Here is a 119,823-nt window from a genome sequence, read left to right as displayed (position 1 = left end):
AGAGGTGTGGACTCCAGTGACATGACTTGGACTCGAGTCAGACTCGAGTCACAAATATGATGACTTGCAACTCGACTTTGACTTTAACACCAATGACTCGTGACTTATCTTGGACGTAAGCCTTTTGACTCGACCTGACTTGATACCCTCCCCAAGCCCAAATATGAATAATGATGCTATTAAAAAAGGTGTGCAGCAACTCTTCATTTAACGGATTACAGTTTGAATCAGACAGCAGCCAATCAAATTGTGCCAGTTGAGAAAAAGTTGAGCGTGGCAGTGCAGAGGAACATCGGTGGGTGAATTCAGACGGAGCCCTTGGAAAGATGATACCCAAAATTATTATTTTCAGATATAAAGACTACGCTGTAGTCATCAAAAAATGGATTGTAACTTGCAAAACATGTGGGAAGAAAATTCCAGAAAATCACAGACAGCAACAATTTCCAACTTTGTTCAACATTTGAAGCTGCACAAAGAACAGTAAGTCGTGGCTAATATAGCCGACAGCTATATATAACTCTGCTAGTGTAGCATGTAGGTTAACTTAACATTAAATCAATGAGCCTCCACACAGTCAGTCAGTGCGGGAACATGGTCATTGCACCCAAGATTAAGCTACAACTGGCCAGGCAGTTGGTAGCCTAAATCCTGCCTGATGTTACTGCTGTTCCTAAAACCATTGACATATGTTAGCCTACTGTAACCACACACAGAGAGGGTGTGTGTGTGTGTGTGTCTGTGTGTTTGTGTGCCTGTGTGTTTGCGCCCCACGACTGTTCTTATTACTCCCTTAAGCCTCTTCCTTGCTAATCGGCATCTCCACATCCACCTCCTCTCTCCTAAGGGCCTGTTTAGCCAGCACATCTACTTCCTCATTCCCTTCCACCACCACATGGGCTGGTACCAAATCAAAACCTAGGCCTGCATTTGCACAGTGGTGAAATTCTGTGATGGAATACTGTGAGAATTACCAATAAAAAAAAAACACAATTATTAGTTTGCACAATTCATATTCTCACCAGATTAGGAGTTTTTTTTAATGTCCTATATGTCAGGCAGAGCAAGCTGGATTTCATTTTATATTAAATAAAATGTAAATGTGTATATGTATATGTAGATATAAAAACAATATTTATTCATAACCAAATAATAGGCTGATCATTACATTTCAGAGATCATCACTGAGGAGGTCGCATTCAACATAAAATACCAATAATACATTATTGAAACTGTTAATAGCATTCCCTTTTTTGCCACTCAGAATTAGACTAATTAAGTAGTGGATGTAAATGGTCTACCACATTAAAATAGCAATACAGTTCATGTTTCAAGGGGAAAATACACATTCATATTTTAATGGTATTAGCAATAACAGTAGCATATATATATATATATATATATATAATATATATCATAATTGATCAATTACTGCAATAACTGCTCACCAGGGGCGCAACTTTGGTTTTAGAGGTGGGGGGACATTATATAATGTATATATACACAGTTGAAGTCGGAAGTTTACATACACTTAGTTTGGAGTCATTAAAACTAGTTTTTCAACCACTCCACAAATTTCTTGTTAACAAACTATAGTTTTGGCAGGTCGGTTAGGACATCTCCTTTGTGCATGACACAAGTCATTTTTCCAACAATTGTTTACAGACAGATTATTTCACTTGTAATTCACTGTATCACAATTCCAGTGGGTCAGAAGTTTACATACACTAAGTTGACTGTGCCTTCAAACAGCTTGGAAAATTCCATAAAATGATGTCATGGCTTTAGAAGCTTCTGATAGGCTAATTGACATAATTTGAGTCAATTGGAGGTGTACCTGTGGATGTATTTCAAGGCCTACTTTCAATCTCAGTGCTTGACATCATGGGGAAATCAAAAGAAATCTGCCAAGACATCAGAAAGACAATTGCAGACCTCCACAAGTCTGGTTCATCCTTGGGAGCAATTTCCAAACGGCTGAAGGGACCACGTTCATCTGTACAAACAACAGTACGCGAGTATAAACACCATGGGAGCACGCAGCCGTCATACCGCTCAGGAAGGAGACGCGTTCTGTCTCCTAGAGTTGAACGTGCTTTGGTGCGAAAAGTGCAAATTAATCCCAGAACAACAGCAAAGGACCTTGTGAAGATGCTGGAGGAAACGGGTACAAAAGTATCTATATCCACAGTAAAACGAGTCCTATATCTACATAACCTGAAAGGCAGCTCCGCAAGGAAGAACCCACAGCTCCAAAACCAACATAAAAATGCCAGACTGCGGTTTGCAACTGCACATGGGGACAAAGATTGTACTTTTTGGAGAAATGTCCTCTAGTCTGATGAAACAAAAATAGAACTGTTTGCCCATAATGACCATTATTATGTTTGGAGGAAAAAGGGGGAGGCTTGCAAGCCAAAGAATACCATCCTAACCGTGAAGCACGGGGGTGGCAGCATCATGTTGTGGGTTGTGCTTTGCTGCAGGAGGGACTGGTGCACTTCACAAAATAGATGGCATCATGAGGAGGAAAATTATGTGGATATACTGAAGCAACATCTCAAGACATCAGTCAGGAGGTTAGGACTTGGTCGCAAATGGGTCTTCCAAATGGACAATAACCCCAAGCATACTTCCAAAGTTGTTGCAAAATGGCTTAAGGACAACAAAGTCAAGGTATTAGAGTGGCCATCACAAAGACCTGACCTCAATCCTATAGAAAATTTGTGGGCAGAACTGAAAAAGCGTGTGCGAGCAAGGAGGCCTACAAACCTGACTCAGTTACACCAGCTCTGTCAGGAGGAATGGGCCAAAATTCACCCAACTTATTCTGGGAAACTTGTGGAAGGCTACCAGAAACGTTTGACCCAAGTGAAACAATTTAAAGGCAATGCTACCAAATACTAATTGAGTGTATGTAAACTTCTGACCCACTAGGAATGTGATGAAATAAATAAAAGCTGAAATAAATCATTGTCTCTACTATTATTCTGACATTTCACATTCTTAAAATAAAGTGGTGATCCTAACTGACTTAAGACAGGGAATGTTTACTTGGATTAAATGTCAGGAATTGTGAAAAACTGAGTTTAAATGTATTTGGCTAAGGTGTACGTAAACTTCCGACTTCAACTGTATATATATTTTATTTTTCCTACCCGACTGCTCGGAGGCGTCCGCATGGTCCTAAAGTACACCGTTGCCTTGTTTTGTATCACATTCCAATTATAAAACCCCGTCCCCAGTAAAAGTTGCACCCCTGCTGCTTACACAGACAGATCAGTGAATTATTCTTTGTGAAACACATATGCTAGTTAACCTAGGCCTACTAATCTTCCTATTTTGGTGTTTTCATTATCAATACCGAGGCACACAAAAGCAGAAGTCTTTGTAGCAACAGGAATACATCATAATTGAGATCATAATGTGATGGTACATCCAAGTGTGTGACGTTATATTCTAGTGGGGCGGTTGACCATATTGAGGTTGTTGGCTGCACTCTGAGTACCCTGCAGCACCTTCTCTGAGGAGAGAGCTGTCTGGGGCTGTCCTTTATTGCTCTGCCCTGGATTGACCACACTGTTTGCTCCTTTTGTACTGTAGGCTTTAGGTTTGGGGATCCTGGTTGGGCCTGGGCGTCGGAATGCTTCCAAGGGGATCTGAGAATAGATGGAGAGAAAAAAGGATTCAATATCCTTACGATATATAACTGTAGGTTGTTTATCAAACTGACCACAAGATGGTGCCAAATAATGTTTTTTGGCATACAGTAGCAAATATCTAGCAGTTTTTGACAAAACACATTACAAAATAATTCATTACATGCTTATTAAGACATGTACAGGCTCATGTATGCTGCAGTATAACAAGTAGACTAATAAAACATTACTCTTTATTAAGTAAAGCTTTGACCATTTTTTCAACACAACCGACCGCTGTAAAGAATGGAACTAAAGAAATCCATGATTCCCTTTCTGATACCGTCTTTGGAGTTCATAGAGCTATTCACACACAAGTAATTGTTATGCTCCCAAAGAAGGCTTATAAGAGAGAGTGGGGAGGGAAAATGTTTGGAGACAGGTATTGGATCTTGCACCAACTGCCAAAACAGTCACAGGAAATGACTCCCTTGGGGTTTGCATCACTGCATTGTTTAATGCACAATCAGCTTAAACTGTCATCTAATGCTCCTAGCTCTGTGTCTCAGCTCTGCCAGAAGGTGATGTCACCGTAGGAGCTCTTCATGTTTGTCATCACTCTGCGTTTAGTTTAAACCCCTCTTTGCTCTCTGCTCAGTCTAAACCCCTCTCTGCTCAGTCTAACCCCCCCTCTCTCTTTGCTCAGTTTAAACCCCAGTTATTGCCCAGTTTAAACCCCTCTCTATTTCTGCCCAGTTTAAACTCCTCTCTCTCTCTCTGCTTAGTTAAACCCCTGCTCTCTCTCTCTGCTCAGTTTAAACCTCTCTCTCTCTCTCTCTCTCTCTGCTCAGTTTAAACCTCTCTCTCTCTGCTCAGTTTAAACCCCACTCTCTCTGCTCAGTTTAAGCCATACTCTCTCTTTCTACTCAGTTTAAATCCCTTTCCCCCCCTCTCTCTCTCTCTCTTTCTCTTTCTCTCTGCTCAGTTTAGACCCCCCTCTCTCTCTCTGCTCTGTTTAAATCTCTCTCTCTCTCTCTCTATTCAGTTTAAACCCCACTCTCTCTCTGCTCAGTTTAAACCCAACTCTCTCTCTCTACTCAGTTTAAATCCCTCTCTCCCTCTCTCTCGTTCTCTTTCTCTCTGCTCAGTTTAAACCCCACTCTCTCTACTCAGTTTAAACCCCTCTCTGATCTCTCTCTCTGCTCAGTTTAAACCCCCCTCTCTCTCTGCTCAGTTTAAACCCCTCTCTCTCGCTTTCTCTCTGCTCAGTTAAAAACTCCCCTCTCTCTTTCTCCTCTGGCTTTAATGTAACTGCATGTGAGACTAGAGGGATGATGATGAGGGCGCTTAGAGCAAAGAAAGACAAGAAGGGGAATAGATGATGATTATTTATGTCCCAAATGGCACCCTATTCCTATGGGCCCTGGTCAAAAGTAGTGTGCTATATAGGGAATAGGGTGTCATTGGGGAGGCTGTTCATCATGCACATTAAGGCATTCTCCCAGACCTGTTGCGCAATATAGGTTATTATACTGTAGTTTAAACGTTGCAGCTTATTTCATCACTCTTTCTTTCTCTGAGAGAGAGCTCTTGTGAGACACTCCAGTTTCATGCCGAAAGCTATTGAGTGAATCTACCCAGTCCAAGGAGTGAGTGGTTAAACGCTGTTAAAGACCAACTGTAAGTGAGTGTGCATAAGTGTTTTATGGTTTCGAAAATTTATTCTAAAACGTGCAATGAACCATGTCCTTAAATCCATGCAGGACATCAATTTGAAATGTGTTTTGAAAATGAGGTTAATGGACCAGCAAATCTGTGTGGGTCATTTCAGGGGGCCATGTTGATTTTACACGGAATGACCTTTAATTATAAGCCTCCTCCCTTTGGAGGCATGCAGCAGGAGTACTAGAGTAAGCACTTCCTCTGCCACGGACAGACCAGCCTGCAGTTCAGTAGGCCGGCCTGCGTTCTGCAATACTGGCAAAGATGCACGGTTGTCTCCATGGCAACAAAACACAGGATTTGTTTGGTGCTTGGATTGTGGTGCGAGACACTATTTCACAGCACACTAATGGGCCTCAGGATCCTCTTTCGTTCACAATATGAGGCCTTTGTTTGAAATGGGCCCTGCCCTGTCCGTTTATTTTCCTCTCCTTGTTCATTGGGCCTATTGGTCAAGGTGTTTGGATACAATTGTGATGATGACCGTTATTGTAAACTACACGTGAATCCCATCAACTCCTAAACTAGCCTGGGATTAGCCTATGCAGGGTCGCCAGAAACCGCTTACATCCGGTTTTCAGAGATACAATATTTTCAACCTAACTTCTGTTTCCCCTGAATAACGGATGTGGGAACTCCGCTCAGGCGTCTTTTTACGCCTGCTACATTAGGCTAGCCTGTGATGTACACTGAAGATTAGTCTCGCCTCTGATTGGCTACTTTACTTTCTGTATTGAAAAACAGCACAGTGGATGATGGTGCTGTGTGATTGTATAGCTTACATAGGACCTTAGATTTAGCTGACATGCCAAAGGTCATGCGTCAAGTGAGATATAAAAAAGGAAAGGGTGTGTCGGACTATGAAGCCATCATCCATACTACTTGCACTTTGCTCTCGTTCAATATGGACTGTGATGTTATTTTGACATCAGAACATATGATCTGCCTGGCTCGAACAATGACCTCTAGATGTGAATAAGTACGATCAGATAGATAATGACATGGAGGATATTTAAGGACACAGCTGCTCTGATCCCTTGAATGAATAGCATCTTGTTTAGCCTGCAAATTATTCTTGGGCATTGAGAGATTGGGATCCTGTTTCCAAACGTCAATGCTCCCAGCCTGAATCGATTTAAAGCTTAATATAGACACCTCTTTATAGTGATACTGACTCAGAGGGTATTTGGATTGGGTGAATGCGTGAATAGATCTGACACATTTATGCTTCATTCAGGTGAGCTTTATATTACCAATGTCACTCAGAAGTCTCTTCATGATAAGCCAGTGCTTTGAGTGATGAGTGTGGTTTTTCTTCATTCCTATACCGCAATCTATTTGCGTTGTTGTGTAGGTTGCATGATAATTTGCCATTAAAACACCTGTATGTATTTGCAAAAGAATCATACAACACTATGATGAACGTAAAGAATATTGATTCAAATTGATGCAGAGAGTTGCAGCAAAGAAACATCCACTTGGAGAAGACCCTCAATAGTTAAAGCACCTCTTGTTCGTCCAAGCTGACTTACATGTACTTTCCATGGTATCATTAAAGAGGAACTTCAAATTCACTCATGCTAGTCTTTACTCTTGGTAACTGGGTTTTTGTGTTTGGGATAGAAGGAGAAACTATGACATCACCAGCCTATGAATTTAACTCAGCCAAGAAAACACATGTCAGAATTCCCTGGCCTTTTTTTTCGTTTTCTAATAAATTCTGGATGTTCACACAAGAGTTCTTCTGAGAGTCCTGCTAGTAAAAAACATAAATTAAGTGGCTCTAAAATGTCCTATTCATTGTATGTGTGTGTCTTGATGGTTGAAGGACAATGGACTGCTATCAGAGGTTGTATTGATTGAAGACTATTTCAAATGGTTAAGGTAGCACTTGAGCAGTGAAAATTAGATCACAATGAAAAAATAACATGTAAAAACTAGAAAACATGCATAAATAAAAAACATTTAAATATATATTTTAACCTTGAAATATATTCCTCATTTTCATCATTCAGCATGTAGGGTTTACCACTTTTGAATGAGTAAATGAAATATGCAAGCATGGATGACAAACTAAAACATAACTTTTGCACACTTTAATATTTAGAAAATAAATCAGCTTAAACAAATGCAAGTTGTGTAATATGAAGTTTAAACACAATTGAAACGGTCCATCAGTGAATAGTCTTAGTACATGGTATATTTACCAAATAGCATATACAGTAAAGTTACCCCGGTGTTCAGTAAAAGTTTCTTACTACAAGTGCCTTCAAAGGGTTATTGTTTTGTTTTGTATTTGAATGACAATTCATGCATGCAAACATCTTTCCAAACAGAACCAACCAAACAAACAAACCCCAAACACAAACAGAGAAGTGGTTAGGTCGGCCTCTCTTCATACAGATCAAGTAAAATGGAGGTGGATGGATCAAGATCGGATGACTAGGGACTGAGGAGGTTGGGTTGGGATAGGTGGTGGTAATGGGCGGCGGACAAACTAGGGTTTACTAATGGGGTGAGGTATCTTGGGATGGGGAATCAGTCAGTCATAGGCATTACTTACTGTAATTTGTGAAGGCCTTTTGATTGGGGTGGATGTTGGCTTTATAGTGATGCTACTTGTGATTTTGCTGTTGCCTTTGACAGGGGTACCATTGGATAATACAGGAGATCTCTGCTCCTGCCCAGGTGAGTAGCATGGGCTCACAGGCTGGGGTGTAGTGTTTAAGCTCTGAATGAAGGGGCTCCCTAAGTGAATGTGGATTTTGTTGTCCTCTGTGGTGATGACGTTGGGGCCGGAGCTGTTGGACCTCTGAACCTGCCAGCTGCTCTGCCTCTCTGGTGTCACCCTGAAGACTGCATGACCTCCCATGACCTCTACTGGCTCCGTGGACAGGGACCGGTCAGGAGTGCCTGTTGTGACCGACACAATCTGGATGGGTGACATAGCCCTGTCTGGAGTGACCGACCCAGAGGAGTCTGGGGTCATTGCTCTAGAGTAGGTGGCCATGGTGAAGGGAGATATGGCTCGATCAGGAGTGCAGGGGGAACCATCTGACGAGGGGGACCTTTGACCTTTGTTTCTGGTAGTCGGGGAGATGGATGCGTTCTGAATTATGGTGATTCTTTGTTTGGGTGGACCTCCGCTTGTGGGGATGACTGCAGTGCTGGTGTATGACTGGGTGTTTTCTGCGGTGGGGCTGGTGATTTCTAGCATGGCCATGTTATGCCCGTGGTCTGGGGTTACCTTGATGTGCAGTGGTTGCCCGGGGCTGTGTGTCAGAAACACATCTCCTTGCTGCACGTGATTCCCATTCTGTCTGGGAACCTGCACTTTCCCATTGACTGGGTTGTGGCTTTCTTTGGTTTTGAGAAAGGGGACTCTCCTGATGTTGTTGTTGAGGTTGTTGACATTGTTGAAGAGGGAGGGGTTACATTGGGCGAGGGGCAGCTCATTGTTGTAGTTTGGATCGTGCTCAGAGTCACTCTCTTCGTACAGTTTTCCATTCACCACGGCCCGCTCCAGTGGGGCGATGCTCTTGTAGTTGGGTCGAAGGTGGTCTGCTGGATCTGTCTGTACCTCCTTGGTGCACACCTGTAAGTCTGAGAAACGTCTGCCGTTCATGCCTGGGCGGAGACTTTTGCTGAAGCGACGGTATCGCTCCAGCTCCCGATTGAGGGTTTCCATCTCTCTAGCCAGTTCTTTATTTTTCACCTCTTGCAGAGTCAGTTTTCTTTGCAAGGTGGAGTGGTCGTTTTTCATGCGACAGATGTTTTCCTCTGTGCCCATATATTCATGGATCTTCTCTTTTAGGGCCGCCACCTCTCGGGTCAGATGACTGGACTTGGCCTCTTCCTCTTTCAGGCGCTTGTAGAGGATGTGCTCCTGGTTGGACTCTTGCTTCTCTGCCAGTTGGTACTTTAAGAGCTCGTTCCTGGATATTTCCAACTCCTCCATCAAGGCCTTTGCTCGCTCTTGTTCCCTGGAGTATCTCTTCTCCATTGACTCAAAATCATCCTCAGTCTTCAACAAGTCGTCTTCGACAACCTTCATATCTTTAAGTTTTCGCCTCAGGCGCTCAACTTCCTGTGTAAGGTCTTTGACTTTGTAGTCCTCTTGTTGGGAGTGGTTGGCGATGGGCGCCTTGATGTTTTCCTCTTTGGCTTTGTTCCTCAGGAATTCCCTCTCTGCAGCTTCCAGTGACTGCAACCTCTTCTTCATCATGGTAACTTTGGACTGCAGGTCGTTGCTCTTTTCCTCCTCAGCTTGGAGCTTGGCCTTGAGTTCATCCCTGTCCTTGGTGGCGCCACACATTTTCTCCTCAAGCTCAGCATTCGACCTTAGGGCTTTCTTGCTTTCCTCGATAAGCTTCTCTGTTACTGTTGTGACTTTGTCCTGCTCAGCTTGCAATTTTCCAGTGCTGTTATGGACCTTGTCCTCCATCGCTTTCAGTTTCTCAGCCATGGTCTTCCTTTCATCCACCAGCATGACTGTCAGCGTCTTCAGCTTGGTGAGGTCTTCCTTTAGTGTAAGCTCTGTCTTCTCCAGCTGACCCTCCACGGCCTCCAGTTCTTTGACCCTCGCTTTCAGGATGTCCATCTCTCTGGACAGAACCTTTGACACTGTCCTCTCTTTGTCCAGATTGCACTTTAGCGCGTTGCACTCCTGTTTGCTCTTGCCGAACGCATCCTCTAGTTTCTCCAGCTCCATGATCCTGTGGTTCAGCTTGTCCACATCAGCCTTCAGGCTACGGCTTTGGCTGGCTTCCTTCTCCAGCTTCTTGTTGAGGTCCCTGCACTGGTCCTCCATTCTGACCAGCTCCTCGTCCTTCCCCTCCATCTCCAGAACCCTTTTCCGTAACTCCTCCACCTCATCCATGAGGCTGGAGTTGCCACATTCCCCGCGGCTGATCTTGTCCCTCAGCTCCTGGAGCTCGTCCTCGGCCCTCCGGAGGGTCTTGTTGGTCTCCTCCAGTTCATCCAGCTGCCGGCTGAGTGTGGACAGTTTCTGCTTGAGCTGCCGGTTCTGGGCATCCTCGCTGGTCAGTTTGGCTGTCATGGTCTCCTGTTCCTGGTGAAAGCGACTGGCTTGGTCGCCTAGCTCTGTCTCCAAGCGAAAAACTTTCTCCTCCCCCTCTTGCACCTTTGCATTAGCAGAGCTCAGCTCTTCCTGGGTGTGGGAGGCGCTGGCGGTCAGTTCCTGGACCTTAGCAGTCTGTTGGGTCAATTGCTCTGTGAGGCGCTGCTGCTCGTCCACGACCATCAACGCAAACGACTTCAGCTTGGTCAGCTCCTCCTTTAGGCTGGTGACCTTCTTGTTGTTCTCCTCCTCTTTCCTTTCCTGATAGGCCTTTTCCTGGTCAATGAGCAACTTCAGTCTGAAAGAAAAGCACAAGAAGAAGAGAAAAAAGTTTGAATAAAAAAGAATGTTGAACTTTTCACTGATACACACATTGGACAACTGACACATGGGTGGAGAAGGTGATGGATGACACAGGGAGCAACATAACACAACATCAATAATATAACATAAACAATATACAGTATATCAGCTTGGTAGAAAATTGTCATTCGTTGTTTGCTTGTGAAGTGTCAAATGTGTCTAATTCTTATTCCCAAAGTGCCATCGGGCCTATTATTAGTAGGAATGCAGACACACCATAAACACTCATGGGTGTCACATTTGTCTGACCATACTGAATGGATTTCTGAAGGGGTTTGACATTTTATGTAATGGAAACTTTAACAGTTCATAAATATAACTGTGCTAACTTTCCCAAGTTGGTAGCCTGACATACACTTGCAGTGTGTTCCTTTTAAGGTCCCCCGATAGCAGTTAACTCTCATATGGGTTGGAAACTCTACATGCCGTAGTAAAAGTCCAAAATAGTACTTCTTATAGTCATTCCTATACACATTTACTATCTATATTACCCTTATTAGGATTTACATTACTGATTACTGATGTCCTGTATTGCTTATCTACTGTTACTTGAAAGAAGAAAAATAATAGAGAATGGACTAAATGCAGTGTTTGTACTGTGTGAGGATGTTCCATCCAAATGCACTCTGATCTTTGGCTGTGGTGGCTAGACTTTTCTAGAATGCTGAATGTTTACCCTGACCCCTATCTGACAAGAATACTCCCATCAGTCCCCATCAAACTGTAGACTAAACCCGTATTCAGCCACACTGCTGTTTTTTAAATGTCCCAGTGAATACAGTCCTCTTTCATACCTGTTAGAGGCAGCTACCCTGCTTAAAGAAACAACTAAGCTTACATTGCAGTTATTTTAACGTCTAGAGTGATATTGAGTTCATAGAGTGTACTTGTGAGCATGTGTGTAGGTGTATGCCCAGTGTAAATGTACAGTCTACTGTATATACAGCATATGTAACAGAATCACGGGGGAAGCTGGGGTCACGGTAGCTGGCAGGGCATGCATCGCACTGGGCCAGTGTGCCTCCGCTCCAGGCAGCGTCGGAGGGGATGTTATGACTGCTGAATGTGCAGCTGCCAGCGTGCTAGCACAGATGTCGCATTGGCATGGAACAATCCCCTAATTAAGGGGTTCCTCTACTACCCCCTGCCTCCCTCTCTCTCTGGTTATATATTTAAAGGAATCCCCCCCGCTTCCAGAGGCAATTACAGCCTGGCTGGATAAACAGAGGGCCTCTCTCAGGGATCACTAATTACACCTAGTCTCCTGTAGAGGAACATGATGTCAGCATGATAGCTGGTAGAACTGGGGCTAAGGCAGGTCCATGGTAGGGCTGGGGCTGTCCTATGTCCTATGATGTTAATCCCATGATGTTCCACATGTTCCACTGTGCCAGAGATCTGATGATCAAAGCTGATCAGCTTGAAGTTGATGTACAGTAGGATAGCATCAGATGGGGAGGAGTTTGTAAAGGCCTCTAGTGTCCCACTGAGAAAGTTCACAATGGGAATGTGTGGTACAGTCAGTTCTACAATATCTGAAGACATGTCTTTCTGTCAGAAACGATCATTTTGAAAAATCATCTAAATCATGATATTCTATGAACATTGCTCAGACGTCAGGGCAGAGCAGAGGAGTGGCAGCCATATAAAGGCCTGCAAATGTAGCTAGAATGTAGCTAGAGCTAGACTGCTTTATTTGTATCCTTGTTTACTCTAGCAGTTATCTCTGCTACCCAGTTATGCGCCGTTTTCCCAGTGATGTAATCAAACCAGAATAGAATGTGAGCCGAGGTCCTGGACTTTAGACTCTGCTAGTTAGTACAAGTCATCCTGGTTTCCCCATTTTTAAACACAGAGGGTTACATTGTGAAGATACATTATGGAAACAGAAGATACATTTAGGGAAACTTCCATGTATTATTAATCAGGTGCTTGAGATCAGCCAAGGCATAATAGGCTATATGATGTCTCTGGAGAGGAATTACATGTATTCCCTAGGATCTTAATCACTTGACATGAGAATACTGTGTCCCTCCTAAGGGACAATCATTGGATTCTGTTTCCCATGGACTCAGAATTCTGTTGGACTAGTGGGACTTGACAATCGAATAACACAACTTGGGAGAGCAGACGTTGAACTGCCAGTGAGTCAACTGTGACTATATGGTTGAAAGGGGAATAAGAGGGGCAATTCTCAACGGTTGCCAATGAATGATGTACTAGTTTACCCAGTTCATCCTGATACGGCTTTGTCATCAAACTTGGTTATACAAGATGTGAGCTGCAGAGAACAGCGACTTTGTTTATTAATCATTGAAAAACTACCAAATCCTATTCTAGATTAATTAATTCTATTGCGCGATTAACTTTGGGATTTTACTGGAATGTTGATTACAAGGTACGGTAAAGGCCACACTTGATTGAACAATTTATTTTATCACTGCCAATTTTCCAAATAGAGTCAGTCTGTCTAAAACGGTACATTCCCATAAGGAGTTTCTATGTCATGGAAAATAGAGTGGTGCCTTCTGCATGGTAAGCAGTTAAGAAATGGGTGTGGGTGCAGATGGCTATTAACCCAAAGCCAACCATTCACCTACTGACCTCTTCTGAGCAACATCAGCATGCAGAGGGGAAAACACACACACACAGCCGGCAGCAGGATGTCACCATGCCCACCATTATGGCGAAGGCCACAGAGGGCTTTTCCTCACATTTAAACAAGCAGCTGTGGCAAGCAGAGCTGGAAACTACGGCTCAGACTCTGTAAACAGTGCTGCTGCTGAGATGATACAGGACATGCCAGTATTCTGTGTGTATGTTTTAGAAGTCAACATCCAAGACAATGCCCTTGTTATAGGTCAATTTCTTGCCCTTTCCCTTAAAACACCAGATTTTATTTGACATTTATATTAACAGGGAGTCTCATTGAGACCAAGCTTCGAGGCCTCATTCACACGGGAGCATACACATCATTTACAGAAGACATTATAAAACAATGATCTGTTCATGTTTGATCCTGAACCCTGTTTTTAGTGTAAATAGATAGAAGCAGTCAGTTTGTTAGGAGGATTATTCCTGGAGTGCTTTATGAAAGAGACAGGAAGCTGACCAGCATACGTCCAGCAGAGGGCAATCAGTAAGCAGTATGGGCTCATAAAATGATAGGCAATATTTGTATGCCTTTAGTTGAATGACTGTGCTAATTAAATATTTTATTTTTAATAATTACATTTTAGGGGTTTAGCTGGCTATGCTGTACGTTACACAATCAATAGCTCGTCAAAAAGTATATATTTTTCAGGTTGTTGAATTCATTGTAATATCTGAGTTTTATATTCATTTTTCACAGGAGAGCAGGTTCAAATAACAATTACCATATTTTTTATTTCACCAGGCACATTTCCCCCGGATTCTCACAGACATTAGAATGTCGTGTGAGTGTTGAGTGGCCTGTTCAACTACGCTTAGGAAATGAACCACTGAATTACCCATAGCTTTAACTCACACACTGAATCAGCTTCTATCAATGTTCTCCCTCAATGGTACATTTGAAAATCACAATTAGGGAATAAACATTGTGCACAAATTGTTACAATATTTAGTTACTGTACTCAGCATCCGTTTAATTGTAATCAGTTTCCAAAATATCAGACTGAAATTTGTCAAAATTGTTTCAGCATTTTTTCACGAACTTGTTGAATGAAACCTTTATTTCTAATAGATTGCTTATAATTGTATCCCAAAAGACACAACTTTCCCAGAGTCAGAAATCAATTCTTTACACTAACCCAACTGAATGTCAATATCAAAGCTGTACTTATCCCCATTGCACTCAGTCACAGTGCTCCATAACGAACCAACAGAGCAGCTAAGTTGAGTTAAAGTTGCCTTGCCTCCTACCTGTTCCATAGGTCTGTCCGGTGGCAGCCTCAGTGATTGAAGCTCATTATGTTGCTGTACTCTCTCTGTCTCTCAGCTCTCACACAGCGGTCTGTGATGTGGACATTCCAGCAGGGAGACCAAACAATAAGATATGTCTCACTGCATGCTCCCTGCCTATGGAGCATTACATCATCAACATGCCCTTATATGGAACTTTGTGTTGTACAGCCTCCCTGCCTCTCAAAGGGGTGTGTACTCCAGTGTGTGTGTGTGTGTGTGTGTGTGTGTGTGTGTGTGTGTGTGTGTGTGTACAGCCTCCCTGCATCTCAAAGCGGTGTGTGTGTGTGTGCGTGTGAGAGAGAGAGATTCTTTGCATGTGGGCTTAAGCGTATGTGTGTGTGTGTGTGTGTGTGTGTGTGTGTGTGTGTGTGTGTGTGTGTGTGTGTGTGTTTGTCCACCTAGGTGTGGTGTGGGCCTTAAAACAAGAACAGAGAGGAAAAGTGTTGAGTGACGTCTGTAACGTGTGAAATATCTGCTCTCTCTGGTCTGTCTGTACTCCAGAGGCAGAGGGTGAGGAGAGACAAGCGATTTAGGTTACAACATTTCCTTCTGGCTTTCCTCAGTAAGAGTCATTGATTCAACAGAAGAAAAAAAGACAAAATGAACTTGACCGACAACCGTGTTTAGTAAGGAAATCTGTGTGTGTTTGGAATTTATTCTTGTAATACACTATTAGAGCCGAACCGAATTAGAAACACGCCAAACATTTCCATGCAACACTACACACAATCAACAACACAAACATACAGCAACAGTATAGGACACTACTAATCCATAATGTTGGATTGTCTGTAAGACTGTTATTAGGGACTGCTAATCGAGTGCTGTCTGGACTTTTATTGCCGGGATTTCAACATGACCGTTCATCTAGAAACGACCCTCACATTTACAGTACATCTCACAATTCACATTTACAGCCCTCTGTATTATCACAGACGGCTCATTGCTCAGTCTATTCTACAGTGTGCCTATCTTTCCCTTGATACCAAGACTCCTCTCTCCACTCCACACAAGCAACATGATAGATTCATACTAAATAGCTGGCAGCAAACTACACTCAAACTAAGCTAGTACCCAACTGCATTAAGTTCAGCGGGCCAAAATACTGGATATAGCCTGCTAATAGAGATCATTGAGTAAATTGTCCTCCCGTATCGGTTCAATGTCCCCATTGTCGTCGGACAGAACATCAGCTGTTCGCTGAAACAACGGAGTTCACAGCGTCAGCACGGACGTAACATGACATCAATCATCCTCGTTAGGGGGAATCAAGGAAACACTGGGACATTTCCTGTCCCAAAATCCTCTAAATCAGATGTCACAGCTTCACAATGGGCGCCAAAGCTCGGTTGCCAAGCTGTAGAAAATTAGGAAATACTGCCAAGACAATGTAGAATAGAGATGTCCATGGAAGGCCAGAGAGCAAGGAGCCCAACAACCCCCTCCCTCCTTGTTAGTGGTTTCAAAATGGCAGCAACCACAATGAAACAAATACGTCATTTGACACGGTGCAATCAAGTTTCTTGAGAACATTTTGTGGTGATAACTCAGATTATACAACGGACCGAAGGACCAAATACTGATTACATTTGACTCTGTCATGATTTTTCTAGAATTTTTGGAACAATTTGTTTGTTCCTGACGTAAATACATTCCTTCATTTAGAAAGCCCAATTAGGGTTGGTCTATTTCTGAATCTGTACATTTCCAACACATCCTAGACAGAGTGCTCCCGATCCCAGATGTTCTTCGTTGAACATGAAAGTTGGCAACACAAACAAGTTCTCTATGTGAAGCATCTGCCAAATTATAAATAGTGGAAAAAACGAATCCCTGTTTTATGTAATGTCTTGGTACGTGAGTCTTCCTCTGATACTCCGAAATGGAATGTAGAGTATTATGAATCAGCTTGATTGAGTGAAAATGTGTGGTTTCAGAGAACATTTCCCATGAACACACAATCTTAGAGCTACATGTGTATCCACGGCTCCCAAAGTGTGTTGTGCTGAATAACGCGTATCTCTATGACGTTTCGTATATACATGATTTGTAAAGCATTTATGTAGGCCTTTTAAAGGTCTTACGTCTTTATCAGGCCTTTGTAAGACATGATTGGTTCAAGTGACCTTCTCTTGAGACTTGCCAAGTGAATAAAACCAATGTTTCAAGCCATAAGTTCTATACCATATAGGAAGAACCACCATGACCCACCATTTGGGAATCAAACCGTGTCCCGAGATGACAAATGGACTCTCTCCCTCCTGTGAGTGCTGTAGGAGTATGCAGACTGTTACTGCTGTAGGAGTGTGCAGATTGTTAGTGCTGTGGGAGTATGCAGACTGTTAGTGCTGTGGGAGTAAGCAGACTGTTAGTGCTGTGGGAGTATGCAGACTGTTAGTGCTGTGGGAGTAAGCAGACTGTTAGTGCTGTGGGAGTATGCAGATTGTTAGTGCTGTGGGAGTATGCAGACTGTTACTGCTGTAGGAGTGTGCAGATTATTAGTGCTGTGGGAGTATGCAGCCTGTTAGTGCTGTAGGAGTAAGCAGACTGTTAGTGCTGTGGGAGTATGCAGATTGTTAGTGCTGTGGGAGTATGCAGACTGTTAGTGCTGTGGGAGTAAGCAGACTGTTAGTGCTGTGGGAGTATGCAGATTGTTAGTGCTGTGGGAGTATGCAGATTGTTAGTGCTGTGGGAGTATGCAGACTGTGAGTGCTGTGGGAGTATGCAGACTGTTAGTGCTGTGGGAGTATGCAGACTGTTAGTGCTGTGGGAGTATGCAGACTGTTAGTGCTGTGGGAGTATGCAGACTGTTAGTGCTGTGGGAGTATGCAGACTGTTAGTGCTGTGGGAGTATGCAGCCTGTTAGTGCTGTGGGAGTATGCAGACTGTTAGTGCTGTGGGAGTATGCAGACTGTTAGTGCTGTGAGAGTATGCAGACTGTTACTGCTGTGGGAGTAAGCAGACTGTTAGTGCTGTGGGAGTATGCAGACTGTTAGTGCTGTGGGAGTATGCAGACTGTTAGTGCTGTGAGAGTAAGCAGACTGTTAGTGCTGTGGGAGTAAGCAGACTGTTAGTGCTGTGGGAGTATGCAAACTGTTAGTGCTGTGGGAGTATGCAGACTGTTAGTGCTGTGGGAGTAAGCAGACTGTTAGTGCTGTGGGAGTATGCAAGCTGTTAGTGCTGTGGGAGTATGCAGACTGTTAGTGCTGTGGGAGTATGCAGACTGTTAGTGCTGTGGGAGTATGCAGACTGTTAGTGCTGTGGGAGTATGCAAACTGTTAGTGCTGTGGGAGTATGCAGACTGTTAGTGCTGTGGGAGTATGCAGACTGTTAGTGCTGTGGGAGTGTGCAGACTGAGACACATGTTTACATAATACTCAATCCATGCCTGGGGCCTGAGTACCTGACACATATGACATCACTAGTCCCTTAATCAAATCCATATGGCTACTATGTTCTCTCTCTCTCTCTCTCTCTCTCTCTCTCTCTCTCTCTCTCTCTCTCTCTCTGTCTCTCTGTCTTCTCCGTGTTTGTGTAAAGGCTGAACTGACTATGTAGTAGGCCAGAGTGAGTCTGGGATCCTTTGACCTCATAACACAATAACCTGGCTGTATGTGGAATCTGGCCATCCTGAGGGCTGCTTTAGTTATACTGTCTCAGAAACAAGCTACCTGATAGAAGTGTATCAGTGTTAGATAATATATAGGATTGAGTACCACAGTATGAGTCATAAAAACAGAAATAGTTCCAATCGTTTTTTCACCATTCATTTTTCCATCTGGGATTTTAGAACTACTTCAAATAAGGTCTGTGTTTCATGTAGGCTTACCCTGGCGTGATGTTTTGATAGCCTGGTCTGTGTTTCATGTAGACTTACCCTGGCGTGATGTTTTGATAGCCTGGTCTGTGTTTCATGTAGACTTACCCTGGCGTGACGTTTTGATAGCCTGGTCTGTGTCTCATGTAGACTTACCCTGGCGTGACGTTTTGATAGCCTGGTCTGTGTTTCATGTAGACTTACCCTGGCGTGACGTTTTGATAACCTGGTCTGTGTTTCATGTAGACTTACCCTGGTGTGATGTTTTGATAACCTGGTCTGTGTTTCATGTAGGCTTACCCTGGCGTGACGTTTTGATAACCTGGTCTGTGTTTCATGTAGACTTACCCTGGCGTGATGTTTTGATAACCTGGTCTGTGTTTCATGTAGGCTTACCCTGGCGTGATGTTTTGATAGCCTGGTCTGTGTTTCATGTAGACTTACCCTGGTGTGACGTTTTGATAGCCTGGTCTGTGTCTCATGTAGACTTACCCTGGCGTGACGTTTTGATAACCTGGTCTGTGTTTCATGTAGACTTACCCTGGCGTGATGTTTTGATAGCCTGGTCTGTGTTTCATGTAGACTTACCCTGGCGTGACGTTTTGATAACCTGGTCTGTTTCATGTAGACTTACCCTGGCGTGACGTTTTGATAGCCTGGTCTGTGTTTCATGGAGACTTACCCTGGCGTGTCGTTTTGATAGCCGAGCAAATCTACTTTGGACAAGGTAACTTTGATCAATAATTAGCGTTGTGAATTGTTTTAAGTAAATTGAGGCTAATATATTGATAAAACACCTTGTCTGAGAGAGAATTACATGGCTATCAAAACGTCATGCCAAGGTAAGCCTACACTGAACTCACAATTCATTTACAATTTTTGCCAAATTCACGATGTGAAAAATAAATGGCGGAAAAAACATTGGAAACATTTCTGTGTTTTTATGGCAGACTATACTATACATGGTATACTATATCTATATGAAGGCAGTGGCATAATGGACAAAACAAGTGTGATGTCACCAGGAGAAGAATATAGGTACAGTACCAGTCAAAAGTTTGGACACACCTAATCATTCAAGGTTTTTTCTTTAGGCAAGTCAGTTAAAAAAAAAAAATCTTCTTTTAAAATGAAGAAGACATCAAAACTATGAAATAACACATATGGAATCATGTAGTAACCAAAAAAGTGTTAAACAAATCTAAATATATTTTAGATTCTTCAAAGTAGCCACCCTTTGCCTTGATGACAGCTTTGCACGCTCTTGGCATTCTCTCAACCAGCTTCACCTGAAATGTTTCCCAACAGCCTTGAAGGAGTTCCCACATATACTGAGCCCTTTTTGGCTGCTTTTCCATCACTCTGCGGTCCAACTCATCCCAAACCATCTCAATTGGGTTGAGGTCGGGTGATTGTGAAGACCAGGTCATCTGATGCAGCACTCCATCACTGTCCTTCTTGGTCAAATAACCTTTACACAGCCTGGAGGTGTGTTAGGTCATAGTCCTGTTGAAAAACAAATGATAGTCCCACTAAGTGCAAACCAGATGGGATGGCGTATCGCTGCAGAATGCTGTGGTAGCCACGCTGGTTAAGTGTGCCTTGAATTATAAATAAATCACAGTGTCACCAGAAAAGCACCCGCACACCATCACACCTCTTCCTCCATGCATCACAGTGGGAACCACACATGCGGAGATCATCCGTTCACCTACTCTGCGTCTCAGAAAGACACGGTGGTTGGATCCAAAAATCTCAAATTTGTACTCATCAGACCAAAGGACAGACTTCCACAGGTCTAATGTCCATTGCTCATGTTTCTTGGCCCAGGCAAGTCTCTTCTTCTTATTAGTGTCCTTTAGTAGTGGTTTCCTTGCAGCAATTCGACCATGATGGCCTGATTCACGCAGTCTCCTCTGAACAACTGATGTTGAGATGTGTCTGTTACTTGAACTCGGTAAAGCATTTATTTGGGCTGCAATTTCTGAGGCTGGTAACTCTAATGAACTTATCCTCTGTCTTCCTTTCCTGTGGCGGTCCTCATGAGAGTCAGTTTCATCATAGCGCTTGTCACAAGTTATGTCGTGGTGTTGAAGAGAGGACCAAAATGCTGCAGGGTTGTGGATACTGATTTTCTTTTAATGAGACACACGCAAAGCATCCACAGTGAAAAAACAAAACAATAAATGATACTCACGACAACAACAGTTTTGCAGGCTATACAAAACGCAGTGCAAAAACAACTACCCACAACCCCAAAGAAAAACACACACACCTATATAGGACTCCCAATCAAAGGCAACTCAACACACCTGCCTTCAATTGGGAGTCTAATCACCAACACAAACCCCTTAACATACAAAAAACCTGCCACATCCTGACCCAAAACTGATACCATACCTCCCTCTGCTGGTCAGGACGTGACAGTACCCCCCCCCCCCCCTCAAGGTGCAGACCCCGGAATGCACCTAACAACAGAAAATACAAAAAAAATGTAACCCCAACAAAACCAATAAACAATAACCCCTAAAAAATAAGGGAGGGAAGGGAGGGTGGCTGCCGTCAACGACGGCACTGTGCTACACCCTCCCTCCCCAACCCACCTATCCTGGAGGTGGCTCAGGTGCAGGACGTGGACCTCGCCGATAGCTGCGCCGGGCAGACGGGCCACTCGGGCTGACCCTGGCAGACGGACCACTCGAGGTGGACCGGAGGACAGGCGGGCCACTCGGGCTGGGCCGGAGGACAGGAGGGTCACTCGGGCTGGGCCGGAGGACAGGAGGGCCACTCGGGCTGGGCCGGAGGACAGGCGGCCACTCGGGCTGGGCCGGAGGACAGGCGGGCCACTCGGGCTGGGCCGGAGGACAGGCGGGCCACTCTGGCAGCTCCGGAGGACAGGAGGGCCACTCTGGCAGCTCCGGAGGACAGGAGGGCCACTCTGGCAGCTCCGGGCAGTCGGGCCACTCTGGCGGCTCCGGGCAGTCGGGCCACTCTGGCGGCTCCGGGCATTCGGGCCACTCTGGCGGCTCCGGGCAGTCGGGCCACTCTGGCGGCTCCGGGCAGTCGGGCCACTCTGGTGGCTCCGGGCAGTTGGGCCACTCTGGCGGCTCCTGACTAGCGGGCGGCTCTGGCGGCTCCTGACTAGCAGGCGGCTCTGGCAGTTCCTGACTGGCAGGCGGCTCTGGTGACTCTTGACTGGCGGGCAGCTCTGGTGACTCTTGACTGGCGGGCAGCTCTGGTGACTCTTGACTGGCGGGCAGCTCTGGTGACTCTTGACTGGCGGGCAGCTCTGGCGACTCTTGACTGGCGGGCAGCTCTGGCGACTCCTGACTGGCGGGCAGCTCTGGCAACTCCTGACTGGCGGGCAGCTCTGGCGACTCCTGACTGCAGGCAGCTCTGGCGACTCCTGACTGGCAGGCAGCTCTGGCGACTCCTGACTGGCAGGCAGCTCTGGCGACTCCTGACTGGCAAGGCTGGGCTGACACACTAGACGCCTGATGCGTGGGGCTGGTACCGACGTGCCAGCCTGGAGACACGCACCTCCATGCTAGTGCGGGGAGCTGGCCTGGGGCTCCCTTCTTGCCCTGCAAAACTGCCCTTGTGCCCCCCCCCAAAAAAATTATTGGGGCTGCCTCTCGAGTTTCCTAAACTCTTCCATCGCCCTGGAAACGCTCCTCCTTAACTCTGCCCATGTCCATCCTTCCTCCTCGTTCCTCTGCTGCTTGGTCCTGGTTTGGTGGGTAATTCTGTCACAGCTGTCTTCAGAAAGGGACCAAAATGCAGCAGAGTTAGTGTTCAGCATCATTTAATTCAAAAAAGATCACTGGAACACTACAAAAACAAGAAAATACCGACAGCTAAACAGTACTGACAGCATATCACACTGAACAGAAACAATTACCCACCACCCCAAAGAAAAACACACACTCCTATATAGGACTCCCAATCAAAGGCAACTCAACACACCTGCCTTCAATTGGGAGTCCTGCCTTCAATTGGGAGTCCATTCACACACACACAAAAACCCTGTCACATCCTGACCAAAACTAATCCAATTGCTCCCTCTGCTGGTCAGGATGTGACAGCGCTTGATGGTTTTTACGACTGCACTTGAAGAAACTTTCAAAGTTCTTGAAATTTTCCGGAGTGACTGATCTTCATGTCTTAAAGTTCATGTCTTCTGTATACCACCCCTAACTTGTCACAACACAACTGATTGGCTCAAACTCATTAAGACAGAATACAATTCCACAAATTAACTTTTAACAAGGCACACCTGTTAATTGAAATCCATTCCAGGTGACTACCTCATGAAGCTGGTTGAGAGAATGCCAAGAGTGTGCAAAGCTGTCATCAAGGCAAAGCGAGGCTACTTTGAAGAATCTCAAATATAAAATATATTTTGATTTGTTTAACACTTTTTTGGTTACTACATGATTCCATGTGTGTTATTTCATAGTTTTGATGTCTTCACTATTATTCTACAATGTTGAAAATAGTAAAAATAAAGAAAAACCCTTGAATGATTAGGTGTGTCCAAACTTTTGACTGATACTGTATATATAAAATTGACAATGTAACAGTTGAATTTGAAGAGCGACACCAAACAGGCCATAATTTAGGCCAAAATAAGTGCCATCACCTCATAAAGGACACACTCCTGTTCTAGCCTTTGGTGAGAGGACGGGTGTGTGTGAGTGTGTGTGAGTGTGTGTGTGTGTGCGTGTGAATGCTTGCATTAGTGTGTGTGTGTGTGTGTGTGTGTGTGTGTGTGTGTGTGTGTGTGTGTGTGTGTCGACAGGACTGTGATGTGTGTCTGTTGCCATTTCTGGGTGCAGGCAGCTGATAATAATTACCTCTCAAGTGTTTGGACTGATGCTGCAGCTCTGGAGGAGGATGTTGGAGGAGCTTTGGAGGAAGATGTTTCCAATGGCTGTTTCACAGGAGGCACAGTGGATTTCAAAGCCTGGGTCCTGGGACCATTACAGACATAGGTCCTGAGACCTGGGGCCATTAAAAGGTCCTGGAACAGTTACGGACAGAGGTCCTGGGGCCATTACAGACAGAGGGCCTGGGTTCATTACAGACAGAGGTCCTGGGGCCATTACAGACATACGTCCTAGGTCCATTACAGACAGACGTCATAGGGTCATTACAGACAGACGTCCTAGGGTCATTACAGACAGACGTCCTAGGGCCATTACAGACAGACGTCATAGGGTCATAACAGACAGACGTCCTAGGGTCATTACAGACAGACGTCCTGGGGTCATTACAGACAGACGTCCTAGGGCCATTACAGACAGACGTCCTAGGGCCATTACAGACAGACGTCATAGGGTCATTACAGACAGACGTCCTGGGGTCATTACAGACAGACGTCCTAGGGCCATTACAGACAGACGTCCTAGGGCCATTACAGACAGAGGTCCTAGGGTCATTACGGACAGAGGTCCTGGGGCCATTACAGACAGAGGGCCTGGGGTCATTACAGACAGACGTCCTAGGGCCATTACAGACAGACGTCCTAGGGCCATTACAGACAGACGTCATAGGGTCATTACAGACAGACGTCCTGGGGTCATTACAGACAGACGTCCTGGGGTCATTACAGACAGACGTCCTAGGGCCATTACAGACAGAGGTCCTGGGGCCATTACAGACAGAGGTCCTAGGGCCATTACAGACAGACGTCCTGGGGCCATTACAGACAGAGGTCCTGGGGCCATTACAGACAGACGTCCTGGGGCCATTACAGACAGACGTCCTAGGGCCATTACAGACAGAGGTCCTGGGGCCTGGGGTCATTACAGACAGACGTCCTAGGGCCATTACAGACAGACGTCCTAGGGCCATTACAGACAGAGGTCCTGGGGTCATTACAGACAGACGTCCTAGGGCCATTACAGACAGACGTCCTGGGGCCATTACAGACATACGTCATAGGGCCATTACAGACAGACGTCATAGGGCCATTACAGACAGAGGTCCTAGGGCCATTACGGACAGAGGTCCTGGGGCCTGGGGTCATTACAGACAGACGTCCTAGGGCCATTACAGACATACGTCCTAGGGCCATTACAGACAGAGGTCCTGGGGTCATTACAGACAGACGTCCTAGGGCCATTACAGACAGAGGTCCTGGGGTCATTACAGACAGAGGTCCTGGGGCCATTACAGACAGAGGTCCTAGGGCCATTACAGACAGAGGTCCTAGGGCCATTACAGACAGACGTCATAGGGCCATTACAGACAGACATCATAGGGTCATTACAGACAGACGTCCTCGGGCAATTACAGACAGAGGTCCGGGGGCCATTACAGGCAGAGGTCCTGGGGCCATTACAGACAGAGGTCCTGGGGTCATTACAGACAGAGGTCCTAGGGCCATTACAGACAGAGGTCCTGGGTCCATTACAGACAGAGGTCCTGGGGCCATTACAGACAGAGGTCCTGGGGCCATTACAGACAGAGGTCCTGGGTCCATTACAGACAGAGGTCCTGGGGTCTTACAGACAGACATCATAGGGTCATTACAGACAGACGTCCTAGGGCCATTACAGACAGAGGTCCTGGGGCCACTACAGACAGACGTCCTGGGGTCATTACAGACAGAGGTCCTGGGGTCATTACAGACAGAGGTCCTGGGGTCATTACAGACAGAGGTCCTGGGGCCATTACAGACATACGTCCTGGGGTCATTACAGACAGAGGTCCTGGGGCCACTACAGACATACGTCCTGGTCCTCTTACATACAGATTAGTGAGGAGCTGGCAGGAATAAGCCTTCCCCTGCATCCCAAATGTCACCCTATTCCCTATAAAGCACAGTGCCCTGGTCAAAAGTAGTGCACTATATAAGGAATTCACACTACAGATGGGCAGGTCCCAAGTGTGGTCAGTCGGTTGAAGAGTACTTCAGCCGCTAAGCAGCTATGGCTTCCTATGAGAGTACACTGCAGGAGAAAACACATTACTTAGGCTACATAACATGCTATTTTCCTATAGCTCTGGCTGGCCACAGTCTCTACTCCCTATCTTCAGCCAGTGATTAGTGCAGTGTCTGCTTTGCTTTGGCTTCTTAAACTGTATAGGAAGCATGGGAGAGATAAACAGACATTACTAACAGATCTGGGTCTGCCTGGGCGATCCTTAGATCCAGATCAGCTGTCAGTTGTGTCTAACGAGGGGCGACAGGTAGCCTAGTGGTTAGAGCGTTGGGCCAGTAAGGTTGCTCGATCGAATCCCTGAGCTGACAAGGTAAAAATATTTTGTTCTGCCCCTGAACAAGGCAGTTAACCCCCTGTTCCTAGGCCGTCATTATAAATAAGAATTTCTTGTTAACTGACTTGCCGAGTTAAATAAAGGACAAAAATGTAAATATCTGTTATTAATCCTTGGCCATATCCTCCTGGATTATCAGGAGTCTCAGGTTATCACAGATCTAGGATCAGATTACACAACCCTAAATCCCAACCTTAACAATAAAGAGCATGAAATACAGTTCCTTCAGAAAGTATTCATACCCATTGACTAATTCCACATTTTCTTGTGTTAGTCTGAATTCAAAATGGATAAAAAAATAAATATATATCACCCATCTACACACACCATTGACAAAGTGAAAACAAGTTTTTTGACATTTATGCATATTTAATGAAAATGAAATACAGAAATATCTAATTTACATATAGTGCCAGTCAAAAGTTTGGACACACCTACTCATTCCAGGGTTTTTCTTTATTTTTACTATTTTCTACATTGCAGAATAATAGTGAAGACATCAAAACAATGAAATAACACACATGGAATCATGTAGTAATCAAAACACTGTTAAACAAATGAAAATATATTTTATATTTGAGATTCTTCAAAGTAGCCATGATGACAGATTTGCACACTCTTGGCATTCTCTCAACCAGCTTCATGAGGTAGTCACCTGGAATGCATTTCAATTAACAGGTGTGCCTCGTTAAAAGTTAACTTGTGGAATTTTTTTCAGTCTTAATGCGTTTGAGCCAATCAGTTGTGTTGTGATAAGGTAGGGGTGGCATACAGAAGATAGTCCTATTTGGTAAAATACCAAGTCCATATTATGGTAAGAACAGCTCAAATAAGCAAAGAGAAACGACAGTCCATCATTACTTTAAGACATGAATGTCAGTCAATGCTGAAAATTTCAAGAACTTTGAAAGTTTCTTCCAATGCAGTCGCAACAACTATAAAGCGCTATGATGAAACTGTCTCTCATGACCGCCACAGGAAAGGAAGACCAAGAGTTTCCTCTGCTGCTGAGGATAAGTTCATTTGAGTTACCAGCCACAAAAATTGCAGCCCAAATAAATGCTTCACAGAGTTCCAGTAACAGACATCTCAACATCAACTGTTCAGAGGAGACTGCCTGAATCAGGCCTTCATGGTCGAATTGCTGCAAAGAAACCACTACTAAAGGACACTACTAAGAGGAAGAGACTTGCTTGGGCCAAGAAACACAAGCAATGGACATTAGACCGGTGGAAATCTGTGCTTTGGTCCGATGAGTCCAAATTTTAGATTTTTGATTCCAACTGCCGTGTCTTTGTGAGACGCAGAGTAGGTGAACGGATGATCTCCGCATGTGTGGTTCCCACCATGAAGCATGGAGGAAGAGGTGTGATGGTGTGTGGGTGCTTTGCTGGTGACACTGATTTATTTATAATTCAAGGCACACTTAACCAGCGTGGCTACCACAGCATTCTGCAGCGACTCCAAGACTGTTGGAAAAGCATTCCATGTGAAGCTGGTTGAGAGAATGCCAAGAGTGTGCCAAGCTGTCATCAAGGCAAAGGGTGGAAATATTTTTTTTATTTGTTTAACACTTTTTTGGTTACTACATAATTCCATGTGTTATTTCATAGTTTTTCACTATTATAGTAAAAATGTAGTAAAACATTTTTTTTAAATAAAGAAAAACACTTGAATGAGTAGGCGTATCCAAACTTTTGAATAGTACTGTAAGTACTCAATACATGTTATAATCATCTTTGGCAGCAATTACAGCCGTGAGTCTTTCTCGGTAAGTCTCTAAGAGTTTTGCACACCTGGATTGCACAATATTTGCACATTATAATTTTTTTAATTCTTCAAGCTCTGTCAAGTTGGTTGTTGATCATTTCTAGACAGCCAATTGTAAGTCTTGCCATAGATTTTCAAGTTGATTTAAGTCAAAACTAGGCCACTCAGGAACATTCAATGTCGTCTTAGTAAGCAACTCCAGTGTATATTTGGCCGTTTGTTTTAGGTTATTGTCCTGCTTAAAGGTGAATTTGTCTGTCAGTGTCTGATGGAAAGCAGACTTAACCAGGTTTTCCTCTAGGATTTTGCCTTTGCTTAGCTCTATTCTGTTTATTTTTATCCTAAAAAGATCACCTTAGTCCTTGCCGATGACAAGCATACCCATAACATGATGCAGCCACCACCATGCTTGAAAATATGAAGAGTGGTACTCAGTGATGTTTTGTGCTGGATTTGCCCCAAACATAAGGCTTTGTATTCAGGACATAAAGATAATTTCTTTGCCAAAATGTTTGCAGTTTTACTTTAGTGCCTTGTTGCCTTTTTATTTTGTACAGGTTTCCTTCTTTTCACTCTGTCATTTAGGTTAGTATTGTGGAGTAACTACAATGTTGTTGATTCATCCTCAGTTTTCTCCTATCACAGCCATTAAACTGTAACTGTTTTAAAGTCAACATTGGCCTCATGGTAGAATCCCTGAGAGGTTTCCTACTTCTCTGTGAACTGAGTTAGGAAGGTCACATGTATCTTTGTAGTGACTGAGTGCATTGATACACCATCCAAAGTGTAATTAATAACTTCACCATGCTCAAAGGGATATTCAATGTCTGTTGTTCTTTTTACCCATCTACCAATAGGTGCCTTTATTCACGAGGCATTTGAAAACCTGGTCTTTGTGGTTGAATCTGTGTTTGAAATTCACTGCTTCACTGAGGGACCTTACAGATAATTGTATGTGTGGAGTACAGAGATGAGGTAGTCATTCAAAAATCATGTTAAACACTATTATAGCACACAGGGTGAGTCCATGCAACTTATGTGACTTGTTAAGCCCATTTTTACTCTTGAACTTTTTTAGGCTTGCCATAACAAAGGGGTTGAATACTTATTGACTCAAGACATTTCAGCTTTTGATGTTTAATTAATTTGTTAAAAAAAAAAGTGTATTGTGTGTATGCAAATGACCAAAAAAACTAAATATAATCCATTTTAAATACAGGCTGTAACACAACAAAATGTGGAAAGAGTCAAGTAGTGTGTGTACTTTCCGAAGGCACTGTAGATCTGACTCTGGACCAGCACCTGCTACCATGCACATGGTATAAAGGCTCTGATCATAAACTTATATGTTGTGTATCAACCTGCATTATTTAATAGTAGTCATGTATCACTCCAAGACTTGTATTCCAGTCATCTTTCATACGCTCCGGATGGAAACTTATACATGTCTGATATATGGAGATGACCTGCTCATGAACCTCAATGTCATTCCCTGTCTGTCCTATCCCCATGAACATGAGCCCAGTACTGATATGCTAGGCCTAGCTACTGTAGGTAGAACGATAATTCAGTAAACCTCAAATATGCTGTTGCTAAGCGTTAAATCACTGGTTGCCTTTGTTATTTACGGTTTGGGAAAAGGTGCTAAGGAGGGGAAGCTGCTATTTAACTTGTACAGCCACTCCCTTCCACCCCTACTGCTGTTCTAAGTGTCTAGTGTTCCTTCCAGCAAGGTCCCAGCTTGAAACAATACAGGGCTCGGATTAGTGCAATTAACATACCTGCACTTCAAAGTCGAAAAACACCGGAGCTGCGTTAGATTACAGCTAACATAAGCAACACTTGTTAAACGCAAGCGACCGGGGGCTGCAGCTGTAGCCTGGGACTAAAGTTGTTCTTAATAAAGATATATCCGTCATTTCCCTCTGCATACATCATCTATAAACAGTGTTCAGTGACTGTACAGCGGAAAAGGTTTCCTAATCCATGGTTTCATTATTTTGCAATGGAACGGTGGAAGAATCCACAGGCCATGTCCCCTATTAGGAAATAATGCCCCCCGTGACACAACTTCATCGCGTAGCTATTTCAAAACAACCCTGGACCGTGGGGACACTTTTCTGTCTCTTCTCTGGAAACAATTCTAGAATTAGATTTAAACGTTACTTGTTCTACAGAAGAAGTAACCAGCATTAGAACAAGACTTTTACTTTAACCAGACACCCAAGAGAGAGCCAGGTCTCAAGAAGACGACCCTATATTCTACTGTACATCTGTTATGACCCCGACAAGGTGGGGTCAGATTGTGGGCTGTTCCATGAATAGGCCTCTGATGGCACATTAAGGCACATCAACGACAACCAAGGGATCGCTACTATCACTTCACATGCTTTATTACAGGAGTTGTCCACTCCCTAATCCTACCTAGACCCTGCCTTATCATTCAGCTGGCTAGTCAGGGTTTCCGTTACAGCAAGCCAACCAACTGCTAGCTGGAGCTCTGGGTTGAACCCACTGGCCTAGACAACAGATGAAGATGTGAGTCTGTGTGTTGACCAGGAATGTAAATGATGGTGATTGGGGCTTTAGGCGTGACACTCACTGGAATTTACTTAGCAGAGACTCTAGACGGCAGATGACAGATTTCTTCTGTGGTGTGTGTGTGTGTGTGTATGTGTGTGTTTAGGTTGAGATTGTGGCTCATTGTGTCTGACTGAAAATGACATCATCCCCCGTCCTTGAGCTTCCATAAGGGAGGAGAGGAAGGAGAGATGGGAGGATGGGAGGAGAAGGGATGGGAGATTAGGAGGAATGGGAGGATGGGAGGAGGAGGGCTGTGGTTTGGGATCCTGGTTAGTTGGAGAGAGTTCACTCTATTGTCTAGCTGCTTCCTGGCCAGGCAGCTCAGCTCTCATTGAGTGTCTGAAACACCCCCATCACCACGGCCATTATCTCTCCCTCATTGAATTCATCAAGCTTTCCTCAGCATGAGGCCTGTAGGCCTGATAAACAAGACATGGTGGACGTCACTACTACAGGCCCATGTCAGGGACTAGCTGACACAGACTTAGTGTTGATTTATTAATGAGAGCTTCCCTTGCACTCACAACTCACACGGCCCATGTTGATGCCGTCATCGTCTGGTCCGAGAGTGTTCTCACCTCAGCGACAAGACACAACAGATGGTTTGGATCTGTCTGAGCCCTTGGGGTCTCTACAGTGGGAAATCTTGGAGAGATGAGAGAGAGAATTGTAGAGTGGCCAAACTAGCCTAGCCCAGCCTAGGCCATCTGGCCCCTCCCAAGTGTGAAGGAAGACGTATAGAGGAAGACTTTTAGGTTTGATATAAAGGTCTGCCATTGAGCCTAGAGCAGAGTCACCGTAGTCAAGTTAATGCACGTTGTCTACAAACAGTTATTCCCACAATTTATAATAGGATGTTCAAGTTTGGACACTTCTACGGTGCGGCGGTGCCAAACGGAACCGTGCCAAAACTTTACCTGCAGTCACAGAGCCAAAAAGCTACATCAGATTTGGTCTTTGTTATTTTGGGTAATCATAAAACTGCCAGTAATACCTGGGAGCTTGAAACGTGAGATCATTGTGTTCTTTGTTTAAACAATGAGTGTGCTTTAAAATATGAGGTCATACTATACTTATATTAAATTAGAGATCCAGGCACAGGGTTTTATTCTCAGGTGCTTGCTTGTCCACATCGTTCCTACCTTCTCTCTAGCTACATACTGAACGTTTGTGAGTATTGGCTAAAACCATTCCCTGCTGTCATCCTGAGGATATAGAACAGGGAGGAGCAGGTGGAAGAGGAATAATGTGTAATGTCCTCAATCTAACCCTAAACTTGTAAATCGGATGTTAATGTCTTGGTATGTGTGGTGCTAACTTGTTGCCGTGGTTAAAACTACATCTGGATCCCAAGTTGCAGAAGTACTGTAGTATCTATGGTACATGGTAACAACAAGCGTTACAATAGTATTCTACGTTTCAGTTTACAGGCCTACTTTTTGTGTCGATTGGAACCATTTTCTTATGACTTGAGGGAGGCTGAAATATTGAAAACAAGAAACACAAAAATACAAAAAAGTAACCAAAGACTGTAAACCCTTTGATATAACATCACTTCAACCAGCAGCATCCCTGATAGAGACTTACAGTATCAGAACCTGACTTGTGTTCAGCCTCCTCACTCTGACCTTGATCCTTCCCAGTTCACTCTCTCGCTAAGCCAACTCTATGGCCTCTTCAACTCTCTAGACTCCTTCATGAACTTATTTTGACCCCCCCACTCCAACTCTCAGTTCTCCGTAAGGCACCTCTTTAATTACCAGAGGATTACCTTGGGGTGACCCCCACACATTTATCTCCAGATATTGGCTCCCTTTGCTCTTGCTGCTTGATACAGTCTGACAATATGTTTTTATGTGGAGGAAGAGAAAAGTAAAGTAGGGGGGGGGGTTAATGGTACTGTAGATATCTGATCCTGTTCACTTCCCCCTGGCCTCATGTGCTGTTGCTGTATCCTTTAATGTTACACAAATTGCCCTCTCAGGTTTCTCTAAACATGTGGTAAACTGTACCCCTCCGAAACCCTCATAACATCGAGAGAATAATATGAGATCTGCATCAAACACCAACATTATACGATAATCACACAGTGTGCTGCTTATTCGGTCATGTAGAAAGATAGAATGGCTGAGGGTAGAGCAGGTACTTGATTATTCACTTGAAATGGTTGCTCAAAAGCAGTTGTGCCAAGGACGGATTTGCTAACCACCATTTTGTAATTAGATTATGTTTTTGGGGGGTGATGTTGTTTTTCTATAGTGCTGCAATTGATGGAAGTAGTCTTTCGAGTTGTGTGGCCTTTAAAACTACTATAATTAGCCGCTCCAGCCATTTGGCCTGCTGTATACTTGTTACAATTGACTGAGAACTGGTCAAGTCTCTGGATTCCTGTCGTAAAAAGCCTGGATTTCGTTTTATGTTGAGCCATGGGTATTCACACGATTTGAATTACATTTCTGTAATGTTCTCCAAGAAGCTTGGTGGGATTGTAAAATGTTAAAGTGTCTTAATGCTTTTACACCTTGTCCACGTGGCTTTTGTGAACAACTTACATTAGTCTGGTTGTCTTGTATTGTGTGTCGTTGTGTTGCCTTTTGCCATTTTGAATATAGACGGATTTCACAATCGCCTTCATTCCTATGACCTTTAGAATAAATGGAAACAGACACCTGCATTGGGCCAGGCCAGGAGAAGAGGAAGGAGACATTTCAGACACTACTGGGTTTCTTATTTCCCTGGTTGAAACATCTCATCAAAGCCCCCAAGATGCAGTGGGACAGGGTGGTCCCTGTGACAGCTCTTCATTGTTTCCTGCCAAACACCTAGTCTAGTTTTATGGTTTGGTTTCTATATCATGACTTGACATCCGACCACCTTCAGTCTCGACAAGTTCTCCCAAGGCTTTAGGATATGGCCTTGAATTAATCTCTCCCATTTTAACCACAAACTATTCATCTGTCCCATTTTAACCACAAACTATTCATCTGTCCCATTGTAACCACTAACTATTCATCTGTCCCATTGTAACCACAAACTCAACCCCTTGTCTCAGTTTCAGCCAGTCTATTCTTCTTGGACTTGCTACATTTGAAAGTCGACACTTGTAAATTCCCTGTGTTAGTGAAGGGTGGGTGGGGACATGTTAGATAACAGTTATTAGCAGACTGACCTAGCTTGCCTCTAACAAAGGGCTGCATTCACACAAAACAAGTAAACAAACTTGATGGCAGCCGTGTCGAGTCTGCGTCAGCAGCCGAATTCCCGTCAAGGAAAAGTAAATTGAACCTCCATCCCCATAAATGTTAGTAATGAACAGTTATCACCTCAAAATTAGCAGTTTCCTAACTCTTTGCGCGAGTTACGAGGTCGACTTTAGATTTTACACAAAGTTAATAAAACTGTGTGTACACACAGATGCTGGAAGTGTGTACACCACATTACCTTCCATGTTGATGGGATAGCCCCGTGAATAATAGCAGATAGAAATCCAACTCTGACTCATTGAGGACGTAACACAACATCTCCTTGGAACATTACTCCTAGTATATGGTGAATGCTCACGTTTACATCTGTGGAATAGAAGTATGTCCAATGATCTGAAGTAAAACAAATCAAAGAATATTTTATTTGTCACATGCGCCGAATACAACAGGTGTAGTAGACCTTACCATAAAATGCTTACTTACAAGCCCTTAACCAACAATGCAGTTAAGAAAATAGAGTTAAGAAAATATTTACTAAATAAACTAAAGTAATTTTTTTTCAATAAAAGTAACACAATAACAATAATGATATACAGGGTGTACCGGTACCGAGTCAATGTGCGGGGGTACAGGTTAGTCCAGGTAATTTGTACATGTAGATAGGGGTATGGCTTAGAATTCGTTGGTGTTTGTAACAATACAAAGTTGTATTTTTACATTTTTTGTATTTAACTAGGCAAGTCCGTTAAGAACAAATTCTTATTTACAATGATGGCCTACACCGGCCAAACCCGGACGACGCTAGGCCAATTGTGCGCCGCCCTATCGGACTCCCAATCACGGTCGGTTGTGTTACAGCCTGGAATCGAACCAGGGTGTCTGGAGTGACGCTTCAAGCAGTGCCTTAGACTGCTGCGCCAATCAAAATTAAGCAACACACAGCACTTGACATAAACCATTAGACTTTACATCAGGGGCAAGTCATGTCAGAGAGAAGCCCCTTATCTCTGGTTGTTCTGAGCAATCCAGCCCCCTGGCTTGTACAAAACATGTTCATGTCTCTTTTGGCATGTGCTGTTACTGACTGCTCAATGTCATACGACATGACAGAACACAGAATGACACAAGATTGCAAATATAATTCCTCCGAAAAGATTTGCATGAAATGCCACTGTGATTACGGGCAGATGCCATCAAAACACAAAGAATGTTTGTTTGCCACATCCCAGTTTGAATGAAACATTTTCACAATTCAGCCAGACAGAGAGAGCCGTCCGGCCCGGAGAATGGAGAATGCATTCACCTCGACGAGAGATTAACTCTGGGCTCCTTTTCCCCCATAATTCACTCACTATCTTGACACCATGTTGGCGGGAGAGCGTGAGCAGCTCCAGCACATTGTACAGACAGACACAGCTGCTGCTGCCAGCGTCAGAGACGTCATGCTCAAGTCTACGTCCAAAATGGCACCCTTTTCCCGTTATAGTGCGGTATACCAGGGTCCATAGGGCTCTGATCATAATTAGTGCACTATATAGGGAATGGGGTGCCATTTGGGACGCACACAACCTTCAAGCTGTCAGTCGCTTCCTTCCAGCATGACAATATGAAAAGAACTTCCTTTACCCATATTGTGCCAGCCATAATTTAAGAGGTACTGTGTAGGCTATGCACTCAAACAACTGCTACAGAGAGAGAGAAATCAGATTGCTGGTAAAAGTATCCTCAACATGTAATTCCTGGCACTTTTGCTCCTCTGTTGTAATTGAAGACTCGTCTTTACTCACTCATCAGATTCTACGGAGGCAGAACATGGGGAAGACATTTCAGGCTTACTGGTGTGTTAACTGCTAGATTTCCTTCCCAAAGTTCCATTTACTTTTTGGAATACCTCTGGGGGAGTGGAATGAAACCCTAATAGCTGGACACACTTACGCAAGGGAGGAATCCATTTATACAAGGGACAGTGACACAAACTTGGCAAATCTTAACTGGGCTTAAATTCCCCAAAAGTTGGAGAGTTTTACAGTACATGAAAATGCGGGAGGGAAGGAGTGGGAGGCATAGTTCATTATGAAAAGCACTGATGTGCTTAATCATCCAAAGTAATACACTCTCTCTCTTTCTCTGTCTCACAGGGTGAAAATAGGAGCTGAGAGTAGAGTATGTACTCTGTGTTCTGCCAGGCTAATTAATCACTGCATTCTGTCAGAGATATGTAATCACACGACGCCATACAATGACGGCTACCGGACCTAATTGGCCCACACATTTACAGAGGTAACGGAGAAACGTCTGACAGCTCTGCACACTAAGAAAAGCACTTACATGTCGTAAAACGGGCCTTTAATCATTATGTCCAAGGTTTTAGTTATAGTTCACCTCCTAGAAACATTACTGGTTGAGGTTCAGCTAGGTACTGTACTGTAGTAAAAATATGGCCATCATTATACAGTGGGGGAAAAAAGTATTTGATCCCCTGCTGATTTTGTACGTTTGCCCAATTACAAAGGAATGATCAGTCTATAATTTCAATGGTAGGTTTATTTGAACAGTGAGAGACAGAATAACAACAACAAAAAATCCAGAAAAGCGCATGTCAAAAATGTTATAAAATGATTTGCATTTTAATGACGGAAATAAGTATTTGACACCTCTGCAAAACATGACTTAGTACTTGGTGACAAAACCCTTGTTGGCAATCACAGAGGTCAGATGTTTCTTGTAGTTGGCCACCAGGTTTGCACACATCTCAGGAGGGATTTTGTCCCACTCCTCTTTGCAGATCTTCTCCAAGTCATTAAGGTTTCGAGGCTGACGTTTGGCAACTCGAACCTTCAGCTCCTTCCACAGATTTTCTATGGGATTAAGGTCTGGAGACTGGCTAGGCCACTCCAGGACCTTAATGTGCTTCTTCTTGAGCCACTCCTTTGTTGCCTTGGCCGTGTGTTTTGGGTCATTGTCATGCTGGAATACCCATCCACGACCCATTTTCAATGCCCTGGCTGAGGGAAGGAGGTTCTCACCCAAGATTTGACGGTACATGGCCCTGTCCATCGTCCCTTTGATGCGGTGAAGTTGTCCTGTCCCCAGCAGAAAAACACCCCCAAAGCATAATGTTTCCACCTCCATGTTTGACGGTGGAGATGGTGTTCTTGGGGTCATAGGCAGCATTCCTCCTCCTCCAAACACGGCGAGTTGAGTTGATGTCAAAGAGCTCCATTTTGGTCTCATCTGACCACAACACTTTCACCAGTTCCTCTGAGTCATTCAGATGTTCATTGGCAAACTTCAGATGGGCATGTATATGTATTCTTGAGCAGGGGGACCTTGCGGGCGCTGCAGGATTTCAGTCCTTCACGGCGTAGTGTGTTACCAATTGTTTTCTTGGTGACTATGGTCCCAGCTGCCTTGAGATCATTGACAAGATCCTCCCGTGTAGTTCTGGGCTGATTCCTCACCGTTTTCATGATCATTGCAACTCCACGAGGTGAGATCTTGCATGGAGCCCCAGGCCGAGGGATATTGACAGTTCTTTTGTGTTTCTTCCATTTGCGAATAATCGCACCAAATGTTGTCGCCTTCTCACCAAGCTGCTTGGCGATGGTCTTGTAGCCCAATCCAGCCTTGTGTAGGTCTACAATCTTGTCCCTGACATCCTTGGAGAGCTCTTTGGTCTTGGCCATGGTGGAGAGTTTGGAATCTGATTGATTGATTGCTTCTGTGGACAGGTGTCTTTTTTACAGGTAACAAGCTGCAGTTAGGAGCACTCCCTTTAAGAGTGTGCTCCTAATCTCAGCTCGTTACCTGTATAAAAGACACCTGGGAGCCAGAAATCTTTCTGATTGAGAGGGGGTCAAATACTTATTTCCCTCATTAAAATGCAAATCAATTTATAACATTTCTGACATGCGTTTTTCTGGATATTTTTGTTGCTATTCTGTCTCTCACTGTTCAAATAAACCTACCATTAAAATTATAGATTGATCCTTTCTTTGTCAGTGGGCAAATGTACAAAATCAGCAGGGGATCAAATACTTTTTTCCCCCACTGTATATCTTGTGTATTGAGTACAGTGCAGTAAAAGTGTCCATTAGTTGTGCAGTGGTTTTTAACAGGCTTTCTCATCACAATACTTAACCTGGTGGGATCTGCTTCAGTTCTATTAGAGGCAGACCTTAGTGGAGCACACAGATCAAAGCGTTGGTCTCATCATTGTCACGTCCATGGCTAGACAATCCTCTCACTATCTGGCAGTAGAGGAGGAAGAGAGACTGTTGGCAGACTAGTCTGTCAGGTCACAATCAGGAATCAGCTCACATTTTCCAATCGGTCCAAGGCCACGCCTGTGTGACACAATTACAGTCTATACAGGTGTGGGACCTTAATTTGACCAGTTTCTCACAGCAGGAACGTAATCCTGCAGCAACAGGACATGTGAATAATTATGTGGATTATAATTAAATGGACATTTTTGTAGGGGTTGATGCATTTTTCGTGAGGGAAAATCAAGTCTGAAATTTCAAAGTGGAAATTACAAACTTTAGAATCCTTTTTAAACTTCTCCTGGTTTGGTTTTTAGGTTTGATTTATTCACACCAAAAAAAGAAAGTGAAAGACAAAACAGTAGAGATTAAAAAAAACTGGTAAAAACAGTGTGCAGGTGAGGTATGAAGCCCAAAAGGGCTTATATGAAAACCACACCATAACTATAAGCACAACAAATAAAAGTTTGCAACAGGGTGATCAAATGAACTGTAAAGACAGAAAAGAAGAGAGAGAAGTGGATTTCCCCTTTGGTTCCATACTTCGTTTAGTTTGTAGCTTCAGCCACCTCAAGAGGATACGTTTCTACCTGAATACACACTGTATCATGTGAACTGCCATAAAACATATATACAGGCTTTTCAAGTTCAGACAAGAAAGTATTCAGAGAGGAAGTCATAAAGCAAACCACATTAACTGCAATAATCGTCTAACAAGTCTGGATAGTAGGTATGGTATTTTCGTACGAAAAAAGCAGTTTTCTTGTGAATGAGAGTTTTCAAAGGATGAATCGTAGGACACTGACACAACTCTCACACTTGCAGAAATTCTGAAAGCACGGAGTTATGCTGGCTGAATCGCTTAAGCCAAAATTTCCTCAGTCCGTATTTCCCAGAAGTGGAAGGTCAAAGATGTACTGACACAACCGGAGCCGAATTCCAGCCCGTTTTGTTTGGACAAAGCACACCGAGGGGAGTCTGTGTCATCTGTATGTTTAGAAGGAGTTGGTGAATATGTCATAGCTGTGTGATGATTCTGGACCTCACCACAGTTCCTGTGGTTGGACCTTAGAGCACACTACTACACACATTTCAAACAATGTCTCCCCTTCACACATGGAAAACAAAGTCATTGAGAGTTTGCTTACTGCAAGTGTGTGTGTGTGTCTCTGCTCTTCTCCTTTCCAAGTCCATGACCACTGTTTGCAACTCTTTCCACATCAAAAAGCAGAGACAAACGATCATATACATTTTTTTACATTCCAATTAAAGATGGTTTCATGTTTATTTTATCTGATTCCTTGCTGGGGATAAACATTTTGCTGGCAAGTCGCAACATTCTGTCATGTTTTCTCTATACCTTCAGCCCTACACTGAAATTCCAAACAGGAATGTACAGCCTGCGTAAGTGTAGCAAAGCATTCTGGGAGCCGTGGCAATACAGGTGTGCTATTCCTTAATTAAAGTCATGACCAACTGTTAAGAGTCTTGGTTGGATGCTCTGGAATCTAATTGGTCAGCAACAGATGATTCATCACTCTGCTGCCTCTAGTAGTTAATGAGAGAGTAATAGCATCTAAAAGGGATAGTCAAGATGTGACAGGGGATCCTGCTTGTGCCTGCACCAGTAACAGCTGGATGATAACTTCTTAAAACATAGTTCTAGACATTTGTAGTCGATCCTACCCTGAAGGTGTAGTCATGCTGAGAGAGGTATGCTGTTCCTGCTCATACATTATAATGAGTTAATGGAAGCAGATCAAAATGCCCCAATGTTTTATCTTTGAGAACTGAGAAGGATCTGTGTCCCAAATGGCACCCTATTCTGGGGTCCGGGTCAAAAGTAGTACCCTACATAGGGAACAGGGTGCCATTTGGGACTCAGGGTGATAATAAGCATCACAAGGAATGATGGAATGGCAGTGGAATGTTCCAGATGCACCTGAATGATGTAACCATGACAGGGTCAGTGGACCCTCACACTGAGCCCCTGTGTGTGAGATGAGACTGTAGAGATGTAGAGAGAGAACACCTATCCATCTTACTATGCTGTCAAACCAATGACCAGAGCGCTACTTTTTCAAGAGAAACAGCATTTTTGTCTAAAGGTATAGTCACCCACTAACAAGAAAAGAAAAACGTCCAGATTTGCATATTAACATATTAGTAAACCAAATGAACCTTTCACCTTTCAAACCCAAAAGAGACAGAGTGAGCTGAAGTGCCTCGGTGCTGTACGTTACACACGTGTTGAAGTCATGTTTCAGACAACATCTGCTGATGGTTAGAGTGCTCAGTGCTACTCTGCTCTCACACCCCACTACTGCCACACACAACACACTGTACACTGTAGTGAGGTCCTCAGGCCTGGACATGGCTCGGTAGCCAATTAATCAGAGGGGACTGCTTGACCTCTATCAACCCCCCCCCAAACCCCCTCTTCCCCTTTGCCCCTTAACTCCCAGATTAACATGCTACATGATCTTTCCAGGACCAGGAAGGGTCACCCAACAGTTGGAGGCTCAGTGCCAAAATAAAGAGGGAGAAAGAGACAATGAGAAATGAGAAAGAGTGAGAGAAAGAGAGGAGGAAATGGAGGGAGAGAGGGAGAGAGAGAGAGAAATAGGAGAAATAGAGGAGAGAGAGAGAAGAGAGAAGGGGAGCTTTGGTGTCTCATCTGTTCTTAAATCCCTACACATAGCCCTTGTAGTATGTAATCACACTCGCTGTTTGCCAGCAGGGTCCAGAAAGGAAATGACTACATCCAGCGAAAATGCATCATACAACAATGGATTAACGGGCTTCAAATCAAAAACTGGTGCTGCGCAGTGCTCTTCAAATGGGTGAGCTATGGCCAAGCTTTAGTGCTTAGATCACAGAGGCTATTGTTGCTCTCTTCAGACCAGTGATAATTGGTTTGTCCATCTACATTCTGTGTGTTCTGAGGTTTTGCTGTTTTGTGTTTCTGCCCCCTGTGATTATTTTTGGGAATGGCTGTCTTCAGAACAGAAGCTGCCACATGACGTATCAGGTCCTGAAATGGGACGTCTGCTACAGTTAAAGTATTTATTGAAATTGCTTTGGGGAATTATTTTTGCTGTAGACATCCAAGAGAGTCGAAGAGAATGTGTTTCCATTTTGAGCAAAAAGGTTTATGGTTCAAAGAAGCCTTTTTACCCCCTGGTTCATGTCCATGTTCGGTCCAAATGGTAAACACAAGACAAGACAGCAACACATGTGACAGTCTGTGTATGTGCTGGTGGGCTATTGAATGTCAATACTCAGAGTTACTTTGAGCAAGTGACTCCACTGTTTCTTTGTCCAGGCCCAACTCTATTTAGTTATTTTGTTTGGCTTGAATAAACACTGTTCGTCATACATGCTACTTATTAAGAGCCTAAATGATAGTCTTAATAGAACAGAAACCTTCAGTAATGTTAAGGGTTGCTGACTCTCTAGACATTTGATAGTTTGTAACAGTATAGGATGATATCATAATTACCCAGAATTCAGCCATGTAAAATGAATCAGTCCTTTGAGGATAGTCTAGACCAGGTATTCCCAAACTGGGGTTCCGTGCAATGCCGCCGGGGGTACGCCAAATAAAAATGTGATTCACATTTTTTTTTAAATTATAATTGAAAATTCTTCACATTTTCAAACAGTCCATTTATATTTTCCAACGGGGTTATACATTTGGGTGAGATTTTTCCACTAACGGTCCATATGTAGCCAAACGTAGCTGCTGCTCATTCCGTTTGCTCTAAAATGGTTAAAAAAGTAAGACCCACGTCCATAGAGACATACCAGCTCTACTGGTAGTACTGCTACTACCAGGAGTACTACACCTGCACCTGTCAACGACACAAGTTGTTCTGCTTCCACGAGCACATCCAATGCTAGCATCAGTAATTCTACATTTGTTGTTAGCCCAGCTAGCATGGACACTGACAGTTGTGAATCTGATGCAGCTGAAGAGCTACTGCCCCCTTACCTGGGAAAGCACTGAACAACAGACAGGGACGTTGGACCATCGAAGCGGCGCAAATATGATGAACTACATTGATTTGGATTTCACTTATATTGGCAGTAGTGCCTTTCCTCAGCCACAGTGTGTTATATGTGCAAAAGTACTATCTCACAACTCAATGAAACCTTCACTCTTGCGCCGACATTTAGAAACAAAACATGCCAATTTGAAAAATAAGCAACAGGAGTTTTTTGAGCGAGAATTAAGACGACGTATGAGTAATAAGACATGTATAAAAGCAACAGATACCATTAATAAGAAGGGGTTAGAAGAGTCTTATATGCTAAAAGGCCAAAAAAAACATACAGACAATGACTTCATCAAACAACACTGTTTCACGACGCATCAGTGACATGGCAGGAGATGTTTTGAAACAATTACTGCTTCACATATAAGCCAGTGAATTCTATGTGTTACAGCTGGATGAGTCAACAGACTTGGCGGGCCTGGCACAGCTCTTGGTATATGTCCGTTACGTTTATGGGGGGGTCAATTGAGGAAGACATCCTCTTCTGCAAACCAGGAGAGGATATTTTTAAGGTACTGGACAGCTTTGTGACATCAAATGGACTTTGGTGGTCAAGATGTGTTGGAATCTGTACTGATGGCACAAAAGCCATGACAGGGAGACATAGTGGAGTGGCAACAAACGTGCAAGCAGTTGCAGTTGTGTACACTGCAGCATCCACCAAGAGGCTCTTGCTGCCAAAGGAATGCCTGACAGCTTGAGAGACGTTTTGGACACTGTGAAAATGGTTAACTTTGTTAAAGCAAGGCCCCTGAACTCTTGTGTATTTTCTGGCCTATCTGGGTGACGTTTTTACTTGCCTGAATGATCTGAATCTAGGATTACAGGGACTCTCCGCAACTATATTCAATGTGCGAGACAAAATTGAGACTATGATTAAGAAGTTGGAGCGCTTCTCTGTCTGCATTAACAAGGTCAACACACAGGTCTTTCCATCATTGTATGATTTTTTGTGTGCAACTGAACTGACAATGTCAAATGTGATATAGCGAAGCACCTGAGTGAGTTGGGTGCGCAATTATGCAGGTACTTTCCCGAAACGGATGACACAAACAACTGGATTCATTATCCCTTTCATGCCCTGCCTCCAGTCCACTTACTGATATCTGAACAAGAGAGTCTCATCGAAATTCCACCAAGTGGTTCTGTGAAAACTGAATTTAATCAGAAGCCACTGCCAGATTTCTGGATTGGGCTGCGCTCAGAGTATCCTGCCTTGGCAAATTGTGCTGTTAAAACACTGATGCCCTTTGCGTACCTATGTCAGAGTGGATTCTCGGCCCTCACTAGCATGAAAACTAAATACAGGCACAGACTCTGTGTGGAAGATGATTCCCACGAGCCGGGTTGTGACAACAACTCACAGTCATTCTTATGTTTAATAAATGTATTGTATAGCGTGTGTGTGGCAGGCTTACAATGATGGCAAAAAACAACATTTGAGAGTGTGCTGACCCTGGTGCTAGAGGGGGTACGCAGCTGGAGGTTGAATGTTTAAAGGAGTACGGGACTATAAAAAGTTTGGGAACCACTGGTCTAGACAAACAACCAGGGATTAGATGAGGTAAGACAACACTTCAGAGACACCCACCTTTACTCTACCGTTGTTCCCCAAGCACTTCACGTGTTGCTCTAGTTCTGCTCTAGCCGGTCTCTGAGCGAAGACAGATGACGAAGACAGACGTAGAAGTAAACTTCCAGCTCTACTTTTTTTACAGTTTACGCACTCAAGCCCAAATCTGGATGTCCTCTAGTCTACAAAGCTATGGTCAAACTTTAGCCATTACCATGGCGACCTGATATCTTGTTGAACATGCAGTATGATTAATGCTCTTTTCCTCCTAGACCATTGTGTTCTTTCTCTCCCGTATAAATCTTTCACCTTGTTCTCACAGAGTAATTAACGTGAACCCTGGATGGAGGGATATTTATCATGGCACTTCATCACTTCCTGACACGCTCCTCCGAACCGTGACTGAGCCCAGTCCTGCAGGCCCAGGCCGTGGCCACGGTCCGCCAAGCCAAACACACCGACCGACCCAGAGAGGTTCTGATAATGCGGTCATCATAATTAGGGCACCTCGCTCTGGACCGGGATGATGGCCAAATCTCTCTCTCTCTGAAGTGATTTGGTGGACGTGTGAATGAATCTGGCTGAGGCAGAAGGGGCGGCTAGAGGGAGAGATGGAGGGAGGAGGTCATACTATACCTGTATGGTACAGTCTAGTCCGTTTTACACAGATTTACAATGATAGATGTCTCTACAGGAAGGCATAGCCTCAGTCAGAAGGTGAACTCCCTGTTAGGGCTTGAAAGTTCTCTGTCAGGGTGGATACACTCAAGCCAGATCTCTCTGACTTCACTTCACACTGACTGACATTGCCATATAAAGACATTACTATTGACACAGAGAATCTGCCAGAGTACGTGTTTGCAGAGAGAGAGAGAGAGAGAGAGAGAGAGAGAGAGAGAGAGAGAGAGAGATGTTGCTTATAACAACGGCAAAGGCAGTCTAATTTTGGGCCAAGTCATCGAGTTTGACTTCAACACACCCGATCTGAACACTATGGTTGAGTTTCTAAGTACCGAAATGAGTCTGGGTCATGTTTGAGTTACGACACAATTAATGTCTATAATAGGGGAACTCTGTACTCTGTCAGATGGTCTGTTAATGTGTATAAAGTGTAATGTAGTGTTTGTTTTGGACATCTCCTTGGCATGCCCATTCATTTGCTGTAATATTATACATAGAGTATATTACAGTTCAATTATCACAGAGTTGCAGAAACCTGGATGAAACCTAAACATGTGTAAAACTGGGAACCTTCAAGAAAGTTTTTTCTCTGTATGTAACTACAGTCTGCTATTCATAATGTCGTTCTAAATTCCAGGTAAATACCAGCTAACCTAAAAGAACACGTATTACTCTAATATCTAGCCTACACAAACATCAGTATGAATCTGTCTATAGCAGCTATTCCGAATTGGGTTATTGTGCTTTGGAAGCCAATGAGTAACGTTTCTTCTGGCATTATGCATCACTCTGTCGTCTTACGATAACATGTCTCAACACAACCTGGGTTATAATGCAGCCACGTCATTTATAAGGGGATTACCAATCAAAGGCAACCTGACACTGATGTATTGAATTATTTATCAAGCATTTGATAAATAAAAGTCCCTATTTTCTATGTGAAAACAGCAAATAAAAATCATCCATAAAGGTTTTGGAATGTAAGTGTTCATTTCAAGATCATTCATTCAACACCTTGAGGAGCCTTTCTGAGGGGCGTGCTCAGCTCTTGTGTGTGTGTGTGTGTGTGTGTGTGTGTGTGTGTGTGTGTGTGTGTGTGTGTGTGTGTGTGTGTGTGTGTGTGTGTGTGCGTGTGCATCCGTGTGTGTGTGTGTGTATATGTGCATACATGCGTGTGTGCCTGCCTTTGCGCATGTATGTTAAGTTAAGAAACAGAGCAACAAACAGACCTCTCTCGTTCCTGCTCCAGCAGGTTAGTGAACTCGTCACTCTTCCTCATGAAGTCTCCATGGTTCCTCTTCTCGTCATCCAGCTTGTACAGGGCGCGCTTGTGGGACTGCTCAGTCAGCAGCAGCTGCTCCAGCATGCGACGGTGGGTCTCCCTCTGCTTCTCCACCAGCTTGTCCAGCTAGGAGAGACCAGAGCGTTTACTGACCACTCCAAATACACTTCCTGTGTGAGGTGATATCGGATGTATAAATGTATTTTAAAACGTGATTGTCCAGTCATGAGACAAAAACCCAAAGTTGATCTTTGAACCTACAAAGTAGCTACTTCATATACATTTTAGCAGACTCTTATCCAGAGCAACTTACAGGAGCAATTAGGGTAATGTGTCTTGCTCACGGGCACATCAACAGATTTTTCACCTTGTTGGCTTGGGGATTCGAACCAGTGACCTTTCTGTTACTGGCCCAACGCTCTTAACCGCTAGGCTACCTGCCGCCCATATACTGTAGCTGAAGTCTCAACCCTTCCAAGTCGTCTTATCAGGGTGCTACACTTCACTGACCCCAGACTTTACTGAGCTGCTGTATTGATTGTTGAGACTGTGCTACCTCAGCCATGGGCCTCTCGTAGATGTCTTCCTGGAAGGTCTCAGCCTTGCTCTGGACGGTGTCTCTCTGCAAGGCCTGAAGGACCTTCTGTGGGGTGACGAACCCATACTGGGCCTCCAAGAGGGCCAAGTCAATCTTCTCAGCCTTCAACACCGTGATCACCTCATCTCTGGCCTGTGGTAGGGGGGAGAAGGAGGGAGAGAGAAGAGGAAACAGTTCTATGAGCATGATAGCTAGACTACCCATGGTTTAGTATTACCAAGAAGAAAGACTACCCATGGTTTAGTATTACAAAGAAGCCTGTCCTATAGCTAGACTACCCATGGTTTAGTATGACTGTACCAAGAAGCCTGTCCTATAGCTAGACTACCCATGGTTTAGTATTACCAAGAAGCCTGTCCTATAGCGGGACTCCCATGGTTTAGTATTACCAAGAAGCCTGTCCTATAGCTAGACTACCCATGGTTCAGTATTACCAAGAAGCCTGTCCTATAGCGGGACTCCCATGGTTTAGTATTACCAAGAAGCCTGTCCTATTGCTAGACTACCCATGGTTTACTTTATCAAGAAGCCAAGTGATCTGCCTCTCCTCACCAGATAACCCAGAACCAGCCAAACCCTTGCCCAGTCTCCTAGTCTCTCCTCACCAAACAACCCAGAACCATCCAAACCCTGGCCAGTCCCACAGTCTCTCCTCACCTGCAGTTCTCCTTCTAGCATGGAGAGCAGGAACAGAAGGTCGTCTCGGGAGAGGTCCCTGGCCTTCCCGCCTGCTGCCTTCTCCCTCCGACTGTTACTGCAGGCACTGCCACTCCCACTGCTGCCGCTGCCCTCCTTTTCCTTCCTCTGGACAGTGCCTGTGTTTGTGCCTGTGTCATCGGGGGGCTCCCTGTGCCTGGTCCGTCCTGCACCCCTGCCCTGGGGCTCCTCACGTTCTGTGGCCCGCCGCTGCGATCGTGCCTGGTGCTGAGCCAGCTTGGCGTTTGCTGTGTCCTCTAGGCTGTTGCTACGGGAACGCATGTTTTTTTTTACCTGCAGGGGGAACAGGAAGGAACATAGTGGGAGGAGATTGATAGGTGGGTTGGGGTGGGGTGGGGTTGGGTGTAGCCGTGGGGTAAAGGGTTGGTGGGTTGAAGAGGGTGAGAGCTGTGTGAAGGGAGTGATCTGTTTAATTCAGCCCCGAAGCTCAGTCGTCCAGGCTCTGTATCATTGTATAAGATGGTGGTTTGGTTAAATCACTGACTCATGACAATGATGAAGCCATGAATGGCCCGACAGTCTTAAGCTCCATTCACTGTGTCATTTATCATTTTCTGCGTTATATAGTACCGGGAAAGGTAAACGTACACCTTGATGAAAAAGTGATTGTAAATACAAATCCTGAATAAACATAGGCCAATCTCTGTTCTGTGTGTTTGATCTGAGGATGAAAAGAAAAACGCCTTGAATCATTCATTACATCACCAGTTGTATTAGTGGCCTGGCCTGGCTGACAGTTTATGAGTAAGAGGGATAGCTGTTTGACTGCATATGTACACATGCAAGGCACGGAATGATTCGGGGATGATGTCATCGCCGCAAGCAGCAGTCTGCTTGAACAGATCTAAACTCAGAGATCTGGGCTCCAGGCGAGAGCAGAGAGCAGCCATATCCGTTAGTGAGTGTTTGCTTACACCATCACAATGCACTAGTCCCAGGAGGATAGCGTGTAATTCCGTAAACCTTCATCAGGGTTCTGTTGATGAGTAAACTGTGCCACAGTAGACACTAAAGCAATCAGGCCCTGTTTTGTCCTAATGGATTGCAGCTATTACTCACAGTTAGTCTTGCAACATTTGAGCTGTTCAAACAGACAAAGGGCACAGCTGGGATCCAGGTCGACAAGGAGCTGGTTACGCAACACCTCTAAAGAGTTCAACCCGGGTCACTGTCTTTGGCTGTCCCCATAGGAGAACCCTTTGAAGAACACTTTTTGGTTCCAGGTAGAACCCTTTTGGGTTTCATGAAGAACCATTTCCACAGATAGTTCTACATGGAACCCAAAAGGGTTCTACCTGGAACCAAAAAGGGTTCTCCTATGGGGACAGCCGAAGAACCTAAGTGTGTACTGCCAAAGTGCCAAACCTGACGATTGCAGAGTGCTCAGTGAGTGTATAATAATATCTAACAATCTCTTTGATTGACTGTCCTGAGAGCTCAGATATGCCCCAGTGTTCTCTGCTGTGCTGTGTGTGTTTGTGTGAGACTGAAATAGAGCTGGCTGGAGTGGAGCATCTGGCATGTCTCCATATCAACTCTGGCTGTTGTACGCTCACTTCCCTGACAAAGCTGTGTGTTTTGAGAGTAAACATTGCCGAGGGCCAACGCTACTGGTCAGTGTTGGGTTTGACAGTCACACCGGCTGTCCTGTTCCATGACTGTAATGGTTGAACGTAGGAGTGCTGGGAAACCTATACTGTGAGAGAACTATACTTCTCACTGGGAACATCTAGGGTTCAATCCTAGGCTGGATCACTCCCTTTGGCACATCTATACTGGCTTTGTACACTACTTTCAGAGAAACGTTGGTAACACTTTATTTTTAGAGCCTACTTTCCTTTGGAAGCTCTCACCCATTTCACTCCCTCCAGATCATGTCATAGTCCAACAATAAAGTAAACAAAAACTAACAAGAATGTGCAAAGAGAGACTTTTGCTGGAAAGTACCAGTTATTCAAGCAAGCCAAATGAAAGCAAGGTTTGAGATGATGATGTTTTTGGAATTATCTCTGAACTTCTCAGAAGAGCACAAAACAAAAACACCAGTTATGTAACTGCTGATGTAGTCTATGTATGAACTATGAACATGGTTTTTACTGTTGCTGATGTAGTCTATGTATGAACTATGAACATGGTTTTTAATGTTGATGTGTAGTCTATGTATGAACTATGAACATGGTTTTTACTGTTGATGTGTAGTCTATGTATGAACTATGAACATGGTTTTTAATGTTGCTGATGTAGTCTATGTAAGAACTATGAGCATGGTTTTTAATGTTGCTGTGTACGCTAGGTACGAAACCACAAACATAGTTTGTCGATGAGCACATTCTGTTTTGCTGCCTGTCAGCTTGGCCAAGGTGGGAAGTGGAATCTGCCAGAACACAATTAGTTAGTCACCATATGAGGTAAGAGACCTTGCATGGCCTCTTCTACTGCTAATGATGATGAGGTGCACTACAGTGGCATTATTTTACCAGAACATTCCCTCCTCCATAGTGTTCTGAACAGCAAACAACATCTTCACGTCAAGTATAATCCTGGGGAGAGTTCATAACGATACAATCTGTAACCTGGAAATGACCACTGAACAGATTCCCAATCCCCAGAATGTACCTTTAAAGTCAACTCACCTACAACTTTATAAGGAAGGTGATTGTTATGAAATACTGATACACTACACTAAATCCAAATGGGCAAAACTGGTTGAATCAATGTTGTTTCCATGTCATTTCAAACAAAAATGTCTATGCAATGACGTTGAATCAACGTGGAAAACTGATTGTATTTGCAAAAAGTAATCAACGTCAGGGTATTTCTTTTTTTTTTACCCACCTTTCAACCTAAATCCAATGATATGGTGAAATGTTTTGCTTAATTCACATTAGATGACAACTCAACCCAATGTAAATCAAATCTAGATGTTGAACTGACGTCTGTGGCCAGTGGGAACACTGAAGAAAGCACAATGCCATGACAGTCTTCTCCCCCTCCATGTAGTAAACTGACCAGACTAGTTTGACATTCATACTCTGTGACACTATGAATGAAAGAGTTTGTAACGTGTGTGAATCTGCCCAGAGAGATTACATTTAATCATGATTTGTTTTCCTACTAATCTGGCCAGCTGAACATCACACAGGGGGAGTCCCAAATGGCCCCTTACTAACAACATAGTGCACTACCTTTGACCAGAGGCCAATAGGCCCCGGTCAAAAGTAGTGTAATGCATAGGGAATAGTTTACCATTTGGGAAGCAAACACAGTCATTGTGTCAAACCGGCTCAGGCCCTTTCACATCTCATTGTCTCACTCTTCTACAGGTCCACAATAGGAGCAGGATCACAGCCAAAAGGTGATGTAATGATAAACAGCACTTCATACTGTTTGCAGAGGATTAGCTATTGCTTTTGGCAGAGAGGACATTACCATATGCACGCAACATGGACTCATGCTTGTGCATGTCTAGGCCTATACTTTACTGCATTTTAAGTAATATCAGTACACACACACACATACACACACACACACACACACCTCTCTTTCTCACACACACACACACAAGGTACTAACTAGTACAGGTAGGTACTGTAGATACTACCTCTATAGCCAGTACACAAAGCTTGCCTGAAAGACCTGTAACATATCTGTAACATAACACAGTCATCATTCCTCAACACAAACTTTGTCTAAAATAGAGTAGAAAATCGTTTGACAAGTATCATGACATCCTGATGTGATTATTACCAGAGTAATGACCTAGGAAAGAGTGCTGTGAGTTGGGTGGATGTGAGGGATCTGAGGTTGGGTTTATAAGGCTGCACTGTGCCCTCGGCTTGATGAGGTCACAGACCTGGCAGAACTAGACTCAGCCTTTATCTTACTAAATGGAAACAAAGTTTGTCAAAGGCGCCTGACCTTTACATTGATGCCATGCCTGCCTCTCACTCTCTCTCTCTGACGTGCTTAATCATCCAAAGTAATAGTTGTTTCTCTCTCTCTCTCTCTCTCTCTCTCTCTCTCTCTCTCTCTCTCTCTCTCTCAGGACAGGAGCTGCTGCTTGTAATTGAGACTGTAGTCTGCTCTTACATACAGTTGAAGTCGGAAGTTTACATAAACTTAGGTTGGAGTCTCGTTTTTCAACCACTCCACAAATTTCTTGTGAACAAACTATAGTTTTGGCAAGTTGGTTAGGACAGCTACTTTGTGCATGACACAAGACATTTTTCCAACAATTGTTTACAGACAGATTATTTCACTTATAATTCACTGTATCATAATTCCAGTGGGTCAGAAGTTTACATACACTAAGTTGACTGTGCCTTTAAACAGCTAAGAAAATTCCAGAAAATGATGTCATGGCTTTAGAAGCTTCTGATAGGCTAATTTACATAATTTGAGTCAATTGGAGGTGTACCTGTGGATGTATTTCAAGGCCTACCTTCAAACTCAGTGCCTCTTTGCTTGACATCATGGGAAAATCAAAAGAAATAAGCTAAGACATCAGATTTTTTGTTGTTGTTGACCTCCACAAGTCTGGTTCATCCTTAGGAGCAATTTGCAAACGCTTGAAGGTACCACGTTCATCTGTACAAACAATAGTACGTAAGTATGGGACCACGCAGCTCTCATACCGCTCAGGAAGGAGACAAGTTCTGTCTCCTAGAGATGAACGTGCTTTGGAGCGAAAAGTGCAAATCAATCCCAGAACAACAGCAAAGGACCTTGTGAAGATGCTGGATGAAACAGGCACAAAAGTATCTATATCCACAGTAAAACGAGTCCTATATCCACATAACCTGAAAGGCCGCTCAGCAAGGAAGAAGCCACTGCTCCAAAACCGCCATAAAAAAGCCAGACTATGGTTTGCAACTGCACATGGGGACAAAGATCGTATTTTTTGGAGAAATGTCCTCTGGTCTGATAAAACAAAAATAGAACTGTTTGGCCATAATGACCATTGTTATGTTTGGAGGAAAAAGGGGAGGCTTGCAAGCTGAAGAACACCATCCCAACCGTGAAGCACTGGAGTGGCAGCATCATGTTGTGGGGGTGCTTTGCTGCAGGAGGGACTGGTGCACTTCATAAAATAGATGGCATCATGAGGAGGAAAATTATGTGGATATATTGAAGCAACATCTCAAGACATCAGTCAGGAAGTTAAAGCTTGGTCGCAAATGGGTCTTCCAAATGGACAATGACCCCAAGCATACTTCCAAAGTTGTGGCAAAATGGCTTAAGGACAACAAAGTCAAGGTATTGGAGTGGCCATCACAAAGCCCTGACCTCAATCCTATAGAAAATGTGTGGGTAGAACTGAAAAAGCGTGTGGAAGCAAGGAGGCCTACAAACCTGACTCAGTTACACCGACTCAGTTACACCAGCTCTGTCAGGAGGAATGGGCCAAAATTCACCCAATTTAATGTGGGAAGCTTGTGGAAGGCTATCCAAAACATTTGACCCAAGTGAACCAATTTAAAGGCAATGCTACCAAATACTAATTGAGTGTATGTAAACTTCTGACCCACTGGGAATGTGATGAAAACAATACAATCTGAAATAAATCATTCTTTCTACTATTATTCTGACATTTCACATTCTTAAATTAAAGTGGTGATCATAACTGACTTAAGACAGGGAATTTTTACTAGGATTAAATGTCAGGAATTGTGAAAAACTGAGTTTAAATATATTTGGCTAAGGTGTATATAAACTTCCGACTTCAACTGTACATATCACTTGGTAACGATTAAATCTTGACGATTATACGCGACACACATAGCAGTCCTGGCAGACAAAACCCATCCTCCCATGAAACCTCTCTGCTCTCCAGACCCTGACCGTGGGACCTGTCTCACATGGACCCACACCACCTGAAACACTTGTTTGAGTAACGCAGACTGATATTGTATTTCAAGCCCACTTTTCACATTCCATAGACCGCAATGTATTTACCATTAATTTATTTATTACCAGAAGTCAGTCCATGGTCTTTAAAAGGAGTATTTTCTGTCCCGGTATACAGATAGGGTTATGGTGATGACTTCAATTTACGTGCGTGGGGAGGAGGGTTGGAGGCATGGGGGAATGAAGGAGTGGGGAGGCTGTTAAACAGAGAGGTCAAAAGGTGAGGATGCAGGTGTGCTTTTAACACACTCCTCTTTTTCCCTTGCACACACATACAAACACACACACACATAGTATGCACACACACGTATGCAATTCACATACCCAGGTGCACACACAGACAAATAGACACTTTCCTCTTAGATCAATGAGATTTCCTCTTGATCTGTATTTATCTATTTCATAATAATTATTTGTTTTTTTGGATCAGACATTATGTATTTTATCACAATTTACACAAAACTCTCATTACCGCAACAGTTTTCAAAGTCCAAAACCGATATAAACAAAGGGTTGTTTGATAATAAGAACCTCATCCTGAAGGCATATAAGCGAAAAACATTTCCTGAACTAAGGACTACTCCTCTAGATGATGCATCGTGGGGGAATAAAACTTTATTGAAAAACTGATTGGAGATTTTACAGGAATTTGAAAAAGTGTTACGGTAATGAGACATGTTCACAAAACGCTGTGTTTGTACGTAATAAATATTATAGTTTTATGTACACTTCAGCTAGTATACAGTACCTATATGATTTATGAACAAACTACAGCAACATATTTTATATTTTATTGAAATAAATTACATTGTAGCTATAGGCTAGACTCTAATCCCTCTGTTTAGATATCTGGAGCTATAGGTTACCCTCTAATCCCTCTGTTTAGGTATCCATTGCTATAGGTTACCCTCTAATCCCTCTGTTTAGGTATCCATTGCTATAGGTTACCCTCTAATCCCTCTGTTTAGGTATCCATTGCTATAGGTTACCCTCTAATCCCTCTGTTTAGGTATCCATTGCTATAGGTTACCCTCTAATCCCTCTGTTTAGATATCCATTGCTATAGGTTACCCTCTAATCCCTCTGTTTAGATATCTGGAGCTATAGGTTACCTTCTAATCCCTCTTTTTATATATCTGGAGCTATAGGTTACCCTCTAATCCCTCTGTTTAGATATCTAGCTATAGGCTACCCTCTCATCTCTCTGTTTAGATATATGATGCTATAGGTTACCCTCTAATCCCTCTGTTTAGATATCTGGAGCTATAAACTACCCTCTAATCCCTCTGTTTAGATATCTGGAGCTATAAACTACCCTCTAATCCCTCTGTTTAGATATCTGGAGCTATAGGCTACCCTCTAATCCCTCTGTTTATATATCTGGAGCTATAGGCTACCCTCTAATCCCTCTGTTTAGATATCTAGCTATAGTTTACCCTCTAATCGCTCTGTTTAGATATTTGGAGCTATAGGTTACCCTCTAATCCCTCTGTTTAGATATCTAACTATAGGCTACCCTCTAATCCCTCTGTTTAGATATGCATTGCTATAGGTTACCCTCTAATCCTCCTGTTTAGATATCTGGTCATATAGGCTAGTCTCTAATCCCTCTATTTAGATATGTATTGCTATAGGTTACCCTCAAATTTCCCTGTTTAGATATCTGGTCACATTGGCTAGTCTCTAATCCCTCTGTTTAGATATGTGGTCATATAGGCTAGTCTCTAATCCCTCGGTTTAGATATCTGGTCATATAGGCTAGTCTCTAATCCCTCTGTTTAGATATCTGGTCATATAGGCTAGTCTCTAATCCCTCTGTTTAGATATCTGGTCATATAGGCTAGTCTCTAATCCCTCTGTTTAGATATCTGGTCACATTGGCTAGTCTCTAATCCCTCTGTTTAGATATCTGGTCATATAGGCTAGTCTCTAATCCCTCTGTTTAGATATCTGGTCATATAGGCTAGTCTCTAATCCCTCTGTTTAGATATCTGGTCATATAGGCTAGTCTCTAATCCCTCTGTTTAGATATCTGGTCATATAGGCTAGTCTCTAATCCCTCTGTTTAGATATCTGGTCATATAGGCTAGTCTCTAATCCCTCTGTTTAGATATCTGGTCATATAGGCTAGTCTCTAATCCCTCTGTTTAGATATCTGGTCATATAGGCTAGTCTCTAATCCCTCTGTTTAGATATCTGGTCATATAGGCTAGTCTCTAATCCCTCTGTTTAGATATCTGGTCATATAGGCTAGTCTCTAATCCCTCTGTTTAGATAACACACCACAGTCAACTGATCCTGAAATCTTTAAAACACAGTTGTCTAACTCATTCCACAGAGGACCGGGTGTCTGTGTGTTTTCGTTCCTCCCTTGTACTTGATTGATGAATGAAGGTCACTATTTAGTAAGGAACTCCCCTCACCTGGTTGTCTAGGTCTTAATTGAAAGGGAAAACCAAAAACCTGCAGACACTAGGCCCTCCATGGAATGAGTTTGACACCCCTGATCTAGGGGTGTCAGCTGATGGACACTATGATACATCCAACACACAGAGTTACATCACTTTTATCACGCCATTTCAGCACTTGCATTTGTACGCTTTAATTGCACATTCCAATGTTCCATTTCCATAGTGTAGGCTATAGCATTTCTCTCAGGAGACATGATCAGGAACTAGAGGTAACAGAATACGACAGACAGTATGGTATGCTACAACACAATGTACTCTAAGTCTAGGAAAGAGAGAGCACTAGAAAGTCACTGCGATGTAAAACCAGATCAGATTACTCTTCTCCTCTCCCTTTCTTTCAGACTCAGAGCATTGTGTAAGAAGCATGAATACAGGCAGGGGTGGATAAATGATCATTCACGTCAGTTGTTCAACTATGTAATCGTAGATTACTTTTTGTGCAATGATTTACGAGAGCTATCTCTTATTTGGTACTGGATGTTTCCCTCCAGCCTAAATGCCAGAGGTAACAGATTCCCGTCCTCAGTTTGTAAAGACTGTTAGTATTCTCTGCTTCACATTGTATTGTTGTTTATCACAATGAGACAATGGGAGATTCATCCCTGCCTATCCTCTCTGACTTGACCTATGCACTGACACAGACAAACACAGACACAAACACCGGTGTGTGTATGTTGTGTTCTCGTAGTGTGATACAGTACAGTTAGCAGCCGATGTGTAACGTAGTGATAAAGTAAAGTTAGCAGCCGAGGAGTAACCTAGTGATACAGTACAGTTAGCAGCCGAGGAGTAACCTAGTGATACAGTAAAGTTATCAGCCGAGGAGTAACCTAGTGATACAGTACAGTTAGCAGCCGAGGAGTAACCTAGTGATACAGTACAATTAGCAGCCGAGGAGTAACCTAGTGATACAGTACAGTTAGCAGCCGAGGATTAACCTAGTGATACAGTACAGTTAGCAGCCGAGGAGTAACCTAGTGATACAGTACAGTTAGCAGCCGAGGAGTAACCTAGTGATACAGTACAGTTAGCAGCCGAGGAGTAACCTAGTGATACAGTACAGTTAGCAGCCGACACGTAACCTAGTGATACAGTTAAGTTAGCAGCCGAGGAGTAACCTAGTGATACAGTTAAGTTAGCAGCCGAGGAGTAACCTAGTGATACAGTACAGTTAGCAGCCGACACGTAACCTAGTGATACAGTACAGTTAGCAGCCGAGGAGTAACCTAGTGATACAGTACAGTTAGCAGCCGATGTGTAACGTAGCGATACAGTAAAGTTAGCAGCCAAGGATTAACCTAGTGATAGAGTAAAGTTAGCAGCTGAGGAGTAGCCTAGTGATACAGTACAGTTAGCAGCCGAGGAGTAACCTAGTGATACAGTAAAGTTAGCAGCCGAGGAGTAACCTAGTGATACAGTACAGTTAGCAGCCGACACGTAACCTAGTGATACAGTTAAGTTAGCAGCCGAGGAGTAACCTAGTGATACAGTTAAGTTAGCAGCCGAGGAGTAACCTAGTGATACAGTACAGTTAGCAGCCAACACGTAACCTAGTGATACAGTACAGTTAGCAGCCGAGGAGTAACCTAGTGATACAGTACAGTTAGCAGCCGAGGAGTAACCTAGTGATACAGTTAAGTTAGCAGCCGAGAAGTAACCTAGTGATACAGTTAAGTTAGCAGCCGAGGAGTAACCTAGTTATACAGTACAGTTAGCAGCCGAGGAGTAACCTAGTGATACAGTACAGTTAGCAGCCGACACGTAACCTAGTGATACAGTACAGTTAGCAGCCGACACGTAACCTAGTGATACAGTTAAGTTAGCAGCCGAGGAGTAACCTAGTGATACAGTACAGTTAGCAGCCGATGTGTAACGTAGCGATACAGTAAAGTTAGCAGCCGATGTGTAGCCTAGTGATACAGTAAAGTTAGCAGCCGTGGAGTAACCTAGTGATACAGTACAGTTAGCAGCCGATGTGTAACGTAGCGATACAGTAAAGTTAGCAGCCGAGGATTAACCTAGTGATACAGTAAAGTTAGCAGCTGAGGAGTAACCTACTGATACAGTACAGTTAGCAGCCGAGGAGTAACCTAGTGATACAGTACAGTTAGCAGCCGAGGAGTAACCTAGTGATACAGTACAGTTAGCAGCCGAGGAGTAACCTAGTGATACAGTACAGTTAGCAGCCGAGGAGTAACCTAGTGATACAGTACAGTTAGCAGCCGAGGAGTAACCTAGTGATACAGTACAGTTAGCAGCCGAGGAGTAACCTAGTGATACAGTACAGTTAGCAGCCGAGGACTAACCTAGTGATACAGTACAGTTAGCAGCCAACACGTAACCTAGTGATACAGTACAGTTAGCAGCCGAGGAGTAACCTAGTGATACAGTTAAGTTAGCAGCCGAGGAGTAACCTAGTGATACAGTACAGTTAGCAGCCGATGTGTAACGTAGCGATACAGTAAAGTTAGCAGCCGATGTGTAGCCTAGTGATACAGTAAAGTTAGCAGCCGTGGAGTAACCTAGTGATACAGTACAGTTAGCAGCCGATGTGTAACGTAGCGATACAGTAAAGTTAGCAGCCGAGGATTAACCTAGTGATACAGTAAAGTTAGCAGCTGAGGAGTAACCTAGTGATACAGTACAGTTAGCAGCCGAGGAGTAACCTAGTGATACAGTACAGTTAGCAGCCGAGGAGTAACCTAGTGATACAGTACAGTTAGCAGCAGAGGAGTAACCTAGTGATACAGTACAGTTAGCAGCCGACACGTAACCTAGTGATACAGTTAAGTTAGCAGCCGAGGAGTAACCTAGTGATACAGTACAGTTAGCAGCCAAGGATTAACTAGTGATACAGTAAAGTTAGCAGCTGAGGAGTAACCTAGTGATACAGTACAGTTAGCAGCCGAGGAGTAACCTAGTGAAACAGTACAGTTAGCAGCCGAGGAGTAACCTAGTGATACAGTACAGTTAGCAGCCGAGGAGTAACCTAGTGATACAGTACAGTTAGCAGCCGAGGAGTAACCTAGTGATACAGTACAGTTAGCAGCCGAGGAGTAACCTAGTGATACAGTACAGTTAGCAGCCGACACGTAACCTAGTGATACAGTACAGTTAGCAGCTGACACGTAACCTCGTGATACAGTACAGTTAGCAGCCGACAGGTAACCTAGTGATACAGTTAAGTTAGCAGCCGAGGAGTAACCTAGTGATACAGTAAAGTTAGCAGCCGAGGAGTAACCTAGTGATACAGTACAGTTAGCAGCTGACACGTAACCTAGTGATACAGTTAAGATAGCAGCCGAGGAGTAACCTTGTGATACATTTAAGTTAGCAGCCGACACGTAACCTAGTGATACAGTACAGTTAGCAGCCAAGGAGTAAGCTAGTGATACTGTACAGTTAGCAGCCGAGGAGTAACCTAGTGATACAGTACAGTTAGCAGCTGACACGTAACCTAGTGATACAGTACAGTTAGCAGCCAACACGTAACCTAGTGATACAGTACAGTTAGCAGCCGAGGAGTAACCTAGTGATACAGTACAGTTAGCAGCCGACACGTAACCTAGTAATACAGTACAGTTAGCAGCCGAGGCGTAGCCTAGTGATACAGTACAGTTAGCAGCTGAGGAGTAGCCTAGTGATACAGTACAGTTAGCAGCCGAGGAGTAGCCTAGTGATACAGTACAGTTAGCAGCCGAGGAGTAACCTAGTGATACAGTACAGTTAGCAGCCGAGGAGTAACCTAGTGATACAGTACAGTTAGCAGCCGACACGTAACCTAGTGATACAGTTAAGTTAGCAGCCGAGGAGTAACCTAGTGATACAGTACAGTTAGCAGCCGATGTGTAACGTAGCGATACAGTAAAGTTAGCAGCCGATGTGTAGCCTAGTGATACAGTAAAGTTAGCAGCCGTAGAGTAACCTAGTGATACAGTACAGTTAGCAGCCGATGTGTAGCCTAGTGATACAGTAAAGTTAGCAGCCGTAGAGTAACCTAGTGATACAGTACAGTTAGCAGCCGATGTGTAACGTAGCGATACAGTAAAGTTAGCAGCCGAGGATTAACCTAGTGATACAGTAAAGTTAGCAGCTGAGGAGTAACCTAGTGATACAGTACAGTTAGCAGCCGAGGAGTAACCTAGTGATACAGTACAGTTAGCAGCCAAGGATTAACTAGTGATACAGTAAAGTTAGCAGCTGAGGAGTAACCTAGTGATACAGTACAGTTAGCAGCCGAGGAGTAACCTAGTGAAACAGTACAGTTAGCAGCCGAGGAGTAACCTAGTGATACAGTACAGTTAGCAGCCGAGGAGTAACCTAGTGATACAGTACAGTTAGCAGCCGAGGAGTAACCTAGTGATACAGTACAGTTAGCAGCCGAGGAGTAACCTAGTGATACAGTACAGTTAGCAGCCGACACGTAACCTAGTGATACAGTACAGTTAGCAGCTGACACGTAACCTCGTGATACAGTACAGTTAGCAGCCAACAGGTAACCTAGTGATACAGTTAAGTTAGCAGCCGAGGAGTAACCTAGTGATACAGTAAAGTTAGCAGCCGAGGAGTAACCTAGTGATACAGTACAGTTAGCAGCCGACACGTAACCTAGTGATACAGTTAAGTTAGCAGCCGAGGAGTAACCTTGTGATACAGTTAAGTTAGCAGCCGACACGTAACCTAGTGATACAGTACAGTTAGCAGCCAAGGAGTAAGCTAGTGATACAGTAAAGTTAGCAGCCGTAGAGTAACCTAGTGATACAGTACAGTTAGCAGCCGATGTGTAACGTAGCGATACAGTAAAGTTAGCAGCCGAGGATTAACCTAGTGATACAGTAAAGTTAGCAGCTGAGGAGTAACCTAGTGATACAGTACAGTTAGCAGCCGAGGAGTAACCTAGTGATACAGTACAGTTAGCAGCCGAGGAGTAACCTAGTGATACAGTACAGTTAGCAGCCAAGGAGTAAGCTAGTGATACTGTACAGTTAGCAGCCGAGGAGTAACCTAGTGATACAGTACAGTTAGCAGCTGACACGTAACCTAGTGATACAGTACAGTTAGCAGCCAACACGTAACCTAGTGATACAGTACAGTTAGCAGCCGAGGAGTAACCTAGTGATACAGTACAGTTAGCAGCCGACACGTAACCTAGTAATACAGTACAGTTAGCAGCCGAGGCGTAGCCTAGTGATACAGTACAGTTAGCAGCTGAGGAGTAGCCTAGTGATACAGTACAGTTAGCAGCCGAGGAGTAGCCTAGTGATACAGTACAGTTAGCAGCCGAGGAGTAACCTAGTGATACAGTACAGTTAGCAGCCGAGGAGTAACCTAGTGATACAGTACAGTTAGCAGCCGACACGTAACCTAGTGATACAGTTAAGTTAGCAGCCGAGGTGTAACGTAGCGATACAGTAAAGTTAGCAGCCGAGGATTAACCTAGTGATACAGTAAAGTTAGCAGCTGAGGAGTAACCTAGTGATACAGTACAGTTAGCAGCCGAGGAGTAACCTAGTGATACAGTACAGTTAGCAGCCGAGGAGTAACCTAGTGATACAGTACAGTTAGCAGCCGAGGAGTAACCTAGTGATACAGTACAGTTAGCAGCCGACACGTAACCTAGTGATACAGTACAGTTAGCAGCCGAGGAGTAACCTAGTGATACAGTACAGTTAGCAGCCAAGGATTAACTAGTGATACAGTAAAGTTAGCAGCTGAGGAGTAACCTAGTGATACAGTACAGTTAGCAGCCGAGGAGTAACCTAGTGAAACAGTACAGTTAGCAGCCGAGGAGTAACCTAGTGATACAGTACAGTTAGCAGCCGAGGAGTAACCTAGTGAGACAGTACAGTTAGCAGCCGAGGAGTAACCTAGTGATACAGTACAGTTAGCAGCCGAGGAGTAACCTAGTGATACAGTACAGTTAGCAGCCGACACGTAACCTAGTGATACAGTACAGTTAGCAGCTGACACGTAACCTCGTGATACAGTACAGTTAGCAGCCAACAGGTAACCTAGTGATACAGTTAAGTTAGCAGCCGAGTAGTAACCTAGTGATACAGTAAAGTTAGCAGCCGAGGAGTAACCTAGTGATACAGTACAGTTAGCAGCTGACACGTAACCTAGTGATACAGTTAAGTTAGCAGCCGAGGAGTAACCTTGTGATACAGTTAAGTTAGCAGCCGACACGTAACCTAGTGATACAGTACAGTTAGCAGCCAAGGAGTAAGCTGGTGATACTGTACAGTTAGCAGCCGAGGAGTAACCTAGTGATACAGTACAGTTAGCAGCTGACACGTAACCTAGTGATACAGTACAGTTAGCAGCCAACACGTAACCTAGTGATACAGTACAGTTAGCAGCCGAGGAGTAACCTAGTGATACAGTACAGTTAGCAGCCGACACGTAACCTAGTGATACAGTTAAGTTAGCAGCCGAGGAGTAACCTTGTGATACAGTTAAGTTAGCAGCCGACACGTAACCTAGTGATACAGTACAGTTAGCAGCCAAGGAGTAAGCTAGTGATACAGTAAAGTTAGCAGCCGTAGAGTAACCTAGTGATACAGTACAGTTAGCAGCCGATGTGTAACGTAGCGATACAGTAAAGTTAGCAGCCGAGGATTAACCTAGTGATACAGTAAAGTTAGCAGCTGAAGAGTAACCTAGTGATACAGTACAGTTAGCAGCCGAGGAGTAACCTAGTGATACAGTACAGTTAGCAGCCGAGGAGTAACCTAGTGATACAGTACAGTTAGCAGCCGAGGAGTAACCTAGTGATACAGTACAGTTAGCAGCCGACACGTAACCTAGTGATACAGTACAGTTAGCAGCCGAGGAGTAACCTAGTGATACAGTACAGTTAGCAGCCAAGGATTAACTAGTGATACAGTAAAGTTAGCAGCTGAGGAGTAACCTAGTGATACAGTACAGTTAGCAGCCGAGGAGTAACCTAGTGAAACAGTACAGTTAGCAGCCGAGGAGTAACCTAGTGATACAGTACAGTTAGCAGCCGAGGAGTAACCTAGTGATACAGTACAGTTAGCAGCCGAGGAGTAACCTAGTGATACAGTACAGTTAGCAGCCGAGGAGTAACCTAGTGATACAGTACAGTTAGCAGCCGACACGTAACCTAGTGATACAGTACAGTTAGCAGCTGACACGTAACCTCGTGATACAGTACAGTTAGCAGCCAACAGGTAACCTAGTGATACAGTTAAGTTAGCAGCCGAGGAGTAACCTAGTGATACAGTAAAGTTAGCAGCCGAGGAGTAACCTTGTGATACAGTTAAGTTAGCAGCCGACACGTAACCTAGTGATACAGTACAGTTAGCAGCCAAGGAGTAAGCTAGTGATACTGTACAGTTAGCAGCCGAGGAGTAACCTAGTGATACAGTACAGTTAGCAGCTGACACGTAACCTAGTGATACAGTACAGTTAGCAGCCAACACGTAACCTAGTGATACAGTACAGTTAGCAGCCGAGGAGTAACCTAGTGATACAGTACAGTTAGCAGCCGACACGTAACCTAGTGATACAGTTAAGTTAGCAGCCGAGGAGTAACCTTGTGATACAGTTAAGTTAGCAGCCGACACGTAACCTAGTGATACAGTACAGTTAGCAGCCAAGGAGTAAGCTAGTGATACTGTACAGTTAGCAGCCGAGGAGTAACCTAGTGATACAGTACAGTTAGCAGCTGACACGTAACCTAGTGATACAGTACAGTTAGCAGCCAACACGTAACCTAGTGATACAGTACAGTTAGCAGCCGAGGAGTAACCTAGTGATACAGTACAGTTAGCAGCCGACACGTAACCTAGTGATACAGTAAAGTTAGCAGCTGACACGTAACCTAGTGATACAGTACAGTTAGCAGCCGAGGAGTAACCTAGTGATACAGTACAGTTAGCAGCCGAGGAGTAACCTAGTGATACAGTACAGTTAGCAGCCGATACGTAACCTAGTGATACAGTACAGTTAGCAGCTGACACGTAACCTCGTGATACAGTACAGTTAGCAGCCAACAGGTAACCTAGTGATACAGTTAAGTTAGCAGCCGAGGAGTAACCTAGTGATACAGTAAAGTTAGCAGCCGAGGAGTAACCTAGTGATACAGTACAGTTAGCAGCTGACACGTAACCTAGTGATACAGTTAAGTTAGCAGCCGAGGAGTAACCTTGTGATACAGTTAAGTTAGCAGCCGACACGTAACCTAGTGATACAGTACAGTTAGCAGCCGAGGAGTAACCTAGTGAAACAGTACAGTTAGCAGCCGAGGAGTAACCTAGTGATACAGTACAGTTAGCAGCCGAGGAGTAACCTAGTGATACAGTACAGTTAGCAGCCGAGGAGTAACCTAGTGATACAGTACAGTTAGCAGCCGAGGAGTAACCTAGTGATACAGTACAGTTAGCAGCCGACACGTAACCTAGTGATACAGTACAGTTAGCAGCTGACACGTAACCTCGTGATACAGTACAGTTAGCAGCCAACAGGTAACCTAGTGATACAGTTAAGTTAGCAGCCGAGGAGTAACCTAGTGATACAGTAAAGTTAGCAGCCGAGGAGTAACCTTGTGATACAGTTAAGTTAGCAGCCGACACGTAACCTAGTGATACAGTACAGTTAGCAGCCAAGGAGTAAGCTAGTGATACTGTACAGTTAGCAGCCGAGGAGTAACCTAGTGATACAGTACAGTTAGCAGCTGACACGTAACCTAGTGATACAGTACAGTTAGCAGCCAACACGTAACCTAGTGATACAGTACAGTTAGCAGCCGAGGAGTAACCTAGTGATACAGTACAGTTAGCAGCCGACACGTAACCTAGTGATACAGTTAAGTTAGCAGCCGAGGAGTAACCTTGTGATACAGTTAAGTTAGCAGCCGACACGTAACCTAGTGATACAGTACAGTTAGCAGCCAAGGAGTAAGCTAGTGATACAGTACAGTTAGCAGCCGAGGAGTAACCTAGTGATACAGTACAGTTAGCAGCTGACACGTAACCTAGTGATACAGTACAGTTAGCAGCCAACACGTAACCTAGTGATACAGTACAGTTAGCAGCCGAGGAGTAACCTAGTGATACAGTACAGTTAGCAGCCGACACGTAACCTAGTGATACAGTACAGTTAGCAGCTGACACGTAACCTAGTGATACAGTACAGTTAGCAGCCGAGGAGTAACCTAGTGATACAGTACAGTTAGCAGCCGAGGAGTAACCTAGTGATACAGTACAGTTAGCAGCCGATACGTAACCTAGTGATACAGTACAGTTAGCAGCTGACACGTAACCTCGTGATACAGTACAGTTAGCAGCCAACAGGTAACCTAGTGATACAGTTAAGTTAGCAGCCGAGGAGTAACCTAGTGATACAGTAAAGTTAGCAGCCGAGGAGTAACCTAGTGATACAGTACAGTTAGCAGCTGACACGTAACCTAGTGATACAGTTAAGTTAGCAGCCGAGGAGTAACCTTGTGATACAGTTAAGTTAGCAGCCGACACGTAACCTAGTGATACAGTACAGTTAGCAGCCAAGGAGTAAGCTAGTGATACTGTACAGTTAGCAGCCGAGGAGTAACCTAGTGATACAGTACAGTTAGCAGCTGACACGTAACCTAGTGATACAGTACAGTTAGCAGCCAACACGTAACCTAGTGATACAGTACAGTTAGCAGCCGAGGAGTAACCTAGTGATACAGTACAGTTAGCAGCCGACACGTAACCTAGTGATACAGTTAAGTTAGCAGCCGAGGAGTAACCTTGTGATACAGTTAAGTTAGCAGCCGACACGTAACCTAGTGATACAGTACAGTTAGCAGCCAAGGAGTAAGCTAGCGATACAGTAAAGTTAGCAGCCGTAGAGTAACCTAGTGATACAGTACAGTTAGCAGCCGATGTGTAACGTAGCGATACAGTAAAGTTAGCAGCCGAGGATTAACCTAGTGATACAGTAAAGTTAGCAGCTGAGGAGTAACCTAGTGATACAGTACAGTTAGCAGCCGAGGAGTAACCTAGTGATACAGTACAGTTAGCAGCCGAGGAGTAACCTAGTGATACAGTACAGTTAGCAGCCGAGGAGTAACCTAGTGATACAGTACAGTTAGCAGCCGACACGTAACCTAGTGATACAGTACAGTTAGCAGCCGAGGAGTAACCTAGTGATACAGTACAGTTAGCAGCCAAGGATTAACTAGTGATACAGTAAAGTTAGCAGCTGAGGAGTAACCTAGTGATACAGTACAGTTAGCAGCCGAGGAGTAACCTAGTGAAACAGTACAGTTAGCAGCCGAGGAGTAACCTAGTGATACAGTACAGTTAGCAGCCGAGGAGTAACCTAGTGATACAGTACAGTTAGCAGCCGAGGAGTAACCTAGTGATACAGTACAGTTAGCAGCCGAGGAGTAACCTAGTGATACAGTACAGTTAGCAGCCGACACGTAACCTAGTGATACAGTACAGTTAGCAGCTGACACGTAACCTAGTGATACAGTACAGTTAGCAGCTGACACGTAACCTCGTGATACAGTACAGTTAGCAGCCAACAGGTAACCTAGTGATACAGTTAAGTTAGCAGCCGAGGAGTAACCTAGTGATACAGTAAAGTTAGCAGCCGAGGAGTAACCTAGTGATACAGTACAGTTAGCAGCTGACACGTAACCTAGTGATACAGTTAAGTTAGCAGCCGAGGAGTAACCTTGTGATACAGTTAAGTTAGCAGCCGACACGTAACCTAGTGATACAGTACAGTTAGCAGCCAAGGAGTAAGCTAGTGATACTGTACAGTTAGCAGCCGAGGAGTAACCTAGTGATACAGTACAGTTAGCAGCTGACACGTAACCTAGTGATACAGTACAGTTAGCAGCCAACACGTAACCTAGTGATACAGTACAGTTAGCAGCCGAGGAGTAACCTAGTGATACAGTACAGTTAGCAGCCGACACGTAACCTAGTGATACAGTACAGTTAGCAGCTGACACGTAACCTAGTGATACAGTACAGTTAGCAGCCGAGGAGTAACCTAGTGATACAGTACAGTTAGCAGCCGAGGAGTAACCTAGTGATACAGTACAGTTAGCAGCCGACACGTAACCTAGTGATACAGTACAGTTAGCAGCTGACACGTAACCTCGTGATACAGTACAGTTAGCAGCCAACAGGTAACCTAGTGATACAGTTAAGTTAGCAGCCGAGGAGTAACCTAGTGATACAGTAAAGTTAGCAGCCGAGGAGTAACCTAGTGATACAGTACAGTTAGCAGCTGACACGTAACCTAGTGATACAGTTAAGTTAGCAGCCGAGGAGTAACCTTGTGATACAGTTAAGTTAGCAGCCGACACGTAACCTAGTGATACAGTACAGTTAGCAGCCAAGGAGTAAGCTAGTGATACTGTACAGTTAGCAGCCGAGGAGTAACCTAGTGATACAGTACAGTTAGCAGCTGACACGTAACCTAGTGATACAGTACAGTTAGCAGCCGAGGAGTAACCTAGTGATACAGTACAGTTAGCAGCCGAGGAGTAACCTAGTGATACAGTACAGTTAGCAGCCGACACGTAACCTAGTGATACAGTACAGTTAGCAGCTGACACGTAACCTCGTGATACAGTACAGTTAGCAGCCAACAGGTAACCTAGTGATACAGTTAAGTTAGCAGCCGAGGAGTAACCTAGTGATACAGTTAAGTTAGCAGCCGAGGAGTAACCTTGTGATACAGTTAAGTTAGCAGCCGACACGTAACCTAGTGATACAGTACAGTTAGCAGCCAAGGAGTAAGCTAGTGATACTGTACAGTTAGCAGCCGAGGAGTAACCTAGTGATACAGTACAGTTAGCAGCTGACACGTAACCTAGTGATACAGTACAGTTAGCAGCCAACACGTAACCTAGTGATACAGTACAGTTAGCAGCCGAGGAGTAACCTAGTGATACAGTACAGTTAGCAGCCGACACGTAACCTAGTGATACAGTTAAGTTAGCAGCCGAGGAGTAACCTTGTGATACAGTTAAGTTAGCAGCCGACACGTAACCTAGTGATACAGTACAGTTAGCAGCCAAGGAGTAAGCTAGTGATACAGTAAAGTTAGCAGCCGTAGAGTAACCTAGTGATACAGTACAGTTAGCAGCCGATGTGTAACGTAGCGATACAGTAAAGTTAGCAGCCGAGGATTAACCTAGTGATACAGTAAAGTTAGCAGCTGAGGAGTAACCTAGTGATACAGTACAGTTAGCAGCCGAGGAGTAACCTAGTGATACAGTACAGTTAGCAGCCGAGGAGTAACCTAGTGATACAGTACAGTTAGCAGCCGAGGAGTAACCTAGTGATACAGTACAGTTAGCAGCCGACACGTAACCTAGTGATACAGTACAGTTAGCAGCCGAGGAGTAACCTAGTGATACAGTACAGTTAGCAGCCAAGGGTTAACTAGTGATACAGTAAAGTTAGCAGCCGAGGAGTAACCTAGTGATACAGTACAGTTAGCAGCCGAGGAGTAACCTAGTGAAACAGTACAGTTAGCAGCCGAGGAGTAACCTAGTGATACAGTACAGTTAGCAGCCGAGGAGTAACCTAGTGATACAGTACAGTTAGCAGCCGAGGAGTAACCTAGTGATACAGTACAGTTAGCAGCCGAGGAGTAACCTAGTGATACAGTACAGTTAGCAGCCGACACGTAACCTAGTGATACAGTACAGTTAGCAGCTGACACGTAACCTCGTGATACAGTACAGTTAGCAGCCAACAGGTAACCTAGTGATACAGTTAAGTTAGCAGCCGAGGAGTAACCTAGTGATACAGTAAAGTTAGCAGCCGAGGAGTAACCTAGTGATACAGTACAGTTAGCAGCTGACACGTAACCTAGTGATACAGTTAAGTTAGCAGCCGAGGAGTAACCTTGTGATACAGTTAAGTTAGCAGCCGACACGTAACCTAGTGATACAGTACAGTTAGCAGCCAAGGAGTAAGCTAGTGATACTGTACAGTTAGCAGCCGAGGAGTAACCTAGTGATACAGTACAGTTAGCAGCTGACACGTAACCTAGTGATACAGTACAGTTAGCAGCCAACACGTAACCTAGTGATACAGTACAGTTAGCAGCCGAGGAGTAACCTAGTGATACAGTACAGTTAGCAGCCGACACGTAACCTAGTGATACAGTTAAGTTAGCAGCCGAGGAGTAACCTTGTGATACAGTTAAGTTAGCAGCCGACACGTAACCTAGTGATACAGTACAGTTAGCAGCCAAGGAGTAAGCTAGTGATACTGTACAGTTAGCAGCCGAGGAGTAACCTAGTGATACAGTACAGTTAGCAGCTGACACGTAACCTAGTGATACAGTACAGTTAGCAGCCAACACGTAACCTAGTGATACAGTACAGTTAGCAGCCGAGGAGTAACCTAGTGATACAGTACAGTTAGCAGCCGACACGTAACCTAGTGATACAGTACAGTTACCAGCTGACACGTAACCTAGTGATACAGTACAGTTAGCAGCCGAGGAGTAACCTAGTGATACAGTACAGTTAGCAGCCGAGGAGTAACCTAGTGATACAGTACAGTTAGCAGCCGACACGTAACCTAGTGATACAGTACAGTTAGCAGCCAAGGCGTAGCCTAGTGATACAGTACAGTTAGCAGCTGAGGAGTAGCCTAGTGATACAGTACAGTTAGCAGCCGAGGAGTAGCCTAGTGATACAGTACAGTTAGCAGCCGAGGAGTAACCTAGTGATACAGTACAGTTAGCAGCCGACACGTAACCTAGTGATACAGTACAGTTAGCAGCCGACACGTAACCTAGTGATACAGTTAAGTTAGCAGCCGAGGAGTAACCTAGTGATACAGTACAGTTAGCAGCCGATGTGTAACGTAGCGATACAGTAAAGTTAGCAGCCGATGTGTAGCCTAGTGATACAGTAAAGTTAGCAGCCGTAGAGTAACCTAGTGATACAGTACAGTTAGCAGCCGATGTGTAGCCTAGTGATACAGTAAAGTTAGCAGCCGTAGAGTAACCTAGTGATACAGTACAGTTAGCAGCCGATGTGTAACGTAGCGATACAGTAAAGTTAGCAGCCGAGGATTAACCTAGTGATACAGTAAAGTTAGCAGCTGAGGAGTAACCTAGTGATACAGTACAGTTAGCAGCCGAGGAGTAACCTAGTGATACAGTACAGTTAGCAGCCGAGGAGTAACCTAGTGATACAGTACAGTTAGAAGCCGAGGAGTAACCTAGTGATACAGTACAGTTAGCAGCCGACACGTAACCTAGTGATACAGTACAGTTAGCAGCCGAGGAGTAACCTAGTGATACAGTACAGTTAGCAGCCAAGGATTAACTAGTGATACAGTAAAGTTAGCAGCTGAGGAGTAACCTAGTGATACAGTACAGTTAGCAGCCGAGGAGTAACCTAGTGAAACAGTACAGTTAGCAGCCGAGGAGTAACCTAGTGATACAGTACAGTTAGCAGCCGAGGAGTAACCTAGTGATACAGTACAGTTAGCAGCCGACACGTAACCTAGTGATACAGTACAGTTAGCAGCTGACACGTAACCTAGTGATACAGTACAGTTAGCAGCCAACACGTAACCTAGTGATACAGTACAGTTAGCAGCCGAGGAGTAACCTAGTGAAACAGTACAGTTAGCAGCCGAGGAGTAACCTAGTGATACAGTACAGTTAGCAGCCAAGGAGTAAGCTAGTGATACTGTACAGTTAGCAGCCGAGGAGTAACCTAGTGATACAGTACAGTTAGCAGCTGACACGTAACCTAGTGATACAGTACAGTTAGCAGCCAACACGTAACCTAGTGATACAGTACAGTTAGCAGCCGAGGAGTAACCTAGTGATACAGTACAGTTAGCAGCCGACAAGTAACCTAGTGATACAGTACAGTTAGCAGCTGACACGTAACCTAGTGATACAGTACAGTTAGCAGCCGAGGAGTAACCTAGTGATACAGTACAGTTAGCAGCCGAGGAGTAACCTAGTGATACAGTACAGTTAGCAGCCGACACGTAACCTAGTGATACAGTACAGTTAGCAGCTGACACGTAACCTAGTGATACAGTACAGTTAGCAGCCGAGGAGTAACCTAGTGATACAGTACAGTTAGCAGCCGAGGAGTAACCTAGTGATACAGTACAGTTAGCAGCCGACACGTAACCTAGTGATACAGTACAGTTAGCAGCCGAGGCGTAGCCTAGTGATACAGTACAGTTAGCAGCTGAGGAGTAGCCTAGTGATACAGTACAGTTAGCAGCCGAGGAGTAGCCTAGTGATACAGTACAGTTAGCAGCCGAGGAGTAACCTAGTGATACAGTACAGTTAGCAGCCGACACGTAACCTAGTGATACAGTTAAGTTAGCAGCCGAGGAGTAACCTAGTGATACAGTTCAGTTAGCAGCCGATGTGTAACGTAGCGATACAGTAAAGTTAGCAGCCGATGTGTAGCCTAGTGATACAGTAAAGTTAGCAGCCATAGAGTAACCTAGTGATACAGTACAGTTAGCAGCCGATGTGTAGCCTAGTGATACAGTAAAGTTAGCAGCCGTAGAGTAACCTAGTGATACAGTACAGTTAGCAGCCGATGTGTAACGTAGCGATACAGTAAAGTTAGAAGCCGAGGATTAACCTAGTGATACAGTAAAGTTAGCAGCTGAGGAGTAACCTAGTGATACAGTACAGTTAGCAGCCGAGGAGTAACCTAGTGATACAGTACAGTTAGCAGCCGAGGAGTAACCTAGTGATACAGTACAGTTAGCAGCCGAGGAGTAACCTAGTGATACAGTACAGTTAGCAGCCGACACGTAACCTAGTGATACAGTACAGTTAGCAGCCGAGGAGTAACCTAGTGATACAGTACAGTTAGCAGCCGACACGTAACCTAGTGATACAGTACAGTTAGCAGCTGACACGTAACCTAGTGATACAGTACAGTTAGCAGCCGACACGTAACCTAGTGATACAGTTAAGTTAGCAGCCGAGGAGTAACCTAGTGATACAGTACAGTTAGCAGCCGAGGAGTAACCTAGTGATACAGTAGAGTTAGCAGCCGACACGTAACCTAGTGATACAGTTAAGTTAGCAGCCGAGGAGTAACCTAGTGATACAGTACAGTTAGCAGCCGATGTGTAACGTAGCGATACAGTAAAGTTAGCAGCCGATGTGTAGCCTAGCGATACAGTAAAGTTAGCAGCCGTAGAGTAACCTAGTGATACAGTACAGTTAGCAGCCGATGTGTAGCCTAGTGATACAGTAAAGTTAGCAGCCGTAGAGTAACCTAGTGATACAGTACAGTTAGCAGCCGATGTGTAACGTAGCGATACAGTACAGTTAGCAGCCGACACGTAACCTAGTGATACAGTACAGTTAGCAGCTGAGGAGTACCCTAGTGATACAGTACAGTTAGCAGCCGAGGAGTAACCTAGTGATACAGTACAGTTAGCAGCCGAGGAGTAGCCTAGTGATACAGTACAGTTAGCAGCCGAGGCGTAGCCTAGTGATACAGTACAGTTAGCAGCCGAGGAGTAACCTAGTGATACAGTACAGTTAGCAGCCGACACGTAACCTAGTGATACAGTACAGTTAGCAGCCGAGGCGTAGCCTAGTGATACAGTACAGTTAGCAGCTGAGGAGTAGCCTAGTGATACAGTACAGTTAGCAGCCGAGGAGTAGCCTAGTGATACAGTACAGTTAGCAGCCGAGGAGTAACCTAGTGATACAGTACAGTTAGCAGCCGAGGAGTAACCTAGTGATACAGTACAGTTAGCAGCCGACACGTAACCTAGTGATACAGTTAAGTTAGCAGCCGAGGAGTAACCTAGTGATACAGTACAGTTAGCAGCCGATGTGTAACGTAGCGATACAGTAAAGTTAGCAGCCGATGTGTAGCCTAGTGATACAGTAAAGTTAGCAGCCGTGGAGTAACCTAGTGATACAGTACAGTTAGCAGCCGATGTGTAACGTAGCGATACAGTAAAGTTAGCAGCCGAGGATTAACCTAGTGATACAGTAAAGTTAGCAGCTGAGGAGTAACCTAGTGATACAGTACAGTTAGCAGCCGACACGTAACCTAGTGATACAGTTAAGTTAGCAGCCGAGGAGTAACCTAGTGATACAGTTAAGTTAGCAGCCGAGGAGTAACCTAGTGATACAGTACAGTTAGCAGCCGACACGTAACCTAGTGATACAGTACAGTTAGCAGCCGAGGAGTAACCTAGTGATACAGTACAGTTAGCAGCCGAGGAGTAACCTAGTGATACAGTTAAGTTAGCAGCCGAGGAGTAACCTAGTGATACAGTACAGTTAGCAGCCGACACGTAACCTAGTGATACAGTACAGTTAGCAGCTGACACGTGACCTAGTGATACAGTACAGTTAGCAGCCGAGGAGTAACCTAGTGATACAGTACAGTTAGCAGCCGAGGAGTAACCTAGTGATACAGTACAGTTAGCAGCCGAGGAGTAACCTAGTGATACAGTACAGTTAGCAGCCGACACGTAACCTAGTGATACAGTACAGTTAGCAGCCGAGGAGTAACCTAGTGATACAGTACAGTTAGCAGCCAAGGGTTAACTAGTGATACAGTAAAGTTAGCAGCCGAGGAGTAACCTAGTGATACAGTACAGTTAGCAGCCGAGGAGTAACCTAGTGAAACAGTACAGTTAGCAGCCGAGGAGTAACCTAGTGATACAGTACAGTTAGCAGCCGAGGAGTAACCTAGTGATACAGTACAGTTAGCAGCCGAGGAGTAACCTAGTGATACAGTACAGTTAGCAGCCGAGGAGTAACCTAGTGATACAGTACAGTTAGCAGCCGACACGTAACCTAGTGATACAGTACAGTTAGCAGCTGACACGTAACCTCGTGATACAGTACAGTTAGCAGCCAACAGGTAACCTAGTGATACAGTTAAGTTAGCAGCCGAGGAGTAACCTAGTGATACAGTAAAGTTAGCAGCCGAGGAGTAACCTAGTGATACAGTACAGTTAGCAGCTGACACGTAACCTAGTGATACAGTTAAGTTAGCAGCCGAGGAGTAACCTTGTGATACAGTTAAGTTAGCAGCCGACACGTAACCTAGTGATACAGTACAGTTAGCAGCCAAGGAGTAAGCTAGTGATACAGTACAGTTAGCAGCCGAGGAGTAACCTAGTGATACAGTACAGTTAGCAGCTGACACGTAACCTAGTGATACAGTACAGTTAGCAGCCAACACGTAACCTAGTGATACAGTACAGTTAGCAGCCGAGGAGTAACCTAGTGATACAGTACAGTTAGCAGCCGACACGTAACCTAGTGATACAGTTAAGTTAGCAGCCGAGGAGTAACCTTGTGATACAGTTAAGTTAGCAGCCGACACGTAACCTAGTGATACAGTACAGTTAGCAGCCAAGGAGTAAGCTAGTGATACTGTACAGTTAGCAGCCGAGGAGTAACCTAGTGATACAGTACAGTTAGCAGCTGACACGTAACCTAGTGATACAGTACAGTTAGCAGCCAACACGTAACCTAGTGATACAGTACAGTTAGCAGCCGAGGAGTAACCTAGTGATACAGTACAGTTAGCAGCCGACACGTAACCTAGTGATACAGTACAGTTACCAGCTGACACGTAACCTAGTGATACAGTACAGTTAGCAGCCGAGGAGTAACCTAGTGATACAGTACAGTTAGCAGCCGAGGAGTAACCTAGTGATACAGTACAGTTAGCAGCCGACACGTAACCTAGTGATACAGTACAGTTAGCAGCCAAGGCGTAGCCTAGTGATACAGTACAGTTAGCAGCTGAGGAGTAGCCTAGTGATACAGTACAGTTAGCAGCCGAGGAGTAGCCTAGTGATACAGTACAGTTAGCAGCCGAGGAGTAACCTAGTGATACAGTACAGTTAGCAGCCGAGGAGTAACCTAGTGATACAGTACAGTTAGCAGCCGACACGTAACCTAGTGATACAGTTAAGTTAGCAGCCGAGGAGTAACCTAGTGATACAGTACAGTTAGCAGCCGATGTGTAACGTAGCGATACAGTAAAGTTAGCAGCCGATGTGTAGCCTAGTGATACAGTAAAGTTAGCAGCCGTAGAGTAACCTAGTGATACAGTACAGTTAGCAGCCGATGTGTAGCCTAGTGATACAGTAAAGTTAGCAGCCGTAGAGTAACCTAGTGATACAGTACAGTTAGCAGCCGATGTGTAACGTAGCGATACAGTAAAGTTAGCAGCCGAGGATTAACCTAGTGATACAGTAAAGTTAGCAGCTGAGGAGTAACCTAGTGATACAGTACAGTTAGCAGCCGAGGAGTAACCTAGTGATACAGTACAGTTAGCAGCCGAGGAGTAACCTAGTGATACAGTACAGTTAGAAGCCGAGGAGTAACCTAGTGATACAGTACAGTTAGCAGCCGACACGTAACCTAGTGATACAGTACAGTTAGCAGCCGAGGAGTAACCTAGTGATACAGTACAGTTAGCAGCCAAGGATTAACTAGTGATACAGTAAAGTTAGCAGCTGAGGAGTAACCTAGTGATACAGTACAGTTAGCAGCCGAGGAGTAACCTAGTGAAACAGTACAGTTAGCAGCCGAGGAGTAACCTAGTGATACAGTACAGTTAGCAGCCGAGGAGTAACCTAGTGATACAGTACAGTTAGCAGCCGACACGTAACCTAGTGATACAGTACAGTTAGCAGCTGACACGTAACCTAGTGATACAGTACAGTTAGCAGCCAACACGTAACCTAGTGATACAGTACAGTTAGCAGCCGAGGAGTAACCTAGTGAAACAGTACAGTTAGCAGCCGAGGAGTAACCTAGTGATACAGTACAGTTAGCAGCCAAGGAGTAAGCTAGTGATACTGTACAGTTAGCAGCCGAGGAGTAACCTAGTGATACAGTACAGTTAGCAGCTGACACGTAACCTAGTGATACAGTACAGTTAGCAGCCAACACGTAACCTAGTGATACAGTACAGTTAGCAGCCGAGGAGTAACCTAGTGATACAGTACAGTTAGCAGCCGACAAGTAACCTAGTGATACAGTACAGTTAGCAGCTGACACGTAACCTAGTGATACAGTACAGTTAGCAGCCGAGGAGTAACCTAGTGATACAGTACAGTTAGCAGCCGAGGAGTAACCTAGTGATACAGTACAGTTAGCAGCCGACACGTAACCTAGTGATACAGTACAGTTAGCAGCTGACACGTAACCTAGTGATACAGTACAGTTAGCAGCCGAGGAGTAACCTAGTGATACAGTACAGTTAGCAGCCGAGGAGTAACCTAGTGATACAGTACAGTTAGCAGCCGACACGTAACCTAGTGATACAGTACAGTTAGCAGCCGAGGCGTAGCCTAGTGATACAGTACAGTTAGCAGCTGAGGAGTAGCCTAGTGATACAGTACAGTTAGCAGCCGAGGAGTAGCCTAGTGATACAGTACAGTTAGCAGCCGAGGAGTAACCTAGTGATACAGTACAGTTAGCAGCCGACACGTAACCTAGTGATACAGTTAAGTTAGCAGCCGAGGAGTAACCTAGTGATACAGTTCAGTTAGCAGCCGATGTGTAACGTAGCGATACAGTAAAGTTAGCAGCCGATGTGTAGCCTAGTGATACAGTAAAGTTAGCAGCCATAGAGTAACCTAGTGATACAGTACAGTTAGCAGCCGATGTGTAGCCTAGTGATACAGTAAAGTTAGCAGCCGTAGAGTAACCTAGTGATACAGTACAGTTAGCAGCCGATGTGTAACGTAGCGATACAGTAAAGTTAGAAGCCGAGGATTAACCTAGTGATACAGTAAAGTTAGCAGCTGAGGAGTAACCTAGTGATACAGTACAGTTAGCAGCCGAGGAGTAACCTAGTGATACAGTACAGTTAGCAGCCGAGGAGTAACCTAGTGATACAGTACAGTTAGCAGCCGAGGAGTAACCTAGTGATACAGTACAGTTAGCAGCCGACACGTAACCTAGTGATACAGTACAGTTAGCAGCCGAGGAGTAACCTAGTGATACAGTACAGTTAGCAGCCGACACGTAACCTAGTGATACAGTACAGTTAGCAGCTGACACGTAACCTAGTGATACAGTACAGTTAGCAGCCGACACGTAACCTAGTGATACAGTTAAGTTAGCAGCCGAGGAGTAACCTAGTGATACAGTACAGTTAGCAGCCGAGGAGTAACCTAGTGATACAGTACAGTTAGCAGCCGACACGTAACCTAGTGATACAGTTAAGTTAGCAGCCGAGGAGTAACCTAGTGATACAGTACAGTTAGCAGCCGATGTGTAACGTAGCGATACAGTAAAGTTAGCAGCCGATGTGTAGCCTAGCGATACAGTAAAGTTAGCAGCCGTAGAGTAACCTAGTGATACAGTACAGTTAGCAGCCGATGTGTAGCCTAGTGATACAGTAAAGTTAGCAGCCGTAGAGTAACCTAGTGATACAGTACAGTTAGCAGCCGATGTGTAACGTAGCGATACAGTACAGTTAGCAGCCGACACGTAACCTAGTGATACAGTACAGTTAGCAGCTGAGGAGTACCCTAGTGATACAGTACAGTTAGCAGCCGAGGAGTAACCTAGTGATACAGTACAGTTAGCAGCCGAGGAGTAGCCTAGTGATACAGTACAGTTAGCAGCCGAGGCGTAGCCTAGTGATACAGTACAGTTAGCAGCCGAGGAGTAACCTAGTGATACAGTACAGTTAGCAGCCGACACGTAACCTAGTGATACAGTACAGTTAGCAGCCGAGGCGTAGCCTAGTGATACAGTACAGTTAGCAGCTGAGGAGTAGCCTAGTGATACAGTACAGTTAGCAGCCGAGGAGTAGCCTAGTGATACAGTACAGTTAGCAGCCGAGGAGTAACCTAGTGATACAGTACAGTTAGCAGCCGACACGTAACCTAGTGATACAGTTAAGTTAGCAGCCGAGGAGTAACCTAGTGATACAGTACAGTTAGCAGCCGATGTGTAACGTAGCGATACAGTAAAGTTAGCAGCCGATGTGTAGCCTAGTGATACAGTAAAGTTAGCAGCCGTGGAGTAACCTAGTGATACAGTACAGTTAGCAGCCGATGTGTAACGTAGCGATACAGTAAAGTTAGCAGCCGAGGATTAACCTAGTGATACAGTAAAGTTAGCAGCTGAGGAGTAACCTAGTGATACAGTACAGTTAGCAGCCGACACGTAACCTAGTGATACAGTTAAGTTAGCAGCCGAGGAGTAACCTAGTGATACAGTTAAGTTAGCAGCCGAGGAGTAACCTAGTGATACAGTACAGTTAGCAGCCGACACGTAACCTAGTGATACAGTACAGTTAGCAGCCGAGGAGTAACCTAGTGATACAGTACAGTTAGCAGCCGAGGAGTAACCTAGTGATACAGTTAAGTTAGCAGCCGAGGAGTAACCTAGTGATACAGTACAGTTAGCAGCCGACACGTAACCTAGTGATACAGTACAGTTAGCAGCTGACACGTGACCTAGTGATACAGTACAGTTAGCAGCCGAGGAGTAACCTAGTGATACAGTAAAGTTAGCAGCCGAGGATTAACCTAGTGATACAGTACAGTTAGCAGCCGACACGTAACCTAGTGATACAGTTAAGTTAGCAGCCGAGGAGTAACCTAGTGATACAGTTAAGTTAGCAGCCGAGGACTAACATAGTGATACAGTACAGTTAGCAGCCGAGGAGTAACCTAGTGATACAGTACAGTTAGCAGCCGAGGAGTAACCTAGTGATACAGTACAGTTAGCAGCCGAGGAGTAAGCTAGTGATACAGTACAGTTAGCAGCCGACACGTAACCTAGTGATACAGTACAGTTAGCAGCCGAGGAGTAACCTAGTGATACAGTACAGTTAGCAGCCGAGGAGTAACCTAGTGATACAGTTAAGTTAGCAGCCGAGGAGTAACCTAGTGATACAGTACAGTTAGCAGCCGACACGTAACCTAGTGATACAGTACAGTTAGCAGCTGACACGTAACCTAGTGATACAGTACAGTTAGCAGCCGAGGAGTAACCTAGTGATACAGTAAAGTTACCAGCCGAGGATTAACCTAGTGATACAGTACAGTTAGCAGCCGACACGTAACCTAGTGATACAGTTAAGTTAGCAGCCGAGAAGTAACCTAGTGATACAGTTAAGTTAGCAGCCGAGGACTAACGTAGTGATACAGTACAGTTAGCAGCCGAGGAGTAACCTAGTGATACAGTACAGTTAGCAGCCGAGGAGTAACCTAGTGATACAGTACAGTTAGCAGCCGAGGAGTAACCTAGTGATACAGTACAGTTAGCAGCCGAGGAGTAACCTAGTGATACAGTACAGTTAGCAGCCGAGGAGTAACCTAGTATTACAGTACAGTTAGCAGCCGAGGAGTAACCTAGTGATACAGTACAGTTAGCAGCCGAGGAGTAACCTAGTGATACAGTACAGTTAGCAGCCGAGGAGTAACCTAGTGATACAGTACAGTTAGCAGCCGAGGAGTAACCTAGTGATACAGTACAGTTAGCAGCCGATGTGTAACTTAGTGATACAGTACAGTTAGCAGCCGAGGAGTAACCTAGTGATACAGTACAGTTAGCAGCTGACACGTAACCTAGTGATACAGTACAGTTAGCAGCCGACACGTAACCTAGTGATACAGTACAGTTAGCAGCCGACACGTAACCTAGTGATACAGTACAGTTAGCAGCCGATGTGTAGCCTAGTGATACAGTAAAGTTAGCAGCCGTAGAGTAACCTAGTGATACAGTACAGTTAGCAGCCGATGTGTAACGTAGCGATACAGTAAAGTTAGCAGCCGAGGATTAACCTAGTGATACAGTAAAGTTAGCAGCTGAGGAGTAACCTAGTGATACAGTACAGTTAGCAGCCGAGGAGTAACCTAGTGATACAGTTAAGTTAGCAGCCGAGGAGTAACCTAGTGATACAGTACAGTTAGCAGCCGACACGTAACCTAGTGATACAGTACAGTTAGCAGCCGAGGAGTAACCTAGTGATACAGTACAGTTAGCAGCCGACACGTAACCTAGTGATACAGTACAGTTAGCAGCTGACACGTAACCTAGTGATACAGTACAGTTAGCAGCCGACACGTAACCTAGTGATACAGTTAAGTTAGCAGCCGAGGAGTAACCTAGTGATACAGTACAGTTAGCAGCCGAGGAGTAACCTAGTGATACAGTACAGTTAGCAGCCGACACGTAACCTAGTGATACAGTTAAGTTAGCAGCCGAGGAGTAACCTAGTGATACAGTACAATTAGCAGCCGATGTGTAACGTAGCGATACAGTAAAGTTAGCAGCCGATGTGTAGCCTAGTGATACAGTAAAGTTAGCAGCCGTAGAGTAACCTAGTGATACAGTACAGTTAGCAGCCAAGGAGTAAGCTAGTGATACTGTACAGTTAGCAGCCGAGGAGTAACCTAGTGATACAGTACAGTTAGCAGCTGACACGTAACCTAGTGATACAGTACAGTTAGCAGCCAACACGTAACCTAGTGATACAGTACAGTTAGCAGCCGAGGAGTAACCTAGTGATACAGTACAGTTAGCAGCCGACACGTAACCTAGTGATACATTACAGTTAGCAGCTGACACGTAACCTAGTGATACAGTACAGTTAGCAGCCGAGGAGTAACCTAGTGATACAGTACAGTTAGCAGCCGAGGAGTAACCTAGTGATACAGTACAGTTAGCAGCCGACACGTAACCTAGTGATACAGTTAAGTTAGCAGCCGAGGAGTAACCTTGTGATACAGTTAAGTTAGCAGCCGACACGTAACCTAGTGATACAGTACAGTTAGCAGCCAAGGAGTAAGCTAGTGATACTGTACAGTTAGCAGCCGAGGAGTAACCTAGTGATACAGTACAGTTAGCAGCTGACACGTAACCTAGTGATACAGTACAGTTAGCAGCCAACACGTAACCTAGTGATACAGTACAGTTAGCAGCCGAGGAGTAACCTAGTGATACAGTACAGTTAGCAGCCGACACGTAACCTAGTGATACAGTACAGTTAGCAGCTGACACGTAACCTAGTGATACAGTACAGTTAGCAGCCGAGGAGTAACCTAGTGATACAGTACAGTTAGCAGCCGAGGAGTAACCTAGTGATACAGTACAGTTAGCAGCCGACACGTAACCTAGTGATACAGTACAGTTAGCAGCCAAGGCGTAGCCTAGTGATACAGTACAGTTAGCAGCTGAGGAGTAGCCTAGTGATACAGTACAGTTAGCAGCCGAGGAGTAGCCTAGTGATACAGTACAGTTAGCAGCCGATGCGTAGCCTAGTGATACAGTACAGTTAGCAGCCGAGGAGTAACCTAGTGATACAGTACAGTTAGCAGCCGACACGTAACCTAGTGATACAGTACAGTTAGCAGCCGAGGCGTAGCCTAGTGATACAGTACAGTTAGCAGCTGAGGAGTAGCCTAGTGATACAGTACAGTTAGCAGCCGAGGAGTAGCCTAGTGATACAGTACAGTTAGCAGCCGAGGAGTAACCTAGTGATACAGTACAGTTAGCAGCCGAGGAGTAACCTAGTGATACAGTACAGTTAGCAGCCGACACGTAACCTAGTGATACAGTTAAGTTAGCAGCCGAGGAGTAACCTAGTGATACAGTACAGTTAGCAGCCGATGTGTAACGTAGCGATACAGTAAAGTTATCAGCCGATGTGTAGCCTAGTGATACAGTAAAGTTAGCAGCCGTGGAGTAACCTAGTGATACAGTACAGTTAGCAGCCGATGTGTAACGTAGCAATACAATAAAGTTAGCAGCCGAGGATTAACCTAGTGATACAGTAAAGTTAGCAGCTGAGGAGTAACCTAGTGATACAGTACAGTTAGCAGCCGACACGTAACCTAGTGATACAGTTAAGTTAGCAGCCGAGGAGTAACCTAGTGATACAGTTAAGTTAGCAGCCGAGGAGTAACCTAGTGATACAGTACAGTTAGCAGCCGACACGTAACCTAGTGATACAGTACAGTTAGCAGCCGAGGAGTAACCTAGTGATACAGTACAGTTAGCAGCCGAGGAGTAACCTAGTGATACAGTTAAGTTAGCAGCCGAGGAGTAACCTAGTGATACAGTACAGTTAGCAGCCGACACGTAACCTAGTGATACAGTACAGTTAGCAGCTGACACGTAACCTAGTGATACAGTACAGTTAGCAGCCGAGGAGTAACCTAGTGATACAGTACAGTTAGCAGCCGAGGAGTAACCTAGTGATACAGTACAGTTAGCAGCCGACACGTAACCTAGTGATACAGTACAGTTAGCAGCCGAGGCGTAGCCTAGTGATACAGTACAGTTAGCAGCTGAGGAGTAGCCTAGTGATACAGTACAGTTAGCAGCCGAGGAGTAGCCTAGTGATACAGTACAGTTAGCAGCCGAGGAGTAACCTAGTGATACAGTTAAGTTAGCAGCCGAGGACTAACGTAGTGATACAGTACAGTTAGCAGCCGAGGAGTAACCTAGTGATACAGTACAGTTAGCAGCCGAGGAGTAACCTAGTGATACAGTACAGTTAGCAGCCGAGGAGTAAGCTAGTGATACAGTACAGTTAGCAGCCGACACGTAACCTAGTGATACAGTACAGTTAGCAGCCGAGGAGTAACCTAGTGATACAGTACAGTTAGCAGCCGAGGAGTAACCTAGTGATACAGTTAAGTTAGCAGCCGAGGAGTAACCTAGTGATACAGTACAGTTAGCAGCCGACACGTAACCTAGTGATACAGTACAGTTAGCAGCTGACACGTAACCTAGTGATACAGTACAGTTAGCAGCCGAGGAGTAACCTAGTGATACAGTAAAGTTAGCAGCCGAGGATTAACCTAGTGATACAGTACAGTTAGCAGCCGACACGTAACCTAGTGATACAGTTAAGTTAGCAGCCGAGGAGTAACCTAGTGATACAGTTAAGTTAGCAGCCGAGGACTAACGTAGTGATACAGTACAGTTAGCAGCCGAGGAGTAACCTAGTGATACAGTACAGTTAGCAGCCGAGGAGTAACCTAGTGATACAGTACAGTTAGCAGCCGAGGAGTAACCTAGTGATACAGTACAGTTAGCAGCCGAGGAGTAACCTAGTGATACAGTACAGTTAGCAGCCGAGGAGTAACCTAGTGATACAGTACAGTTAGCAGCCGAGGAGTAACCTAGTATTACAGTACAGTTAGCAGCCGAAACGTAACCTAGTGATACAGTACAGTTAGCAGCCGAGGAGTAACCTAGTGATACAGTACAGTTAGCAGCCGAGGAGTAACCTAGTGATACAGTACAGTTAGCAGCCGAGGAGTAACCTAGTGATACAGTACAGTTAGCAGCCGATGTGTAACTTAGTGATACAGTACAGTTAGCAGCCGAGGAGTAACCTAGTGATACAGTACAGTTAGCAGCTGACACGTAACCTAGTGATACAGTACAGTTAGCAGCCGACACGTAACCTAGTGATACAGTACAGTTAGCAGCCGACACGTAACCTAGTGATACAGTACAGTTAGCAGCCGATGTGTAGCCTAGTGATACAGTAAAGTTAGCAGCCGTAGAGTAACCTATTGATACAGTACAGTTAGCAGCCGATGTGTAACGTAGCGATACAGTAAAGTTAGCAGCCGAGGATTAACCTAGTGATACAGTAAAGTTAGCAGCTGAGGAGTAACCTAGTGATACAGTACAGTTAGCAGCCGAGGAGTAACCTAGTGATACAGTACAGTTAGCAGCCGAGGAGTAACCTAGTGATACAGTACAGTTAGCAGCCGAGGAGTAACCTAGTGATACAGTACAGTTAGCAGCCGACACGTAACCTAGTGATACAGTACAGTTAGCAGCCGAGGAGTAACCTAGTGATACAGTACAGTTAGCAGCCGACACGTAACCTAGTGATACAGTACAGTTAGCAGCTGACACGTAACCTAGTGATACAGTACAGTTAGCAGCCGACACGTAACCTAGTGATACAGTTAAGTTAGCAGCCGAGGAGTAACCTAGTGATACAGTACAGTTAGCAGCCGAGGAGTAACCTAGTGATACAGTACAGTTAGCAGCCGACACGTAACCTAGTGATACAGTTAAGTTAGCAGCCGAGGAGTAACCTAGTGATACAGTACAGTTAGCAGCCGATGTGTAACGTAGCGATACAGTAAAGTTAGCAGCCGATGTGTAGCCTAGTGATACAGTAAAGTTAGCAGCCGTAGAGTAACCTAGTGATACAGTACAGTTAGCAGCCAAGGAGTAAGCTAGTGATACTGTACAGTTAGCAGCCGAGGAGTAACCTAGTGATACAGTACAGTTAGCAGCTGACACGTAACCTAGTGATACAGTACAGTTAGCAGCCAACACGTAACCTAGTGATACAGTACAGTTAGCAGCCGAGGAGTAACCTAGTGATACAGTACAGTTAGCAGCCGACACGTAACCTAGTGATACATTACAGTTAGCAGCTGACACGTAACCTAGTGATACAGTACAGTTAGCAGCCGAGGAGTAACCTAGTGATACAGTACAGTTAGCAGCCGAGGAGTAACCTAGTGATACAGTACAGTTAGCAGCCGACACGTAACCTAGTGATACAGTTAAGTTAGCAGCCGAGGAGTAACCTTGTGATACAGTTAAGTTAGCAGCTGACACGTAACCTAGTGATACAGTACAGTTAGCAGCCAAGGAGTAAGCTAGTGATACTGTACAGTTAGCAGCCGAGGAGTAACCTAGTGATACAGTACAGTTAGCAGCTGACACGTAACCTAGTGATACAGTACAGTTAGCAGCCAACACGTAACCTAGTGATACAGTACAGTTAGCAGCCGAGGAGTAACCTAGTGATACAGTACAGTTAGCAGCCGACACGTAACCTAGTGATACATTACAGTTAGCAGCTGACACGTAACCTAGTGATACAGTACAGTTAGCAGCCGAGGAGTAACCTAGTGATACAGTACAGTTAGCAGCCGAGGAGTAACCTAGTGATACAGTACAGTTAGCAGCCGACACGTAACCTAGTGATACAGTACAGTTAGCAGCCAAGGCGTAGCCTAGTGATACAGTACAGTTAGCAGCTGAGGAGTAGCCTAGTGATACAGTACAGTTAGCAGCCGAGGAGTAGCCTAGTGATACAGTACAGTTAGCAGCCGAGGCGTAGCCTAGTGATACAGTACAGTTAGCAGCCGAGGAGTAACCTAGTGATACAGTACAGTTAGCAGCCGACACGTAACCTAGTGATACAGTACAGTTAGCAGCCGAGGCGTAGCCTAGTGATACAGTACAGTTAGCAGCTGAGGAGTAGCCTAGTGATACAGTACAGTTAGCAGCCGAGGAGTAGCCTAGTGATACAGTACAGTTAGCAGCCGAGGAGTAACCTAGTGATACAGTACAGTTAGCAGCCGAGGAGTAACCTAGTGATACAGTACAGTTAGCAGCCGACACGTAACCTAGTGATACAGTTAAGTTAGCAGCCGAGGAGTAACCTATTGATACAGTACAGTTAGCAGCCGATGTGTAACGTAGCGATACAGTAAAGTTAGCAGCCGATGTGTAGCCTAGTGATACAGTAAAGTTAGCAGCCGTGGAGTAACCTAGTGATACAGTACAGTTAGCAGCCGATGTGTAACGTAGCGATACAATAAAGTTAGCAGCCGAGGATTAACCTAGTGATACAGTAAAGTTAGCAGCTGAGGAGTAACCTAGTGATACAGTACAGTTAGCAGCCGACACGTAACCTAGTGATACAGTTAAGTTAGCAGCCGAGGAGTAACCTAGTGATACAGTTAAGTTAGCAGCCGAGGAGTAACCTAGTGATACAGTACAGTTAGCAGCCGACACGTAACCTAGTGATACAGTACAGTTAGCAGCCGAGGAGTAACCTAGTGATACAGTACAGTTAGCAGCCGAGGAGTAACCTAGTGATACAGTTAAGTTAGCAGCCGAGGAGTAACCTAGTGATACAGTACAGTTAGCAGCCGACACGTAACCTAGTGATACAGTACAGTTAGCAGCTGACACGTAACCTAGTGATACAGTACAGTTAGCAGCCGAGGAGTAACCTAGTGATACAGTACAGTTAGCAGCCGAGGAGTAACCTAGTGATACAGTACAGTTAGCAGCCGACACGTAACCTAGTGATACAGTACAGTTAGCAGCCGAGGCGTAGCCTAGTTATACAGTACAGTTAGCAGCTGAGGAGTAGCCTAGTGATACAGTACAGTTAGCAGCCGAGGAGTAGCCTAGTGATACAGTACAGTTAGCAGCCGAGGAGTAACCTAGTGATACAGTACAGTTAGCAGCCGAGGAGTAACCTAGTGATACAGTACAGTTAGCAGCCGACACGTAACCTAGTGATACAGTTAAGTTAGCAGCTGAGGAGTAACCTAGTGATACAGTACAGTTAGCAGCCGATGTGTAACGTAGCCATACAGTAAAGTTAGCAGCCGATGTGTAGCCTAGTGATACAGTAAAGTTAGCAGCCGTGGAGTAACCTAGTGATACAGTACAGTTAGCAGCCGATGTGTAACGTAGCGATACAGTAAAGTTAGCAGCCGAGGATTAACCTAGTGATACAGTACAGTTAGCAGCCGACACGTAACCTAGTGATACAGTTAAGTTAGCAGCCGAGGAGTAACCTAGTGATACAGTTAAGTTAGCAGCCGAGGACTAACGTAGTGATACAGTACAGTTAGCAGCCGAGGAGTAACCTAGTGATACAGTACAGTTAGCAGCCGAGGAGTAACCTAGTGATACAGTACAGTTAGCAGCCGAGGAGTAACCTAGTGATACAGTACAGTTAGCAGCCGAGGAGTAACCTAGTGATACAGTAGTTAGCAGCCGAGGAGTAACCTAGTGATACAGTACAGTTAGCAGCCGAGGAGTAACCTAGTATTACAGTACAGTTAGCAGCCGACACGTAACCTAGTGATACAGTACAGTTAGCAGCCGAGGAGTAACCTAGTGATACAGTACAGTTAGCAGCCGAGGAGTAACCTAGTGATACAGTACAGTTAGCAGCCGAGGAGTAACCTAGTGATACAGTACAGTTAGCAGCCGATGTGTAACTTAGTGATACAGTACAGTTAGCAGCCGAGGAGTAACCTAGTGATACAGTACAGTTAGCAGCCGACACGTAACCTAGTGATACAGTACAGTTAGCAGCCGACACGTAACCTAGTGATACAGTACAGTTAGCAGCCGAGGCATAGCCTAGTGATACAGTACAGTTAGCAGCTGAGGAGTAGCCTAGTGATACAGTACAGTTAGCAGCCGAGGAGTAGCCTAGTGATACAGTACAGTTAGCAGCCGAGGAGTAACCTAGTGATACAGTACAGTTAGCAGCCGAGGAGTAACCTAGTGATACAGTACAGTTAGCAGCCGACACGTAACCTAGTGATACAGTTAAGTTAGCAGCCGAGGAGTAACCTAGTGATACAGTACAGTTAGCAGCCGATGTGTAACGTAGCGATACAGTAAAGTTAGCAGCCGATGTGTAGCCTAGTGATACAGTAAAGTTAGCAGCCGTGGAGTAACCTAGTGATACAGTACAGTTAGCAGCCGATGTGTAACGTAGCGATACAGTAAAGTTAGCAGCCGAGGATTAACCTAGTGATACAGTAAAGTTAGCAGCCGACACGTAACCTAGTGATACAGTACAGTTAGCAGCTGACACGTAACCTAGTGATACAGTACAGTTAGCAGCCGACACGTAACCTAGTGATACAGTTAAGTTAGCAACCGAGGAGTAACCTAGTGATACAGTACAGTTAGCAGCCGAGGAGTAACCTAGTGATACAGTACAGTTAGCAGCCGACACGTAACCTAGTGATACAGTTAAGTTAGCAGCCGAGGAGTAACCTAGTGATACAGTACAGTTAGCAGCCGATGTGTAACGTAGCGATACAGTAAAGTTAGCAGCCGATGTGTAGCCTAGTGATACAGTAAAGTTAGCAGCCGTAGAGTAACCTAGTGATACAGTACAGTTAGCAGCCGATGTGTAGCCTAGTGATACAGTAAAGTTAGCAGCCGTAGAGTAACCTAGTGATACAGTACAGTTAGCAGCCGATGTGTAACGTAGCGATACAGTAAAGTTAGCAGCCGAGGATTAACCTAGTGATACAGTAAAGTTAGCAGCTGAGGAGTAACCTAGTGATACAGTACAGTTAGCAGCCGAGGAGTAACCTAGTGATATAGTACAGTTAGCAGCCGAGGAGTAACCTAGTGATACAGTACAGTTAGCAGCCGAGGAGTAACCTAGTGATACAGTACAGTTAGCAGCCGACACGTAACCTAGTGATACAGTACAGTTAGCAGCTGACACGTAACCTAGTGATACAGTACAGTTAGCAGCCGACACGTAACCTAGTGATACAGTTAAGGTAGCACCCGAGGAGTAACCTAGTGATACAGTAAAGTTAGCAGCCGAGGAGTAACCTAGTGATACAGTACAGTTAGCAGCTGACACGTAACCTAGTGATACAGTTAAGTTAGCAGCCGAGGAGTAACCTTGTGATACAGTTAAGTTAGCAGCCGACACGTAACCTAGTGATACAGTACAGTTAGCAGCCAAGGAGTAAGCTAGTGATACTGTACAGTTAGCAGCCGAGGAGTAACCTAGTGATACAGTACAGTTAGCAGCTGACACGTAACCTAGTGATACAGTACAGTTAGCAGCCAACACGTAACCTAGTGATACAGTACAGTTAGCAGCCGAGGAGTAACCTAGTGATACAGTACAGTTAGCAGCCGACACGTAACCTAGTGATACATTACAGTTAGCAGCTGACACGTAACCTAGTGATACAGTACAGTTAGCAGCCGAGGAGTAACCTAGTGATACAGTACAGTTAGCAGCCGAGGAGTAACCTAGTGATACAGTACAGTTAGCAGCCGACACGTAACCTAGTGATACAGTACAGTTAGCAGCCGAGGCGTAGCCTAGTGATACAGTACAGTTAGCAGCTGAGGAGTAGCCTAGTGATACAGTACAGTTAGCAGCCGAGGAGTAGCCTAGTGATACAGTACAGTTAGCAGCCGAGGCGTAGCCTAGTGATACAGTACAGTTAGCAGCCGAGGAGTAACCTAGTGATACAGTACAGTTAGCAGCCGACACGTAACCTAGTGATACAGTACAGTTAGCAGCCGAGGCGTAGCCTAGTGATACAGTACAGTTAGCAGCTGAGGAGTAGCCTAGTGATACAGTACAGTTAGCAGCCGAGGAGTAGCCTAGTGATACAGTACAGTTAGCAGCCGAGAAGTAACCTAGTGATACAGTACAGTTAGCAGCCGAGGAGTAACCTAGTGATACAGTACAGTTAGCAGCCGACACGTAACCTAGTGATACAGTTAAGTTAGCAGCCGAGGAGTAACCTAGTGATACAGTACAGTTAGCAGCCGATGTGTAACGTAGCGATACAGTAAAGTTAGCAGCCGATGTGTAGCCTAGTGATACAGTAAAGTTAGCAGCCGTGGAGTAACCTAGTGATACAGTACAGTTAGCAGCCGATGTGTAACGTAGCGATACAGTAAAGTTAGCAGCCGAGGATTAACCTAGTGATACAGTAAAGTTAGCAGCTGAGGAGTAACCTAGTGATACAGTACAGTTAGCAGCCGAGGAGTAACCTAGTGATACAGTACAGTTAGCAGCCGAGGAGTAACCTAGTGATACAGTTAAGTTAGCAGCCGAGGAGTAACCTAGTGATACAGTACAGTTAGCAGCCGACACGTAACCTAGTGATACAGTACAGTTAGCAGCTGACACGTAACCTAGTGATACAGTACAGTTAGCAGCCGAGGAGTAACCTAGTGATACAGTACAGTTAGCAGCCGAGGAGTAACCTAGTGATACAGTACAGTTAGCAGCCGACACGTAACCTAGTGATACAGTACAGTTAGCAGCCGAGGCGTAGCCTAGTGATACAGTACAGTTAGCAGCTGAGGAGTAGCCTAGTGATACAGTACAGTTAGCAGCCGAGGAGTAGCCTAGTGATACAGTACAGTTAGCAGCCGAGGAGTAACCTAGTGATACAGTACAGTTAGCAGCCGAGGAGTAACCTAGTGATACAGTACAGTTAGCAGCCGACACGTAACCTAGTTATACAGTTAAGTTAGCAGCTGAGGAGTAACCTAGTGATACAGTACAGTTAGCAGCCGATGTGTAACGTAGCGATACAGTAAAGTTAGCAGCCGATGTGTAGCCTAGTGATACAGTAAAGTTAGCAGCCGTGGAGTAACCTAGTGATACAGTACAGTTAGCAGCCGATGTGTAACGTAGCGATACAGTAAAGTTAGCAGCCGAGGATTAACCTAGTGATACAGTACAGTTAGCAGCCGACACGTAACCTAGTGATACAGTTAAGTTAGCAGCCGAGGAGTAACCTAGTGATACAGTTAAGTTAGCAGCCGAGGACTAACGTAGTGATACAGTACAGTTAGCAGCCGAGGAGTAACCTAGTGATACAGTACAGTTAGCAGCCGAGGAGTAACCTAGTGATACAGTACAGTTAGCAGCCGAGGAGTAACCTAGTGATACAGTACAGTTAGCAGCCGAGGAGTAACCTAGTGATACAGTAGTTAGCAGCCGAGGAGTAACCTAGTGATACAGTACAGTTAGCAGCCGAGGAGTAACCTAGTATTACAGTACAGTTAGCAGCCGACACGTAACCTAGTGATACAGTACAGTTAGCAGCCGAGGAGTAACCTAGTGATACAGTACAGTTAGCAGCCGAGGAGTAACCTAGTGATACAGTACAGTTAGCAGCCGAGGAGTAACCTAGTGATACAGTACAGTTAGCAGCCGATGTGTAACTTAGTGATACAGTACAGTTAGCAGCCGAGGAGTAACCTAGTGATACAGTACAGTTAGCAGCTGACACGTAACCTAGTGATACAGTACAGTTAGCAGCCGACACGTAACCTAGTGATACAGTACAGTTAGCAGCCGACACGTAACCTAGTGATACAGTACAGTTAGCAGCCGACACGTAACCTAGTGATACAGTACAGTTAGCAGCCGAGGCGTAGCCTAGTGATACAGTACAGTTAGCAGCTGAGGAGTAGCCTAGTGATACAGTACAGTTAGCAGCCGAGGAGTAACCTAGTGATACAGTACAGTTAGCAGCCGAGGAGTAACCTAGTGATACAGTACAGTTAGCAGCCGAGGAGTAACCTAGTGATACAGTACAGTTAGCAGCCGACACGTAACCTAGTGATACAGTACAGTTAGCAGCCGAGGAGTAACTAGTGATACAGTACAGTTAGCAGACGAGGCGTATTCTTGATGCCACCTTACTGTCCTTCTGTATTTGACCATCATCAATCATCCATGATGCTTTATACTCTACTCCATGATTCACCTTTATCACTCTCCTAAAGTATTTCACAACAGCTCCTTGGCCCGGGACACTCTGTCCATACCACAGTCATGCTCGGAGTACGACCTCCAAACTGTTTATAGCTATGCCTATGGAGTTTCTTAATCATCAGGATATTCCCATCCTGAATTCCAACATGCCTACTATCTACACTTGTTATTATGTTAAAGTTAGTGTTAATATCAGTAAGTGTTTATGCATGTGTGGTTATTAGCGTGTTAGTAGCGAATAAGATCTACTTTTCTCTCCAAATACTGTGAACTGAAAGTGGGAAAGGCCTACAGGCTTTTCCATCCAGCGCCAGCCCCTAGAAAATGAATTGTTTACAAACAGCAGGGGGATCTCCTTGGTTACGGGCAGCGATCACAGTTTAGACTCTGAGGTGGATGGGGCGCCGGGCAATAAAACTGTTCCCTGAGTTTCCTGCTACAACAGAGAACTCATTTGGGAATTCCACAACTCTGAGATAAATCAATTGCTGGGGACACATGGCTGTAATTCCTCCAAACTGACCAGAGAGATGTTCAGGAGCGGGTCAGGTGAACAGGATGTTTTAGTATGGCCATAAAGTATGCCATTCTAAAACGCCTCTATATATGACGTTGTTGTAGACCTATATTTCCGTTGCTGTCGTGTGGGCCTATAGCAGGGAGTGTAAATACTAAGCAGTGCTTTGCAGTGCTCCAAGTGATGCAATCGAATCAACTTTAGTTATCTAGAGATAACCAAGTGTTGACTTTGAAATGTTTTCATTTGCAGGAGTGGACTTTAACTTTAAGTATATTGTGTCACTACATTCTAATTTCTGTCACCACACCTACAGAATAGCTCATTGAATTAAAACATAACCTTCAAGCCAGCATGGCTACAACTCATACCAAGAATGATCCCAACTTCATGAGCCCCAGAGTACAGAGTAGACACACAGTGACATATGACATGACACGTGCATGAGTGCAACACAGTCCCAAGGGTCCCCAGAAAGAGAGAGGACGAGGGGTGAAACTTGATGATGAATTACCAGACACATGAAAATACAACACAACCCTGTGCTGGATGCAAACATCCAAACCTCCTCCTCCTCGTCGAACTCCCACGCAGCGGCCAAAACAAATAGAGGAATCTGTTTAGAGTCTCAGGCCTCGCTCAAGTAGCATGACACAAGCTGTTGACAGAGGGACAAAGGGCTACGTCCCCCTGGGAGGAGAGGAAAGACAGATCCTGTCTCTACACAGAGGTCCTGCCAGGTTTGGCTTGAGGGGTCTGTCTGGGAAGACATCCATGCGTGCGTGCGTGTGTGTGTCAGTCTGTCTGCTTATGTTGAGGTGTAGTGGTTGCCATGGGGATTATATCACATGATCTCATGGTCTGGGCCAGATGCCAAACTCCAATCCCACTTTTATGACTGACCAGGAATGCAAAAGCACCTAGGGTTGGTGTATGGGTTGATGTGTGTGTGTGTGTGTGTGTGTGTCTGTCTGTATGTTTGTTGGTATGTTTGTCTGTTTGTTTATGTACTGTTCTGCTCTGTAATTTTCAGTCTATAAAGTATAAACTTATTGCCTTGTACTGTACTTTTGAGCTTTGGTATTCATGAATCTGTCTCTGTCTATCTCTGTGTGTGTGCTCTTCCATACAGTATATTTGATACTGACTCTCTTGTTTCATTAGTTGGCAATGGGGACAAACCGCAATATCATCTTTAACAACACACTGTACCTTTTAATTTATGCAGGTAATTATGATGAGAGGTGTCAGTTAGTGACACCCACCACCCCCTGGTTTCACACTCTGTAGGCAGCTGACACCAGAGCCCAGGGAGGAAGCTGCCAAACCCTCAGGAGTACTGACACAGACAGATGTTCCTGGATTTTCCTTGGATATGTTTTTGTAGAGAGATGGGGAGACAGACACAGTATGTTTTCAGGTCATGGCTATTAATGTTGGGTCTCTTCATACGGAATACAAAGAGCCTGGTCCCAGATCTGTATAGATCCTCTCTGTTATGTTCGTTCATGGTGATGCCAAACATGACAACAGTAGTCAAGGCAGAGGACTTGGCTGAAGCACACTGTATATGTCTGGGATAGATCTGGGACCAGGCTATATTACAATATTTGGCTGAAGCACATACAGTATTATCTGGGACCAGCAGGCTATGAAAGCGTGGTGCATTCTCAGGGAAATATCCACTTCCACCAGCCCGGAGCACTGGCATATCAACACAGCGGTTGGCGGTCGCAGACAAGACTCACCGGGTTGGGTGTGAATATCTGGGATGTTCTATCACCACATGGGCCCCCCGTCCCGGGGCAGAAGACACATCATGATGAACTTTACTGGTGCAGCCAGCCTGGTACTCTACCTTCCTTCCTCCATAGATAGTATGGTCAAGACCCCACACTTACACTGCACTTGTTGCTGCCCTGTACATGAAACCTCACCTGGGACATGTTCTATGCTATCAAATGTCATTTTATTGGTCACATACACATTTTTAGAAAATGTTATTACAGGTGTAGCGAAATGCTTGTGTTCCTAGCTCCAGCAGTGCAGTAATATCTAACAATTACCAACAATACACACAGATCTAAAATAATAGTGCGTCTTTTACCACATTTTGTTACGTTACAGCCTTATTTTAAAGATTTAAATATATTTTTTTCCTAATCAATCTACACACAATACCCCATAATGATAAAGTAAAAACTGTTTTTTAGATTTTTTTTGCAAATTTATTCCAAATAAAAAACTATTACATAAGTATTCAGACCTTTTACTCAGTTCTTTGTTGAAGCACCTTTGGCAGCGATTACAGCCTCAAGTCTTCTTTGGTAAGACGCTACAAGCTTGGCACACCTGTATTTGGGGAGTTTCTCCCATTCTTCTCTGCAGATCTTCTCAAGCTCTGTTAGGTTGGATGAGGAGCATCGCTGCACAGCTATTTTCAGGTCTCTCCAGAGATGTTCGATCGGGTTCAAATCCGGGTTCTGGCCACTCAAGGACATAGTCCCAAAGCCACTCCTGCATTGTCTTGTGTGTGCTTAGGGTCGATGTCCTGTTGGAAGGTTAACCTTGGCATTCAGGCCAAAGAGTTCAAGCCTATGGGTTTGTAGCTTCAACACTGCAGCACACACACACACACCAATTGATTAATGGACTGCTGAATGTATCTTTTTTTCTCTTGCTTTGTTTGCTTTTTTCCATATAATGTCTATCTCTGATAAGCTACCCAGGAAAGAGATGAAAATAGCCCATATGAATATATGTAGCCTTAGAAATAAAGTTAATGAAATCAAACATTTGCAAACATCAGATAACATTAATATATTAGCCATTTCTGATACTCACTTAGAAAATTAATTTGATGATACAGCAGTAGCAATACAAGGATATAACATCTACAGTGAGGGAAAAAAGTATTTGATCCCCTGCTGATTTTGTACATTTGCCCACTGACAAAGAAATGATCAGTCTATAATTTTAATGGTAGGTTTATTTGAACAGTGAGAGACAGAATAACAACAAAAAAATCCAGAAAAACGCATGTCAAAAATGTTATTAATTGATTTGCATTTTAATGAGGGAAATAAGTATTTGACCCCTCTGCAAAACATGACTTAGTACTTGGTGGCAAAACCCTTGTTGGCAATCACAGAGGTCAGACGTTTCTTGTAGTTGGCCACCAGGTTTGCACACATCTCAGGAGGGATTTTGTCCCACTCCTCTTTGCAGATCTTCTCCAAGTCATTAAGGTTTCGAGGCTGACGTTTGGCAACTCGAACCTTCAGCTCCCTCCACAGATTCTCTATGGGATTAAGGTCTGGAGACTGGCTAGGCCACTCCAGGACCTTAATGTGCTTCTTCTTGAGCCACTCCTTTGTTGCCTTGGCCGTGTGTTTTGGGTCATTGTCATGCTGGAATACCCATCCACGACCCATTTTCAATGCCCTGGCTGAGGGAAGGAGGTTCTCAACCAAGATTTGACGGTACATGGCCCCGTCCATCGTCCCTTTGATGCGGTGAAGTTGTCCTGTCCCCTTAGCAGAAAAACACCCCCAAAGCATAATGTTTCCACCTCCATGTTTGACGGTGGGGATGGTTTTCTTGGGGTCATAGGCAGCATTCCTCCTCCTCCAAACATGGCGAGTTGAGTTGATGCCAAAGAGCTCAATTTTGGTCTCATCTGACCACAACATTTACATTTACATTTAAGTCATTTAGCAGACGCTCTTATCCAGAACGACTTACAAAAACACTTTCACCCAGTTGTCCTCTGGAATCTGATTGATTGATTGCTTCTGTGGACTGGTGTCTTTTTTACAGGTAACAAGCTGCGGTTAGGAGCACTCCCTTTAAGAGTGTGCTCCTAATCTCAGCTCGTTACCTGTCTAAAAGACACCTGGGAGCCAGAAATCTTTCTGATTGAGAGGTGGTCAAATACTTATTTCCCTCATTAAAATACAAATCAATTTCTAACATTTTTGACATGCGTTTTTCTGGATTCTTTTGTTGTTATTCTGTCTCTCACTGTTCAAATAAACCTAACATTAAAATTATAGACTGATCATTTCTTTGTCAGTGGGCAAATGTACAAAATCAGCAGGCGATCAAATACTTTTTTCCATCATTGTATAGAAGAGACAGAAATGCTTATGGGGGAGGTGTTGCTGTATATATTCAGAGTCATATCCCTGTATTGCTTAGAGAAGATCTTGTGTAGAGTGTTATTGAAGTGTTGTGGTTGCAGGTTCACTTGGCACATCTAAAGCCTTTTCTTTTGGGGTGTTGCTATAGGCTTGCTTGTAACAGATGACATTCATATTCTGACTATCTCTAAAACTGACTTAGATAATACCTTTGATACAGTGATACAGTGGTAGCAATACATGGTTATAACATCTACAGAAAATACAGAAATGCCAACAGAGGCGGTGTTGCAGTCTATATTCAGAACCACATTCCTGTAAAGCTTAGAGACAATTTAATGTTAAATACTGTTGAAGTAATATGGCTACAGGTCCATCTGCCTCACCTAAAGCCCATTCTTGTGGGAAGCTGCTATAGACCACCAAGTGCTAACAGTCAGTATCTAAATAATATGTGTGAAATGTTTGATAGTGTATGGGATGTAAACAGAGAGGTCTACTTTCTTGGGGACCTGAATATTGACTAGTTTTCATCAAGCTGTCTGCTCAAGAGGAAGCTTCTCACTGTAACCAGTGCCTGTAATCTGGTTCTTGTTATTAATCAACCTACCAGAGTGTTTACAAACACTACAGTACCAAGATTATCCACATGTATCAATCACATGTTTATTAATATGTTGATTACTGTACACATTGGATACAGTAATCACAATATAGTGGCTATATCCAGGAAAACCAAAGTTCCAAAAGCTGGGCCTAAAATTGTATATAAGAGATTATACAAAATATTTTGCTGTGACTCTTATGTGGATGATGTTAAAAATATTTGTTGGTCTGATGTGATTAATAAGGAGCATCCAGACGCTGCATTTGATGAATTTATGAAATTGCTTCTTCCAAGTATTGATAAACATGCACCTGTTAAGAAACTAACTATTAGAACTGTTAAGGCTCCATGGATTGATGAGAAATTGAAAAAATGTATGGTTGAAAGGGATGGGGAAAAAGTAGTGGCTAATAAGTCTGGCTGCACATCTGACTGGCTGACTTGCTTCAAATTGAATAATTATGTGACTAAACTCAAAAAAAGAAGCCAAGATCAATGATATAAAGAATGATGGAAAAAAACTTGAGTACTTTAAATGACATTATGGGCAGAAACACAAATTCAACTCCATCTTTCATTGAATCAGATGGCTTATTCATCACAATTGGCAAAGTGGGCAGACTTAGGCAGGAAATGCCAACAACGAACTGTGAGCCATTGTACTCATGTATAAAAAAACAAATAATGAAAGAAAAGCATTGCAAATTAGAATTTTGTAAAGTTAGTGTGGGAGAGGTGGAAAAATGATTGTTATCGATCAATAATGACAAACCTCCTGGCATTGAAAACTTATATGGAAAGCTACTGAGGATGGTAGCTGACTCTATAGCCACTCCTATCTGTCATATCTTTAATCTGAGCCTAGAGCTCTTAGCAAACTGTTGGAGAAGGTTGTGTTTGACCAAATACAATGCTATTTCTCTGTAAACAAATTAACAACAGACTTTCAGCATGCTTATAGAGAAGGGCACTCAACATGTACTGCACTGACACAAATGATGATTGGTTGAAAGAAATTGATAATTAGAATATTGTGGGAGCTGTACTGTTAGATTTCAGTGCAGCCTTTGATATTATTGACCATAACCTGTTGTTGAAAAAACAGATGTGTCATGGCTTTTCAACCTCAGCTCAGAATCCACCATATGGCAATCTATCTAACAGAACAAAGTGTTTTCTTTAATGGAAGCTTCTCTAATGTCAAACATGTAAAGTGTGGTGTACTGCAGGGCAGCTCTCTAGGCCCTCTACGCTTTTATATTTTTACCAATGACCTGCCACTGGCATTAAACAAAGCATGTGTGTCCATGTATGCTGATGATTCAACCATATACGCATCAGCAACCACAGCTAATGAAGTCACTGAAACCCTTAACAAAGAGTTGCAGTCTGTTTTGGAATGGGTGGCCAGTAATAAATCGGTCCTGAACATCTCTAAAACTAAAAGCATTGTATTTGGTACTAATCATTCCCACAACTGAACCTGGTAATGCATGGTGTGGCTGTTAAACAAATTGAGGAGACTAAATTACTTGGTGTTACCTTAGATTGTAAACTGTCATGGTCAAAACATATGGAGTCAATGGTTGTAAAAATGGGGAGAGGTCTGTAATATGGAAATGATCTGCTTTTTTGACACCACACTCCAAAAAGTAAGTTCTGCAGGCTCTAGTTTTGTCTTATCTTGATTATTGTCCAGTTGTGTGGTTGAGTGCTGCAAGGAAAGACCTAATTAAGCTGCATCTGGCCCAGAACAAAGCATCACGTCTTGCTCTTCATTGTAATCAGAGGGCTGATATAAATACTATGTATGCTAGTCACTCTTGGCTAGAGACACTGCATCACTTCTTCTTTTAATAAGAAACATTAATGTGTTGAGAATCCCAAATTGTTTGCATAGTCAACTTACACACAGCTCTGAGACACACACTTACCCCACCAGACTTGGCACCAGGGGTATTTTCACAGTCCCCAAATCCAGAACAAATTAAAGAAAGTGTACAGTATTATATAGAGCCCTTATTGCATGGAACTCTGTTCCATCTCATATTGCTCAAATAAACAGCAAACCTGGTTTAAAAAAACAGATAAAGCAACACTTCACGGCACAACGCCTCTCCCCTATTTGACCTAGATAGTTTGTGTGTAATTCTGTCCTTGAGCTGTTGTCTATTAATGTTCTGTATTATGTCATGTTTCATGTTTTGTGTGGACCCCAGGAAGAGTAGCTGCTGCTTTTGAAACAGCTAATAAAATACAGAAATACCAATCTTGGTTTCATCAGACCAGAGAATCTTGTTTCTCATAGTCTGAGAGTCTTTATGTACTTTCTGGCAAACTCCAAGTGGGCTGTTATGTGCCTTTTACTGAGGAGTGGCTTCTGTCTGGCCACTCTACCATAAAGGCCTGATTGGTGGAGTGCTGCAGAGATGGTTGTCCTTCTGGAAGATTCTCCCATCTCCACAGAGGAACTCTAGAGCTCTGTCAGAGTGACCATCGGGTTCTTGGTCACCCTGACCAAGGCCCTTCTCCCCCGATTTCTCAGTTTGGCCAGGCGGCCAGCTCTAGGAAGAGTCTTGGTGGTTCCAAACATCTTCCATTTAAGGCCACTGTGTTCTTGGGGACCTTCAATGCTGCAGAAATGTTTTGGTAGCCTTCCCCAGATCTGTGCCTCAACACAATCCTGTCTCGGAGCTCTACGGACAATTCCTTCGACCTCATGGCTTGGTTTTTACTCTGATATGCACTGTCAACTGTTGGACCTTTATATAGACAGGTGTGTACCTTTCCAAATCATGTCCAATTAATTGACTTTACCACAGGTGGACTCCAATCAAGTTGTAGAAACATCTCAAGGATGCTCAATGGAAACAGGATGCACCTGAGCTCAGTTTCGAGACTCACAGCGAAGGGTCTGAATACTTATGTAAATAAGGTAGTTATGTTTTTTGTTATACATTTTCAAAAAAATCTAAAAACCTGTTTTCGCTTTGTGATTATGGGGTATTGTGTGTAGATTGATAAAGGAAAAATAAATAATATAATCAATTTTAGAATACGGTTATAAAGTAACAAAATGTTTAAAAAAGTCAAGGGGTCTGAACACTTTGCGAATGCACTGTAAAATAATGGAATTAGAAATCTAACACAAAAAAACTTTCTGGGCTAATAATGTAAAAGATAACACAACATTTGTTTTACAATAATGCAAAGTTTCTTGGGAGCTAGAAGCAGAGCTGCCATGTCTGTTGGCGCCATCTCATATAGCTATAGAGATGTCACTAGGCTATGTTGAGCCAGCAATGGTAATGATCGCCTATCATAAATTGCTATGGTAAATGTTACTCTCAAATGTCTGACATACTGTAGGGCAGCCTACAGCATAAACTTGAGTTGTAGCGTCCTCTATACTGTTTTCCCATGCAGGAAGAAGAGTGCTCACTCCATAGGGTCCCCTGTGGAACAGTGGGTAGAGGATGGCGTTTGCAACTTTAGGGTTGTGGGTTCGACTCCCACGGGGGACCAGTACAAAAATGCCCCACTACAGTAAGTTGCTCTGGATAAGAGCATCTGCTAAATTGCTGAAACGTTTAAAAATGCATTGGCCTAAAGCTCTACATTCTGGTGATGCTTTTTACAGGATAACCTGCAGAGGGCAGCAATTTGTAACTTTTCGAACGTTGTCCTTTATCCTGCACACAAGCGCCACAGCAGCACTGAATAAGATAACATCATTCTTACAGGCACTATACAGGCCTCATAACCCTCCTCCCAAAGAGCCCATCCTCTCTGGCAGTTCTGGGCAGAAGGCACCTGTAAACACTGATTTAGGATTAGTGACTTTTCCCGAATTCTTACCTTCACGATAAAGGAAAGAAATGTAAAGCTGACCTTAGATCAGTGTCTCTGACAAAGGACTGACAAGAATGCAGAAATGGGTAATAGGGTCCATTAGGCTGGTCATCAGGTTGTCAGTGTGTCTGATACAGCCTAGATCCCTCTGAATGGTGATTCCTCCTTTCACCACATTCTGTAACTGTCCATGTCTAGGCCTGACTCACCCTGACCTGTCTGAGAGATCAAATCAAGTCAAATTTTATTAGTCACATGTGCCGAATACAACAGACCTTACAGTGAAAGGCTTACTTATGAGCCCCTAACCGACAGTGCAGTTAAAAAAAAAAAAAAAGAAAAATACGAAATAAAAATATACCTAACACTACAACCTTATGACCCCGAGTGACCTCACAACAAGTCAGTTGATTCCTTCTCATCGTCACGCCAACTGAAGTACACACAACTAACCATTTGTGGAGGTTGAAAATCCGACTTTGTAGGGTTTTCTAATCTCTCAGTGTTTCTGGTTGACTCTTTCTGACCGTTCATCTATTGGAGAGGAATGCCACCGCCTTGTAACCCTTCACAGTTGTCTGTTGTCTCCCCTTGAAAGAGTCCCATGTCCGTTTCTCTGGTCTATTTCTCCCATAAAAGCATGTTACGCCTCTCTCCACCCACGTTCAATCTTACAATGATAGCCTTTCTATATATATCCTCAGTATTTTGGTGCTTCCGGCATCGTACGATATGGGACAATGAATGTAATGGCACTGTGTGCCAACCACTGTTCTAAGAATACCAGGCCCTTTCTAAGAATCTAAGAATACTAGAATAAGTTAAGCATACTATGATCCAATTAGTCCACTTAATGTCAAAAACTTCAAGTTCCATTTTTCAGACTTTAGCTTGGAGCTTTATGCCCCCTACTGGGGAAAGGGGAAGGAAACATGTAAAACAAGAAGTGGAGCTCCAGTATGGAAGAGGAGAGAAGTAATGGTGGAAATTCAGCTAGACCTCCATACCATACACCCTGCATCCATCCCATTGCTGGCATGCCTCTGAAGCTAAGCAGGGTTGGTCCTAGTTGGTCCCTGGATGGGAGACCAGATGCTGCTGGAAGTGGTGTTGGAGGGCCAGTAGGAGGCACACTTTCCTCTGGTCTAAAAAAACTATCCTCGTACCCCAGGGCAGTGATTGGAGACATTGCCCTGTGTAGGGTGCCGTCTTTCGGATGGGATGTTAAATGGGTGTCCTGTCTCTCTGTGGTCACTAAAGATCCCATGGCACTTATTGTAAGAGTAAGAGTAAGAGTAGGGGTGGTAACTCTGGTGTCCTGGCTAAATTCCCAATCTGACCATCATGACTATCTAATCATCCCCAGCTTCCAATTGGCTCATTCATCCTGCCTCCTTTCCCCTGTAACTATTCCCCAGGTCATTGCTGTAAATGAGAATGTGTTCTCAGTCAACATACCTGGTAAAATAAAGGTTAAAAAAAATACAGAACACATTGATGCTAGGAATATAGACCAGTTATGTTATCAGGCAATCCTCACAATTGAAAGGCTCATATGTGAAGAGGCCAACTAGGCTATATTGCAAAGGTCACTTCCTTCTCAGTAAACACCAGGCCTATACAAAATACTCACATGGGATTATAAAATACCAATGGATTCATTCTGCTGAGTAGGAGTCATGAAAGACCCAAAAAAGAGAAATGGCTCCACAGAACTGTGAACCATCTCTATGCTTCGTCCTTAACATGTCCCACAGTTTATAGTCTGTTGAGCAAGACGTGGCTATGGCTATTAGCCATGCTGCTAATTCGGTCCTGCTAGCTGTTGGAGTGGGGCTAGCCTAGCCTTCATGCATATATGCTCTATGGCTGTTGGAGTGGGTCAAGCCTAGCCTGTGATGGCTGCTGCAGTGGGGCTAGCCAGTGCTAGCTGTTGGAGTGGGGCTAGCTGTTGCAGTGCTCGTGTTGCTGTTATTAAGCCTCTGTGCTTGCTGCTTTGCGTGATGCATTGTTGTTTCTACCTTCTTGCCCTTTGTGCTGTTGTCTGTGCCAATAATGTTTGTACCATATTTTGTGCTGCTACCATGTTGTGTTGCTACCATGTTGTGTTGCTACTCTGTTGTTGTCATGTTGTGTTGCTGCCTTGTTATGTTGTTGTCTTAGGTCTCTCTTTATGTAGTGTTGTCTCTCTTGTCGTGATGTGTGTTTTGTCCTATATATATATACTGCTCAAAAAAATAAAGGGAACACTAAAATAACACATCCTAGATCTGAATGAATGAAATAATCTTATTAAATACTTTTTTTCTTTACATAGTTGAATGTGCTGACAACAAAATCACACAAAAATAATCAATGGAAATCCAATTTATCAACCCATGGAGGTCTGGATTTGGAGTCACACTCAAAATTAAAGTGGAAAAACACACTACAGGCTGATCCAACTTTGATGTAATGTCCTTAAAACAAGTCAAAATGAGGCTCAGTAGTGTGTGTGGCCTCCACGTGCCTGTATGACCTCCCTACAACGCCTGGGCATGCTCCTGATGAGGTGGCGGATGGTCTCCTGAGGGATCTCCTCCCAGACCTGGACTAAAGCATCCGCCAACTCCTGGACAGTCTGTGGTGCAATGTGGCGTTGGTGGATGGAGCGAGACATGATGTCCCAGATGTGCTCAATTGGATTCAGGTCTGGGGAACGGGCGGGCCAGTCCATAGCATCAATGCCTTCCTCTTGCAGGAACTGCTGACACACTCCAGCCACATGAGGTCTAGCATTGTCTTGCATTAGGAGGAACCCAGGGCCAACCGCACCAGCATATGGTCTCACAAGGGGTCTGAGGATCACATCTCGGTACCGAATGGCAGTCAGGATACTTCTGGCGAGCACATGGAGGGCTGTGCGGCCCCCCAAAGAAATGCCACCCCACAACATGACTGACCAACCGCCAAACCGGTCATGCTGGAGGATGTTGCAGGCAGCAGAACGTTCTCCACTGCGTCTCCAGACTGTCACGTCTGTCACATGTGCTCAGTGTGAACCTGCTTTCATCTGTGAAGAGCACAGGGCGCCAGTGGCGAATTTGCCAATCTTGGTGTTCTCTGGCAAATGCCAAACAACCTGCACGGTGTTGGGCTGTAAGCACAACCCCCAACTGTGGACGTCGGGCCCTCATACCACCCTCATGGAGTCTGTTTCTGACCGTTTGAGCAGACACATGCACATTTGTGGCCTGCTGGAGGTCATTTTGCAGGGCTCTGGCAGTGCTCCTCCTGCTCCTCCTTGCACAAAGGCGGAGGTAGCGGTCCTGCTGCTGGGTTGTTGCCCTCCTACGGCCTCCTCCACATCTCCTGATGTACTGGCTTGTCTCCTGGTAGCGCCTCCATGCTCTGGACACTACGCTGACAGACACAGCAAACCTTCTTGCCACAGCTTGCATTGATGTGCCATCCTGGATGAGCTGCACTACCTGAGCCACTTTTGTGGGTTGTAGACTCCATCTCATGCTACCACTAGAGTGAAAGCACCGCCAGCATTCAAAAGTGACCAAAACATCAGCCAGGAAGCATAGGAACTGAGAAGTGGTCTGTGGTCACCACCTGCAGAACCACTCCTTTATTGGGGGTGTCTTGCTAATTGCCTATAATTTCCACCTGTTGTCTATTCCATTTGCACAACAGCATGTGAAATGTATTGTCAATCAGTGTTGCTTCCTAAGTGGACAGTTTGATTTCACAGAAGTGTGATTGACTTGGAGTTACATTGTGTTGTTTAAGTGTTCCCTTTATTTTTTTGAGCAGTGTATATATATATATATATATATATATATATATATATATTTATTTTTTATTTTATTTTATTTTTTATCCCAGCCTCCGTCCCTGCAGTAGGCCTTTTGTCTTTTGGTAGGCCGTCATTGTAAGTAAGAATTTGTTCTTTGACTGACTTGCCTAGTTAAATAAAGTTTATGTGCCCAGACTTGAGGCGGGATGATCTCTCTGTAATCCACGCCTGCCCAACGCCCCGCTGCCTGCTATAATTAGGGTCACTCGATCCGCCCCACTACGGGGGAGGGGGTGGGGGGTTAAATATATATACCTAATATATTTAAATATATTGGGAAAATGTTTTTATCAAATATATAAATAAATAAAATATATGTACATTATTTGTAAAATGTATGTGTAAAATACACACTCACACCTTCACTCACACATCTTTTCTACCCCGATGATAATGTTGAGTCTCATTGACCTCTGGTACCTTAGCATTAGGTTTCCAAAGTTGCGTTTTGCACTGATTGAAGTGGATTTAACAAGTGAAATCAATAACCGATCATAGCTTTCACTTGGATTCGCCTGGTCATGGAAAAAGCAGGTGTTATTAATGTTTTGTATACTCAGTGTATAAACCTCTATGTAGAAGTATATGAAAATGGCCAATTTTGTAATATGTCCATATATTTTTGTACATATATTAAAATATGTACATATCAGGTTTAAACATGTATTTCGGTATCTGTAATTTACATATACGTAAATACATGTACATACACGTACATATACCAGCCTGACACTGGGATTGTAATCTTTTCTGTTTAATCCATGTGGTGTTTTTAATCAAACTAAATGGTTAGCCACACAGTGAAAACATCCATTGTTGATTTATAACCAGTTTAGCTCACTGTTGCTCATGGCAACAGACCCTCAATGGTAGTCTGTCTGTCTGTCTGTCTGTCTGTCTGTCTGTCTGTCTGTCTGTCTGTCTGTCTGTCAGACTGAAATCTCATGTATCTAAGAATTTGGACAGCTACAATATCAGTTCAATAAGGTTTCAACTCCTTACTAAGAATAACACATATTGTTATTTGCTAGCGCAGCAGGCTGAGGTAACCAATTAGGCCATTGACCAGCTGTCGAGGTCACAATTGATGTCACTCTTCTCCCTTGATGGTGATTAGTTAAGCATTAAGCATCTCCTCATTGACTGACTCGCTGGGAAAGAGGGAATTGATCGGCTATTTAAAACCACTCACTTGTATTGATCGTAATGTATTGACTAACACTGGCTGGTGTCTCCTGTTTGGAGATTTGAACCTTTACGCTAACAAATCTAAGATGGAAAACACCAAGGCCCGGTTTCCCAAAAGCATCGTAGGAGCATCGTTAAATCTCCGAGCTGTTTCCCAAAAACATCGTTAAATCTCAGAGCTGTTTCCCAAAAACATCGTAGGAGCATCGTTAAATCTCCGAGCTGTTTCCCAAAAACATCGTAGGAGCATCGTTAAATCTCCGAGCTGTTTCCCAAAAACATCGTAGGAGCATCGTTAAATCTCCGAGCTGTTTCCCAAAAACATCGTAGGAGCATCGTTAAATCTCCGAGCTGTTTCCCAAAAACATCGTAGGAGCATCGTTAAATCTCAGAGCTGTTTCCCAAAAACATTGTTATTAACGTTGCACTTGAAAACGCTCTTAATCTAACGACCGCCTCAGATCACTCGTAGAACAGCTAAGTCAAATCAAATCAAATTTATTTATAAAGCCCTTCTTACATCAGCTGATATCTCAAAGTGCTGTACAGAAACCCAGCCTAAAACCACAAACAGCAAGCAATGCAAGTGTAGAAGCACTGTGGCTAGGAAAAACTCCCTAGAAAGGCCAGAACCTAGGAAGAAACCTAGAGAGGAACCAGGCTATGAGGGGTGGCCGGGTGGAGATTATAACAGAACATGGTCAAGATGTTCAAATGTTCATAGATGACCAACAGGGTCAAATAATAATAATCACAGTGGTTGTCGAGGGTGCAACAGGTCAGCACCTCAGGAGTAAATGTCAGTTGGCTTTTCATAGCCGATCATTCAGAGTATCTCTACCAATCCTGCTGTCTCTAGAGAATTGAAAACATCAGGTCTGGGACAGGTAGCACGTCCGGTGAACAGTGCGTCGTTAGATGCTTTTTTTGCCCTCCCAAGTCACTTTATACACAGAAGATCTCCGCTAAACATAGAATCCCATGTTTTATCTGTCTCTCTGTGACTGATGATAACTTCACAACGAAGTTGACTGCAAATACTAAGTTGCCTACGGTAGGCTATAGGCCTATGTAAATCATATTGCAATACATTTAACGTTCAATCAATTTAGTTCTATTTTGATACTTGTATGCCACTGTCTGTAATTTGTCTCAATATATTTCATGATGTGTAACAACATGTGCGCAATGATGCGCAAAATCTTGATTTAGTGCATTATAATAAGCTGCCTAATATTTTCAGCCATAGGTGATAATATCTTTCTGGTAGCTGATCCGTCGTCAGTACTGTGGAATAATTAGAATGTTAAGGTAAGATTTGAATAGAGAAAGCTGACCCGAGAGCAGCGTTGCCTTTCGATCCTATCAGTATCGACCCATGCCTCAATGACGCACTTAGTGAACGTTCTCTCTGCGTGGTGTTTTGGGAAACCTATTTTACATCTTCGGCCGTTGTAGGAAAGATGCATCGTTAAAACGCTCGTAAGACTAAATGCCAACACTTTTGGGAAACCTGGCCCAGGTTGATTATTCCTGGCAATGATTAGCTAGCGAAGCATGGCTGTAGATCTAAGTGATCTGTTGTGGTATCGATATAGCTGTGGACCCCAGGAAGAGTAGATGCTGCTTCTGTAAAGGCTAATGAGGATCCAAATAAACAAAACAGTTACCAACAGCGAGCCCCTAACTACCAAAACCACCTAGCAGGTCATTTGGGTCACATTCATATAGACATGTCATAAAAAAGAGCTGACAAGATTCCTTACTCTACATGTAATAGAGCCATGTCTGTTCTACTAAATATATTTCTGTCTGAATGCTCCACACCACTGCGCCCAACTTCCTTTACTGGTATCCTGAGTGAAAGACGATGTGGAGAAAAGCTGCAGTATAAGAGAGATTGGACCATAGCTTAAGCCAGGCCTGTTATAAGGTCTAACTGGACTATATGGCAGACAGACGGTGTACTGTACCCTCCTCACACCTCATGGGTAGCTCTGGGCCCCGTGCCAGCCTGACACTGCACCATGCTGTGTCCTGTTATAAGGTCTAACTGGACTATATGGCAGACAGACGGTGTACTGTACCCTCCTCACACCTCATGGGTAGCTCTGGGCCCCGTGCCAGCCTGACACTGCACCATGCTGTGTCCTGTTATAAGGTCTAACTGGACTATATGGCAGACAGACGGTGTACTGTACCCTCCTCACACCTCATGGGTAGCTCTGGGCCCCGTGCCAGCCTGACACTGCACCATGCTGTGTCCTGTTATAAGGTCTAACTGGACTATATGGCAGACAGACGGTGTACTGTACCCTCCTCACACCTCATGGGTAGCTCTGGGCCCCGTGCCAGCCTGACACTGCACCATGCTGTGTCCTGTTATAAGGTCTAACTGGACTATATGGCAGACAGACGGTGTACTGTACCCTCCTCACACCTCATGGGTAGCTCTGGGCCCCGTGCCAGCCTGACACTGCACCATGCTGTGTCCTGTTATAAGGTCTAACTGGACTATATGGCAGACAGACGGTGTACTGTACCCTCCTCACACCTCATGGGTAGCTCTGGGCCCCGTGCCAGCCTGACACTGCACCATGCTGTGTCCTGTTATAAGGTCTAACTGGACTATATGGCAGACAGACGGTGTACTGTACCCTCCTCACACCTCATGGGTAGCTCTGGGCCCCGTGCCAGCCTGACACTGCACCATGCTGTGTCCTGTTATAAGGTCTAACTGGACTATATGGCAGACAGACGGTGTTCTGTACCCTCCTCACACCTCATGGGTAGCTCTGGGCCCCGTGCCAGCCTGACACTGCACCATGCTGTGTCCTGTTATAAGGTCTAACTGGACTATATGGCAGACAGACGGTGTACTGTACCCTCCTCACACCTCATGGGTAGCTCTGGGCCCCGTGCCAGCCTGACACTGCACCATGCTGTGTCCTGGAGGCCAGAGCTCATATCCAGTGCTGTGTGTGTGTAACATGCCTCAGTCAATCAGTAGCCTTAAATAAGAAGGGAACGGTTGAGGGGAACATGTTCTAGGGGGAGAAAATAGCCTGATAATTGCTCCTGACATTTGATGAATTCCAGAGTGGCACAAGGTGGATAAGCTCTCTGTAACATTTTTAGTATGACCGTCCCTAGCGACGTGATGTCATAGACGGGACAACAACAAGGGTCACTGCAACCAGTGGGGCCGTTTTTAACCAATTGGAACTCAATGACCTTTTATTCTTTCACTAGCTCGCATTTAGCAAGGAACCCAGTACTTGTGCCGTCTTATCCAATCCTTCGATTTCATGGCTTGGTTTTTGCTCTGACAACTGACACTGTCAACTGTGGGACCTTATATAGACAGGTGTGTGCCTTTCCAAACCATGTCAAATCAATTGAATTTACCCCAGGTGGACTCCAATCCAAGTTGTAGAAACATCTCAAGGATGATCAATGGAAACAGGATGCACCTGAGCTTAGTTTTGAACCTCATAGCAAAGGGTCTGAATACTTATGTAAATAACGTATTTCTGTGTTTTTATTTTTTATAAATTAGCAAAAATGTCTAAAAATCAATTTTTGCTTTGTCATTATGGGGTATCGTGTGTAGATTGATGAAGGGGGAAAAAACAATTTCATCAATTTTAGAATAAGGCTGTAATGTAATAAAATGTGGAAAAAGTCAAGGGGTCTGAATAGTTTCCGAATGCACTGTATATGTTCAATCCAGAAATGGTTCATCCAATCAGCCTAAAACCTAATCCCTTCTTAATTCACTAGCTCACCAGCAATATGTCTCACACCAGGCTTAGTCTGGACCTCAGGCTGAGCAGGTCCAGCCTCCTCTGACAAGTTTAGAAGCTGGGGATTCACCCTGTAACACCCCAGCTATAGGATTCCACAGGCACGACACTTTCAGACATTAAAATGAGGCTTTTTCATCTGCTGCTGAGTGTCTAATGCAGCACGGACGCTCATCCATCACTCCAGGCCTAATGTACTGTGTATAGACACAGCGAGTGGCCAATGCTCCCTGCCTGCTCTGTGGCTTTAGGAGTCTGAGCAGGATACAATCAGACCAACCATTTCATGTGTATATTTGTTTACTTACGCCATATCACTACCACTACATACACCTGTCTCATCCTGAAAGCTGTACAATCTTTTTGGTTCCAGGTAAAACCCTATGCGGTTCCATGTAGAACCCTTTCCACAGAAGGTTCTACATGGAACCACATAGGGTTTTACCTGGAACCAAAAAGAGTTCCTCAAAGGGTTCCCCTATGGGGACAGCCGAAGTACCCTTTTATGTTCTAGATAGCACCCTTTTTTCTAAGAGTGTACCTATTTCTACCTATCTGTGAGAGGGGTCTATCAGCTGTTTCTACAACGCAGTACCCAAAGACCATTGTGTGATTTGACTTGATTGTAGGGAAAAAGGTATGTTGAACTGTGTAAATACTGCAGTGCAGGCTTGTTTTGACAGAGCTCATGGTCACTCTGGTAGCTAGGCCAGAAGGTCTCAAGAGGGTCTAGTAAACAACTCACTTCTCTGCCTCCCTACATATTCTCTAACTGGGGAGAGAGAAGTCCCTACAGCTCTGAATTCTCCTTCAACCCACAGATACAACGACTGCAGTGCAGCGTGAAGCTATGTTGTGATTTTAAATGACAAATAGAGGATTATTTAAGAGTAAACATGCTGATATTTAACTGCAATGTGCAGCAAGGCACAACATTGTGGCTGGCAGGCAGAAGGAGGAGAAGGAGATGTGGGGGTGAACAACATTAGAATTTCTCTTCAGATATATATTTTTATATATAGAGCTCTTTTCCCAGAGACTACACCAGTGGCATTCTGTGAGGAAACAGGATACCTGGTCTAAAAAGGAAGCAACCTCGCTGCTCTTTGGGGAGCTACATGTGCTTGGCTCAGGTCCCACTGGCACTGGTCAACCCCCGCTACAGCCCCCATCTCAACCCCTCTCTAGCCACTGTCTCTCTGACCAGCCCCCATCTCAACCCCCTCTCTAGCCACTGTCTCTCTGACCATCCCCCATCTCAACCCCCTCTCTAGCCACTGTCTCTCTGACCAGCCCCCATCTCTAGCCACTGTCTCTCTGACCAGCCCCCATCTCAACCCCCTCTCTAGCCACTGTCTCTCTGACCAGCCCCCATCTCAACCCCCTCTCTAGCCACTGTCTCTCTGACCAGCCCCCATCTCAACCCCCTCTCTAGCCACTGTCTCTCTGACCATCCCCCATCTCAACCCCTCTCTAGCCACTGTCTCTCTGACCATCCCCCATCTCAACCCCCTCTCTAGCCACTGTCTCTCTGACCATCCCCCATCTCAACCCCCTCTCTAGCCACTGTCTCTCTGACCATCCCCCATCTCAACCCCCTCTCTAGCCACTGTCTCTCTGACCATCCCCCATCTCAACCCCCTCTCTAGCCACTGTCTCTCTGACCATCCCCCATCTCAACCCCCTCTCTAGCCACTGTCTCTCTGACCATCCCCCATCTCAACCCCCTCTCTAGCCACTGTCTCTCTGACCGTCCCCCATCTCAACCCCCTCTCTAGCCACTGTCTCTCTGACCATCCCCCATCTCAACCCCCTCTCTAGCCACTGTCTCTCTGACCATCCCCCATCTCATCCCCCTCTCTAGCCACTGTCTCTCTGACCGTCCCCCATCTCAACCCCCTCTCTAGCCCCTGTCTTTCTGACCAGCCCCCATCTAAAACCCGGCCTCTCTCTAGCCCCTGTCTCTCTGACCAGCTCCCATTTCAAACCCGGCCCCTCTCTAGCCCCTGTCTCTCTGACCAGCCCCCATTTCAACCCCGGCCCCTCTCTAGCCCCTGTCTTTCTGACCAGCCCCCATCTAAAACCCGGCCTCTCTCTAGCCCCTGTCTCTCTGACCAGCTCCCATTTCAAACCCGGCCCCTCTCTAGCCCCTGTCTCGCTGACCAGCCCCCATCTCAACCCCGGCCCCTCTCTAGCCCCTGTCTTTCTGACCAGCCCCCATCTCAAACCCGGGCCCTCTCTAGCCCCTGTCTTTCTGACCAGCCCCCATCTAAAACCCGGCCTCTCTCTAGCCCCTGTCTCTCTGACCAGCCCCCATTTCAAGCCCGGCCCCTCTCTAGCCCCTGTCTTTCTGACCAGTCCCCATCTCAAACCCGGCCCCTCTCTAGCCCCTGTCTCTCTGACCAGCCCCCATTTCAAACCCGGCCCCTCTCTAGCCCCTGTCTCTCTGACCAGCCCCCTCCATGGCCTCCCTCAGACCACATGATGGACAAATCACAAGACCTGGTCCAGCACTAACACACTGGGTTCAGTGAGTCCAGGGCTTGGTGCTATTGGATTTGTTGAATTACAGTACCAGTCAAAAGTTTGGATACACCTACTCATTCAAGGAATTTTCTTTATTTTTACTATTTTCTACATTGTAGAATAATAGTGAAGACATCAAAATGATGAAATGACACATGGAATCATGTAGAAAATTGTCAAAACAAAGAAAAACCCTTGAATGAGTAGGTGTATCCAAACTTTTGACTGGTACTGTAGGTGTGGTTGTGGTTGTTCTGGAACAAAAGCCTGCATACACAGTATTAATGTCCACGGCAGTAGGAGGGGCAGCTTGTGGGGGATGTCAGTTTTAATGCAGTCAACACCTGTGTCAACTTTCTGAAGAAACTCCCTGTGTGGTTTCAGTTCATCTGCAATTGGGGCCAAAGAAGTGTTACTGCAGAATCCAACTACTGTCATGAGCAGACAGATGAAGTGTTAATGAAGCCTGGCAAACACTCCGGCCAGCCCCCCTTAAACCCTTAGTGAAGGGATTTGGCTGAGGGGAAGACGGGAGGAGTCTACAGCCATGCTTGCTATTAGGGGCCACGGCCTCACATACACATGTTAATGAGACAGAATGATGGTGGCAGTAACTTGTGACGATCTCACTGCCTGCAGACATGGCTTCATATCTGGCCGTACAGCAGCATCAGCTGTACCTGTTCATGTATTCATTTGATACCTGCACGGACGCGCAAACACACACCTCTGAAGGGAAACACTTAACTAACCCATAGCGCTAGACAGCAGGAGGTGTGACTAATGCTTGTCAGTCTGATGTAATGATTACTGCCCCACTTCCCCCAAACTGTCAATCACACTGAAGGAACCAGACGGCAGAGCATGCCGGTGCCAAACCAAGGTAACAATCTCTACGGTAACCATGGGCTCAACACTGCATCAGTATCCCATCCAATCCATCACTCTGCACAAATGGCTCAATGGAATTTATAAGCCCAAATCCCTGGGCTCTGCTGATTCAGCTGTTCCTTGATCCCCCTCTCCTCACCCCCCTGTCTCCCTTGTTCACCCCACACATACTGTACACTCCTACTGGGACTTCACATGTAACCTGGGCATACACCAGTGGAGGCTGGTGAGGGGAGGGCAGCTCATAGTAATGACGGTTTGATACTGTTCCATTACTATGAGCCCGACCTTTGATTTAAAGTTTTACCAGCCACTGTCATACACACACCCTCAGATCCTCCCTAGGCCCTAGCTGTCTCACCACATCCACACACCCTCAGATCCTCCCTAGGCCCTAGCTGTCTCACCACATCCACACACCCTCAGATCCTCCTTAGGCCCTAGCTGTCTCACCACATCCACACACCCTCAGACCCTCCCTAGGCCCTAGCTGTCTCACCACATCCACACAACCCCAGACCCTCCCTAGGCCCTAGCTGTCTCACCACATCCACATCCACACCCCCTCAGACCCTCCCTAGGCCCTAGCTGTCTCACCACATCCACACACCCTCAGATCCTCCCTAGGCCCTAGCTGTCTCACCACATCCACACACCCTCAGACCCTCCCTAGGCCCTAGCTGTCTCACCACATCCACACAACCCCAGACCCTCCCTAGGCCCTAGCTGTCTCACCACATCCACACACCCTCAGACCCTCCCTAGGCCCTAGCTGTCTCACCACATCCACACACCCTCAGATCCTCCCTAGGCCCTAGCTGTCTCACCACATCCACACACCCTCAGACCCTCCCTAGGCCCTAGCTGTCTCACCACATCCCAGGCTTACAGTCAGATTACAACGCCAGAGGAGGCAGGCACCACAGACAGGCCACGCCATGCCAGAAATACTTTAAGAAATGAGGAGATGGGAAACTCATTGGCCAATGAATAGAGGAAAGTACTATGCTGCCCCACTCAGCAGACTGTTAACCAATCACGTTCATGTTGTCATGCGGTTGCTAAGCTAATCGTCAAGCAATCCCTACTAAAAGTCAAATCAAAATTGAATCAAATCAAATTGCATTCATCACATGCTTTGTGAACAACAGGTGTGGACTAACAGTGAAATGTTTGCGGGCCCTTCCCAACAACGCAGAGAGAAAGAAAATAGAAAAATAATAGAAAAGTAAAACACGTAATAATAAAATGGTATGAAGGTATGTGCCGAAAAACCAGCCTATTGTCCTCAAAAGTAAAAAATGTCACGATTTCAAAGCTATATGATATTACAGAGAACAAGTTAATTATCTCACATCTCAGAAAAGATTTTTAATGTTGTGCTTCTTGTTCACGTAATTCATGCTAATGTTGGATTTTGGAGCTGGTGCACAATTGACTCCCACTGACTCCTTGATGGAGGGCACTACTTGTGGGATTGTACCCAGAATGCACGGCCCATTGACAACATACGGGCAAGATACACAATGGTCGTTAATATGAATCCAATGACGTTTCCCATCTCCTCATTTCTTAAAGTATTTCAGGTCAGGCCTGGTTGTATGTGTTAGCCTGTTGCTTGGACTCACAAACCACTCTGTTGGGTCTCAAGGCTTTTAAAAGTTCATATGGAGCATTGCTGGGTGTCCTTCTGTCAGGACAAATATTTGCTTACAGCATAGATTAGTGTTGGGTTTAGGTTTAGTGTTAGGCTTATCGGGGGCATGTCTAGAGAAGAGCATGGAGCTTCGGCAGGTTCTAGATGAGGGAAGACAGACACCGACCATTCCTGTTTTATGCATGGATTGATGATCTCTAATGTTCAGTCTTAACGCTGGAGGGATTGACGTAAAGTTCTGAACTATAGAAAGTATGTCCACAAGGAGAACGGTAGGCGTTGACACCGAATGCCTTGGTGACTGTTAATGTTCACACTTAAAGCAAGACGGATCAACCTCAAATGTCTGTACTGTCACCGAAGATGATGTGGTCCTTTCCATGTTACACAAACATCCAATGTGCTTTACCACTGTAGGGTTGCCATGCCAAACCCTGGAGCCTCCCGGGAATTGATAACATAAATGTAAACAATGTTGAAGGAGTTCTAATGGTCTTTAGGTTAGGAACCCTGAACGACTGACTCCTCTTGGGTCACATATTGACCGTTCTGTACCCACTAAATGAGCTACTCTAAACGTGGGAATGATCTGCTCTAGCTTGAGAAATGACGACCAAACACAGAGGGGCTTGTTTTGGGCGCCATGTTTGCGCCAGTCTGATCCACAGCCAGAAGAATCTGATCGCTGCTAAAATGTATTGTTGACGGCCAGGCATCCGCCTCCCTCTCCTTGCTCTGGGATGGCACTTTCAAAACGGACCTGCTGGGTGAAGGCCTGATAACCCGATCTGGCTCGGCCCCTCCATATCCCCCACAGCCCCCTGGTGATCTGAGACGCACAGGGCCCCGAGCCTGGACCCGCTGCCCTTTGGAAATACCCTGCTGCTATCACTGTACCACTTCAATGTAGAACATCCATAGGCCATCTTTGTTGATCTTTGTCTTTGATGTGTGGTAAGGAAATTGACTAGAAGGTAATCAGAACTTAACGTCACTACTGCCCAGTGGACTAGGTGGTAACTACTTCCTGCACTTCTCAGTTGAAAATCGATAGTCATGTTCATATTAGCTGCAGTCAATCACATGGGATTATATTTAACTGGAAACTGATCTACACTCTTAGAAAAAAGGGTTCCAAAAGGGTTTTCCGGCTGTCCCCATAGGATAACCATTTTTGGTTCCAGGTAGAACCCTTTTGGGTTCCATGTAGAACCATCTGTGGAAAGGGTTCTAGATGCAACCCAAAAGGGTTACACCTACATTTACATTTGACATTTTAGTCATTTAGCAGACGCTCTTATCCAGAGCGACTTACAGTAGTGAATGCATACATTTCATACATTTTTTCCCCCCGTACTGGTCCCCGTGGGAATCGAACCCACAACCCTGGCGTTGCAAACACCATGCTCTACCAACTGAGCCACCTGGAACCAAAAGGGTTCTTCAAAGGGATATGCTATGGGGACAGCCAAAGAACCCTTTCGGTTCTAGACAGCACATTTTTTTCAGTACAATATTCTATCCAGATACACAAACATAACATCAATACTCATGCAGATATGCACCCAAAACATCAATAATGATGCAAAGATGTCAAATCAACAGGAGTCAATAGGATTGATAGTGGATCTGTGAACCAACTCCCTCAGCAGACCTCACTGAGAATACAACAGTGAGCAGAGTGGTCTATGTGGTCACTACATGTTCCCTTCATGCAGTCTACCTGCCCTGTCTGATTAGCCACAACACCGTCACAGCAACACCCACTCAACACCAGCCTGTCTCCATACACTGCAGAATGCACATGATAAACTGAATGAAATACTGTAGACAAAGAGGGTTGTCATGGGTACAGAGAGAGACGTCCCTGTAGTTTGACCTCCCTCTCTGGGTTTAGCTGCAGCGTGTAGCTGACAACCAGTCTTACCTCAGAGAGCGGTGAGTCAAAGCTGTAGTCCAGACTGCTGCTTTCTGCTAGTGCTGCAGTGTCACTGTGTTGCTCTGTAGCCTCCTGCCAGCAGAGAGGAAATGTTATCCAGTGTGTAGTGTTTCCACGTCTTCCTTCCCTGATCGAGCCCTTTTTCTCCTCTCCTGTGTCCTCAGCTTGCCTCTGTCTCTACAATCCAGTGAGCGATGGGGGAGGAGGGGGGTGAATCACTCTCCCGCCGATGCTGACGGAGAGAGGAGCGTGCCTGGGAGGGAGAGAGACAGAAAGAGGGGGAATGAGACACTGCTGTGATAGAGGACTGGATAGAAGGACAGTGTGGTGCAGTGGAGAGAAATGACTGGGGAGGGAGGGAAGGAGAGAGAGAGGGAGGGAGGGAAGGAGAGAGAGAGGGAGGGAGGGGCAAAGGGACAGATAGGACCTGGCATGCAGATATCAGCCTCGCTGCTAAATTTAACCTACCCCTAATGACACACACACACACACACACTTTGCCAGATGGTCCTGTCAGGGAACTGATCCCTTAGGAGTCTGGGACTGTCCCCGTGGAGATAGAGAGAGAGGAAGGAGAGAGAAGAGAGAGGGGGGGTTAACTTGTTTCAAGTGCCCAGGGGTAGGTTAGTCAGTTTGGGATTGGTTGTGGTTTTATGAAGAGAGTGAAAACCTTGACAAGGGAACATGAAGTATAGACAGTTCCCAAGTTGAAAGCGAATGGCCAGTAAGACCCGAATAGCATCTACCATACACATTCTATAGTTCTATATGTCATTCTATGGAATCTACCTTCACCAGGACAGCTTTGGAAAGCTGATCCCTACATGTAGTCAGGAACTTCGTTTTACTGAAGACACTGGTACCCACGTCACCCACAGCTTAAACAATAGGTGACACAAGGTGACAGAGTAAAATGCATTGTAGTTTTTATTTGACTCAGGTGGTCTATTTTGGATGACAATAGAGTCCGGGTGACCATGTCACCTGCTCTGGTACCTTAGGACAAGGCATTTGATTTGCATGTGGGGAATCAAAATGGTGGTCTGATAGGAGCATAGCAGTATTCAAAACAATGTCAAGATTCTATGATCATTTGCAAGTCAACTCTGAAAATAATAAAACTGTATTTTTCAAAGAATCACTGAATTTCACAGCATGTTTTTTCCCCTTTAAAACCCAGCATTCTATTCCAGAAGTATACTGCTCTATGCTTGGACCTTCACTGAGGCATGCTCTCCTGTGGGACTGTTTTCTGTCCGACCACGGCAACCACGGGACTACATCTCAGACTCCTTTCAATGTGTCCTTGGCTCCGTGCGGGTCTGTGTTTTCAATCAGTGAGCAGTGCTGCGGGTGGGTGGGAAGGCTTTTCCTCTGGCCTTCTCCTGAGTAGCAGTGGTGTCAATGTTTCAGTGTCTGTAAGTGTGTCTGGACTGACACAAACTACGTGTGTGGTGAGGTAAAGGCACATTCGAGGCTTCCATTGTGTCAGTCCCCAGCTGTCATCGGAACCTCTCCTTGACACATACACATACATCTTGTCAGAAACAGACTAAAAGGTGGCCTCACAGTGCCTGCTAGGGGAGGTAGAAAATATCCCCTTATCGATTTAGATCTCAATGGGCTCCCATCAACTCTGACCTTATTTACAATGTGCTGGGGGTTGTCATGGAGACGTGGCGGGGCCTGTACTGTCAGAGCCACCTGTTGTTCTACTCAGGCGAACAATAACGCAGGACAGCATGACAATACACACTCAGTCCCCACTGTAAAATAAACTGTTGGAATACAGGAAAATAGACTATATAGCCAGGCTAACTTTTTCCAGAGAGTTGAGAGGAGTCTCTTTATAGTGTGTGCAGTTCAAAAACACATTGAGTTGCCAACTACACACATCATTCTTCAACTCACTATGAACTCTGAGGGACGTTCCTGTCTAGCCTGACTCCCAACTCTGTTTGTGCTGTCTTGTGTAACTTTGGTGTGACGTTGACATAGCAGTTGGCAAGACAGCACAAACAGATGAGGGACTCAGGCTAGTTCCTGTGCCCTCAGATATAACTAGTTCATCGTTGGCCTTGCGGCCAGTCACTGTGGCATGATGGATGTGATCTGCCTCTTGGGGAGGCTGTGCTGAATGCCTGCTCTGATGTATTTCATTGACAGCTATGTCAGCCATTTTGAGAGTGATGTACAATCATTATATCCCAGCTAGGTTTATTTACGATACGTTTCCTAGCAATTTAACATCCTCTCTAATTGACAACGTGAAGTAAGAAAGTTAATTTAGCCATCAGTTACTTTCAGTCATCAGTAAGAAATAGTCAACTGGAGAAAAAATGGCTATAAAATATCTTGACTTCTATAAAAGGGAGCCGGATAGAATATTGACATCGAAGCATCTCAGACCTGGGACGATAAACCGAAAATGATCGACACCGACCAAACTGACCACTTATCGTGGACATATTGCTGATATCGTTCATTATGATAAATAACCCATAGGGCCGTACTAAAGAAATGTGTAGTTTGAAATGAAATAAGTTTGCTAATATGAGTGATTGTTGAGGCTTAACTTAACCCTGCCCACAAATCACAAGCATCACAAAATGAACCTCACTGACAGCTCCCAGCGTGGTCCAGCTGAATGTGCAGGGCTAGAAGTTTCCACCTGCCCATCATCTTTCATCGTCACCCGGCCCGCTGGGAGCCTTGCAGGAGGGGGAAGGCTATTCCCATCACACCTTGCAGGAGGGGGAAGGCTATTCCCGTCGCATCCCTGATCTGAGCCGTGATCCATCCCACTGAGTATATGTATATATAACACCTCCACCTGGAGAGGGAGGGAGGGAGAGAGAGAGAGGAAGGGAGAGAGGGAGGAGGGAGCGAGGGAGAGAGAGAGACAGAGAGAGAGAGGGAGAGCGGGAGAGGATTCCAGAAATAGACCCCAATACCAAAGACTGGTAACCAGAGAGGGGCATGCTCCTCAAGTGTACCATGGGTCAGTGGAGATAGAGCATACTTATGATGAAAGCTGAAGGATGTATGGGTCATTCAACCCCACACAGGTCTAGACCACTGACCTATAGACTAGGGTACTCTGGGTAATGAGGCACAACATCTAGCTCCTCTCCCCTATGGGCTAGATCTTTAAGGACTCTATGACCTCATCCTCTCTCCATCTCTCCCATTTTGTTGTCCATCACTTAATGGCTGCTGAGCTGCACAATGCTATGCCTTTGACCTCTGCCAAAGTTAAGTGCTTTTCATTGTACCTGCCAGACATGACGTTGCCTAGTGCTCCATCCCAAAATGACTCAAACAGTACACACACGCACGCACACATACATACACACACACATACACACACACGCACACACGCACACACACGCACACACAATAACAAATGGGCCATTATCGCTAATAAAAGGCTCTCTGGTGCAAAGATGCTTCCCAGAAAGACCCTTCACAGCTGCCATCTCCAGCCAGCGTTAGCTTAATGCGATACAGTTGAAGGAAACAGGTGGTGCAGTGGTAAAATAACCCTATGGATACTACCTTTTTACCCTACTGTCTATTCCCAATGTGATGACTGTTTAATGCACTTTTTAGGACATCACTTTGACTGCCTGGGTCTCAGAAGCATTGCTGATAGTGGAATCAGCCCCTGTGTGCTATTGACAGAATGAGCTACAGATGCTTGGTGAGGAAAAAAGAAAAAATACATTGAGAGTTTATTTGTTAAGCTATTGCTCATCCTGCAAACGTGCAATACCATATGGGATTTCCAACTTCCCAACTAGTGCTAAAATGTATATTTTGTTTCTTTGCCTGTATTAAACTACATTTCTGCTTCACAGAATTAAAAAAAAAAAAACTTCTCGGGTGTCTAGAGGAAGAAGTAAAGGGCTTATTCCCAGAGGGAGAACTAAGGGGCTTATTCACAGGGGGAGAACTACAGGGCTTATTCACAGGGGAAGAACTAAGGGGCTTATTCACAGGGGGAGAACTAAGGGGCTTATTCCCAGAGGGAGAACTAAGGGGCTTATTCACAGGGGGAGAACTACAGGGCTTATTCACAGGGGAAGAACTAAGGGGCTTATTCCCAGAGGGAGAACTAAGGGGCTTATTCACAGGGGGAGAACTACAGGGCTTATTCACAGGGGGAGAACTACAGGGTTTATTCACAGGGGGAGAACTACAGGGCTTATTCACAGGGGGAGAACTACAGGGCTTATTCCCAGGGGGAGAACTACAGGGCTTATTCACAGGTGGAGAACTACAGGGCTTATTCACAGGTGGAGAACTAAGGGGCTTGTTCCCTTGGGGAGAACTACAGGGCTTATTCCCAGGTGGAGAACTAAGGGGCTTATTCCCAGGCGGAGATCTAAGGGGCTTATTCCCAGGCGGAGAACTACAGGGCTTATTCACAGGTGGAGAACTAAGGGGCTTGTTCCCAGGGGGAGAACTACAGGGCTTATTCCCAGGTGGAGAACTAAGGGGCTTATTCACAGGGGGAGAACTAAGGGGCTTATTCCCAGAGGGAGAACTAAGGGGCTTATTCACAGGGGGAGAAC

General features: G+C 44.6%; 1 protein-coding gene across 2 annotated transcripts; it reads right to left on the bottom strand.

Annotated features, from left to right (window-relative positions):
- Positions 1-3,148: 3,148 nt before the first annotated feature.
- Positions 3,149-115,535, bottom strand: LOC115179722 (filamin A-interacting protein 1-like). Of its 2 annotated transcripts, XM_029741405.1 has the most exons (6): positions 115,235-115,535; positions 46,520-46,852; positions 45,821-45,994; positions 45,212-45,390; positions 7,924-10,738; positions 3,149-3,659 (listed from the first exon to the last, which is right to left on the bottom strand). In XM_029741405.1, exons 2-6 carry the CDS (start codon positions 46,838-46,840, stop codon positions 3,453-3,455), a joined length of 3,696 nt encoding a protein of 1,231 aa, XP_029597265.1. In that variant the 5' UTR covers positions 46,841-46,852; positions 115,235-115,535; the 3' UTR covers positions 3,149-3,452. The 2 variants fall into 2 exon arrangements, with proteins under 2 accessions (XP_029597265.1, XP_029597266.1); XM_029741406.1 differs by lacking the exons at positions 45,212-45,390; positions 45,821-45,994; positions 46,520-46,852; positions 115,235-115,535 and adding an exon at positions 14,707-14,888.
- Between the last annotated feature and the right edge of the window lie 4,288 nt (positions 115,536-119,823).

Source organism: Salmo trutta, chromosome 39 (assembly GCF_901001165.1).
Source record: "Salmo trutta chromosome 39, fSalTru1.1, whole genome shotgun sequence".
In the NCBI taxonomy this organism is placed as follows: domain Eukaryota; kingdom Metazoa; phylum Chordata; class Actinopteri; order Salmoniformes; family Salmonidae; genus Salmo; species Salmo trutta.
Note: the sequence above shows the minus strand (reverse complement) of the source record. Positions and strands in the feature narration are given on the sequence as shown.

Coding starts and splice junctions, on each gene's coding strand:
- LOC115179722 (XM_029741405.1), bottom strand. CDS start 46,840: ATGCGTTCCCGTAGCAACAGCCTAGAGGACACAGCAAACGCCAAGCTG. Junction 45,391..45,820: donor ACGAGAGGCCCATGGCTGAG/GTAGCACAGTCT, acceptor GGTCTCTCCTAG/CTGGACAAGCTGGTGGAGAA. Junction 3,660..7,923: donor AAAGGCCTTCACAAATTACA/GTAAGTAATGCC, acceptor ATCTATTCTCAG/ATCCCCTTGGAAGCATTCCG.